This window comes from Oncorhynchus tshawytscha, linkage group LG07 (assembly GCF_018296145.1).
Source record: "Oncorhynchus tshawytscha isolate Ot180627B linkage group LG07, Otsh_v2.0, whole genome shotgun sequence".
NCBI classification, from domain to species: domain Eukaryota; kingdom Metazoa; phylum Chordata; class Actinopteri; order Salmoniformes; family Salmonidae; genus Oncorhynchus; species Oncorhynchus tshawytscha.
Window position 1 is genome coordinate 12,815,380 of NC_056435.1, and position 112,040 is coordinate 12,927,419.

The following is a 112,040-nucleotide window of genomic DNA, read 5'->3' on the forward strand; positions in this document are numbered from 1 at the left end:
AGAGTTCAAGTAACAGACACATCTCAACATTCACGCTGTCTCCTTAGAATAGTTAATCAGGCCTTTGTGGTTGAATTGCTGCAAAGAAACCACTACTAAAAGACACCAATAAGAAGAAGAGACTTGCTTGGGCCAAGAAACTCAAGCAATGGACTGGTGGAAATCAAATTTGGACTCATCAGACCAAAGGACAGAGATTTTTGGTTGCAACTGCTGTGTCTTTGTGACTCAGAGTAGGTGAACGGATGAGCTCTGCATATATGGTTCCCACCGTGAAGAATGGAGGTGGTGATGTGATGGTGCTTTGCTGGTGACAAGGTCTGTGATTTAGTTAAGAGTTCAAGGCATACTTGACCTGCATGGCTACCACAGCATTCTGCAGCGATACACCATCCCATCTGGTTTGCCCTTAGTGGGACTATCATTTGTTTTTCCAACAGGACAATGATGATCAGATGACCTGGCCTCCACAATCCAATTGAGATTGCTTGGGATGAGTTGGGCCGCAGAGTGAAGGAAAAGCAGCCAACAATTACTCAGCATATGTGGGAACTCCTTCAAGACTGTTGGAAAAGCATTTCTCATGAAGCTGGTTGAGAGAATGCCAAGAGTGTTCAAAGCGGTCATCAAGCCTAAGGGTGACTACTTTGAAGAATATAAAATATATTTTGATTTGTAGAACACTTTTTTTGTTACTAAATTATTCCATGTGTTATTTCATAGTTTTGATGACTTCACTATTAGTCTACAATGTAGAAAACAGTAAAAATGAAAAACCCTTGAATTAGTAGATGTGTCCCACTCAAAACACAGGGGGATGTGTGTCTGATATACACACAGACATGAAAACAACTTACACCGTGTTAGCATCTGTTTTTGATACTATCACTCAGCGTGATATCTGCCCAGCAATTATGCGTGTCAGTTGACATTGTAATGGAGGTGACATGTAGGTTTGAACAGCTGTATGCGCTGTAGCAGCATTTTTTGGGTTACTACATGAGTCCATGTGTTATTTCATAGTTCTGATGTCTTCACTATTATTCTACAATGTAGAAAATTGTTTAAAAAATATAGGCTGAAATGAGTCGGTGTACAAAGTACATACTTTTGACTGGTACTGTATATAGTGGATGACTGTTTCTATGTCATTTTCAGCATAAGTGACAGTCGTGATTATAAACCCTTTCGTTGTTACAACATCAGTTCCCATAACCACCTCTACTCAACACATTTCAATGACATGGCATCAATCTGAACAATTTCAGGTCCAATCCCAAATCAACCCCTAGACACTCACCCTATGCACTTCCGGAGATGTAAGAGGATTTAACGGGTATAAGCAATTAATTCCAACTGGCCCTCTGTTAGGCTAGGTTGAAGTTTCACCGTATTGCTTAAACCCATCAAATCATATCCGATCTCCACAAGTGCACAGGGTCTAGGGGTCCATTTAGGATTGGGCCTCACTTTTGGCAAATCCACAGTCACCTCAAGTGACGTATTCTAAATGAGACACACAAACCCAGTAGAAACATGGCTCTCTGTCTCAATAGTCTACAGTAGCTTCTTCTCCTCGTCCCCTTTCCTTCCTCTGGTCAGGCTGGTCAGTTCCTTCAGGTCAGTGCAGATGAAGGAGAGGAGGCGAGGATATGAACTTAGACTATTTAGGAATAACCCATGAGAGGTATTAAGATGCTTAAAGTTGTGTTACTTAACTTTAAGTTACTTCAACAGGATTGAACTTACTTAAACATAAACTGGAACACTTACGCTCCAACACAGATTCCCTCAAAAATATGAGGAGCAATGACAGATGGGAGTTTGTTCCCATTTACTTTCTAGTTAAATAGTGAGACATTACGCAGTGAACTGTTAAGTCCAGACACTCGCACACAGATATTTTCGACAAGTCTTCATGTAGTCAATTCAGTATACCAGCAGTTCCTGTGTAACGAATGACAGGACCGGAACAGGATCGTGACCAGACTGACCACAGAACCAGGTCGGGGTTTTCTTGACTGAACGAGCCATGTTCCCGCTCTCTCTGTGTCCGTCAGTCTGTCATCTGTTCGACGTTAGCAGGTCTCTCCTGTTCTGGAAAGATCCGTGTTTTGAGGAGCTCTGTTCTCTCCTCTTCGGACAGATTGTCCAGCTCGTGCTCCAACACCTAGGAATGGAGAGGAGGGATGGGTAAAAGTGGGGGTACCTAGTAGGGGGCCTTGAAGTTGAGTCAAGTTCAAGATGGGCTCTGCAACATTTGTCTTATTTTAGTATATTACAATGTCTCTCAAATATACAAAGTTAAGACTCATAAATAACCATGCTAAATAAACATGGCTCACATTTCACCATCAAAATAGGATGGTACAAAGAGTTTTAATCAGAAGACCATATCAAGTTCATCATTTCAGAAGGAAATTTGTTTGTTAAACAAGAGACAGTTAAGACACAATCACATTAGCGAGAGCTTAAAACAAGAGCCTAGGCTACGACATTAGGGTGCAAAACTCACCACGACTGGGGTGTATCCTAGGACCGTCAGATGACGCAACTTGATAGCCAGGTTTCCACGGGGACGGGAGGTACCATAACAGAAAGAGGACAGGGATGCGCAGAATACTGCAATTCTACATCAAGGGGAGAGAGAACAAGAATAGTTTGATCCTAATTTAGATAACATTGATGTGACTGAAACAGTGATTGAATGAGTTTGAATGGGAGAGACTACACAGATCTAATTCAGATGAACTGAATCATAGAATCCTGTACATTTTATAGACAGCAATTGTTTTTCCACAACATTAGTTAGTAACCTTTGACTGTGCTCAGGTGGCGGAAACTCGCCCTCAGATGGTGCCCTCCCTCCTGTGGCTTCTTGTAGAGATCTGGGTTGGGTTATCACACCATCTGTTATACAACCCAGACACAACCCGTAATATGACATCCTTTTAGCAACAGAAACAATAACTCGCTAAAATAAAGCACAATCACTGTTGAGCATTGGTGAAGAAATAACTGGGGGACACATCTTATGCTGACAAGTTCAAATACAGTACCTAACTCAACACATACATAAAAGCTGTCCGACTGTCTTGTCCCACATAATAAATACACAACATAATGATCCCAAGCAGTGAGGTAGCCAGGTCGCAGATCTGTTTGTGCTGTATAGCCAACTCCTATGGTCATTGTAATGCCATACAACCATACGAGTTAACTATCCAGGGTTTCCTAAACCCGGTCCTGGCCCCCACCCCCAGGTTGCACGTTTTAGTTTATGCCCTAGCACCTTCACAGCTGATTCAAATAATCAAAGCTTGATGAGTTGTTTATTTGAATCAGCTGTGTAGTGCTAGGGCAAAAACCAAAATATTCACCCAGGGGGGGGGTCCCAAGACCAAGTTTAGGAAACCATGAGCTATCCAACACAAACAGATCTGGGACCAGGCAATGTTCCCTCTAAGCTCAGGCTACCGCACAGAAGAAATATCAGCCCACGCAGAAAAGCACGAGATCTACATTTCTAGAGTTTCCCCTTCATGAACACTATCAACGTTTCGCTGTACTGTGGGAATTGTGCTCGAATCAACACAATATTTTCAAATCAAACCTAATTTTATTTGTCACATGCGCCAAATACAACAGATGTAGACCTTCCTGTAAAATGCTTACTTACAAGCCCTTAACCAACAATGCAGTTCAATAAATAGAGTTAAGAAAATATTTACTAAATAAAATGAAGTCAAAAATAAAATAAAAAGTAACACAAAATAACAATAACGAGTCTATATACGGGGGTACCGAGTGGTACCAGGGGTACAGTTTGAGGTAATTTGTACATGTAAAATGGGTAAAATGACTACTCATAGATAATAAACTGGGGGGCAATGTAAATAGTCCGGGTGGCCATTTGATTAATTGTTCAGCAATCTTATGGCTTGGGGGGGGTAGAAGCAACATTAGCCACTTTCAATGTAACATACCGAAACAAAATGAAATATGCAAGACTTACTGTGCAAGAGATTTTCTTGTAGGCAAAGCACAATGGAGTAGGATTTCATTTCATTGACAGTCATGACTCAGGCCCGTACTCTACACAGACTGGTGCGCCATTATCAATCAGAGCTGCAGTAGACGCAAATAGCCATTGTCATATATGGATGGATCTGTGCCATTCACTTTGAACTGGACTGTGTTTACAACATGAGCGTCAGCGAGTAGATGCGCTTGTTTTGAGATCAAAGCGAGAGTTGCATGTAGCCACCTGTATACATTTGTTCATATTCTTTGCTAGTTAGTGAGTTATTAGCCCAGTTATAGCTAATTCCTCGTCAACAAATGGGGGAGTGGTTGCTTCCTAAAAGAGCACAAAATGTGTGCATTTCTAGCCATCTTCGAAAAGAGAATTAGGTAAAGAGTTGTTTTTTTTGTCTTAAAGGGGCAGTGTTGTAGCCAATAGGCAAAGGGTAGCATAATTTGTCTGATTCTCTGTAATAATGGTATGGGAATAATAATGCATTTTGTTTTGAAAAGTGGTTTCTTGCATCAAACAACAACATTCAGTCACCTTGTCTGAAGGACAAGTGGATAAACAGGTTCATGTCAAGCCCTGCATGTTTTTCCCCCAAAAGTCTCATGGAATGTAGGTCTACATTGAACACCACACATTGGCTGCTACTGTAGGCTAAATGATAGAACAGCTATTTCCATATTAAAACGTTTTGGGAAAGTTTTTGGCCACTGATAGGCCTACATTATGATCAAATAGCCATAGTAGTCTACTGTGCCACTTTTACAAAACTAACTTAAAGCAGGTCAGCATCCATGTTCACAGTAAACCGGCGCGGTAGGTTGCACAGAATTTTCACAACATTTAAGTTCGCACTCAGCAGAACTGCTCAGTGCCTAAAAGAATTACAGGAAACATTGGGACCAAGCTAACAGTGAGGTCCTACTTACCTATGAAGTATAGGTCTTCAACCATCACACCCTCCTGTAGCAGCCCTTCCTGGGCGATGCTCTGCAGGGTCATAGACAGCCCTGGGTTAATGGACAGGTCATTAGGGGCTGGAGAGCCCAGAGCCTCGGGAGGGATGGTCAAGGGCTTAGGGAGAGAAGGTCGGTCCAGCCTGAGGCACAGGTCCACTATCTGCAGCTTTTTTTCCATCCCCTTCTGTAGCCGCCCACCTGTATGGACGAGGACAAGGGGTCAGCTGGTTGGATAGGTTTAAGTAAGATGGTAATCACTTCCTCTTGCCTTCTTATTGGCTGGGTAGAAATATTGCTTACACCCATTTCACTTCCTACAGGAGCATCTAAGGGGTAGGGGCTAGCAGTTCGATTTGGAATTCAGCATATCTGTATTATAATAATGTTTAATAATGATGTATAAGTGTCTTTTTTTTCCAAAATCTAATGATTTGAAAATCTAATCAGTATCTTTATTTAGGCAGTGTCTGACCTCTGGCACTGATCTCCTCCAGTGTCTCCTTCTGCAGCAGCTGTTCCAGTGGGGCGGCAGGAAAGTGGCCCAGCAGACACAGGCAGTAGACCACCTTCAGCAGCTCGGAGGCAGCCATCTTGGGAAGGTAGGACACCACCACGTGGGTCACGCCCTCCAGGAACCTGTGGCCAGGAAGAAACATATAGAGTTTGCATTCAGCGGGATATGGTGGTAATCTGTATTATGTGGCTGCTTTGAATATTGATTGACAACCCATCTCCATTTATAAATACAGCTGTAGCTGTGCACACTGCAAAAGTGCTATATAGCAGGGAGCAGAGATTACTGTAGGTTCCTTAAAAATGTAATGCGGTAACTACTGATCTGTAAGTAATTGAATAAGAGAGAGACCCTACTGCTTCAACTTTCACCAACCTAGTCAAATCAGTAAATACTGTAACTTAAGGTTTGAGAGAATGGAAGCCTGCATTTAAGGTATTCAAACAGGGTCTAGGCCTACAGTTAGCCATTCTTTAACTTTGCATATTAAGGTAATGCAGAGAAGAGGGGGGAGGGAAACGGAGAGGGCATAGCGAGTTAGAGGCCATAGAAATAAAAATGTCAACAATGTCATTCTATTTCTATGGTACATTCTATTTCTATGGTGGAGACTCACGGCTCTCTGTAGCTCTGTAGGTTGTGGTTTAGGGACGAGTAGGTCTTCAAAACGCTGAGGACGTCTTTGAGCCCCAGGGCGTCCGGGTTCTTAGTCACTCTCTCTGCGAAGGCGTCCAACATGGCCGTGGGGCAGAAAGCTAGATCCTCAAACGCAGACAGGAAGAGAATCAACTGGAACCGACAGAACACGTTAGAGGAGTAAACTTCCGATTTCAAACACAGGCTCTTATGGATCAATATCACCACTGAATAGTATGCTAAGTGCTAGAAGCTATGGGAACCTTCTCAAAGGTCGGTTTATCAGAAACAGTGCTCCCATGCTGCATAAATCTGTGTAACTGTATTAGTGTCGGGCGATGTCAACCTTTTCCCCATTGTGATTATGCACTCCTAAAACATTGTGCTATACGATGGTATCACCCCCTATTGGCAAACCGCCTGCACAATTATAAACTGATTTGCATTTTTCTGAATCCTCCTCTCATATTAGGCCTAGGTTACTATGAGTTTAAGGTAGGTTGCACGTAGCTAGAATAATACAGAAATAGGCCTATGCCACTTAGGCTACACGTTGTTCTCTTTCACAAGCTTTCCTCAGCTTTCTTTAGACTTCTAACTCAATTTTTCAATCTTGGTATTGTTGGCACAACTTCACTTCTTGTGGCCTGAAATATAATTTGGCATTCAAAATAAAGTTGTGATTGAGTATAGCACAGACTCCGACTTAAATAATTGTTCACGTTTTAAAAGGAGAAACTTTAGGACAAACACTTTATTAGAATATTTGGGAAATACTTTCCATAACTTTAATTGCTTTTATGATATTGAAATTAGTAGGATTAGACTTTTGACAGTATGGTTCACAATGGCAAGGAGGGATTCCCCCTCCCCCCAACGTCTCATGCATGCTTTGATCAACTAAGCTTTGTTCAAATTTCTTATTAAATGTTTACATCTTGCTATTGTGTGTTCTCTCTAATTATTACCTTAGGCCTACCATATTTGTAGGTTATTCAAAAAAAACTAACAACTTTGAGATAATCTAACAGAGTTGAAGGCTAAATGTTTGATCATGAAATAGAGCGGCTGGAGAAATCATTGGCGCGAGAAAAAAAAATAGAACATATTTTCTGAAAGAACATTTGGTGCTGCTTTGGTGAAACTTAGCAATGTCTACATCGTCCTCGTGCATTCTGTAAATATAACATGAATTGAAATAGGCTATAGCAAATAAGAATATAGGCAATATTACTCTAAATAATGTAGCTAAGGGGGTAAGCAGTATAGTATTAGTATATATAGAATACTGTAGTATGGTAAATTATAGTATACAGTAGAATGGTAAATTATAGCATAGTATACAGTAGTATGGTATATTATAGTATACAGTAGTATGGTATATTATAGTATACAGTAGTATGGTATAGTATACAGTAGTATGGTATAGTATAGGTCACCTGTTTGTTGTTCCACATGGTGATGCTGGAGGCCACGTAGTCAGAGATGGCGGTGAACAGGGCCACGTCTCTGGAGTGCAGCTCCTTATAGGCCCTCAGCACACTCACCAGGCGGTGGAAGGGGACTCCGTGGACGTGCTCTGTGATGCAGGAGGGAGGAAGGAAAGAGTACAGTCGTCTTTCACATATAAAACAGTTGCACCATTAGCTGAGAATGATGAGCCGACACTGATCAAATAACTGATCCTGTGAAACACATTGAGCAGAGTACAGCGGCTTACGTCCACTGGTTTCTGGCATATAGGATGTGTCTCACCTGCAATCTTCCTGCTGCAGACGGCCAACAGTGGCTTGGAGCAGAAGCCCATAGAGGCCAGCGTAGTGATCATATACTGGGAGTTCGGAAGAGTGAACTGGTCTGCTAATGACAGGGCCTTTCTCTGGATGGAGGGATGGCAAGAGAAACATTGTTATTACTGGTCAGGGCCCATATGCACAATCTCAGAGTAAGAATGCTGATCTAGGAGTTTTAGGGCTGAACCCATTTCGTTGACCTACATTTTTTTTTAGTCGGGCACAGTTGCACAATAATTTATAAAATAAACGCTGCAGTAGCTGTTTTCAAAGTATTTCCGCCATTTTGTTTAATAGCTGGTAAATTAATCGCACCAAGTCTAAGAACTACGAATCCTATATAGCCTATTCCACCTCTCACTGCCTGGCTGGGCTGTGCGCACTCGAAGAGCTGAGCGAAAGATTCATTTTTAGAAGAGCTGCGCACAGGCATAAAAGTCTACTGAAGTGAGACTTTGTCCTTGTGTTTCTTGGCTAGCTACATTGTTTTATTCACACGTTCGGTTGTTTTTCCATGTTTGAGTTTCAACTGCTAAGGAAGAAAAGACAATGCTTCTACTATTCATACTCAATCTCACAGCAGGCACCAACATGTCTGGAGTCGCACCACCGATGTAACATCGTAAAATTGTTTGTCTCAGCTGTGATATTTTGGTTAAAAGAATCAGATCACAAAATGTTTAATTATATAATATACAACATTGCTTCTTACTAGTAATACATGTATTGTTTTAGAAACATTACAACGCATTCTCATACATATTTTCTGTTTTATTGGTGTAATTTTAGCAGAAAAAATATATTTTGGCTGGTAAAAAAAATCTGTGTGGTTGGTAGATTTTTAAAAATCTACCCGCCACAGTGGCCGGTGTTACCACAATGTTAATTTTATGCTCTGAGGCCTAGGCTACCGGCCTCAATGTAGCCTATTTGAAAAATCTTTCCATTTCTCTCCCTTTCTATAACCATTTGGGTGAAAGGAAAATAAATAAATAAATGTCGTGCTCCAATTCGGTGGAAACATAAAATAGGCCTGCTTGATTACGTCTTATCCCAAATAGCCTACAGCTGTATCTGGACAGAGTTCACTGGCGCAGGAAACTGAGGGTCCAGAATATTTTATACAATGTTGCAAGAGCTTCCACTGGACCAAGTTGATACAATGTTTCAAATTCCTTGCAGGCAGGTCATGTGTAGCCAATGTGATTCAGGATATTTTCTAACCGCAGGCTGCAATGTTTTTATTTGTTGGCTTTATGTAGGATATTTTTACATAGTTGGCAATGGAAGTTACTTTTAGATTTGTATACTTTTAATTTAGATATAATTTTGTATTAATCACATGACAATGATTTTGAGATAAATTAAACTGTTCCACGACAATACGCATATGAAAATCATAAATGGCATGCAGATTGGTAGAATGGTAAGATAAATTGTTACTCCAAATGGAAAAGGTTGTCAACCCCTGGTGTAGCCTATCTCTGGCTCCCTCATGAGTCATTTGGGTATCTTAATTATTTAATCACAGCATGCTTAAAGCATCAGATAAATTCAGTAGCCTGTGCAACAGGGAAATAATGTGCAAGCCTAGTTAATTTTATTAAAAACACACAGGGTGTGTATGGAAAAATAGACGTTTAAAAATGTAGACCAGTCGATTGGTCAAATGAACAGACGACTCTTGGTCGACAAAGATTTTTTTGTGTGTCAGGGACAGCTGTAAGGACTTTTCCTTTTAGATCACAATGAAAAAGATTACAGAGAAGACCTAATCCTAGATCAGCACTCCTATTCTGAGACGCTTTATGAATACTGGCCCAGATGTATATAGTTTGCCACAAGGTACAAGGCTCGCTAAACTGTGATTTAACTCAATGGCTCAACGGATGAGCACTAACACACCTCCAGTTTTTTCTTGATGTCCACCGGGGTGTCCCGGCCCATGTGGCGCATCAAGGTCTGAAGGGACATGACGTTCTGGATCCTCGGCAGTAGAGCCTCGATCATTAGCCTAGAAAACAATACACAAACGGTCATACACTGTACTGGAGAAATACACTGGACCTGGGGTAGTTAAATAGGAAATGGCACTCTAGTCATTTTTGAAGAATCACTGCCGCTGTTAAAACAGATGTCACTGGAACCCACCTGACTCCCTCCTTCAGTGCGTCCCCATTGGGGCTGCTCTCCAGGTGTTCCAGACAGGAAGCCAGCACTGACAGGGACTTCTCATCAAACTCATTGAGGTTCTCCTGTGGGGGCAAAGCATGGCATTACACCATCATATAGGAATATTGTCCAGCATGCATTTTAAAATATTGAGAGAGAGTTACAGCGCTACTCTTGGTGGGTGCCAGTCTGAGGCTACTGTTCACTGACAGGCTGGCAACCGGGCTACGTCAGGAGTCCAAAATAAATATAAAATGTAAAATATGAATTCCGCCAGACACAGATGAGATAAACACTTGCATGCTGAACAGTGCTAACAGGACTCAAGTATCTGATTGGTGGCCTGGCCTGTAACACACTAACAACCTGTCTCCGATTGGTTACCTGGCAGACTCGGAGGAGGGTCTGGACCACGCGGCTGCTCTGCGACACGCCCAGCTTGACTGTGGCCAGCAGGCTGTAGGCTAGGTCCTCGCTGCGCATGTGCCGCGCGTCCTGCATGGTCCTCTGGAGGAGCTCCTCGAAGCCAGCGTGCTCGAACATAATGCGCAGTTCGTAGCGTCGCTGCTCCTCTGACATCTTCTTGGTGGACTCCCAGCAGCGCGTCAGGCAGTTGCTCACCCGCCGGTGTGTGGCTGTGTACTGGCCGGCCAGGTCGAGCACATCCGAGGGGGAACCGCACTCTCTCAGCTGGTCGTAAAACGGCACCCTTTTGGCTGGCTGGTCCGGGGATGTCCGACTTGGTGAAGACCAGGTTCCAGAGCTCTGAGTCTGTATGGAGTTGCCTTGCTTTCTTTCGACCACGTCCTGCCCATATGTTTTACCCTGAGAATAATACCTCACTTTGTATACAGCTAGTCCAGCCAACGGTCTATGACTTGGTCCTGTGCTCCAGATATGAGACAGTCCTCTGTCAAAGCTCTCTATCATCAACATCTGAGGGCCACGGTGTTGCCATGGACGTCGGTGGTTGCATATCCGCAGGGCCCACCCGAGCAGCACCTCTGCAGTACGGGCTGTCATTGTGTTGTTTAGTTGCACAGATACCAGTCCACTGGGTAGTGGTTTAAAAATGCAATATGGAAGCTATCATCTGAAATTATATAACACGAAACATACAGTCAATGAGTGTTTCGTACAGCAACACCTTTGAGTCATTAACGTATCCTCTTGAACAGCTAACGTTACTAGAACAAAAGGGAAAGCCAAATAACACAGCGTGGCATTACACATGTGACATTACAAAGTCATTAACCTTAGATAAGTTTACCACTGTGGTTAGTCTTTCCTTAGCAAAATAGACTGATACTCGAGTCAATTCTGCATCTAAACACGTGTTTCCACTATCTGAAAACAAAACAATGTTGTTTGTAAGACAATCATTACTTCCCATTGTGAAAATTGCAATGCGATGTAAATCGGTCACAAGGCCAAAAAGCGCATGATGCTAGGGGTTAAGTTACTAACGTTAGCTAGATAGACATTAGCCAGCTAGCTATAGTATCGTCAGCCAGCTCGCTAAATGACAGGTTGCGCTAGCTAGCTAACTCACTCAAGTTAGAATTTCCATACATTAAACATACAAAACAATATGTCATCATATTTGAATATAAACTCATTTACCCTGGCCTTAGCTATGTTGTCCAATCCATTTCACATGACTTTCACATGCCAGTTGTCTGTGTGTGCAACCATAATGGGTCCTTCGTCATCCATTACAAAACGACGTTACATCATGTTAAGTTTTAGTTCTTTGATATTTTAAATATTTATAGCCATAATTTGTTTGGAATATTATAGTGAATATGTATTGAATTTTCATATCATAATTAATTACACAATTCTAAAAATATTCAGCTAAACGTAGCGACCTCTGTTTCCTATCGGACACAATTAAAATAACACCCCTGGTTTCCTAGCAACAACTGACATCCGGCCAACAAACATGGCAAAATTTGTACTTGCTGGTAAGACTTGTTAAAGTTTAGGTTGTATTAGCTATGTAGACATAAATGTCTGACTTACCTAAATGGGAAGAGCTTATGACCTGCTGGTAATGACATTCCAACTTGTTTTTTTTGACAACTTGTTTTTCTCTCAGGTAAGGCAAATTGCCCGTACTTTGCCAAAGCTGAACTTCTTGCAGATTTACTGCAAAGATCTCTGCCAAAGTTCAGCATCCACAAGCTCTGCATGCACCCCAATGAGTGGCAGGTAGATGCATTTATTACATTCAGTCAATTATATTTTCATATGGTCTCTTTACTTTGTCAATGTGTAGCCTAAACTAGAGATATTCTGTCCAGACAATCTGTGTCACCCTCTCTTTCCACCTCCCAGCAATGGCTGGAAACCACTTGCAAGGAAAATGGCTGGCAGCATGAGCATTCTCCCATGATATGGAGGGAACTGATCAACCGTGGGGGTAAAGGAATGCTTCTAGGGGGCTTCAGCGACTTCCTAGAACATGTACAGGTAATGTTACTACATCACCCTTATTCAAAGATAACTATCAGTCTGGCATTATATAAATTATTACTTTGTTGATAATTCCACAATCAGCTGGTTCAGCAAGAATAGAAACATCCTGATCAAATCATGTCAAAGTGCTGCTTGACTTCCAGGCTTACTATGGCATCACCTCCGATATGACGACGGAACTGATGATGAAGATTGCAACAGAGAACCTACTGACACGGGAGCTGTGCATGAAGGAGGAGGTGTACCATCAGAGCCTCATCAAGCCACTGCACATATGGATCAGCAGGTACGTAGGGTAGCTAGCTGCATCTCAATGTGAGGCATGGCTGGGATCAATTCCATTTCAATTGAGTCAATTCAGGAAGGAAAAAGACATGTCTATTGCCATTGAAAATATGAAGTCAAAATATTTTTTTTATTTATTTCACCTTTATTTAACCAGGTAGGCTAGTTGAGAACAAGTTCTCATTTGCAACTGCGACCTGGCCAAGATAAAGCATAGCAGTGTGAACAGACAACACAGAGTTACACATGGAGTAAACAATTAACAAGTCAATAACACAGTAGAAAAAAAAGGGGGAGTCTATATACATTGTGTGCAAAAGGCATGAGGAGGTAGGCGAATAATTACAATTTTGCAGATTAACACTGGAGTGATAAATTATCAGATGGTCATGTACAGGTAGAGATATTGGTGTGCAAAAGAGCAGAAAAGTAAATAAATAAAAACAGTATGGGGATGAGGTAGGTAAAAATGGGTGGGCTATTTACCGATAGACTATGTACAGCTGCAGCGATCGGTTAGCTGCTCAGATAGCAGATGTTTGAAGTTGGTGAGGGAGATAAAAGTCTCCAACTTCAGCGATTTTTGCAATTCGTTCCAGTCACAGGCAGCAGAGAACTGGAACGAAAGGCGGCCAAATGAGGTGTTGGCTTTAGGGATGATCAGTGAGATACACCTGCTGGAGCGCGTACTACGGATGGGTGTTGCCATCGTGACCAGTGAACTGAGATAAGGCAGAGCTTTACCTAGCATGGACTTGTAGATGACCTGGAGCCAGTGGGTCTGGCGACGAATATGTAGCGAGGGCCAGCCGACTAGAGCATACAAGTCGCAGTGGTGGGTGGTATAAGGTGCTTTAGTGACAAAAACGGATGGCACTGTGATAAACTGCATCCAGTTTGCTGAGTAGAGTGTTGGAAGCAATTTTGTAGATGACATCGCCGAAGTCGAGGATCGGTAGGATAGTCAGTTTTACTAGGGTAAGTTTGGTGGCGTGAGTGAAGGAGGCTTTGTTGCGGAATAGAAAGCCGACTCTTGATTTGATTTTCGATTGGAGATGTTTGATATGAGTCTGGAAGGAGAGTTTACAGTCTAGCCAGACACCTAGGTACTTATAGATGTCCACATATTCAAGGTCGGAGCCATCCAGGGTGGTGATGCTGGTCAGGCGCAGGGTGCAGGCAGCGAACGGTTGAAAAGCATGCATTTGGTTTTACTAGCGTTTAAGAGCAGTTGGAGGCCACGGAAGGAGTGTTGTATGGCATTGAAGCTCGTTTGGAGGTTAGATAGCATAGTGTCCGAGGAAGGGCCGGAAGTATACAGAATGGTGTCATCTGCGTAGAGGTGGATCAGGGAATCGCCCGCAGCAAGAGCAACATCATTGATATATACAGAGAAAAGAGTCGGCCCGAGGATTGAACCCTGTGGCACCCCCATAGAGACTGCCAGAGGAACGGACAGCATGCCCTCCGATTTGACACACTGAACTCTGTCTGCAAAGTAATTGGTGAACCAGGCAAGGCAGTCATCCGAAAAACCGAGGCTACTGAGTCTGCCGATAATATGGTGATTGACAGAGTCGAAAGCCTTGGCAAGGTAGATGAAGACGGCTGCACAGTACTGTCTTTTATCGATGGCGGTTATGATATCGTTTAGTACCTTGAGCGTGGCTGAGGTGCACCCGTGACCGGCTCGGAAACCAGATTGCACAGCGGAGAAGGTACGGTGGGATTCGAGATGGTCAGTGACCTGTTTGTTGACTTGGCTTTCGAAGACCTTAGATAGGCAGGGCAGGATGGATATAGGTCTGTAACAGTTTGGGTCCAGGGTGTCTCCCCTTTGAAGAGGGGGATGACTGCGGTAGCTTTCAATCCTTGGGGATCTCAGACGATATGAAAGAGAGGTTGAACAGGCTGGTAATAGGGGTTGCGACAATGGCGGCGGATAGTTTCAGAAATAGAGGGTCCAGATTGTCAAGCCCAGCTGATTTGTACGGGTCCAGGTTTTGCAGCTCTTTCAGAACATCTGCTATCTGGATTTGGGTAAAGGAGTACCTGGAGAGGCTTGGGCGAGTAGCTGCGATGGGGGCGGAGCTGTTGGCCGAGGTTGGAGTAGCTAGGCGGAAGGCATGGCCAGCCGTTGAGAAATGCTTGTTGAAGTTTTCGATAATCATGGGTTTATCGGTGGTGACCGTGTTACCTAGCCTCAGTGCAGTAGGCAGCTGGGAGGAGGTGCTCTTGTTATATTGAAAATGTTTGGCTCAAATATGTTTGTCTTCTACAGAAGTTATAGGCAGTGAAGCATCCTAATCTACCAGACCAGTTTGTGCTGTCTTGCCAACTCCTATGGCTTTAGGCCTACATCACAAACAGATTTAATCCACTGTTCCCCTCCTTTGCTACCCTGCAGTGCTCTTAACCCGACCTGCTACATCCTGATCCCCCAGCTGTTTGCCCCTGGGGTATTCTGGGATGCCCCAACCATCAGCCTCCACCTGTTGGATGTGGGGGCCATCGAGGAGGACCTGCAGGGGGTCAGGATGGAGACAGAGGACCTGGCCCTCCCACAGCTCCATAAAGTCACTGTCTATACAGAGCTGGACCAGGCCTTCCAACAAGCACACTTCATCATCCTCCTGGATGACAGTTGGCCTGAGTGTGGAAGGGAGGATGAGGAAGAAAGCAAGGTGTGTAGTTCGAATGGCTCGGTGGGTTAGTTAGAGCACGGTGCAAGCTACACCAGGGTTGTGGGTTGGATTATTGTATCATCCACTCCACATACGCTGAACATGTGTCAGTGTTGACAGTTCTGTAAGTTGCTTTGGATAAAAACATCTGCTAAATGAACATATTATTATTTTTAAGGTGAGGAAGGTGTCGGAGCGTTACCAACAGTATGGGCGCCTTATCGACGAAAGGGCGCACAAGAACGTGGCGGTGATTGTGGCTGGGAACACCTTGGTTAACCTGAAGTGCTCCCTTCTGCTAGAGAACGCTCCCTCGGTTGACAGCGGACGCTTTGTCGGCATGGCAACTCAACTGGAGTACGAAGCCAGAGCCCACATTGCACAGAAGCTATCTGTGAAGACTGCAGGTAACAAATCAAAATTCTACATTTACATTAATTTTGCTCTTATACAGAGCGACTGAGTCAGTGCATTCAACTAAAGTAGATGACAACAACATATCCCAGTCATTCCAAGTGAAACTTTCCTCAAATCAACTTTTAGCGCAATAATTTTTTCCTTCATTTTTTCATTACCATTATACATGTATCTATAAAATGGATAAACATTTTCACCTTAAATTGAAAAAAAAACTCAAACCTTCATGTGATTCTTCTTTATCGTCTCGGTCAGATGTGACAGATGTCATCGTTTGGGGCAACATCAGCGGCAGTTCCCATGTTGACCTGCAGAGGGCGAAGGTTTTCCAATACGAAGGGGCCATCTGGGGACCATCAGATTTTTCTCAGCCAGTCCTAAAGATGATATATGACAGGTAACTTAACTGTTTGCTAAGACATTTTGGCCAAATTATGTTTATCAATGAATCTGTACTGTTCCTGCAGTATAGATCTGTTTGTGCTGTGTAACCGGCTCCTATGGTCATTGTTATGCCAAAATGTCCTTTGGATTTGGCAAGACGGCACAGTCAGATCTGGGACGAAGCTACTGTTCCTGTGCTATTTCATACCTAAATTCAACAACCATAAAATACCACTGCACTAAGTTTTGATAATACACCTCCCTGTCATCAGTGCTCTAGTTCTAACACACACACACAGTACACCCAAACTTTGAATACCATTTTTTCTCAAAGGAAATGGCTACAGACTGACTTCCTGAATTTGGTCAGTTCCCAACGTGCCACTGTAGCCTCCAAGTCCCAGAGGGCCACAGCCATATCAGCCACTAATGGGATCATTGCAGTTCTGAAGGCCTGGAACTGCAACTCTTCTGCAGAGGAGGTCTTCTCCTTAGGCATACTCAGCACAGGTCAGGTCAAAAGTCAATACAGTGACAGTTGCAGATAGGAGGGAATAATACTAGTCTGGTCCCAGATCTGTTTGTGCAGACTAGCCAATTCCTAGAGTCATTGACATGACTTGGCTATAGAAAGACTGTATCATTAAGCCTGATCCCAGATCTGTCTGTGCTGTAACATTAGTATTGACAAATGCCATAGGAGTTGGCTATTAAAACACCTAAAGTTCTGGGACCAGGCTATGTAATCATTTTTATATATTGTATCAGCATTTTATATAATGTGTTCCAGGATAAAAGTTTCAATGTCACATGCACAAGTAGAGTGAAATGCCTTTCTTGCAAGCTCTAGCCCCCAACAATGCAGTAATCAATAACAATGTAATACTAAAAATACCATAAGGTATAACAAAAACAAACAAATAAAAATAAGAAAACAAAGTAAGTAAGCATACTAAATAAGTGCTGCCTATGAAGCCTATATTCATAAAGTGTCTCAGTATGAGTGTCTAAAAGGTCAAACTGATCCTAGATCAGCACTCCTTCTCGGAGACACTTTATGAATAAAGGCCCTGATATCTGTCTTCTCTTGGCCTCTCTGCAGGACAGTACAACCTCCCAGCTGGTGTAGTCTTCTCAATGCCAGTGAGCTTCCAGGATGGTAGATGGTCCGTGTTGTCTGATGTCATCATTGGTGATGAGATGAGGGCCAAACTGCAGATTGCTGCAGACCAACTCAGGGAGGTGAGTATCTAGGACACAGGCACAGCAATCACATGTCTCATAGCTTAGTATGCTTCTGTGCCAGTGTTTTAGATTATTTTCCAGGACCTCGAAGATTTGAATTGAAAACAATTGTGGGGGGGACCTGATCTGTACTAATGGTAGGGGAAACATTTTTACTGCATTGCCCTCATTCCTTTTGGATTCACTGATTTTTCATGAACCTTTTATTGCAAAGTAATGTTCCATTTGTGTTTCTATTTTGTTTACACTATCCATAGGAGAAAGATCTTGCATCAAGGACAAGAGAAGACACTGCATGAATTTACACGACTTGCTGAAGCGCTTTCTGTCAGGGTTATGTTTGTTAAAAAAAAAATTTTTAAAAGGTCTTTATACTTTTTGATAAAGGCATCTGACATTCATTTGCATATTAAAGGTTGAATGTATTTGATGACTAAATAAATAGTGATGACCTCAATGAATATCATCATCACTGGATTTCTGGTTGCCCCTCTCCCCACTGCATCCTTCTTCCCCACTGCATCCTTCCCCTTCAACTTATTGTTTTAGCGATGAAGTTATTTTTTACATAGTTCACGCCATTCTCAGATTCCATGTCTGTAAGCCTTATGTAACTGGTGGGGTGTGAATCCAAAAATCAAAGGCTGGAACTCCAAGGTTTTAGGGAGGAATGTTTGCAGAGTTGTATGTCTCGTTTTCAAGAGGCTCTTGTCTTCATGCATACCAGCCAAGTGTTCATGTCAGTACTGTAACACAGCACTGGGCTGGCCAGCTCACCATTTGTTCACACTGACACCCTCCTAGTGCTTTTGAATCAAATATGCAAACGCCTGTGGTGAGTTGCAGGTCTAACATATGGCGTGCATTTCCTCTGCGGCAGTCTGTCTGTCTGACAAGTGTCCATGGGTTACAGCAACGGTGTGTATAAAACCTGGATCACTGACTGTGTGCTGTATTGAAGCCATCGCACAGCCATCTTGCTACTCCTCCAATATAAAAAAATATTTGGAAGCTATATAAATGCATTTATAAATGACTGCATTTGTTTTTTACTATTATTATATTAGGCACCTTAATGCATACTTTTAAATGATATGTGTGCTAAACATAACAAAAAATGACAGCATTTTCCCCCTAATGTTACTGTCCCCACCACATCAACAAAAAATACTAGGCGGTTAAAAGTAATTTTGTCCTTAACATTTAATTTAAATACTGTAAAATTCATTTCTATGGAAGACTGTGTCTACTGGGGAGTGCCAATATGGCTGACCGGTGGCTTCAAAGCCTCTCAATGGCCAATATATAGCATCAGCAATAAAGGATATGTTATAGGATGTGTACTCTGACAGAGGCTCAGTGGGCTATCTTTTCTTTAATTCCCAACCCCCAAACATCAAAGCACACAAGAGGCTATAGGCAGCAAAGTGTCAGCACCAGAGCAGTGCCCTGCACAAGGGCCCAACAACAGGTTTGGCTGAGTTTTCTGGTGAAGCAGCGGTTTCACATTGGGTCCAAAAAGGAATGGCTTCACACATATGTTGTGTGTAGGCTACATTATGCAATTCTATTTATATCATGGTCCATAGGTAAACACTGCATGTAATAAACATATATTTTAAATACAACATATTGTATATATCTATCCATCCACCGCTATCAACTGGCTGCATGTAAAAAAATTTTTTTTTTTTAAATCGTTGACTGGCTGGCGGCCGCCTGTCTTTGCCTGTGCTAGGGTTATAAGGACATTTTATATATATATATATATATATATATATATATATATATTTTACATACACACAAACCCAAGCATGTGTTGCCTTGTATGATGACGTAATATTGATTTAGCCAATGGAATGCATGCAAAGACAAACTCCTCACGCGCGCTGAAGATTTCTTTTCCCTCTCTTTCAACGGCTCGCTCGACTTTAAACGCTTAGAAAAAAGGCGCGCAGTAAACATTACAGTTATTGTCAGGTGTTTACAAGTGATCTTTATTCATTTACACGTCGACTCGATTTTAACATGAGGGAGATTGTTCATCTACAGGCCGGTCAATGTGGAAATCAGATCGGTGCCAAGGTAAGGGCACTTTTTTAATTTAAATGTATGCAAACGCAGTTGCATTTTTCAAAGTAACTAAAGTTAGCGTTCGTGAGCTAGCTTTGTGTCGCTAGCCTGCTCATAAGTTAAGTCCAAACTAAAGTATTTGCGATTTGTTAGTTAGCAAGCTAACGCTAGATTTGGTTATTCTTTAATGTGTGGTTGATATGAAGAGTAAATTCGTTCAATTGTCGATGGCTGCCTAAATTTAGCTTGCTAGCTATAATGCTATGAGTAACTTTTACCCGCTGACGTGCCACTAACCACTCCATCATACTTTTGCAGTTTTGGGAGGTTATCAGTGATGAGCATGGAATAGACCCAACTGGCACTTACCATGGAGATAGCGATCTGCAGCTTGAGAGAATCAATGTGTACTACAATGAGGCAACAGGTAACTAACTGGAAATGATCCTCTTATGTACATAGGTAGCTAGCTAAATTGTGACATTTTGATTAAATATAAAACATTAAGTTGCTAGTTGAAGTGATTTTAAAGTGTATTTACGCAGGTAGTAGTATCAAGTATTCAAACAATTATGCTGTGTTCTCTTTAACTAACTAACACTGTCACACTGTGTGATGTTAACCAATTCAAATATTGATATCAACCTGTCCAGATTGTAGTTAATGCTTCTGTTCTGTAGTCACATTCTGCAATTGGCTTGCAATCAACTGCAGCAGTTTATTTTATATTTTGATCTGGGCATGTGCCAGCAGCTCAAGCCTCTGTATATGCGCCAGTGAAGTGAGTTCAGAAAAACAAAGTATGCATCTTAGAAATAGTTTTCACATAAACCTTATGTCCAAACTCAGAATAATCTGAACTCAGAATAAAATGGGCCTGATTTCAGACCTTTCATGTAAAAAAAAAAGATGAGGGAAATTGTTCTTGCACAGCATGTAGGCTGAATGTTTAAATTGAACTATTTATATTAATCTAATTATTCACAATAATTGTATTATTGTGTGCATACTCAGTGCCAACCGTGTTCCTGTTGGTCAGTCACCAGGATCGGCTCATAACACCAGCCACACACTACACGATAAAGACCCAAAAATTCAGACACTGCTAGAACTTTGTCAGACCGTACGAAGCGGTACTTAAAATAGTGGAAGCCGTAGGAAGTGCAACTTTATCCATATCTCAATGTGTATTCGGTAGGCCACGCTTTGAAAAACTACAAACCTCAGATGTCCCATTTCCTGGTTGGATTTTTTTCAGGTTTTCACCTGCCATATGAGTTCTGTTATACTCACAGACATCATTCAAAACATTTTAGAAACTTCAGAGCGTTTTCTATCCAATACTACTACTAATAAGCATATATTAGGATCTGGAACAGTAGGAGGCAGTTCACTCTGGGCACGGTATTCATCCAAAAGTGAAAATGCTGCCCCCTATCCCAAAAAGGTTAACCAGATTTCCAGATTTAAGATAACCATAATATCGAAGTAAACTTGGAGTCACGCAACATGGTGTGTGGTCTCCGACTCAGAGAAACAATGCCGTTTTAGGCTACAGATGAGATCTTGATGCTCCTTTCCAATAAAGAGGGTCTAATTCTGGTGACTTGATGCTTGACTGCTGTTTGACAAATACAAATATTCTCACTCTTATCCATAAATCTCATCATGTAGACTAGCCTACCCACACTGTATCTGCAAGCTGTTGGCTAGAGAGCATGTACAAAGACCAGAGTAGGAGAACATTTGCTATTTAATGCAACAGTTTGACTAAATGACCGGTAGAGTTGAAAATGTGATGGAAACACATGGAACTTTTTTTTTGTATATGAAAACTTAAGTGAAAAAGTAAACGTTTTTGTGCTCTGTTATCACACTGATTTTTATCCGCAACAAGTCAGTTTGGTGAAAATGTACCACTGGTGGGTAAACTCGCATATTTTCTTAATGCAGATTTTACAATATTTGCATGGAAATCTGTCACAAATTAGCTACTGACCCATAATGTGTATGTTGATTTATTTCAGGTGGCAAGTATGTTCCTCGTGCCATTCTAGTTGATCTGGAGCCTGGCACGATGGACTCTGTCCGCTCGGGACCATTTGGCCAAATATTCAGACCGGACAACTTTGTCTTTGGTGAGCAAATGCTTTGAAATTGCAAATTCATTTCACATTACCATAGTAATATGCCTAGCCTACATCTCATTGCGTTACTTTTTGTTGTTTAAAGGACAGAGTGGTGCAGGTAACAACTGGGCAAAGGGCCATTACACTGAGGGAGCAGAGCTGGTAGACTCTGTCCTGGATGTGGTGAGAAAGGAAGCTGAGAGCTGTGACTGTCTTCAGGGTTTCCAGCTCACCCACTCCCTTGGAGGCGGCACGGGCTCTGGCATGGGTACCCTGTTGATTAGCAAGATCCGGGAGGAGTACCCTGACCGCATCATGAACACCTTCAGTGTGGTGCCCTCTCCCAAAGTGTCAGACACCGTGGTGGAGCCCTACAATGCTACCCTGTCTGTGCATCAGCTCGTGGAGAACACTGATGAGACTTATTGCATTGACAACGAGGCCTTGTACGACATCTGCTTTCGCACCCTGAAGCTGACGACTCCCACTTACGGGGACCTCAACCACCTGGTGTCAGCCACCATGAGTGGTGTCACCACCTGCCTGCGCTTCCCCGGCCAGCTCAACGCCGACCTACGTAAGCTAGCTGTCAACATGGTCCCATTCCCCCGCCTGCATTTCTTCATGCCAGGCTTTGCCCCCCTAACCAGCAGGGGAAGCCAGCAGTACAGAGCGCTGACGGTGCCCGAACTCACCCAGCAGATGTTCGATGCCAAGAACATGATGGCCGCTTGCGACCCCCGCCATGGCCGTTACCTCACCGTGGCCGCCATCTTCCGTGGCCGCATGTCCATGAAGGAGGTGGACGAGCAGATGCTGAACGTGCAGAACAAGAACAGCAGCTACTTCGTCGAATGGATCCCCAACAATGTCAAGACCGCAGTCTGCGACATCCCACCCCGCGGACTCAAGATGGCCGCTACCTTCATTGGGAACAGCACAGCCATCCAGGAGCTGTTTAAGCGCATCTCTGAGCAGTTCACAGCCATGTTCCGCCGCAAGGCCTTCCTGCACTGGTACACTGGAGAGGGCATGGACGAGATGGAGTTCACCGAGGCCGAGAGCAACATGAACGACCTGGTGTCTGAGTACCAGCAGTACCAGGATGCCACCGCCGAGGAGGAGGGCGAGTTTGAAGAGGAGGGAGAGGAGGATATGGGTTAGATGAATAAAAGGGATTTAAATCAATTTCAACTGCATTCCATCCCTTGTTTCAGTTCGTTCTTTTATTCTCTTTCATTGCACAAAGAGCTACTGTCAGTGTTTAACCTCTTGCAATTGCAATAAATCTTATCATTCTCAAAACTTGTTTGTGTTATTTTGTAGATGTAAAATATCAAATTGATGAGTAGTTTCTGAAAAACAGGAGACAAGATACATTTCTTTACAATAGTACATTTCTTGTTAAGTGCCTTTATAGATCAAGAAGCAGTAAAAGCATAAGCAAACATTTCTATAACACATTTGTTAATGTCTTTTCATAGTTGGTTACAGTGGGATTATAGTAAAACAAATGACCTTTTAAATGAAATCATTGGCAATTTAGTGTTCTAGAAATTCTATTTAAGCTGCAACATACAAATTGCATGCTTGCTACAAGTCCACGATCTTGCTCCCTCCAAGTTGCATTTTTAATGCTTGGTTTTCACATGCAATGTTAAATTGCTCTCATTTTGAGGGAAACCTTTTACAGAAGTGCTTGGAAGGCATTGGCCAGGAAAAAGGTTGGTCTATATTACAATACAGTGCACAGGGACAACTTGGGTTGGGGAACTTTAGACTAGACATTGGTGGATGCCATTTTCTACCTCACATTAATTTGCATCTACATATTAGTTTCTATGTGCAACGGTATCTTCCATTGCGTAAACTAAAGTACATCCCACTCCTGAGATTCAGATCAGATAGGCACACTCGCAATAAAGCTGTCCTAGTTAAGTTGGTTGAGCTGAATTCCCACTAGTAACCAATTTATGAAATGAAGAATTCCCATCATTGTTACATAGGACCTAGGTAACGTACCGTTTTGACAGATAATGCAATGCATGTATTCCTATTACTTTCAATCATTTGTCATAGCGAATGGCAGTTGTATGTGGGATTGCCATGACAAAACCTGCATTATGAACCTTCTTCAGATGTTAAGTACCTAGTCTCTAGACAGACTGGTTGCCTCCCACAGTGTTACAAATGTTTTGCCCTAGGTCTGGGATTTCCAAGAGTATTAAGAACCCAGAACATTTGCAAGTTGTACATATATTAAGCAATTGGTGGTGGTGAAGTAGCACTTGCATTCGTTTTCAACCATTACAGAATACAACTAACAAAATACAGACCTTTGAGATGTTGACAATGAGCAATTGAAAAGGTTGTCAGCATACCACAGTAAGTAAGTTTTGTATGGGTAAAGATTTCTTTTTTACCATCACCTGGTTTGGGGATTAAAAAAATTACACACTAAAATTCAAAGATCTATTGTAAATTATTGTTTTGAGATTTCACAATTTCTCTGAGTGTGGAACTTACTTGAGGGGCTTTGCTGGTCATTAAATTGCCTTCAATAAAACTCCCAAACATACGCATTTGTGCCTACAATGTCCAATACACCCTAAATGTCATTTTAATAGACAGTTAAAATAGATGACATAACTCCTTTGTGTATGGCTAATAACTACAGTACTAAGTTTTGTTTGGGAGATTTCACAATTGAGTGCTGAACTTACTTGAGGGGTTGCTGGTTAATAAACTACCTTCAATGAAACTCCCAAATGTATGTATTTCTGCCTACATTCACTAATGATCTAAATCCAATGCAGATTGTAGAATCAACTTGGGTTACTGACCATAGAGAATCTTTATTACTTTCAAATTCCCATATGACGACAATAGATTTCCATTAAACTGACCATTAAATAAAAATAATTTATCATATATATTAATGTAATCAAAACAAAAACCTTTTCTTTCTCTCAAATAATCCATCTACATATAATCTGTTAATAATTTCCTTCAAGAAGGGTGGCTGTGGATCTGGACCCATTGCAGATTGTGCTGTAATGTACCCAACTCCATTTGGCATTACAAGATAGAGCAGAAACAAATCTGGGACGAGGTTCCACCAAACCCTTCTCCTGCCACCCAAACATATTACTAGTAGCTCCCAAATCTCAGATGGCTTGTTCCCTTGGTTAAAAGCAATAAAAGCCTGTCAAACACAGGTACCATCAAGCCCAAGCCTCAAGAAACAAGTTTAATCCCAAATGGTACCCTATTCAAGCTATAGTGCACAACTTTTGACCAGAGTCCTATGGGCCCTGGTAAAAAGTAGGGCACTATAAAGGGAATAGAGTGCTATTTGGACTCAACCACAGTGATCGTGTGGAGGCAGAATTAACCACAGTGATCTCAAGCACTAACCAACTGCCACTAACCACAGACACTTTGATAAGTGTACATATATATCTGTATAATGTATATCTACGTAAAACAAAACAGTAGGGTATGAGCGGTGATGAGGACGCTAGAAGGATTCCGGTTGGTGCGTCGTAGATGGGTGTGTGTCTGCGGGAGAGGCCACTCCCACTACCCCCTGTCCATCAGGACTGAGAAGACCCAGCAGACCCTCGTCCATCTGCTCCAGTTCACTTTGGTCCAGAAGCTCAAAGTCCTCGTCCTCGGTCGGTACAAACATGTCGTCCGGCATCTCCTCGGCACTCCTCTCAGACTCTGCAGCGACCACATCCTGGTCCTTTTCTGCCTCCTCTGTCTCGGCGACAGGGGCGGGGGGGCTTTCCAGGGCGCTGGGGGGCATGTCGGTGGGCAGGAAATCTGCGATGGATGGGCCCTTACTTGCCTCGGTGGAGCGTAGCAGGGCCGACAGTGTGTTCTGTACCACGGTGGAGATTGCCGTGTTCACGATCTCCTCACTCAGGGCTTCCAGTGATGGCCTTGGGGCCTGGGATTCCCCTTTCCCCCCATGCACCACCACCTCCGCTCTCCCAGCACCCAGCGGTGGTCCCTGGTCCCCACCTGGCGGCCGTCCATGTCCGTTGAAGTGTGTGTTGACAAAGTGGAGCGGGGAGGCCAGGTGCTGGATGAGGAGGCTGGCGGGGCTCATTGGCTCCCCCTCCGAGGGCTCTCTTCCCCCAGCCGCGGCCCCGTCCCCTTGGCCCTGACCGGGGCCACGCAATGGGAAGTGGAGGAGGCTGTGCTCGATGGGGAACTCGTCAATCGAGGGGAATTCAGGTAGGTCCCTTAGGAAGGCCTCCTCTGGGTCACTGTGCACACTCTGCTGGTCCAGGTCTAAACAGTCAAAGGAGAGAGAGAGAGGGAGGATGGGGTTAAAGGTAGTCAGCAATGCATGAAGTAAATCGCAATATTGGGTTGACTTCTAAGAATGTGAATCGCAAGGCTTAACTTCTCTGCCGTTTTGGTCCAGCAGCTGTCACATTGCAGCAGCTTGAAGCTCGCCTGCACATGGCAAGATATTTTTTGCGAGTGAATACCTACAATATCCTGCTTGTGGTAACGCCATGTCGCTGAGTAGCCGTTTAATATGCAGTGAAAATGTCATTCTGATATATATTGAATGAGGAAGGAGTCAACAGCATACAGATGAAGTCTGAAGTTAACATACACCTTAGCCAAGTACATTTAAACTCAGTTTTTCACAATTCCTGACATTTAATCCTAGTAAAAAAATCCCTGTTTTAGGTCAATTACTATCACCACTGCATGTTAAGAATGTGAAACGTCAGAAAAATAGTAGAGACAATGATTTACATTCAATTAGTATTTGGTAGAATTGCCTTTAAATTGTTTAACTTGGGTCAAATGTTCTGGGTAGCCTTCAGCCTTCCACAAGCTTCCCACAATAAATTGGGTGAATTTTGGCCCATTCCTCCTGACAGAGCTGGTGTAACTGAGTCAGGTTTGTATGCATCCTTGCTCACACATGCTTTTTCAGTCCTACCCACAAATGTTCTATAGGATTGAGGTCAGGGCTTTGCGATGGCCACTCCAATACCTTGACTTTGTTGTCCTTAGGCCATTTTGCCACAACTTTGGAAGTATGCTTGGGGTCATTGCCCATTTGGAAGACCCATTTGCGACCAAGCTTTAACTTCCTGACTGAGGTATTGACATGTTGCTTCAATATATCCACATAATTTTCCATCCTCATGAAGCCATCTATTTTGTGAAGGGCACCAGTCCCTCCTGCAGCAACGCACCCCCACAACATGATGCTGCAAATCCCCGTGCTTAGAGGCACTGAGTTTGAAGGTAAGCCTTGAAATACATCCACAGGTACACCACCTCCAATTGACTCAAATTATGTCAATTAGCCTATCAGAAGCTTCTAAAGCCATGACATAATCCAAGCTGTTTAAAGGCACAGTCAATTTAGTGAATGTAAACTTCTGACCCACTGGAATTGTGATACAGTGAAATAATCTGTCTGTAAACAATTGTTGGAAAAATTACTTGTGTCATGCACAAAGTAGATGTCCTAACAGACTTGCCAAAACTATAGTTTGTTAACAATAAATTTGTGGAGAGGTGGAAAACGAGTTTTAATGACTCCAACCTAAGTGTATGTAAACTTCCGACTTCAACTGTATGTCTAACATCAGGTTATATGCTAGGGACGGGCATTTGAAATGGCTTCACAATTAGAATAATATATCTTTTTCAGATAGTCTAAATACATGTTTTAAAGAGTATTCTTTTTTAAACTTCAATGGAGACCTGCTTGTGTAACTTGAGAGCTGGTGCACTGCGCTCTGCTTGGACGGGTGGGGGAGGGGCGATAGGGGGAGGGGCGATAGGGGAGCAGGGGCCGGTGTGTGTGACAGTGTGTGTGGGGCATGGAGGAGGGAGAGAGAGAGAGAAAGTTGGCAAACCGACACAAGCTAGTTAGACACACTTGTTGCTGCCATAGGTTATCTATCATACCATCTGCTAGTGTCCGTCTTGACCGCATCTAATCTTTGTAAAGAAACTAGCTACAGTAGCCAGCTAAATTAGCCAGCTAACTAGCTAAAGTAGAAAGGCTTATTGAGGAATCCTTGTGTACAACAACTCCATTCATATGAAACAACAGCCTACCAGTTGGTCATTGATCATTGTAGCCCAATTCCATTTAGTATTGAATAGAAATCTCCCACTTCACTTACTATACACATGGAACCTCTGACTGTGGTGCGGCTTTGATTGACCGACAATAACAACACGCTAGGTGAGCATTTGTTTTAAATGGGGCAAAACATTTTTGCTTCGGTTTGCACTAATGAACACACACCATTCCTTTTGAATCCAAGTTGCACAGGACAGATACTTTGGAGGAAGGGCCTGCTGTGCTTGGGTACCTACCTTCACAGACGTCTGTGAGCTGTGGGGTGGTAGCTCTGGATACGGAAAACCCCCCACTCTCCAAAATGGATGCTTCCTCGTCAGACAGCTCCGAGTCGGTGATGGCCATTGCCAGGGCGGTGGTCTTTGCATCCACCTGACCAATGACATCACCATTGTTCTTTAGTGAAAAGCTCTCAACAGAACCCATTCTAGTGCCCAATCAGGTTATTACAAAGTCAAGCTATAATATTTTCTTATCCTCTCAATTGTGAGGAAATGTCAACAATCAAACATGAATTAAACCACATTCTGTAAAAAACTAAAACAAATATTTTGCCTTTCATTGAGAGGAATATCTTGGTTGAGTACAAATAATCTCTCATTCCTCCTGAAGTGTGCGCTTGTTCTATTACAGACATTTAAAAGCATTAGATTTATAGGCATGGGCTAGAGGGAGTTTCCATTAACGTTCATTTCCTTTCAAATCCATAAGGGGAAGTGAACATGTGTATATTGCTAGGGGAAAAGGAAAGATTATTGGGATGCAACACTTGTCTAATTTTGAATCAGCCAAACCATTGAATCAGCAAAAGGATTTGATAAGTCTCATGGAATGTAGGCTGCTAATGTAGGTTGAATGCTAGAACAGCTATTTCCATGTTAAAATGTTATGGGATGCATTTTCTCCATTGTTTTCGGTGGTAGGCCACTCTGGTAAGACTATATTATGCTAGAATAGCCATAGTAGTGTACTTGGCCACTGTTAAAAAAAACGAACTTAAAGCGGGTACAGCCTCAGTGTTCACAGTAAATGCGCACTGGAAGTTGCACAGAATTTTCACAACATTCAAGTTTGCACTCAGCAGACCTGAAATTTGCTCAGTGACAACATTTGAGGGAACATTGCCCCCCCAACCCTAATTCTAACCGTAGCACCCTAGAAATAGCCTTTCTCCCTTGTGGGGGCTGACAAAATGTCCCCAGTTGATCCAATTTTTGTTCTGGTCCTCACAAGTATAGGTAAATATGTCCATACAAACAACACATGATCCTTGTGCAAGATGGCAGACGGCGTGGTGCTTACCAGTGGGGCAAAGCAGGATAGCTCCTCCTCGCTCTCGCTCTCTGTCTCAGCCCTGGGCTCATCCCCTTCCTCCACCTCCTTCTTCACCTCTGCAACACACACACACACACACACACAGTTTAAAGGGTAACTGCAGGATCCAAGAAGTTTAATTTAAGACTTAAGACATTTAAAATGTCACTTGGCGTACAATTTAATACAAATTGAGGTCTGCGCGCGCCACACCAGCTAATATTCTTCTCCAGAAATGAGCCCATGTTGGCAACAGTCGTATTTTTAGGGCTGTCTCTTTCAAAGGTGGCTCATTATCAGGCAGGTGTGCTCTTTCAGCAATGGGCCTGACGAATGTAGTAGTTTAGTGGCTACTGGCTAGACGAGATGGCTGAAGCATGGGGTTTGCCCATCTGCATTTGTTACGCTACCCCAATGGGCTAATCATTAACTAAGTCTACAGAATTTTGGCTTCGATTTCAACACCAGCGTAGTATATTGATACTCAATACCATAATGATTCAAAAAATGCCGTACAAAAGGTCAAATATACAGCACTGTTACTATATAAAACACATGGTCAACCAGAGAAAGGCCACTGGGCGTGCAGGCTTTTGAGCCAGCACTGTTCAAACACACCCAGTTTAACAAGGGTTGCTTTGTGGAATCTGGTTTGTTAGAGTGGGGCTGGGACAAATGTCTAGACACACAGTAGCTCTTCTGGAGGTATTATGCTATAACAGACTACAACCAAAAAGGTGAAGAAAATAACTCTCTCGTGAAATGAATCAGGTATCAAATGGTTTGAGCTAAGGTAGCTAAGTGGGAGGGCTCTAGATGGACTTTCCAGTGGCAAGTAAAGAAGTACACCATTTCATCTAACATATTCATGGAGTGCATGATGGATATTTTGATGTGCAATTTTTCAAAATAGGATCCAGAATAATTAGATATGTTTTTTTTTATCTCTTTAGAGGTGAATGTTCCTGTATATTTGCATATCGGCCTTGGTGATAGACTATGCTACATCATTTACCAACTGAGGAAGTGGGAACTCAAAACACATTAGTTAGATTGCTAAATCTAAATATGATATTGTTTCTTTAGTCATGCAATTGATCGAACAGTAATTGTAATGTCCTACAAAAACGTTTCATTGGTAGCCTACTTGATGCATTCATCGCAAATGGTGCGCGCCGCTCCGTTGGCGAATCATCTCAATTACATACTGCGTTTTTAAAGTGTTTTTTCCCCTCCTTTATATTGACAGTTCCAAAATAATTGTTCCTCAAATAAAGCTGAGACTCTTAACAGTAACAGTAGTTACTGTCTTTCACGCAATTATATTTCGAAATGTAGCTTAACTTTCAGTATGCTTGCACTTATCAGAATACATCTCTCCCTTCACCTTGTGTGCAAAGAGGGGAGAGGGAGTGAGAGCCAGCAGCGAAACAGGGACAGGACAGATACTTTCATTGCAGGAAGCAGGTTAATCAAATAATGGTTTTAGAACCCCCCCCAAATAAAAATAAAATATATATAAAATGTTTTTTGTTTTTTTTAAATCAGCAGGACTGTTGTGTCACCGAAATTACAAACATAAGCAAAATTGCTTCGGTACAAGGAGGGCGTCTGTAATTTTCGGTTTATCGTCCCAGCTCTAGTTAGTGTTGCCTATCAAATGGCATAGGGTACCTTGCTCTCTCTGGCAACGACGCAACTCACCGAGGTGAACTTGTGGATAGGTCTTGAAAGAGTATTATTTGAAGTTCAATTGTTTGTTTTTCCCGCGGTGGCAAAAATTAAGCAGCTGCACAATATAACGGAAACACTGTAGTCATCTCTGTTGCATTTTTTAAAGTCCTTTAAAAGCACAATTTAAGACTTAAGACCTTTAAGGATCCGTGGAAACCCCAAAACCTTACATGTCTGAAAATACATTTGCTCCAGCTGCCACACTAGTGGCACAAACCTGGGAGGAGAACGGTTTCCCAGTGTTGGGTTCTGAGAATAGGAAACTTATTCATGTCACTGATGGAGTTCTGAGGTTTAGAGGGTCTACACCAGAAGGTTAAGGGTTATAGGAGGAAGGTATACATTGTGTGCAACTAAGCTTGGAATGTGTTGAGTGCAGGGATCAATTACATGTGGCAGGCATTGATAAGGGGGGAGAGCCATGGATTAGTGATTGGGGGGGGGTTTGAGGTCAGGTCACCTTAAGGGAGAAATAAAAGTTCATGGCCTGTAGCACTTGTGTCATGCCTAGCAGTAAATAATTATGTTTGTACAGATGTGTAGGAGGAGACTCCACCTATGAGGAACGGTTAAATAACATGTTTTTGTCTGGATGCAGCTGTATTAAACCTCTGGGCAGAATAAACTTGGTTAAGCTTTCATCATGTCTGTTGAGTGTTTTACTCTGGGAATTAGAATCTAACACCAGGCAACCCTGGCGTTCAGTGTTCACAGCCAGAGAGGGGACCTGGTGATGAATGGCGGAGGGCACACACACAATGTAAACTCACTCCTCTTATCGTGCTTGTGGTGCTGCGTGTCTCCCTTCATACTGTAGTCCAGTTTCATCAGGATGGGCTCTAGGCCCGTGTACATCCGCTGGATCAGCTCGTGGTACACCACCAGAGGCCACACCAACACACTCAGCGCTGGGCACAGGACAAAAAAAACAACCCTAACGTGGCACTTCAATGGCTTTTGACTCACCATGACAAGCGAAACATCCGAAATGGCACCCTTTTGCCTACATAGTGCACTACGTTTGATCAGAGCCCATAGCGTTCTGGTCAAAAGTAGTGCACTATATAGGGAATAGGGTGCCATTTGGAATGCACTCAATCTTCAGTGTAAACCAGAGAAAGGGATATATTCAGGGTCGTATTCATTAGTGAACACCGTAGCGACACATTTTGCAACGGAAACCATTTACTCCAAACGCTACAACGTTGCAAATGTCTGGCTACTGTGTGCACTATTGGCTACGACCCTGGAATACTGAGCTTCACAAATGGCCAAATCACAATACATTTCTAGGTTGGGGAATGGCAACACTATAAATGGTGTTGGCAATTGGTTGGCAATTGTTATGCAGTAGCACTTGTTTTTCTTAGAGAACCACACCCATTGGCATACTGATTGGTTGGTTGCCTTTGTGAAAAACAAGGGAAAATGATTGAAAACGCAAGGCAGCTCACCGATGATATAGGATATCATGATTCCTGGTACGTAGTGTCCCACCACGGCGAGCACAGAACAACCAGAGCACATCATAGCACAGAACTGGAGGGAGAAAAGAGACGCAGTGCCATTAAACCTGCAAGTTGGCTGAAACTAGTGTAGGGGAGGGACGACTACTTCAGCATCAGCAAATACCTCTTCAGATCAGAAGAGGATGGTGGGAGGAGCTATAGGGGGAGGCTCGTTATAATGGCTGGAATGGGATTCATGCAACGGTATAACATATGGAAATCACGTTTTACTATGTTCCATAAATTCCATTCCAGCCATTAATGAACTCCTCCTCCTACAGCTCCTCCCACCAGCCTTAACTCCTTCAGATATACAAAAAAATATATGCAACTCAAGCAATTTAATGTTTTGATAAACCATGAGAGGCACTCAAACAACAATATGGTAATTTAGCCGTTGCTTTAATACACTTCAACATACAGATACCAAATGACACAATCAGTATATGTGGCCAATGTGGGAATCGAACCCACAACCCCGATGTTGGAGGCAATGAGCTCTAACCCACTGAGCCGCCATCAAACCCAACGCACCTTTCCGTGGTTCTGCCTTTTGTACTGCAGCATCTCCTGGACGTAGAGGCAGCAGTAGAGGTAGCTCTCCACCAGGTGGTGGCTGAGCTCTGGAATACTGAGGAGCCGGGGTTGCACACTCATGGCCTCTCTGCAGTCAGAGAAAGAGACCGTGGGATGAACAAATGAACACAAGCAGTACTAAGCCAGACCTAAAAAGCTTCAAGCGTCTCAGAGTAGGAGTGCTTAAAATAGATAGGGTGAGCCTGATCCTAGATCAGCTTTTCTACTACACTTTATAAATATGTGCCCTGGTGCTATTGACAGGTACAGAGCACCAAACAAGTAGGGAAAACACCTGAATAATCACATGAGTCACTATAACAGTAAAGTGCTTGAAGGTGTTATAGGAGCAGGGTGGAGTAGGATGTGTTTAAAGGCCCAGTGCAGTCAAAAATTGTGATTTTCCTGTGTTTTATATACACACACATTTCCACACTATGAGGTTGGAATGATACTGTGAAATTGTGCAAATGATGATAATGCCCTTTTAGTGTAAGAGCCGTTTGAAAAGACTGCCTGAAATTTCTGCCTCTTTTGGTGGGATGGAGTTTTGGCCTTCAATGGTGACATCACCATGCAGTAAATGAATGAATACACCAATAAGAAAGAGTTCCAAACCTCTCTGCCAACAACAACTAATGTTACATTTCCCCTCCCCACTCAGACCACTCCCAGACAGTCCTAGCTACATTTTTGTTGATTAATTGCTCTTTGCTAAAAAGACATTTGTTTATTTTTGTACTATTTCAAATTTAACACAATCACATTAAGGTACTTAATTGTTACCCAGAAATTATTTGACACAGATTAAAAACAGCTGCATTGGACCTTTAACTGAGTCAAGAGGTGTACCTTTCCAGTGGGTTTGCCTCAGGATACTGAACTGTAGCGGAGAGAGTAGACAGGAGAGATTTTTTCCATCTAAGTCCAACATCATCAACAATACATTTTAGACTTCATAGAATAGCCCTGGGAATCAAAGTCATCAGAACAATGACATGTAAAAAAATCTCATCTAAATCCACAACATTCAACCATCTTATCAAAGCGTGACCTGTACCAGCATTTCAGACTTCACACTGACCCCAGAGTCAGGGGTGGGTGTTGCAAGAGTAATGCATGCATGCACCTACTATGAACTTACTTACCGGTTGTAAGAGGTAATTTATGCTTCCATCTCTCCAGCTGCATGAGCCCTAGAATGGAAAGACTCAGGAGGAAGAGAGGACGCAGGGACGTCGAAGACAGAAGCCTGTAAAACACACATGAAAACAACCCATGCCATTTTAAAATGTTCCTAGCTATTTGCTAACGTTAAGTAGCTAGCTAGCCACAGGAGTGAATAGACTGTCAGCTAGCCCCCTGTCCTGGGTCAGGACAATTCATGAAACAGAACTGTCAACTTGGCCACGTTCAGTTGTCAAACGTTGCAGATATAAATTCCATTAATACAACCATCATGATTCCTTGGTCTACATGTCGGAGAGGCATGTTTGTTCTACATTTACACATTTCTATCCGAACGCTCCAAAACGTCTTGTTAGCAAGGTAGCTAGATTAGACCGCTGTCAACTAGGTACTGCTATTTCAAAGATGGCTAACTTGTAGCTAATGTACGGTATTTGGCTAAACGTTATTCATCTAATTGATACTAGCAGGGTACATTTTGGCATGCCAAACTACCAACTGACAGCATTAAATAGCTAATTAGCCAGCGAGCTAGAGTCGCTGTCGTCCGAGGGATTATCGATGTCTCGCTGTCATTCAATCTAGCGACACTACAGCAAGTAGCTAGCTGGCGTTACTACCACCAAGCTAAAACAGTCGCGACAGTGCATCTTCCCATTCCAGGGCAACATCACCGATGACATGAGTGATTCTTACTAATGATTTTAGCATTACCAGAACAAGGTGTTCAGCGTGAGCGCAACAAAGATGCTGTAGAGCGGCCTTTCCCAAACAAGCAGCCTCTGCACCCATAACAGCAACGGCTCATATTGCGATAGCCAGCCTTGGAGACGCTCTCGCAGTTGCACAAGCTCAGGGTTCTCGTCCCCACATACTGGCTCTGATCCTCCGGCAGGGAACAGGTCCTCGAGGACGGCAGAGGAAGAAACCGAGGGGCGTCTAGCCTCCTCTCCGCTCGCCATTTTTCCCCCCCCACTTTGTTATGTTGTTTTGGTGATCACGGGGTATGGATAGGCGGATAGATCCACGCAGGCCTGTCACTGTTAACCAAAAAAAAAAAGTAGGACCCCGATGTTACTGCTCGTCACTAGTAACCACAGCCACAAAGTCAGAAACCCCGCCCATTTCCTCTATCGCTCTTCTTCAAATGTGATTTTAAACTTAACCCCAACCACCCTGGTAATCTTATGCCTAACCTTAATTTAAGACCAAAACGAAAAATGTGTTTTTCATTCATCCTTACTATGCAGCCATTTTTTACTTTGTAGCTATGCTATCTAGTGGACACACAGTTTACTGGCTCAGCATGTCACGTGCTTCCTTGTTTACTGCCCTCTTGGTTTCGCGAAAACAATAGCTATTTACTGACATCTGCTGGATAAATTGGATACTGCTATCCACTGTTTCATAAAATACAATTTATATTTCTTTCTCCACTTCTTACCCTGAAAAGCTTACATAAAACAGTGAAATCCATTGTGCAAGTCCATTATAAAAAAACAAGTAAAATTGATTAGAACATGTTTAATAAAGCACAAATTCAGCGCAACACAAAGTAACACAAACTTACATCATCAATTTGATAAAATGCAACTAAGGACAATTGTGTTTTATTGAACTCAACTGATACAGTTGATTGTTGCGGATTATGTTTCTCTCCACAGCAGTACGATGACATTTTGAAAACGGTCTCCCTTTTCATCCACTTCACATTGTTCTCTAGTGATCTCAGTTTGATTTGCTTGAAATCTCTGGAAAATAAAAAACAACAGTGGAGATGCAATGTGATCAAAGATTGGAACAATTATAACCAAAGCATATGATTAACAAAAGGTTGTGTGCATTATATCAGCATAAATGTAGATAATACGCTCCATTACAGATCCTTGCCATAGACACAAACCAATCTGAGAGATGCAAATGTACAACACGGTTGCATCCCAAATGGCACCCTATTACCTATATATAGTGCACTACTGACCTAAGACACACTAGTGTCCTATCCAGGGGCTGTACTTGTCTATCAAGCTGCCTCACGCTACAGAAACAGGAGATAGGCTCGTGCTCCTATGAGCCGTTCCGGCTTGCACAAGCCAAGATATTTTTTTTAAACTTTTCAACCTGAGCCCTATGGACAATGGTCAAAAGTAGTACACTACACTACATAGGATAGGGTGCCATTTGGCACGCAGGTCAAATTGGATATCATCACATCTTTATGCAGATACATCATCACATTCCTCTAGTGCCATACTGTAACTTTAAGCTACAGCTAGTCCATAGAATGTCAACCACAAAGGCTTGGCATCCTCAAGATTCCACTCCTTCTGAACATCATTGGATTTATCCTGCGCCCCATGCATCAGGCAAGCAGGGAACGATAGGTCAGAGGTCATCATCACCCTTTGTGTGTGTGTGCATGTGTGTGTGTGTGCATGTGCGTGTGTGCCCACTTGCATGTTGGTGCTTCGGGGTTGATACGTGGCTGAAGCTCAGAGAAACAGGGGGCAATGTATAGCAGCAGCTGTTGTGGGGGGGGTCAAAGAAGCATGTCTGACAGCCAGTCAGTGAGCTGGGGGATTGGGGGGAGGAGAGAAAAAGAGTGTACCTACCTGGGCCGGGGAGGTGGGGCTAGAGGCGGTGGAAGATGGAGGTAGGGCAAGAGGTCCTGACTCCCACAGGTGTTTTGAGGCTAAAGGGTGTCATTACCTGCCGGGGTTAACACCACGGCCTGGAGCAGGTCGGAGAGAGAGATGATCCCCCTACACACATCCTCTTTGTCCACCAGGACCAGCCGATGGACCTGAGGGGAAAGGATGGGAACAGGATGAGGAGTGGAAAGGGGGAGGAGAGGATGGAGAGAGCAATGGGGCAGGATGGGGGGTAAGATGGGGACAGGATGGAGAGAGGATGGAGGGCACGATTGGGGGAGGATGGGGACAGGATGAGGACAGTATGGGGAGAGGATGGATAGTGGATTGGGGCAGGATGGGGTAGAATGGGGAGAAAATTGGTGCAGAATGGGGAGAGGATGGGGCAGGATGGGAGTGTGTGGCGGGAAATGGTTGGCCGTGGTTACACAACAAGGGCGTACCGGTATTTAAGTAGAGTAGAGCAGAGCAGTAAGAAACAGAGGGCTATAACCTATACAGTCTACAGTTAATACATTGAAATACATAAAAATACTAGTGGCCTAATGTCACAAACCTTCATAACTCTATTTATATTTCATTGTGTGGGCTAATAGAGTGAAATGTTACAGCATGGCATAACCCATTATTTTGATGTATTTTTTAAAACAAACTCATAGGTGGAGTGGAGAGGCAGGGCCACTGTGACAGAGGACATGACCTGGATCATATTCAGGAGAGCAGAAATAACACGTGTTTCTAATTGGACACGTTCAGGTAGTCCCTCCCTGTTGCAGCCTGTTTTCTTCCATTTGGTGCCTTATGGACACAACCCTGGGAGGAGAGCAGAGTGGGACACTAACCTCAGCCTTAATGATGCGATCGATGACGGTCTCCAGGGGTCTCGTCAGGGAGGCACTTGGCCACGCCCTCGACGAAACAGCAGCGCCGTCGGATGGCCTCCTCCATGGACATGTTCAGGTTGTTGTATGTCTTCTAGGCGGCCAAATTCTGTCTCCGAGAAGAAGAGACGAGGAGAGGAGCGGCGAGAACAATTCAAATGTACACAACGCACCAAACAAAGACACGAAGGACTTGATTTTGTATAGTTTTCAGGTGAATTAAACTGTAAAGGGCAGTTTTGGGGTACTTACAATCACATCAAATCTGGAGTAGAGAGCCACCACCTTGCTTTGGTGTAGAAAGGACAGTGAGATACACAGCCTACCTACATCTTACAAGTCAAACTTTATTTTGAAGGGCACCTAAATAAGGACAGACACACATACTGTACGAGTCAGTGTACGACTTTGAACTAGAGATGAGGTTAACCCACCTTGCTCATTTACTACGGGCAGTGCGGAGACCGTCCTCTCTACAAACAGAGACAGGGCATCGTAGACTGAGGCCGTCTGCTGGACCGTGGCAATGTTCCGGAATGTCCCGATCCCAACGTCCTGGATCGTCTTCTGCATGAAGCAGGGTTTTGGGACTGTCTCGTTCTGTGTAGAAAGGAACACAATGAATGTAAAAGCAACACACACAGTTCACAACACCACTATTTGGTGTTGTGGAGAAACTTGAGGATTCGCTTGTGCGTGAGAATGTGTAAGACATTTCCAGACACGGGATCAATAACCGGCAATCTGTGGATCTTATACCTCAGTAGGGAATAGATGGCGTCGAAGAGGCTGCAAAGGAGAGGAGGGGAGACTGAGTAGGCCAATAGTCACTGTGTCTAACCCTGGAGAGCACAACCAACATCCACTCCTGGGTCATGTTGCAAAAATATTTTGCTACATTGTGCTCTACTGAACACAACCCTGAACAATGCCTGTAATTGACTGAATCCCAGCCTCAATTTCCTTAGTCTGTCACTCATTAAAAAAGTTATCAGCAAAAGTAACAACTCAGACGAAGCTAGGTGACAGGAGTTGGTTTGACTGAGAGCTGAGTAGATTCACCTGGCGTCTGGAGTGATACTGTGAAGACAGTGGTTGGAGTATTGCAGGTACACATCTGCAGACAAAGATAAATAATCGGAAGGGAAAGTTACAGGAAGACATGTACGTAAATACCATAGACATAGAACACTGTATCACTTGCCTTCTCTAGCTTTGAAACTTGAATGATTCACCTCGCCAAGTTCCAATTTGATGCCTCTCCAGCTCATTCATTTGAACCTGTGGGAGGGGGGAAACATATTGGACAACTTATATTATGAATGATGTCTGTGTTATTCACACAACCACGATCTTGTCTCCATTGAACATGCTTTTTAGTCCAGGTCAAGGCTTAAAGGGATAGTCCACCCAAATTACAAAAGGGTTTCCTTACCCTTTAAGCATTTTATGGACAAGGCAAGACAGCAATCCATGCTTTGGTTTTGTTTACCTGGTCACTGTCACCAAAGGCTAACATTTAAGAATTTTGGTCAAAAAATCAATGCTGGTCAATATCCCCGTTATTAGCATTTTTCATGTCCAAATCATCTTAAAGCACGTTTATTGAGCTACACAATCCATTTCAGACACATTGGGGATGATTTGGACATGAAATGTGAAACATTCTTATGCCTGGGATATTGACTTGCATTTGGTTAAAATACACACCAATGGGGACCTGTAGTAATGATGGAGAATGTTGATGAAATCTGTTATAGTCAGCATACCTGTGAGGACAATAGAGAGAGAGAGAGAGAGAGAGAGAGCTCTTATCACTATTGGCATGGACATGTTTTAGGACAACAGGAATGAGGGGGCCGCACATAAAATATTGCTGCAGGGAAAAGGGAAAACTGCTATAATTGTAGCTGTGGTTACAGGAAAGAGGACTTGAAATGTCATAACAAAAGGGACCATGACCTTTCCCTTGGGACGTGGAGGGGGATTAAATATCTGGGTTGAGTTCAGCAGGAAGAATATGTTCTAAAACGGGGAGGCATTACATGAATTTGTCCAATAAGAACACCGATTCTTGGTTTCCTGTAACCTGTTGTAAGACGTTTTGCTGCGATGTGCCCTACTGAACATGACCCTGGACTCTTTTTCCTTCTTCTTCTTTCTCCCCCTTATTCTGTATTGTTCAGTTTCAACATACAAGTGAGTTACAGGACATTGGACTCTTACTTGTAGTGTTGTGTCAAATATGACCAGTTTACAGCTGGTTGGAATGGTCTCATAGCAGCAATGACTTTTCATGAACTTCATGTACATCTCAGCATCGGCCTCTGAAGTTATGGGGAGGTGAAGTGGGGACAAGGTTATACACACACACACACACACACACACAGACAGTTATAGATCCCCTATACAGCTCATTCCACGAAACAGACACACAAGTGTACATGCACACACACACACACACACACACACACACACACACACACACACACACACACACACACACACACAGACAGTTATAGATCCCCTATACAGCTCATTCCACGAAACAGACACACAAGTGTACATGCACACACACACACACACACACACACACACACACACACACACACACAGACAGTTATAGATCCCCTATACAGCTCATTCCACGAAACAGACACACAAGTGTACATGCACACACACACACACACACACACACACACACACACACACACACACACACACACACACACACACACACACACACACACACACACACACACACACACACACACACACACTGAAGGTTACCTGAATTACCTGCATTCTTCGATTGTTCACGCATCTCTTGAAACGAGATCTAGACCAACAGAAAAATACACCAACAACCTGAATCACTCCATAACACCTTGATAATAGTGCTCTAAAATCTGCCGGGAATGAACCTTCGAGGGAAAAACACTCAGGATCAAGGTGAACTAAGCTCTAAACCAAAAACACTGTTTTTACAATCCAATAGACTTTTTTTTACCACAGCTTTATTCTTGGTAGTCCTACATGTTTCAGTCCTACACACACTTCTCAAACACAAATCCGGCCAACTGTTCCATGACCTACCTGCCTTGTGTCTTTTCTTCATGAAAGAGTTGGGCACTACGCACCCAACAACAAACCGCTAGGTCCTGCTACACGCAGGCTCCTCTCCCCCTGCCCATCCCCACAAACCGGTTGGGTCTATATTAGGAGCAGGAGTCTCAAGTGGTATGCAGAGGGCCAAGGGGATGGGGGCGGGGGTGAGGGGAGAGGCCCAGGCAGAAGAGGGGTGGGTACATTCCTCTCTGACATATTCTGCATAGTTTCTGTGTGGATTTTGGGACGATTACAGTGTGTTGTTGTGGTTCCTGAGTTGTGTAAAACATTTTGCCAGGCATTGTAACTGATCTGATATTTTGCACAGAAGCACAGTGTCAGAAATGCTCAGATTGGGGCTCACGTTCACAAAGAGTCTCAGAGTAGGAGGGCTGATCTAGGATCAAGTTTAGCCTTTTAAAATCAAATCAAATCAAATCGTCTGTCACATGCACCGAATACAACCTTACAGTGAAATGGTTTCTTACCAAGACCTTAACCAGCCAATGCTTTAAGAAGTTTAAGAAAAATAAGTGTAAGGTAAAAAATAGATAAGTAAAAAAATAGAAAATAAAAGTAACAAATAATTAATGGGCAGCAGTAAAATAACAATAGCGAGGCTATATAAAAGGGGTACCGGTACAGAGTCAATGTGCGGGGACACCGGTTAGTCGAGCATATTGATGTAATATGTAGGAGTTAAAGTGACTATGCATAGATAATAAACAGAGAGAAGCAGCAGAGTAAGAGGGGTCTGGGTAGCCATTTGATTAGTTGTTCAGGAGTCTTATGGCTTGGGGGTAGAAGCTGTTAAGAAGCCTTTTGGACATAGACTTGGCGTTCCAGTACCGCTTTCCGTGTGGTAGCAGAGAGAACAGTCTATGATTAGGGTGGCTGGAGTATTTGACCATTTTTAGGGCCTTCCTCCAACACCGCCTGGTATAGAGGTCCTGGATGGCAGGAAGCTTGGCCCCAGTGATGTACTAGGCTGTACGCACTACCCTCTTTAGTGCCTTGCGGTCAGAGGCCAAGCAGTTACCATACCTGGCAGTGATGCAACCACGATGGTGCCGCTGTAGAACCTTTTGAGGATCTGAGGACCCATGCCGAATCTTTTCAGTCTCCTGAGAGGGCTTTATCGTGTCCTCTTCACAACTGTCTTGGTGTGTTTGGACCAGGAGTTTGTTGGTGATGTAGACACCAAGGAACTTGAAGCTCTCAACCTGCTCCACTACAGCCCCGATGATGAGAATGGGGTCGTGCTCGGTCCATGCAGTCGTGAGTGAACAGGGAGTAGAGGGGATTGAGCACGCACCCAAGGGGCCCCTGTGTTGAGGATCAGCGTGACGGATGTGTTGTTACCTACCTTTACCACCTGGGGGCGTCCCGTCAGGAAGTCCAGGATCCAGTTGCAGAGGGAGGTGTTTAGTCCCAGGGTCCTTAGCATTTAGATGACAATAAGAGGTGAAACCTGATCCTTGATTAGCAGTCCTTCTCTGAATTGCTTTGTGAATACAGCCCACAGGGCAGGAACGCCATATATTCTGCTCCACTGCATTTGAGGAGACGAAGAAGTGAGGAATGAAAGAAATACAATTGAGATTCCAAAAGCTGATGGCTTAGGTGACAGTGCCTTAGCCTGGTCCCAGATCTGTTTGTGCAGTTTTGACAAAGACTGTGTGAATTGGTAAGACAGCCCAAACAAATCTGTGACCAGGTTAATGTCGCCTTGCTTGACACCACACATGCAGATCAGCACCTTTGCAGTTCCCTAGATGTGAGCTCAAATGGCATATTGCTTTCTAGGGTGTGTGTGTGTGCGCGTGCCAAGACTGAGCTATTCATCTCACAATGTTGACAACTCACATTACATACGGTCTGTCAAAGTGGACAGCGATACAGACATAAATGACAAATGAAAACCAAACCTTTTAAGGGTCAAACATTTTATTACAGATTTCTACACGTTGAATGTTTTGTACATTGTTTACAAAATTCAAGGATTTCATGCTTCAAAATCTCAGTCCGATTTGAAAAAGGTTTATTTAGAAACGTGTCAATGTAAATCCAAGTCAAATAATCATATATTCCCTCGCAAGAAACTATCTTGAGTAGAAAAATATGAGAAGTGCTAACTGTTTTTCCAGGATGAGATACATAGAAACAGTATGACTTAGAATTTACATCCCCATTCAAGAATGGATATCCCCAGTCGAGCAATTCTATTTCTATGCAGAAAGAAGACATTTTCCATTTTTGAGCAGGAAGAGAAAACAAAATGGTGTAAGAGTGACTTTTACTGTTGGTCAGGTCTCCCCGACCAAATGGGTATGTTAAAGAGGGATACTAATTAATTGCAAAAATTGAAAAACAGAGCCAAAAAAAAAAAAGTTTATGAAAAGTTGTGTTTTGCACAATACAACTCACCCATATGAGGATGTTAGGTTTCCATGAAAAGGTTATTGGATGAAAACTGCAATCATTAGATACATTTCCAAAACAAACATGTTTGATGTCAGGCGCCATCGTATTCAAAACGCTTATTTAAAAATAAAAAACAACGGCAAACAGTAGACTGGTTATGACCTATTTCAGTTGTGTGGCATTCTGTTGGAAAAACATGAAATCAGAGAGAGCCACTGCATTCTGTCATGGTAAAATAAATAGTTATTTGAAAAAAACTAAAAAGGCTACACTCTCAGAGTTGCATCTCACCCAGTGCTATCAGAGTTCAGGGTCATGTTCAGAAACAAATGTTCGTTTACTGTTGCAAAGCGGTTTAAAGCATTTCGCTACGATGTGCCCTAATGAACAAGACTTGAGGGGCAGCCATACTGAGATATGAATTTAATGCTGTCTTTTCCCCCCACAGGAATAATAAAAATAAATGAATCTCTACTGTTGTTCAGTGCCGGGACCAGTAGCCATCTGTGGATTTGCTGGTCTAGTTATTATTAACAAACCCCCAAAAAAGCATAAATATGTTAACATTTAAAAAATAACTGCAATAACTGAGAAAAATAATGACCCAAAGACTCCATGGCAAATCAAATGTAGGCAAGCTAGTTGTCTCTAGCTTGAGTGCAAGTCTGTATGTGCCATCAATCCAACTCCTTGTCACTCGCTCATTGTCATGCAATGTTTGGCTTGACAAGGAGAGCAAGAGTTGGCAAGAGCACAAAAAGATCTGACACCAAACTAAATTGACTCACTTCTTAAAGCACTACAGTACTGACTTAGAAAGCAGCCTTGCTTTTGTGGAGACAACTTACTTTCTCAACATTCTCAAATGGCTATGATGTCACATCAAAACTGAACTCTTCCATCTAACAACATGACTTAGCCCAACCCCCACAATCTCCCCCATTTTCAAACACAGGTAAAGTGTAGGTAGCCTGGGTACCAGTCTGTTTGTTCCATCATTCCACAAACAAATCTGGTACCGAGGCTAAAGATTAGGTCGTAACAAACGCTGTGTGAGTATGCTAGTCATGCTTAGACATATTTTTGTGTATTTTTAAACGAAACATAAAATATTAGTTTGCCATGTACACCTTCTAGAAACACCCATTGAAAAGCTGCGTGATCCAACCTTTGAAAAAATAAACATTAGAAAAGATAAGTGCCTTAACACAGAACTCAGATCTCACGCTGTTATGAGTTCATCTTACTTATTTACACCAATTCAGCTGGCAAACCACTGTACAAAATGTGCTACTCACCTTTAGGGGCCCTTATCTCAAATTTAGACAGTATATGCAACAACAAAAAAAGCACATACAAAACAAAATGTCACTTTCTTTTCACTGCAACGGATGCAGTCTGAAAAACCAGCTGGTTTCATTTGGAGTCCGGCGTCATTGAAGGGTAACGATAGTGGCTTGTTTTGTCCGTCTGCATCTAGCTGGGCATGAGGAGAGATGGGGCTTTCTCGATGGGCAGCATGAACTGTGGGCAGCAGGGTCCGACACGGAGCTGTGCCATGCCAGTCAGACGGGAGTCCAGGAGCATCGGGGCGGCTCCGTAGAGGAGGGGGGCAGGGGCCAGCCACGGTGCTGCCGGGTGGCCAGGGTGTCCAGGCTCTAGTAGCGGAGCAGAGGTGTTCTGTGGGCCGCACTGGATGGAGCCAGGAGGGAGTCTCCCCACTGTAAACTGGCAGCCGGGGCAGTGCAGAGAGGAGGCGGACAAGGCTGGTTCAGTGTCAGGCTGGGGGTGGGGGTCAGTGTGGCTTAACGAAGTGAGGATAGAGCCCCATAGACACAGTATAGAGGTCTGGGAGGAGGTTGGCGAGCCTTGGTTGTGGTCGTCGTGGGTGTGCAGAGTGCCAGGCCGGCGGTTGTGACTGTCGTTGCCCAAGACGCAGCAGCGAGGGAGGTCGGATGCTGGACTGGTGGTCTCTGGGACTGGGAGCAGGCCTAGTGGTGGTGGAGAGAGGCTGGAGCTCAGCAGGTGGACTTGGCGGACTGGGGCCAGGGGCTGGCTGCTCCTGGGGAGGCTGGTGGCGATAAGGCCCGCGACACTGGTCAGATACACCAGCCCCAGCATGCAGGTCACCTGGAGAGAGGTGAGGACGTGGATTTAGTAGATTTATTTCATTATGTTTTTCCTTTCCCCACCAAACTGACTACTTTCAAAAGTGTTGCTTCTTTCAATCAACACAGTCTACGTGGGTATCTGCAATTTGCAGTTTTCGGAAATTGATGCGATGTTATACTTGTGCTTTTCTTATAACTAATTTCTGTGTTCTATTCATGTGCTGTTCTAATAACCAATTTCCTCACTTATCAGTATCTACAATTTGTCAGTAGGCCCAAACCTTGTTTTGAAAACAAAAGATATTTCAGTTTCAAGGTCCCAGCTTAGAGAGAAGAAGCCTTGCAAGGTATTGGTCACATGTATGACCCAGTATTGAATTACTTATGCAAATATTAGTTGTCTGTGTATATCCGTATATAAGACAACTGCTGAGACTGCCTCAGCAGAGCTTCTGACAGATGTTCACTATGGTGCATTAAGTTTGATGGAAACTCTTCAGCACGCTGACAAACAATGATTCATTTAAGATTGACTTTGAGTGTCCCTGTGTAAGAATTTCCATGACATTGACATGTTACTTTCAGGTGAGTTTGAGACTAGCGTCGTGTCCATTCGGCACAAAAAAAAACAAAAAAAACATACTACCTGAACGTGTCAAATAAGAAATGCTATTTTCTAGTTCAAAATGTTCTGCTACAGTGTGCCCATACTGAGCATGACCCACAACTCAGTCCTTCAGTGCACCCCACTGCCCCTGCCCTTCCTCACCTTGGCAAAGTGCAGGTAGATGGCCGTCAGAGCCTGTCGCCACGCCGCCTGCTCCAGCAGCACACAGAGGTCGGTGTAGGTGAACCAGCCTCGCTTCATCCCCTGCTTCTCTGCAATACTGGAGTCACAACAGGCCTGAGTTAATACACACACTCTATGCAAACACAGAGAGAGAGATGGACGTAGAACAGAGTCTGGCAAACAAATGACTACGCGCATGTGACACACACAACCCACCCTTTGTTTGAACTAGCAGCTAGCTCTGTATCAGATCTACAGTCCCTATGCCAGGCAAATTACCACAAGAACTTGACACTACTAATTTAGTTCATCTCTGAAAAAAAAAAAAAAATCACAGGGCCTACAAAAATCGAAGTCTCTATGACATTCCCAACCCTTCATAGCTTCTTGTGTTTCTAATGCATTAGGAGTCACACACCCACCCTGACACACAGGCCAATTTTTTAAATATTTTTTTTACAAGAAGCCCAAACAGATAAAATATTTGACTAAAACAATCATTTCAAATCTGGCATACATTTGTATATGATCACATATACTGTATCTCTATTATGCATAGGAATACTTTGGAACAGAGTTACAGAATTAAAAACGCATGGAAATATTTTGCTGGTGTTTTTACATTATTTTATGTTCAACAACAAACTTAGGTGGCCAAATAAAAATGACCCACGGGCCAAATTCGGCTCGCAGGGCGACAGTTGGAGAAACCTGCACTAGCATGAAAAACTATCTATGTGAAAACAAGAACCACAAACCTGGTTTCGAGTTGATTCAGTATGCCAAAGTAGTCCCCGGGCTCAGTGAAGAGGCTCCACTCCTGAAACACAGAAGTGAGAGCAGCTGTCAGATTGTAAATTATGGCCATACAAATACAGTACAATGGGATTTAAAAATGAGTGATGCGCAGGTTGACACAAACTACAGTCCCTGTGGTTATAACAGCAGGCGGGTGGGTCTAGGGTCATGAAATAGTGTGGATGACAGGGGGAGGGGGTGCGCAGCTTGCGCAGAGAAGCACGAGAGCGAACTCCACTCAACCTTCCAGAGTTTTACCCCTTAGTTAACTTGAAGAGTTGACACGCCTACTCATTCAAAGGTTTTTGTGTTTTGTTTATTTGTACCATTTTTGACATTGTAGAATAATAGCAAAGACATCAAAACACCACATGTAGAAACCAAAGTGTTAAACAAATCAAAATATATTCTATATTTGAGATTCTTCAAAGTAGCCACCCTTTGCCTTGACAGCTTTGCGCACTCTTGGCATTCTCTCAACCAGCTTCATGAGGAATGCTTTTCCAACAGTCTTGAAGGAGTTCCTACATATTGTATGCTGAATACTTGTTGGCTGCTTTTCCGTCACTCTGTGGTCCAACTCAACCGAAACCATCTCAAATTGGGTTGATGTCAGGGGATTGTGGAGGCCAGGTCATCTGATGCAGCACTCTCCGTTCTTTGTTAAATAGTCCTTACACAGCCTGGAGGTGTGTTGGGCAATTGTCCTGTTGAAAAACAAATGATAGTCCCACTAAGCGCAAACCAGATGGGATTGCTGCAGAATGCTGTGGTAGCCATGCTGGTCAAGTGTGCCTTGAATTCTAAATAAATCACTGAGTGTCACCAGCAATGCACCTCCACACCTCCTAAATGCTTCACGGTGGGATTCACACATGCAGAGATCATCCGTTCACCTACTCTGCTTCTCACAAAGACACAGTTTGAACTCATCAGACCAAAGGACAGATTTCCACCGGTCTAATGTCAATTGCTCGTGTTTCTTGGCCCAAGCAAGTCTCTTCTTCTTCATATTGGTGTCCTTTAGTAGTGGTTTCTTTGCAGCAATTTGACCCTGAAGGTCAAATTGAACTCTGAACAGCTGATGTTGAGATGTGTCTGTTACTCTAACTCTAATGAACTTATCCTCTGCAGCAGAGGTAACTCTGGGTCTTCCTTTCTTGTGGCAGTCCTCATGAGAGCCAGTTTCATCATAGCACTTGATGGTTTTTTGAACTGCACTTGAAGAAACTTTCAAAGTTACACACACACACACACAACACACACACACAAAATGATTTGGTGAAGTGGTAAAAGAGGATGATAGCCGGCTATGTTATGCGTGATGATTGTGAGGCGCTACACTTTCAAATATGACACTTCAAGGGAACTGTAGCCTACTGTTCAGATGGGTTAAATGGAAACTGAAATCTGGACACTGACTTTAGGTTTATAACCTCTCACACAGCCTTAATATTAACTCCAGCAGAATTGAGCATTTATTGCAATAAAATGATACAAATGTAAGGAAACATTTTGACTCGAAAAGGATGAGAGAAATATGATTTCTTTCTTTCAGCATCTTGAGAGAAAGTGAATGCGCAGTTAGATATCTTCTGTAGAGGTGCTATCTTTATCAGCATCATAAAAGCTGATAGTATTTCAACCACATTAAATATGCATCCAAGCCGAACTGACATTTTTTCAGAAACCCGTTGGGTCATTTTCACAGCTTCCTACTTCCTTACAACCAGTCAGTCACACTGATGCTATTTGGATATTTACACAGAAAATATTTTCTCCCGGTTCCTGAACGTCTTTGCTCCAATAAAGAAGCAGAGACAACAGAACATTTTTACCAATGTCAACTAATTTGAAGCATTCCTTCTATCGATTTATGACATTATTCTGGTGAGCAAGGGTTTATTTAGTCTTCTAGGGAAACAATGACAGAAGAGAAGCTGCATGTATCTAATTATAGACAAGATGGCTAAAAAAGCCTACCCAAAATGTCAGACTTTTTTAGCAGAAACATATCTAAAATCAGGCAACAAAAAACAAATCCTGCACCTTCTGTCAAAAAGTGTTCTGCCGGGGGGGACTAACAGTTGACCCACGCACCACTATTAAATATATGGCTCTGAGTAGGACCACGCACCACTATTAAATATATGGCTCTGATTAGAACCACAAGTTTCTGGGCCTGTGGTGTAGTATGTAATACTACGTATAACTTACAATGGCGTCGAGGAAATTCATCTCCAGGGTGTTGACAGTCTGGACATCCAGTTTCCCAGCTGCCCCCCACTCGTCGTTGAACACCTCCTCATCCTCCCCTTCGTCATACAAATACTTGCTGGCAACCATCTGGAGGAAAGGAGACACAGGATTAGGAGGTTAAGATCAGTCCATATGTCATAGAAAGCAAGTTGTGTTTGCATCCATCTCCTCACACATACTACACAGGAGGTTCCATCTGATTAATTCTATTACTTGTTATTTTTTGACTGATGTACTGCATTGTTGAAGCTATCACATAAGCATTTTGCTGCATCTTCTGTACCTGCTGTAAACTGTGCGTGACGAGTAAAATGTGATTTGATAACATGACAGGATGCTTTCCCAGACACACTTACGTCTACCCCTGGTCTAAAAACACATTGCGGGTGGATGCGGGAAATTCTAAATTGAACAAGAATTGGGTGTAGTATATGGGTCTGGGCCCTACATGCCCAGCAATTACAGAGACCCATGTTCATAACAAGCTGTACTGTGCCCATCACACGCATAGCCATGGCCTAATTCTGGTGAGAGGACCTAATACTTATCACATGGGCTAAATAGCCTTTGCCTAATTCTGGCAGGACAACCGGTGAGTCACAAATGGCACCCATTCCAATGAATCAAAAAAAAGTGTCACATGCTTTCGTAAACAACAGGTGTAGACAAACAGTGAAATGCAGATCTTGGGTCTGGTCATAAGCAGTACACTACAAAGGGAATAGGGTGCCATTTCAGACGCATCCAACCTTTGGCCCACATACCATGGAGATAAGGAAGAGGTCCGAGGAGGAGATCTTTTGCAGGTATTCGGGGTTCCTGTGTCGTAGCCTTTCGATGTAGACCAGGGCCAACATCATGGCACATGGAGAGATGCACGCCTCCCTGAAAAACAGACCACCTACATTAAGTTATGGAGACCATTACACGCCCAGAAAGGATAACAAGTGTCAACACTCACTGATAACATACCTCGCGACATGAGCAGCATATTTCTTGTGCAGTTTTCGAATTGGGCTCGGGGCAGATTTCTGAAGGAGTTCCACAGCAATATCTAGAAATAATTTTCCGAACATAAGAATCAAATCCACAACACAGTCACACGCGGACAAGACATAACCTAACAGACAGAATAGCTAACCTGTAACAGGACAGGAAAGGGAATCTGGAGACCCGTCTTGCTCCAGGCCATAGTACAATCGCTTCCGCACTCTCTCTGACAGTTTCTGATGTCCAGGAAGAAACTGTGAAGGCAGATCAGAGAGCAAAGTAAATCATTGAGCGAAGGGCCGACATGACAAAAACGAACCTGAAATAACGCTAACGTCAAGTTAGCCAACTTTACACAACCAAGTCATGTCAACACGGTTGGAATAAGTTAGCAATCCCACAAATTGCCTCTTATAGCCGGTTATCCTACTGTGTTTGCTGGCTACCGTTCTACGAGGTTAACGTTCGCTTCAACTTCACGAGTTGTCACCTAAATCCAGAACAGCCACAATCACATGTAGCTAACGTTAGCAGGCTGGTTAGCTTCGTTAACGCGTGAGCTAGTACAATACTGTCCAGTAAGCGCTAACCTTGCCGTGTTTTGATGTTCAATTATAAGGCATACAACACGTTTTGTTTAACCTGGTATGCATATTTAAAATGCGATTATTACCAAATAGGTCACATCAACCCGTTTGCGGTCATATTTAACCACCTAAACTAGCCAACTCAGCTAGCGTCACTAGCTAGCTAACTTACCGTAAACTCCTGAAAGTCAGAAAACTGAAATGTTCGTTCACTAAACAATTCGTCGAAATCCATGCTGGTCTATCCAACATTAGCCAAATAGTAGAAATAGAAAACTCGAGCTGGGGGAAAAAATAATAATATATATATATATATATATATGAAACGGCGTCTGGTATTACTTAGGCTAGCTACCTAGCACAACAGTAACCCTCGTTGTAACGTCTGACAAGCCCGCTTATAAAACCAATCAGCAGCTGAGATGGAGGGAGGGAACCGTTTTGAGAACAGTTATGCAACGTACTGTATGGATACAAAATGTATAATAATATAAAGCTATCAATATGGTAAATTAGCAAAAACAGAGCCCACTTTGTCATTATACATCTTTAATTATACCATTTATTAACATATATACCAAAGAAAAAACAAACCATTGATGTATTTGACTTCCAGGCATGGATAGATGCCACACACACACACACATTGTCACTCTTCCAAAGGCAAAGATCACACTACAGACAAACTATGCCCCCAAATCACATTTTTAAAAAGTTTGACATTGTGTCAAAGCAGTTAATATCTTTACAAACATTTCTGGAAGGCACAAATGGAACGGCATCAAACACATGTATTTGATACCATTCCACCAATCCGCTCCAGCCATTGCCACAAGCCCGTTCTCCCCAATGAAGGTGCCACCAACCTCCTGTGGTGTCAATGTTACAGATAACATTTCAAATTCATGGTGCATTAGTGTAAATAATTTGACTGCACCAGTTTGCGCACATTGTACACCTACAAATGATTGACTGCTGTAGTGGTGGAGCAATTTTTTGGTAGCAGAACAACTCTAGCTCTTTGGTATTACTTCTGCAGTCACAAATGCTCAAATGCATTTGGGATTCATCTATTTATTTCACAGTCTGCAATAACTTTTCATGATGTAAAGTCTGCTGTGCACTATATGGATGGTAAGTATGTCCGTTTTCACGTCCCCTTGATTAATGCAGACAGTTTCCAATTCAACCCCAAACCCGTAACCCTAGGAGACTTTACATAGATTTAAAGTCCCCATTCTCTCTCAAATAAACTAAAGTTCAGCTAAATGGCTAGATCTTCCCTTATGGCCCTTTTTAAAATCAATTAAACAGAATTTGACAATGAATAAATGGAGTGTGATTATGATCAACAGATACTGACAAACTCCACACTGCCTTGGGAATGCAAGGCATAGATATTTACAAATTCAAACAGACTAATTTCTTCCATTAAAATAAAGATACACTTGACAGTAGTTCTGTACTCAAAACGGGTAGCGGCATACAGGCTTGAGGATTGGGTTCATTCATAGATAAAGGTTTGCTTTTCCGCTACCAATTTTGTCAATTCTATCGATTCTGTTCTCTTTAATATACTGCCAGTAGTTCTTATTGATCACCATTGGTGACAATTCAAAGTTTTACATGTATCAGTCAACACCTAGACTGTACTGTACATGACAATGCCCAAGTCTGATTGGAGTAAAATTGATGCAGCTCTAAAAATCTCATTTACAATGAACCTGTTCAATAAGATCTGCTGTAAATACAACAAATTCACTTCAACCCCTAAACATTAGTCAACCATTTAAAGTGTCGTGAGACTGTGCCAAACTGCCGATACCTGCGCTTAAGGTATTTGTCTACTTTGGACTTGCTGCTGCTTCTGTGGGCGGCTGCAATCAAATGACTTCAGACAGCAAGAAGACGGATTATACTGAATCAGTCGGCACTAATCACTCATGCACAGACGCACGTAACATAACTGGTACAGTAGTGTTTTTCAACAGACTGTGGGATGAGACAACAGCCACAGATCATTTGGAGAAATCATGATTTTGCAGGTGTTTGCATCGTTCAAATTTTGGAAGGGGAGGGAACATTTGGCTTCTAAACGTGCCCATAACTTGCAGAAAGGGGGGGGGACTACTTAAAAAAAAAAAAAATCTGTTAATTAACCTAATGAACACGATCCTGAATACACTTAAAAACAACTGGCCTGAGGCATTCACGGTACAAACATTTTGATTGAATGATCAAATGTAAAATACCCAATAAATATGTGCTTAAAACTTTCCTCATAACAGAATTAACCTCGATGGACGGATACCCTAAAAAATACAAAACAGCCTTTTGTCCTCCTCTGTCTCCTCACAATGTCTACATATTCTTGACCTCTCACTCAAGACTCAGTGGCTCCTGTGGCCTGCAGTGACTGATGGGGGCTGTAGTTTCTCAGACTTCCTGTCTTTGGCTTCGGTGTCAGAGGCTGAGTCGGAGTCCTGTGCCTGTTGTTGCTTCATCCACATGTCACAGTACAACCCTTCCTTAGCTAGCAGCTCATCATGCCTGGGAGGAAGAAAGTAGAGAATATGTAGTTACAATGGGGACACACAATCACCATTACCATCATCAAGTACAATGTCAAGATGTTCCCACTATATGGTGTTGAGAATAGAACTATAGTGTGAGAAGCATCCAACACTGGCCTGTCCCATTCTTGGCATTTACATACATTCTTTAGATGTTTGTTTCTTGAAGAGCATAAAACAATATTTTGATTGGAATAGGCTTGTGGAGTGTGCAGCAATCGAACAAACACTCATTCAACCATTCAACTCACCGTCCGCGCTCTGCTATCTGACCGTCACTTAGTACAAGAATCTGGTCGGCACCGATGATGGTCGACAACCTGAAGACAGACAATTCACAATCTGACTACAGACCGGACAGATCCAAACCATACAAACTCAGCATTAGAGGGGGGGATATGTGTGTGTCCTAATCACAGGAGGTTGTTGGCACCTTAATTGAGGAGGACAGGCTCGTGGTAATGGCTGGAGTGGAATGGTATCCAACACATCATGACGCAATTCCATTCGCTCCGTTCTAGCCATTATTATGAGCCGTCCTCCCCTCAGCCTCCACTGATCATACTGTATGGGTTCCCTCTATACATGCATCTTGTTCCAACCGAGAGCCATCGCATACCTGTGAGCCACGACGATGGTGGTCCGATTGGAGCACACTTTGGTGAGCGACGCCTGAATGTTGCGCTCCGTCTGTGTGTCGAGAGCAGATGTGGCCTGTGCAGAGGGAAAACTTTACGAGATAAGTAACATATTCGAGTTCGGTGAACTCGTATTAATCCACTGTAACACAATACGAAAGGGGATCAGTGGTGTGGGGGCAAACATTGTCCCTCTTCAAATATGTGAAGAATGCATCTTTGCTTCGTCTCGTTCTTGAAGAAATATCTGATCTGACATGGCTGGGCTGGTGAAAGCTAAGTGATAGAGCCAATGCGTTCACCTAGGGTTGCACATTTGGGGGAATATTCAGAGGTGGAAACTTTCCGTGGGAAAATATGGGAATAAACACAAATATATGCAAAGTAATATTAATACTATTTAAATGTAGATGTTTTTTTAATTGGATATATTTACCATATCATATGGAGACAGAAACATAAACCTTTTACCTTGTCAGAAGTAGACATAATTGCAAATGATTAAATCCTTCCAATAGAAATAAAAAATACAATTTAGTTAAGAATTGAACTTTAATTAAATGAGTTGACTCTTCACATGGGATGATTTCACTGAATAATAAAAGGGAATACTGAATGATCCCCAATTATCCATTGCATCTCCCAAAAACGTTTTCAACATATTGTTGAAGTCGGAAGTTTACATACACCTTAGCCAAGTACATTTAAACTAAGTTTTTCACAATTCCTGACATTTAATCCCAGTAAAAATGCAGTCTTATGTCAGTTAGGATCACCACATTATTTTAAGAATGTGAAATGTCAGAATAATAGTAGAGAGAATGATTTATTTCAGCTTTTATTTCTTTCATCACATTCCCAGTGGGTCAGAAGTTTACATACACTCAATTAGTATTTGGTAGCATTGCCTTTAAATTGTTTAGCTTGGGTCAAACGTTTCAGGTAGCCTTCCACAAGCTGGGTGAACTTGGGCCCATTCCTCCTGACAGAGCTGGTGAAATGGAGTCAGGTTTGTAGGCCTCCTTGCTCGCACACGCTTTTTCAGTTCTGCCCACAAATGTTCCATAGGATTGAGGTCAGGGCTTTGTGATGGCCACTCTAATACCTTGACATTGTTGTCCTTAAGCCACTTTGCCACAACTTTGGAAGTATGCTTGGGGTCACTGTCCATTTGGAAGACCCATTTGCGCCCAAGCTTTAACTTCCTGACTGATGTCTTGAGATGTTGCTTCAATATATCCACATACGTTTCCTCCCTCATGATGTCATCTATTTTGTGTAGTGCACCAGTCCCTCCTGCAGCAAAGCACTGCCACATCATGATGCTGCCACCCCTGTGCTTCACGGTTGGGATGGTGTTCTTTGGCTTGCAAGCCTCCCCCTTTTCCCTCCAAACATAACGATGGTCATTATGGCCAAACAGTTCTATTTTTGTTTCATCAAACCAGAGGACATCTCTCCAAAAAGTACAATCTTTGTCCCCATGTAAAGTTGCAAACCGTAGTCAGGCTTTTTTTATGGGGGTTTTGGAGCAGTGGTTCTTCCTTGCTGAGCGGCCTTTCAGGTTATGTCGATATAGGACTCGTTTTACTGTGGATCACAAGGTCATTTGCTGTTGTTCTGGGATTAATTTGCACTTTTCGCACCAAAGTACATTCATCTCTAGGAGGCAAAACGCGTCTCCTTCCTGAGTGGTATGATGGCTGTGTTTATACTTGTGTACTATTGTTTGTACAAATGAACGTGGTACCTTCAGGTGTGAGGAAATTTCTCCCAAGAATGAACCAGACTTCTGGAGGTCTACATTTTTTTCCTGAGGTCTTGGCTGATTTCTTTAGATTTTCCCATAATGTCAAGCAAAACGGCACTAAGTTTGAAGATAGGCCTTGAAATACATCCACAGGTACACCTCCAATTGACTCAAATGATGTCAATTAGCCTATCAGAAGCTTCTAAAGCCATGACATCATTTTCTGGAATGTTCCAAGCTGTTTAAAGGCACCATCAACTTAGTATATGTAAACTTCTGACCCACTGGAATTGTGATACAATAAACTATAAGTGAAATAATCTGTCTGTAAACAATTGTTGGAAAAATTACTTGTGTCATGCACAAAGTAGATGTTCTAACCGTTGCATGTTGCGTGCTTTGGTGTGTGTTCCCAAACAAGGACCAGTTGCGCTCTGAGGAGGCTGATGATGGTGGGATTTGGAGGATGATGGAGGCAACAGGGGAAAGAGCCCAAGATCCACAATGTCCCTTCCACCAGGTGGCTGATGAGATATGTTGGCACGATATGTTGGCATCTCCACCCCAAAGCTCTTGCTTGGAAGTGTACTCGCCAGATTGCCAAGATCCTTGCCCTCATCCAGGCCAAGGTAGCGAGACACGGTAGTGATGACACCATAAGCCTTGTTGATCTCTGCGCCAGACAGAATGCTCTTGCCAACATACTTGGGGTCCAACATGTACGCTGCGGCGTGTATGGGCTTCAGGCAGAAGTCTTCACGCTTTTTGATGTATTTCAGAACTGCAGTTTCCTCTGCTTGGAGCAACAGTGTAGTGGGCAGGGCAGTCCGTATTTCTTCTCTGACATCTGCAAGCAGAGTCTGAACATCAGACAGGATAGCATTTTCTCCCTCAATCTGTGCAATGGCTACTGCTATAGGTTTCAGGATTTTCAGGCTGTTCACTCCTCTCTCCCAAAATACATAATCCAGGAGGATCCTCTCTATGGGGCTGTCCATATCGGCAGACTGTGATATGGCCATTTCTTTGAGAGACTCCTTCCTCTCCAGGAGACTGTCAAACATGATGACAACACCACCCCAATGGGTGTTGCTGGGCAGCTTCAATGTGGTGCTCTTATTCTTCTCACTTTGCTTGGTGAGGTAGATTGCTGCTATAACTTGATGACCCTTCACATACCTAACCATTTCATTGGCTCTCTTGTAGAGTGTGTACATTGTTTTCAGTGCCATTGTGTCCTTGAGGAGCAGATTCAATGCATGAGTAGCACAGTCAATGGGTGTGATGTGAGAGTAGGACTCCTCCACTTTAGACCAAGCAGCCTCATGTTCGCAGCATTGTCTGTCACCAGTGCAAATACCTTCTGTGGTCCAAGGTCATTGATGACTGCCTTCAGCTCATCTGCAATGTAGAGACCGGTGTGTCTGTTGTCCCTTGTGTCTGTGCTCTTGTAGACTACTGGTTAAGGGGTGAAGATGATGTAGTTAATAATTCCTTGCCCATGAACATTCGACCACCCATCAGAGATGATTACAATACAGTCTGCTTTCTCTATGATTTGCTTGACCTTCACTTGAACTCTGTTGAACTCTGCATCCAGCAAATGAGTAGATAAAGCATGTCTGGTTGGAGGGGTGTACGCTGGGCGAAAGATATTCAGAAATCTCTTCTAATACACATTGCCTGTAACCATCAGAGGTGAACCAGTTGCATACATTCACCAGCATTTCTCTGACTACGTAACCTCTGATTCCAGGAGGACCATGAGCTGTTGCTATCGATAAGGTATCTGATTCATCATTTTCACCTCAAATAGAAGTAGAGGGACTTTTGTCAGATGCTGCTTGTTGTGAGCGCTCAGGGAACTTTATGCACTTGGCCAGATGATTCTGCATCTTTGTTGCATTCTTCACATATGATTTGGCACAGTATTTGCAAATGTACACAGCTTTTCCTTCATTAGCTGCAGTGAAATGTCTCCACACATCAGATAGTGCCCATGGCATTTTCCTGTAAAGACTAGAAAAAATATGAGTAAAAAAAACAAAAAATAAAATTCCATGTACAGATAAATAGTTAAGCAGTTAGATTAAACAACTCCTTTGTAAGATACATTTTTTAAATGAAACATGTTTGGGAACAGGTGAATTAACACTCCTCAGATAGCAGGCTCAAGCAAGATAAAACCCACATGGTAGCAAAAGCTAACTAGCAGATATTGTTAACTTAGAAATGATTTAAACACACTTTGCTGTAGGCTACTATTTACTAGTTAACAAAAAATCATGTATGTCATAAAATATATTCACCCCACCCAGTATTGTAATCAAAACTTACCAGAAAGCATGTAGTCCTTGGCTTAGACAGTGTAGTAGTGTGGACTCAATAGCATCTCATTAGTGTGCAAGATCTTGAGAATCATCTGCACATGTGATGGAAGAGTGCACTGTACATGTGATGGAAGAATGCACTGTGCATGCAGAGAGTTGCAATTGCATTGAATTGGGGATAATTTAACCAAAATATGCCACAATACCTAGAGTTGCCTTATGTGTATCCCACAAAAAAGGTTCACTGTTATAAGCTAACTTTTATTAATGAATTTAAGCCAAATTTCCATGGAAAAATTCCAGATATTTACCAGAAAGTTTATTACCCTTTGCAACCCTTTGTTCACCTATCAATTTGTGTAAGCTCAGCGAAAACTTCAAGGAGAGGAGGGAGGAAGTGTGTGTTTTTTAAGTATTTGAATGCTCCGGGGTGAAGTTTCACCTTGGTAAAGATCTAGGACCAGCTTCCCCTACACAATCCTAAACCTAACCAAAAATAGAAGAAAAAAATGCAACTGACCCAAGATCATCTTCACCCTATACCTATCTGAACAGGGTTATTGAGCCTCATGTTGGACCTTCCTGAAAGTTTACCTCATCCAGCAGGATGATCTGAGGGGCCTTGAGGATGGTGCGGGCGATAGCCACCCTCTGCTTCTCCCCCCCGCTCAGCTTCAGACCCCTCTCGCCCACCTGGGTGTCGTATCCTGGGTAGGGGGACAGACAGAGACAACACAGACACAAACGTCACTCACCTCATACGGTAACAATGACAGCCCGACAGCTACTGTGTGAACTCCGCAAATCTCCCTACTTGTTTGAGGAGATTTAGATGTCAAAATGTCTCGGCAAATTCGGTTGGTAAATACAAAACACCTACACAAACCCTTAAAACAACAATATTGAAACCCATAAGCCACTTTCAGGTTAACTACAAATATAAATATAATGACAACATACAGCTCTGGTTTCCAGGCACAGATTAAGCCTAGTCCTGGACTCAATAGAGAATCTCCATTTAAATCATTTTTTTAGTCTTGGACAAGGCTTAAATTGGTGTCCGGGAAACCATCGAAAGAGACCGTTTTATTTCCGTACCTTCTGGGAACGTCTGGATCTTCTCGTGAATGTCCGCGGCGATCGCCGCCTCCTCCACTTCGTGGTCGCTGGCAGAGATGCGTCCATAGCGGATGTTGTTGCGGATGTTGTCGTTGAAGAGGACCGTGTCCTGGGGCACCACGCCGATGTGGGCACGCAGAGACACCTGCTTCACCTGCACCCAGATACCAAGAGGCTCAGAATACTCTATATTAGGTCAAGGTCAAGTTCACTAGGTCACGCAATGAAAAAACGTTTTCAAACATCCAGATAATAATGTTTTTTTCTTAATTTGGTGCCTAATGAACACGACCCAGGTGTATCATATTAACAATACTGTATAACTGAAATAGAAGACAAATGTGTAACAAACCTAATGTTATATACAGCATGTGCTAACAAGGCAGTATGTCTGGGAACTATTCTCTTGCAACTGGGCAAATTACTCACCTTAGAGATGTCCTGGCCATCAATGCGGATGCATCCTCCCTGGACGTCGTAGAAACGGAAGAGCAAGCGAAGGATGGTGCTCTTACCACACCCTGACTGGCCAATCTAGGGATGTCAACAAACACACAAACGGTTGAGAAGCAAGAAACATCTGTATTACACATGGTCCGGACATAAACCATCACATGACTGATAGAGAGAAATCAAACACTGCTCAAGTGTGCGGAATATCTGGGTAATGATCGGAAGCTCGGAATCCAATCTTACCAATGCAACAGTCTGGCCTGGCTGCACAGTAAATGATACATCCTTAAGGATCTCCTTCCTTAAAAAAAAACACACACACAGAAGCACAAAATATACAAATGTTATTTGTCACATGCTTACTTTCAAGCCCTTAACACTTATTTTTTCTAAAAACTGCACTGTTGGTTTAGTAAAAAAATAGATAAGTAAAAGATACAAGTAACAAATAATTAAACAGCAGCAGTAAAATAACAATAGCGAGGCTATATAAAAGGGGTACCGGTACAGAGTCAATGTGCGGGGACACCGGTTATTTGAGGTAATATGTACATAGAATTAGATTAGATGGCAGAATTAAATTGATGGCTGGAGTCTGACAATTCTTCCTCTGACACCGTCTGGTATACTGGGCCGTACGCACTACTACTACTAGTGCCTTGCGGTCGGAGGCCGAGCAGTTGCCATACCAGGCGGTGATGCAACCATGCTCTCCATGGTGCAGCTGTAGAACTGAGGATCTGAGGACCCATGCCAAATCGTTTCAGTCTCCGGAGGGTGAATAGGCTTTGTCATGCCCTCTTCACAACTGTCTCGGTGTGTTTGGACCATGATAGTTTGTTGGTGATGTGGACACCAAGGAACTTGAAGCTCTCAACCTGCTCCACTACAGCCCCGTCGATGAGAATGGGGGCGTGCCCGGTCCTCCTTTTCCTGTAGTCCACAATCATCTCCTTTTGTCTTGATCATATTGAGGGAGAGGTTGTTATCCTGGCACCATACAGCCAGGTCTCTGACCTCCTCCCTATAGGCTGTCTCATCGTTGTCGGTGATCAAGCCTACCACTGTTGTGTCATTGGCAAACTTAAATGACGGTGTTGAAGTCGTGCCTGGCCATGCAGTCATGAGTGAACAGGGAGTACAGGATGGGACTGAGCACGCACCCTTGAGGGGACCCCGTGTTGAGGATCAGTGTGGCGGATGTGTTGTTACCTACAATTACCACCTGGGGGCAGCCGGTCAGGAAGTCCAGGATCCAGTTGCAGAGGGAGGTGTTTAGTCCCAGGGTCCTTAGCCTAGTGATGATCTTTGAGGGCACTATGGTGTTGAACGCTGAGCTGTAGTCAATGAATAGCATTCTCACATAGGTGTTCCTTTTCGTCCAGGTGGGAAATGGCAGTGTGGAGCGCAATAGAGATTGCATCATCTGTGGATCTGTTGGGGCGGTATGCAAAGTGGAGTGGGTCTAGGGTTTCTGGGATAATGGTGTTGATGTGAGCCATGACCAGCCTTTCAAAGCACTTCGTGAGTGCTACGGGTTGGTAGTAATTTAGGCAGGTTACCTTAGTGTTCTTGGGCACAGGCACTATGGTGATCTTCTTGAAACATGTTGGTATTACAGACTCAGTCAGGGACAGGTTGAAAATGTCAGTGAAGACACTAGCCAGTTGGTCAGCGCATGCTTGGAGTACACGTCCTGGTAATCTTTTTTGGCCCTGCGGCCTTGTGAATGTTGACCTCTTTAAAAGGTCTTACTCACATTGGCTATGGAGAGCGTGATCACAGTCGTCCAGAACAGCTGATGCTCTCATGCATGTTTCAGTGTTACTTGCCTCGAAGAGCGCATAAAAGTTATTTACCTCGACTGGGCAGCTCGCAGCTGTGCTCCCCTTTATAGTCTGTAATAGTTTGCAAGCCCTGCCACATCCGACGAGCGTCGTAACCAGTGTAGTACGTACGGTTCAATCTTAGTCCTGTATTGACGCTTTGCCTGTTTGATGGTTTGTCGGAGGGAATAACGGGATTTCTTATAAGGCAACAATCGCTTCCGGGTTAGAGTCCCGCACCTTGAAAGCGGCGGCTCTACCCTTTAGATGTAATCCATGGCTTCTGGTTGAGGTATGTACGTACACTGTGGGGACGACATCATCAATGCACTTATTGATGAACCCAGTGACTGATGTGGTGTACTGCCATCGGAAGAATCCCGAAACATATTCCAGTCTGTGCTAGCAAAACAGTCCTGTAGCTTAGCATCTGCTTCATCTGAGCACTTTTTTTATTGGCCGAGTCACTGGTGCTTTAGTTTTTACTTGTCAGCAGGAATCAGAAGGATAGAATTATAGTCAGATTTGCTAAATGGTGGGCGAGGGAGCGCTTTGTATGCGTCTCTGTGTGTGGAGTAAAGGTGGTCAGAGGGAAAAACCCTCTGGTTGCACATTTAACATGCTGGTAGAAATGAGGTAAAACGGATTTAAGTTTCCATGCGCCGCCTCTGGATGAGTATTTTCCTGTCTGCTTATGGCCAGCTCATTGAGTGTTGTCTTGGTGCCAGCATCGGTTTGTGGTGGTAAATAGACAGTAAGAAAAATATAGATGACCACATTATTTACCAAGAGAGTTTAACAGCTTATCCTGAGATACTCTACCTCAGGAGAGCAAAACCTTGAGACTTCCTTAGATTTCATGCACCAGCTGTTGTTTAAAAATATACATAGATAAAATATGCACCAGCTGTTGTTTAAAAATATACATAGACAAAATATACATAGACCGCCACCCCTTGATCTATTCTGCTGAAAAAGCATAAAACCCGCTAGCTGTATGTTATTCATGTCATCGTTCAGCCACGACTTGGTGAAACATAAGAGATTACAGTTTAAATATATTTTTTAATCCCCTTTTTCTCACCAATTTCGTAGTATCCAATTGTTACTGTCTTGTCTCATCGCTACAACTCCCGTACTACCGTGGCTCATAGGACCGATTGTAAAGGTAGATTACCCACTCACCGTCGGATCCTTACAAGGCACCGAGACCTATGTCCCCGTTCAAAGGAGAAAGCTGGAACTACCACAACTATGATTATTCAAACTGTTTCTGAATCAGTCTCTGTGTATAGCCTACACATCAGTCCAAACGAGACCTGAATATACATTTTTTAAATCTTAGGACTTACCCGTCAGTGTAGTTAAAGTATACATTCTCAAACTCCACTTTTCCCAGTTTATAGAGAAGGTTCCCTGCGTTCACCGCATCCTTCACCTGAAGAGAAATCAAGATAAAGCACATACAAACTATAAAAAAATACATTTCCCATAATGAAATGCAAAGATTAGATTCTGACATAGGGAGAATCTCGATTGGTTTTGCTTGCCTCCTGCCTCCTCTCTTCTACCCTCGCCTCATTTTAAAAACATTGAAAGTAATCAAAGAGGTGGCGAGGAGAAGGAACATGGAAACAAATAAGCTTCTCATGAAATGAGACTCTTTCTCCACTCACGCATCACCAGGAAAATGATGCGTACAGAAAAAATACATGTGTAAAGTGATAAAAAACAAAATATTCTAGTGGTGCAAGACATTTTATAGATAAAAGGATACGTAGTGCATTGTTTTTAAATGTGTACATGCTCTTCTCCTCCGAGAAAACAAAAGCTGATTCAAAGGGATTTTAAAACACTTCCATGCTACCTGCCACGAGGACACTATTGTGCATCCTCTGTCGAAGTAGGTAATTGAGGATGGGAGAAGACTACCTACTTACGAATTGGCACTTCTCGATCACTTATTGGTTGCCTGTCACAGAGGACGGAGGAGTGGGGGAGAGGACAGGCTTTTCCAATTGAGAATCTCCCATACACACCAAAAAGCTGGTCATTGATAACCAATTTCAAAATTACCTCCTCTTCCTCTGTAAAGAGCTTAAACATGCTCTCCATGTCGATAAAGGAGCTCTGGATCATTCTGTGGAGGATGAGGACGTATGTATTATAAAGAGCACCTGTTGTGTAAACAATGCCTTTCATCGATCTGTGTCAATAGTCTATCTTAATTTGCTTGTGTCTTTCTTGATCTAGTAAGACATGTGGAAGCAATATGGTGGACATTTATCCAGTCCATTTAGCTGTAAGTGATAGGCATAAGAGACTAGGGAAGGATGACAGGAAGTAGAATTGAAACCCAGCCCATAACACCTCTCACCTGTAGTAGGTTCCAAACCAGTTGAGAGGGGTGTAGAGCTGGATGATGTAGGTGCCGAAGAGGACAAAGTCTCCAACCTGGAGATAGAGTGCATTAGCCTGGTTAAACCAGACTGAACACTTGGCTCACTATTGTTTCACTTCGTTCAGTTTGGTTTAACCAGGCTAAAGTTCACAGCAGCTGACTTGAATGTATACTTCATACACCACATGTATTACTGAGAAAAAGTAGTTGCTGGAACCGTGCTGATACGTACTGATACGGACAATGTGAAAAGAGCCAGGGCAGTTTGTTTTCGGTCGGCTCGATAGTGTGAAAAGGGTAGTAGAATGAGTATCTAGGCCTTTAACGGGGAACTTCAGTATTTCACAACTTCATGTTAAATTGTTTCTCACCCGGGAAAGTGGTTATTTAACAAAAACCAAACATGGATTATAGATTACAGTCCTGGCTCATAGACTATTACCAAGGTGAGGAACCATCTAACATTAATTTATAAAATACTAAACTTTCCCTTTAAGCTAGCAAGGGCTCCGAGCTCAGTACCTTAAACTTGCCCTCCTGGACAAAGTAGGCACACAGCAGTGACCCGGCCAATAGGCCTGAACCGATGATCAAGTTCTGTGTCTGGTTCAGGAAGGCCAGAGAGGCTTGTGTCTTCCATTCTGAGATCTAGGATGGGAGGGGACAGACAGACAGACAAACAGGCCATAAATGCAACATTACAATCAAAAGAGTTGTAGTCTGGTCCCAGATCTGTTTGTGCTTTCTGTTTGCACTGCTGAACAGACCTAGAACCAGGAAAATAGAGATACAAAAGCTAAAGCAATGTCTGCTGGTTGCAGTTCTAAAATCCTAGAACATCATTAATGATGGAAAGCTCTATTTAACTATGCTTCTGAGGTGGTCAAACACATTTCATATATATCTATTCATCATGTTACCGGTCACATGTATATATTATCATTTTCCATAAGTATTTAAATATATCTGCTACCAGTCACTTTTTAGCCCTGTTTACATCTACAATGCCTTTTTTTGTATTGTGTTACAGCCTGAATTTAAAATGGATTCAATTTGATTTTTTGTCGCTGGCCTACACACAATACCCCATAATGTGGAATTATAATTTGACAATTTTACAAATTAATTAAACATGAAAAGCTGAAATGTCTTGCGTCAATAAGTATTTAACCCCTTTGTTATGGCAAGCCTAAATAAGTTAAGGAGTAAAAATGTGCTTAAGAAGTCACATTAGTTGCATGGACCCACTGTGTGCAATAAGTGTTAAACATGATTTTTGAACAACTACCTCATCTCTGTACCCCACACATGCAATTATCTTTAAGGTCCCTCAGTCAAGCAGTGAATTTCAAACACAGATTCAACCACAAGAACCAGGGAGATTTTCCAATTTTGCGAGGCATTGGAAAATTGGTAGATAAAAACCCCCCGCAAACATCCCTTTGAGCATTGTGAAGTTATTAGCTACACTTTGGATGGTGTATCAATACACCAAGTCACTACAAAAATACAGGCATCCTTCCTAACTCAGTTGCCGGAGAGGAAGGAAACCCCTCAGGGATTTCACCATGAAGCCAATGGCGACTTTAAAACAGTTGGCTGTGATAGAAGAAATCTGAGCATGGACAACATTGTAGTTACTCCACAACACTAACCTAATTGACAGAGTGAAAAGAAGGAAGCCTGTATAGAATACAAATATTCTAAAACATGCATCCTGCTTCCAACAAGGCACTAAAGTAATAATGCAAGAAATGTTATCAGAGCAATTAACTGAGTACTGTAACTCTCCATATTTTCAAGCATAGTGGTGGCTGCATCTTGTTATGGGTATGCTTGTAATCATTAAGGACTTTAGATTTTTCAGAATGTTTTTTTTTTACAGAACGGAACTAAGCACAGGCAAAATCATTGAGGAAAACCTGGATTAGTCTGCCTTCCACCAGACACTGGGGAGATGAATTCACCTTTCAGCAGGACAATAACCTAAAACACAAAGTCAAATCTACACTGAAGTTGCTTACCAAGAAGACAGTACATGTTCCTGAGTGGCTGCAAGTTTTGACTTAAATCTACTTTAAAATCTAAGGCAAGACCTGATCAACAACCAATTTGACTGAGCTAAAATCATTTTTATAAGAATAAATATGGGCAAATGTTGCACAATCCAGGTGTGGAAAGTTCTTAGAGACCTTTTTTTAAATATTATTTAACCAGGCAAGTCAGTTAAGAACACATTCTTATTTTCAATGACGGCCTGGGAACAGTGGGTTAACTGCCTGTTCAGGGGCAGAACGACAGATTTGTACCTTGTCAGCTCGAGGATTTGAACTCGCAACCTTCCGGTTACTAGTCCAACGCTCTAACCACTAGGCTACGCTGCCGCCCCAGAAAGACTCTCAGCTGTAATCACTGCCAAAAGTGCTCCTACAAAGTATTGACTCCTGAGTGTAAATATTCACATACATTTTATATTTCTGTATTTAATTTGAAATACATTTGAAAAAATGTCTCAAGACACATTTCCACTCTGTCATTTTTTCACTCCGCCAAGGGGTACTGTGTGGAGATGGGTGAGAATGTTTTATTTCATCCATTTTGAATTCAGACTTAAAACAAGATGTGGAATAAGTCGAGGGGTATGAATACTTTCTGAAGGCACTGTGCATCCATCCCACTGTCACACCTGACAATCTTGCACACACACACACCACGCACCCACATGCTTCTGCCATACTGTTTACTAATATTATTATTTATCCTGCTACCAGTCACTTTCTCCTAATCACTGCCTACATGTGAATATCTACTTCATATACTCCAGTATCCCTGAACATTGTAAATGTACTCTGTATACAGATTCCGCTCTTACTTCTTGTGTTAATATAAAAAAAAAAAATCTTATCAGTTATACTTTTTTGATATTGAATACTACACTGCTGGGTAGGGCTTGCAAGTTAACACAATGAGTCCCACCATAATGAAGGTGTGATTTAGGACTTTAATTTCTAAGAAATGTTATAGATTGTGTGTTTGAGATACAGACTGCTGGGTTGTAACATTGGATTTGTCTATTTCTTCTGCATCCATAGTCTGTGATTAACGGGGGTTGAGGCAGTATTTGTGAGACAAGGGTGGATCTCGAAGGGGACCAGGGCAGGGTTTTTTAAACAAAAACATCTGTAAAGCCCGAATGGTTTGGAGCTACAAACTATTAAAAGCTATACAGTATAGGAAAAGCTAAGACTCCCACGAACACTCACAGGCCACACAAGTCGTTAGAAGGTAAGGGGTTCTTCTACATAGAAGATCATAGGAAATCCCAAGACAAAGTGTCTACAATACTGTAATAAGCGTACATAGTTGCTGTAACAAACTCCACACAGTTGTCACTGACTAGTTGGATATTCATTTCCCAATGAACAACTTCTGTACTTAGTGTTCATATAAATACATTTTTATCAGGTTTTTGCTTTGGCTGACCTTATTTTTTATTATTGACATTTGTCAATAAAACTCATTAATGCAACTGTTTATGTCAAATTGTTTTGTGTAGCCCTGGTTGTCCTACTTGTAGCCCTGGTTGTCCTACTTGTAGCCCTGGTTTCCCTGGTTGTCCTACCTGTAGCCCTGGTTGTCCTGATAACAAAAATAAAACAAAATAAACTTTGTGAGGCAAAATATGAAAGGCTGGACAGATAAATGAAAGTCATATGAATGAAAAGCCGATTTTCGCTGGGGACTTGGGACTGTGCATGTGACAAATACAATGTGGAACTGGAATTGACCTTAATAACCTAAGCAAACGCTCTGGTGCAACTTTACACATATCTATATTTTCAACTCTTCAGAGTTTTACATCTATAGCCTGGATTACCTGATACTTCAGAATAGCGTCCTCAAAACGGTTCACCTCGTAATTCTCTGCGTTGTAGTACTTCACCTGTTAGATAAACATTACAATCACAGCCATGAAGCAACTCTGAAGCTGCAAAAAATGCAATATGTTTGAGGGAATCTTCATGTGTCCATTTGGCATCAAAACAGACAAACTGGGAGGGACTACCTGGACTTTTTACGTTTTCCATTCAAAAATGTTTTTAAACATTTTCTGTTGCGTGCCCTAATGAACACAATCCAACTATTGAGGTTAAAGGTCAATGAGACCATCTCGGTACCGTCTCAAAGTTGAGCAGGGAGTCCACCGCCTTGGACTTTGCGTTGTTGTCCTGGGTGTTCATGTCTCGCCTGTACTTGGTCCTCCATTCCGTGATGATGATGGTAAGAGCTGAAGAGATATGTTGATGGACCATTATGAAATACTACATTGGTATTACCAGACCTCAGTCGAATGCATATGTAAAATACTTTCAAGTAGGTGTGATTGATTCAGCTTGGAGTCGATTTAATTGACACTTTTGGGACTATTCCATTGGTGCAGGTCAAGTCATTTGAAAGTATTTCACATATTTGACTCAGATCGGATGATTGTTACTTTATAGAAATAACTAAGTTAGCTCCGGAAAGGAGGCCTTGTACTCACTGAGGTAGAGGAACATACAGACGAATACGATGAGTCCGAACCAGGCGTTGAAGTAGGTGATGAAGTAGATGATGGAGATTACGATATCTGCGATGGTGGGGAAGATGCTGAATACAATGTAGCTGTGGAGAGAAAGAGCGGGAGGCCAGGTTTACCTCTGAATTAACACACAGACTGTCCAGAGGTCAGGATGACACTAAAAGACTGAGACGTACTACAGGGAGATCAAAGTTGGGTCACAAAATCACACTGGTTGGTAGTGATGGAAGAAATGGAATGTTGACTCAATTTTAAGGTGGAAAGGAGAACAGATTAATCTTTCTTTTTGACTATTGAGTAAACCCCTGAGGAAGTCTCTCGAAGCTTTGAGGATCAGGTAATCACACCAAGATCAAACCAAGATGTGAGCCGCCACTATATATATATAAATAACAGTGCCTTCAGAGAGTATTCATACCCCTTGACTTATTCCACATTTTGATGCGTTACAGCCTGAATTCAAAATGGATTAAATAGGAGTTTTAGATGGGTGAGAACGAAAAACACACACAAAATACCCCATAATGACAAAGTTACAAAAAATTACATTTTTGAAAATGAAATACAGAAATCTTATTTACATGCATGCAACAATTTAAAAGATTTTACTGAGTTAAAGTTCATAAGGAAAATAAATTCAATAGGCCAAGACTGGGAATACAGATATGCATCTGTTGGTCACAGGTACCTTAAAAAAAAATGTAGACGTGTGGACCGGAAAACCACACACACAATTTATTATTAGGAGACCCACCTGAGCAGGCTGTTGATGGAGGAGGTGCCGCGGTCAATGCTTCGCAGGACGTCCCCGGTGCGTCGGCCCAGGTGCCAGCGCAGAGACAGTGAGTGTAAGTGGCTGAACAGACGCACCTGCACCACCCGGTTGGTGTACTGCTGCACGCGGATCCACAGGAATGAGCGCAGGTTACTGACGAAGCCGGACGCACCTAGGGAGAGAGTGAGGTACAGGAAAGTGAAGAGAGAGAGAGAGAGAGGGCAGGGGGGTACGAGTGGGGTTGGGGAGAAGGAGAAAGGGGAGAGAAGATATAGAGAGTGAGGGAACAAGAGAGATAATTAAAATAACAGTACTCAAGTAATGAATGGGTGTAGCAGAGAAATACAAAATGGAGGTGAAATTCCCACTCACCCAGGGCTCTAAATGAGTGTATGTATATATATATATATATATATATATATATATATATATATATGCACACACACATTTTTTTGTAGCACTGGTGTTCCCAATTTAAAAATTTAGGATCACCAGAAAATATAGATTTTAATTGATTGATATATAGGCTATATTAGGCTTTTATGAATTATAGCTACTTTTGTAGCACATGTATGTTGTGCCTTAGAAACTAATATGTAACACTGTAAATACATTAGTTTATTATAAAAGCTAAAACGTTGATACTTTGAAACGTCATTGAAATTACAGTAATTTGTAGAATATTAGGCTTCAACATTGTGTAAAAGCACAATTTTCCTACTGAGAGAAAAGGGTGTAATTGCAGACAGCAATTAGGGCTGTTTTCTTTCATATACAGGTGTTTCTCAATATCAAGTTACACCCATTGATGCTCGCCATTGGTCCGTGGCCTTTTCTTTCACGTCGGGGACAACAGTAGTTGACAACTGTAGCATTGTAGCCTAACCCTTTTCCTTTTTAAATTTTTTTAAATTTCACCTTTATTTAACCAGGTAGGCTAGTTGAGAACAAGTTCTCATTTGCAACTGCGACCTGGCCAAGATAAAGCATAGCAGTGTGAACAGACAACACAGAGTTACACATGGAGTAAACAATTAACAAGTCAATAACACAGTAGAAAAAAAAGGGGGAGTCTATATACATTGTGTGCAAAAGGCATGAGGAGGTAGGCGAATAATTACAATTTTGCAGATTAACACTGGAGTGATAAATGATCAGATGGTCATGTACAGGTAGAGATATTGGTGTGCAAAAGAGCAGAAAAGTAAATAAATAAAAACAGTATGGGGATGAGGTAGGTAAAAATGGGTGGGCTATTTACCGATAGACTATGTACAGCTGCAGCGATCGGTTAGCTGCTCAGATAGCAGATGTTTGAAGTTGGTGAGGGAGATAAAAGTCTCCAACTTCAGCGATTTTTGCAATTCGTTCCAGTCACAGGCAGCAAAGAACTGGAACGAAAGGCGGCCAAATGAGGTGTTGGCTTTAGGGATGATCAGTGAGATACACCTGCTGGAGCGCGTGCTACGGATGGGTGTTGCCATCGTGACCAGTGAACTGAGATAAGGCGGAGCTTTACCTAGCATGGACTGGTAGATGACCTGGAGCCAGTGGGTCTGGCGACGAATATGTAGCGAGGGCCAGCCGACTAGAGCATACAAGTCGCAGTGGTGGGTGGTATAAGGTGCTTTAGTGACAACTAACTTTAACCTTCTCCCAACCTGCCATGCTATTTCACCTAATCTGCCATGCCAATTCTCCTAACCTGCCACGCTATTTCACCTAATCTGCCATGCCAATTCTCCTAATCTGCCATGCCAATTCTAACCTGCCACACTAATTATCCTAACCTGCTATGTAAACAAATCATGTGTTGAGAAACCATCCATCGCATAACACCAGAATTGCCAAACGACAATATCAAGGAATGACCACATCAGGAAACACCCCGAATTGTGGTCTGCTATTACACCATATTGTTTGAGATGCATAAGATAAAACATTTTACACGGTCTCTTTAAAAAGTCAGGTTTGTGATAATGACAGGCAAGATCTCTCTCATTCATTCATTGCTATATTCATTGATCTCCTGAAGAAGCGATTCCTTTTCCTTTCTTTCTGTGCCCCCAAATGTTTGGATATACTGGTCAAGTTACCAGGTTGTTAGCTAGCTAGCCAATGCAGTTGCATGACTGAACAAAGTGTACATTCAGTTTATGAATGTAAAATGTGGCCCCAGCTATCCGCTATAGGAAGATAAAAATGTTGCGGCGGTAATATGGGTCAGATCTTTTGACCTGGGCGAGAAGCAAGCCGAGAAGCAAGGCGAGCAGCAAGCCGAGAAGCAAGCCGCTTTCGCTGTAGTAATGGTGCAACAATGGCGCTAACGAATCCGCACCAGCTTGTTTCTCTAAGGAACTCGGAAACAACGGTACAGCTAAGTCTTATCATTACAACAATTATCTGGGAGATTTTTTCATACTCACACAGTGCTCCCAAAACAAAACCTAGCGCAAAGCAAAGCAAAATATTATTGACCAAATTGGTCGCACTTTAGAGCTCTGCACTCACCTGCCCCTCCACCTTGCAGGAACTTGAGCAAGACGTAGACACACACAGTGGTGGCCAAGGTCTTCCAGCTGCTTCCATCAGTCAGCTCATTCACTGTGACAGAAAGAGGGTTGACAAACCCAGGTCATCTTTTCTGCAGTTTTTCTGGGTAGATTATCATGTCAGCCTCAATGATATCACAAAATACTTCTGAGAATGTGCAGTGCAGCACCAATAAAGACAACCTGCAACGCAACCAATAAGGTTGTGACAGCAACAAGTAGGAATTTAAAAAGGCATCCAGATATAGGGGATATAGGGGAGATGTTATGAAACGTGGGATGCTCTCTCACCAATGTTCTTGTAGTAGATGGGCACAAAGACATTGATGACCCTCTCCAGACCCAGCAGGCACAGGCAGAGGAGCACCAGGCCCTGTAACAGCATGCTGCCTCTGGGCCACATGTAGGGCACCAGCAGACGCACCTTCTGCCCAAAGTCATGCCAGGTAGACTGGGATTCCTCTGCCCCATCCAACAGGAGCTGGGGTACAGATAGAGATATTAAGGGTTATTATGAACTTAATAAATACAGACAGGGACAATAAACAACAACAAAAAGGGTTGTGCCCGGGGACTTTAATGCAGGCAAACTCAAATCGGTTTGACCTCATTTCTACCAGCATGTCACCTGTGCAACCAGAGAGAAAAAAATACTTCTATCCTCCCTATTCCTGCATACAAACAAAAACTAAAGCAGGAAGTACCCGTGACTTGCTCAATACTGAAGTGGTCAGATGAAGCGGATGCTAAGCTACAGGACTGTTTTGTTAGCGCAGACTGGAATAGGTTCCGGGATTCATCCAATGGCATTGAGGAATATACCACCTCAGTCATCGGCTTCATCAATAAGGACATAGATGATGTCGTCCCCACAGTGACCGTACGTACATTTCCCAACCAGAAGCCATGGAGCTGCTATTTTCAAGGAGCGGGACACTAATCCAGACGCTTATATAAGAAATCCTGATATCCTGATATCAAACGAACCATCAAACAGGCAAAGCGTCAATACAAGATTAAGATAGAATCCTACTACACCGGCTTCTTACGCTCATTGGATGTGGCAGGGCTTGCAATCTACTACGGATTACAAAAGGGAAACCCATCCGTTAGCTGCCCAATGACGCGAGCCTACCATACAGGCTAAATGCCTTTTATGCTCGCTTCGAGGCAAGCAACACTGAAGCATGCAGGAGAGCACCAGCTGTTCCGGATGACTGCGTGATCACACTCTCCGTAGCCGATGTGAGCAAGACCTTTAAACAGGTCAACATTCACAAAGCCACGGCCCTAAACAGATTACCAGGAAGTGTACTCAGAGCATGTGTGAACTAACTGGCAAGTGGTCTTCATGGCCAAGCATGACTCCAACACCATCATTAAGTTTGATGTGGACACAACAGTGGTAGACCTGATCACTGACGAGACAGCCTATAGGAAGGTCAGAGACCTGGCAGTGTGGCGCCAGGACAACAACCTCTCCCTCAACGTGAGCAAGACAAAGTAGCTGATCTTGGACTACAGGAAAAGGAGGGGCGAACACGCCCCCATTCACATTGACGTGGCTGTGGTGGAGCGGGTCTAGAGATTCAAGTTCCTTGGTGTCCACATCACCAACAAACTATCATGGTCCAAACACACCAAAACAGTTGCGAAGAATGCATGACAACACCTATTCCTCCTCAGGAGGCTGAAAAGATTGGTGGGTTCCCAGATCCTCAAAACATTCTACAGCTACACCATTGAGAGCATCCTGACATCCAGAACCTCTATTCCTTTCTTTACACTGCGGCTTCTCACTTTTTATTATCTATGCAGTCACTTTACCCCTACCTACAGTTGAAGTCTTAAGTTTACATACACCATGCCAAATACATTTAAACTCAGTTTTTCACAATTCCTGACATTCAATCCCAGTACAAATTCAGTCTTATGTCAGTTAGGATCACCACTTTATTTTAAGAATGTGAAATGCCAGAATAATAGTAGAGAGAATGATTTATTTCAGCTTTTATTTCTTTCAACACATTCCCAGTGGGTCAGAAGTTGACATACACTCAATTAGTATTTGGTAGCATTGCCTTTAAATTGTTTAACTTGGGTCAAACGTTTCAGGTAGCCTTCCACAAGCTTCTCACAATAAGTTGGGTGAATTTTGGCCCATTCTTCCTGACAGAGCTGGTGTAACTGAGTCAGGTTTCTAGGCCTCCATGCTCGCACACGCGTTTTCAGTCCTGCCCACAAATCTTCTGTAGGGTTGAGGTCAGGGATTTGTGAATGCCACCTTGACTTTGTTGTCCTTAAGCCAGAACTTTGGAAGAATGCTTGGGGTCATTGTTCATTTGGAAGACCCATTTGCAACCAAGCTTTAACTGATGTCTTGAGATGTTGCTTCAATATATCCACATAATTTTCCTCCCTCATGATGCCATCTATTTTGTGAAGTGCACCAGTCCCTCCTGCAGCAAAGTACCCCACAACATGATGCTGCAACCCCCATGCTTCACGGTTGGGATGGTGTTCTTCGGCTTGCAAGCCTACCCCTTTTTCCTCCAAACATAACTATGGTCAGTATGGCCAAACAGTTCTATTTTTGATCAGACCAGAGGACATTTCTCCAAAAAGTACAATCTTTGTCCCTACGTAAAGTTGCAAACTGTATTCTGGCTTTTTTATGGCGGTTTTGAAGCAGTGGCTTCTTCCTTGCTGAGTGGCCTTTCAGGTTATGTCGATATAGGACTCGTTTTTACTATGGATATAGATACTTTTTGTACCCGTTTCTTCCAGCATCTTCACAAGGTCCTTTGCTGTTGTTCTGGGATTGATTTGCACTTGTCGCAACAAAGTACGTTCATCTCTGGAAGAAAGAACGCGTCTCCTGCCTGAACGGTATGACGGCTGCGTGGTCCCATGGTGTTAATATTTGTGTACTATTGTTCGTACAGATGAACGTGGTACCTTCAGGCATTTGGGAAAACTTCAACTGTATCTGTACATACATGTTACATCGACTAATCTGTACCCCCGCACACTAACTCGGCACAGGTACCCCCGCACACCGACTTGGCACTGGTACCCCCTGTATATAGTCTCGTTATTGTTATTTTATTGTGTTACTTATTTTTTTAGTTCATTTAGTAAATATTTTCTTAACTCCATTTTCGTAAAAACTGCATTGTTGGTTATGGGCTCTTAAGTAAGCATTTCACCGTAAGGTCTATCTATACCTGTTGTATTCGGCGCATGTGACAAATAACATTTGATTTGATTACTAGATTACCTGGCCAGTGCCGCCCTCCACGTCGCGTTCGTCCTCGTTGATCAGGAGCATGTACGGTCTCCGTGGTAATCCCGGGGCCTTCAGGCCCAGGAAGAAGAGTGTGCCCGTGCCGACGTAGCGCATCAACCACAGAGAAAATTCCACCTGAGGTAAATAATGAAAAATGCTAAGTCATGACTGAACCTTTAACGGGGCAATCTGCAGCTTTGGCTTGGAGAAATGGAACCACTCAACGGATGAAAGGACCGACCATCCATGGTCTCAAAATGACAGTTTTAACCATCTTTTAAGGTTATACACTGTTTGTTTACATTTGCAATGTTTCTAAACATTAAAGTAAAACAAGCTCATCTGTTGGGTTCTCATGGGGTGTTACAGTTGAACTAAGCTCATGAGGCATATATCATTTATAATCTTCAAGACTCAATGGGTATACATCCTTAGTCCAAAAACGGATGTAGCAATTGTAGATTGACTCTTTAAAGGAATCTTGCACTCAAAAACTACATTTTAGTATGTTGTCCATTGATAATTCAATCCCAATGGGACTGTTAATACAATACCAAACGGTGAATGCCAGCCGTCAAAATATATTTTTTTTGGAGTGTAGTATTTCTTTAAATAAGTGCAGACTGACAAGCATAACGGCATAAAACACATTTCAATACTCCATTCAACCCATAGCATTTACATTTGAGTCATTTAGCAGACACTCTTATCCAGAGCGATTTACAGGAACAATTATGGTTGAATGCATTGCTCAAGGGCACATCGGCAGATTTGTCACCTAGTCTGCTCTGGGATTCGAACCAGCGACCTTTCAGTTACTGGCCCAACGCTGTTAAATGTTGGGCTACCTGCTGCCCCAACTTCAATGTGAGGCCGAGGTTCTCATTCAAAAGTAATTTACTCAGGAGTTGTTGGATCATTCAGGATTGGAGGAGAGGTGAGTCAGTGGTTACAGTCAGACTGACTATACAAAGTAAACTACTGTACACATTATGACACAAAGTAAACAGTGGACTGTGACTCATTTACGCAGATACAGCATCACACCCTATGGGTAAAATAACTTACTTTTTTAGAAAGCCCACTATTACACTTGTGTAATGGAGTGTTAAAACTCAATGTTAAGTTTAATACTAATAGCCAGTAACATTATATGCTAACGTTTTTAACAACCTCTATGAAACTAGGGAGTGAGATGGCAGTTTATCCTCACTGAGGGTTGAGCTGTGGGGTTAATTCAAAGAGGTGAAACGTTTGAAAAATGCAGACAGAAATGCAAGGAACAGATCTAACACCATTTCCAACTTAACCTGACAGTTAAACATGTTTATTCAACACAAATACATTTCTATCGGGAAGGTCCTCTAACGCTACACCCTCCTGAACAGACCCCAGTGCCACGTTCAGTAGGCAAGGTTGTGAAACATTCAGATAGAAATACATTATGTAGAAAAGACGTGTCTCTTTGAGTGATACGTAGAGGGAGGAGTTACGTCAGCTCTGTTGGGGACATTCTATAATGTTAAACCCTCAACAATACCACTGGTCCTCTCTCACCTGCTGCTGTGTGTTCTCCAGGCCCCACCACCAGTAGGGACTGGCCCAGGAGACGAAGGCCAGGTTCTCCGCTGAGAATGCCACAGCCCAGAAGAGCAGCAGCACCGTGCTGTGGCCACGTGTCCGGTCCCTCACCAGCACCCTCCTCCTCTCCAGCCTTAACAGGGCCACAGCCCAGGCCCAGCCCAGCATGGACAGAAGGCCGTACAGCACCACGTAGCCAGGGAGCTCCCCTCCTCCGGCCGCCCTCCAAACCAGCCCCCCCAGGAACTGCAGCAGGAGGAGCAGGGAGACTGCCAGTTGGAGATCATAGAGGCGCGAGCGCGGAACGAACTTGGGCTCCATCTCGGTGCCGTAGTGGCGGTAGCAGACGCAGTGGAAGGTGCCGAAGAAGAAGGAGAGGGTAAGCAGGACGGTGGGCACCAGGGTGAAGTAGAAGCAGGGCGAGATGCCGCCCTCCAGCCAGGCTTCGGAGATGGAAGCGCTGGCTTCACAGTAGCTTTGCACTGCTACCATGGTGGCTGGAAGTTGGGGAGACAGGGAAGGGTAAGAGAGTATTCACTATAACCGACATATTACCACATTAAGCCTACACATAGGGCTCAGGATCATCAACCTGGTCCGCATGGATGTCAAGAGACTTTAAAAAAGCAGGACAGGCAAAGGAAATCATACAGTTGACTGCATGAAATTCGTTTTCATGCAGTCAGTATTTTCACCGGATCTTATTTGTATCCTACTCTAAACGGCTTTTCGTGATGGAATTCAACTCGTCTAACTTCTTCCATTCGTGACTTCAGATCGTTGCTGCTATACCCTACTTAATGAATCAGGGTTAAGAGCAGATTGAATCTCCTTGAAGTGTGTGTGTTGTACTTTGAAGCAAAACACAGCAAGCATCTCTTCCTCGTGTATAATCATTCAACAGACCTAATAGGCTGTGAACTTGACAATATGGTTAGTGCTTCAGTCATGGCTCCTAAAAGCACCCCAGCCAGTCATCTGGGGTGGGCAGTGGACTAATTCTGATTCAGTCAAGGCACTTAAAACACATCACATTTCATCAACTGATATTCATTCAAAATAACATACTTAGAATTAGGTTACAGTGGTATGCCGACAACTGTACCTTATTATCATAACCCGCACAAAACTATTAACCCCGATTACTCCATTGTTTATGCTTTTGTTGTCATATGATATTGAACTTTCTAAACAAATGCTTCAGATGTTGTTGCTCTCATGGAATCATTTCTTGAGCACTACAGATATTGTCGTGGGCATCAAGATGCATTTGCTCCAGTGGCATTGTTTAGCGTGTTTTTCTTGGTGGCCCGCTCTTTGACAGACAGAACATATTTTTAAAAATGTGACAACAAAAACAGAGCGTCAAAATAACCTTAGCAGTAGAGTTTCTCTCTAGCTACCATTTGTGAGACTTGCCTAGTTAAATAAAAATTAAATAAATACATGTGTGGCGTTATCGGTCTGGCCTATCAAGATAGCTAGCTATCTACATTAGCAAGCTTAGATCTGTTGCTTTTAATACAACACTCACATTCTCAAGACAAGCTGGTCCTGGAAAGCAATTTAGTGAATTGAAGCTCCCAACAAATAACTCGTTTTACGCAAAGAGATTTTACAAGTCAAAAATAACAATAATGGTCATCTTGTTGTATCCACTTATAAACTGTCCTTATTCTTCTTGCTGCTTGCGTGGAGCGACGTATTTCATGACTCAGCAACCGGCATTTTCTCACAGTAACACAACTGCCTGAACCGGATCCTAGCGCCCCCTCTAACACGCATGTTCAACTATAATGTTACGCAATCTCATATATGGCCAGTAGATGACAGTATATACAAAGACATCATACCTCACACAAAAAATGCCATCTGAACGCTGGGTCTCGTCATGGCCAACAGACAGGAACAGGCCAACAGTATGCAGTCAGTCAATATACCAATATCTTAGCAACAGAAAAATAAGATGGACAAGAAAATACATTTGATAATTCCTATCAAAAGGAGTAGAATTTTCAATGCATTACAAATCAAATTATATTTGTCAATAGCATTGTAAACAACAGGTGCAGAAAGACAGTGAAATGTTTACTTTTCGGCCCCTCCCAACAATTCATTGAGAAAGAAATAGAGAAATAATAGAAAAGTAATAGCATGTAATAATAAATGTAATAATAAATAGACAATGAGTAGCAATAACTTGGCTATATACACACGGTACTAAACTCAGCAAAAAGAGAAACGTCCCTTTTTCAGGACCCTGTCTTTCAAAGATAATTCATAAAAATCCAAATAACTTCACAGATCTTCATTGTGAAGGGTTTAAACACGGTTTCCCATGCTTGTTCAATGAACCATAAACAATTCATGAACATGCACCTGTGGAACTGTTGTTAAGACACTAACAGCTTACAGACAGTAGGCAATTAAGGTCACAGTTATGAAAACCAGGGACACTAAAGAGGCCTTTCTACTGACTCTGAAAAACACCAAAAGAAAGATGCCTTAGGCATGCTGCAAGGAGGCAAAAGGAATGCAGATTGTTTCAGTATGATATGTTAGATAAAGGAATAAAGACAGACACCAATGTCAGGTTCAATAGCCTTGTTTGTGTATTGTACAAATCCCTACAACTGGAGTCCCGGGGAACAGTCCGGCTCGTCGATTACCTATCAACTAGACTCCGTAACATCATCCTTTTCAATAGAAAGTGCAAACATAAAGGCACAACATTAAGTTCTTAACAGTCAGGTCATAACAATAGAAAAAGCATTACATTTTCTTTTTTACTTCAGTTATCATCTTCCTTTTTTAATTTAAATATAGATATAGGATATAGAAAATATAAATATAGAAAATATAGATTTTAATTAACCGAGGGCAAGTTAACAGTCCCTTGCTTACAGAGTAAGCCTGTCCGGTGGCTTGCACAGTCGACCCACCCGTGAATAAGTATTGGCTCTGACAGGGGTAGGATTAGGGCCACGAGATGGAGAGCTTGGTGGGGTAGAAGCCTCACCTTCACTTGGCCCATGTCTCAATTCTGCGCCCCTTACCCTTAGGCCTGGACTGTGATCCAGCTCATCTAGGTGAGTGTATGGCGTGTTCTGGTTTGTCTGCTCTGCTACACGCAGATCCACCCGATTGCGACGATAGAGGGAGCCACCAACATCCACCAGGTAAGAACATGGTGCAACTCTCTGCAGGCATGTGCCCAGCCTCCAAAGTCCTGTGTGGTCTCCCGGCAGCGGTTTCATCCTTATCGTTTCACCCATCTCCAGCTCTGGTAGGTCCCGAGCAGTCCGGTCGTAGAAGTACTTAGCGAGCTGCTTTCTGTGACGCAGTTTGTCCGTGACGCCAACCATGACGCAGGGCTCAAGTAGCTTGTTAGCTACGGGGATGGTAGTCTTCAGACGTCTGGACAGAAGGCGTTGTGCTGGGCTGCCGTCCATGTTTTCGGTGGGTGTGTTCCTCCACTGTAAGATCGCTTTCCATGGGTCGTTGCTGTCGCGCAAGGCCCTGCTTAACAGGTTTTTTGCAATCTTGACAGCTGATTCTGTCTTGCCATTTGCTTTTGGGTGTCTTGGAGAGGAGGTCACGTGGTCAAACTCCCATTCTGAGGCGAAACGCTTGAACTGCGCAGTGAATTGTGGGCCATTGTCCGTGATTACCTTGTCAGGCTGACCTTGCCTTACAAACTGCGCTTGCAGCGCTTTATGACCGTCTCTGCAGACAAGTCAGGGAGCAGTTCAATTTCCCAAAAGTCAGAGTAGTGATCAACGATGAGAAGATAGTCCTTTTGTCTGTGGCTGAATAAGTCCATGCTGACGATTTGCCAGGCCCTTGTGGGCAGTTCGTGTGACATCATGGTTTCCTTTTGCTGTTCATGAGCGTACTCGTTGCATGTGGTACAGTTGCTGACAAAGTCTTTAATTTCTGCTTGCATGTTTGGCCAGTATAATGTTTCACGAGCCTGGCGGTAGCATGCATCACCTCCAACGTGACTGGAGTGTATGCGGGTAAGCATCTCTGGACGTAGTGATTTGGGAATAATGACCTTCTGACCTCTGAACAAGACGCCATTTTGCACGCTGATCTCATCTCGAAAGGTCCAGTATTCTCTCACTGTGAAAGGTGTCTCCTCTTTCAGGTATGGCCAACCTGCGAGAGCCATGGACTTCAGTGACTGTAGGTGTTCGTCCTTGTCAGTGTGTTGCCTTATCTGAGCTAGGCGGTGATCTGTGACGTTTAAGTAGTCTGTCTGATTGATCTGTTGAACATCTTGTTGTTCCTGCTGTAGCGAACAGATGGCCTGCCGCTGATAGACAGTGCCTCTGCCTATACATTGTGTTGTTGCCCTGCTCAGTGTGTCGCTGATGTACATCTCTGGTCCTGGCTTGTAAATGACCTTCAGGCTGTAGTTTTGCAGAGTCAGGAGCATGCTTTGAAGCCTCTTGGGCGCGTTGAGGAGAGGTTTACTGAATATGGCAATGAGTGGTTTGTGGTCAGTTTCAGCGATGACCAGGTCTCGCCCATATAAGTAGTGATGGAATCGCTGGCAGGAGAAGACGATGCTGAGGCACTCTTTCTCAATTTGTGCATAGTTTTGTTCGGTGGGGGTGAGCGCTCTCGAGGCAAACGCAACGGGCTGGCCTTCCTGCATAAGGCAGCATCCAAGTCCCCTTTGGCTGGAGTCGCTCTGGATTGTGACAGGCTTCATGACGTCGTAGTAGCGCAACACTGGCATGGATGAAGCCAGAGATTTCATCTCCTGCACTGCGGCCTCGTGCTTGGGTAGCCAGTGCCATGGTGTGTCTTTGTCCAGCAACCGGCGCAGAGGCTCACAGACTGCTGATAGGTGTGGCATGAACTTTGCAAGATAGTTTGCAAAGCCGATGAGACGCTGTACTCCTTTTGCATCAGACGGGTTTGGCATGTCGAGGATCGCTCTGACCTTGTCTGGGTCCGGCTTCAGGCCTTTTGTCGAGAGAATGTGGCCATGGAAGTGGACGTCTTTCAACATTGAACTGCAGCTTCTTTAGGCCAAGGTGAAGCTTAACTGATCGGCAGCGCTCCATCAGTGCCAGGAGCTTCACATCGTGGTCACGTTCTGCTTCTTCGTCTGTGTCACCACAGCCTACGATCAGGACATCATCGGCGATGGGTTCAATGCCCTTGAGCCCAGCCAGTGCTGCTTACGTTGGAATATCTCAGGCGCCACTGAGACACCAAACGGGAGCTTGAGCCAGCGTTTCCGACCCCAGGGGGTCCAGAAGGTAGTCATGAGGCTGCTTTCTTCATCCAGCTTGCATTGAAGGAATGCATCTCGGGCATCCACCAAGGTGAAAATCCTGGCCTTGGGAAGCTTATAGAGGACATCCTCCAGTGTCGGCATGATGTAGTGGGATCGTTTCAGTGCTTGGTTCAGATGCTTTGGGTCGATGCAGACCCTCAGCTTCTCTGTTTTTTTCACTATGACCATATTGCTGATCCAGACAGTTGGTTCAGTCACAGATGTCATGTGGCCATCGGCCTCATACTTGTCCAGCTGGGCCTTCACAGCCACTTTCATTGCAATGGGCACATTGCGAGGAGCACACTGGACTGGAGTGATGCTCTCATCCACTTCAAAGTGTACCTCCCCAGGCACAGATTCAACGGGCATGTTGAATACATCGTCATATCTGCTGAGTAGTTGTTCTTTGGATAGGGGTGCATGCTGGACATGATCCACAATGTGCAGGTCATTTGGTACAGTGAACTGCATCAGTCCCAGGCGTTCGCATGTAGAGCCTGAGAGGAGAGGATGTTGACTGATTTTTACAATCTCAAACTCCAGCTTGTGTTTGCATCCCCGTATAACACATTCGGTCTCAAAGGTGCCCATAGAGCTCATTAGCTCTCCTGAGTACAGCTTTAGTCTAGTATCGCTGGGCAATAGATGTGTGTCAGGTGCCAGATTGATTTTGTCTTTGTAACTCATTACGTTGCATGTAGCACCAGAATCCAGTTGACATTGTTGTTGCTTGTTGTGTAATTGTAGTGTCACAAACCATTTCTTCCCACTTGAGTGTACAGCCCCAATGGATTCATGCATGTAAATGTCACTTTCACTGTTCAGCTCTGAACATTGAGTGACATCATCAACACAGTGAATCTTGCCCTCACTCACCCTTCTTTTGCTTTTGAGACACACTTTTGCAAAATGATTATTAGTTCCACAAGCTCTGCATGGTTTTCCGTAGGCAGGGCAGTGCTCTTTGCCATGTGTGTGTATATTCCCACAGTATTTACATGCTACGGGGCTCTCTGTGTTCACCGTTCGTGGTGAATTGCTCTGCTTCGATTGGTTTAGGCTGAATGTCTGCCTCGCAACAGCGTGAACAGTATCAACGTCGGAGCGTGGGGTTTCGATTTCCATTGCTCTCATTCTCATGTCAGTGACTTCAGCAGTGCGGCACATTTCGATGGCAGTTACTAATGTTAAGTCTTTCTCTCTCAGTAGACGCCGACGTGTATCTTCATTTGCAATTCCCAGCACTATTTTGTCACAAATCAATTCATCATTCAGCGCATAGTCCTCGATTTCATCCCTGAAGTTGTCCCAATTAGTATTCCAGTCCCCTGTGAGAACCATGGGATTTGGTGGCGGAATGTTCACTGCCATAGCAATTGAATATGAGATTTCTTTGCCTTCAGTCATCGACGTAGGTAGTGATGCTAGCTAGTCAGCTAACAACGAGTTGATCAGTGTTGTGAGTAGGAAACGGAGTGTGTTCGCATATGGAATGTAATTGCGCCTATACTGTACTTAGCTACAAAAATAACAAACGTGTGTTTTCCGAGCCACTTCTGATACCATGTTTCAGTATGATATGTTAGATAAAGGAATAACGACAGACACCAATGTCAGGTTCAATAGCCTTGTTTGTGCATTGTACAAATCCCTACAACTGGAGTCCCGGGGAACAGTCCGGCTAGTCGATTACCTATCAACTAGACTCCGTAACACAGATGTGGCCAGGGCAATAAACTGAAATGTCTGTACTGTGAGATGCCTAAGACAGTGCTACAGGGAGACAGGATGGACAGCTGATTGTACTCGCAGTGGCAGACCACGTGTAACAAAACCTGCACAGGATCGGTACATCCGAACATCACACCTGTGGGACAGGTACAGGATGGCAACAACAACTGCCCGAGTTACACCAGGAACGCACAATCCCTCCATCAATGCTCAGACTGTCCGCAATAGGCTGAGAGAGGCTGGACTGAGGGCTTTTGTAAAGCAGGTCCTTACCAGACATCACTGGCAACAATGTCGCCTAAGAGAAAAGAGTCAGCCCGAGAATTGAACCCTGTGGCACCCCCATAGAGACTGCCAGAGGTCCGGACAACAGGCCCTCCGATCTGACACACTGAACTCTATCTGAGAAGTAGTTAGTGAACCAGGCGAGGCAGTCATTAGAGAAACCAAGGCTGTTGAGTCTGCCAATAAGAATGTGGTGATTTACAGAGTCGAAAGCCTTGGCCAGGTCGAGGAAGATGGCTGCACAGTACTGTCTTTTATCGATGGCGGTTGTTGTTTAGGACCTCGTGGACTCCTCCTCATAGACTGCAACAGATTTGCCAGTTCTTGCTGTGAGATGTTTCCCCACTCTTCCACCAAGGCACCTGCAAGTTCCCGGACATTTCTGGGGGGAATGGCCCTAGCTCTCACCCTCCGATCCAACAGGTCCCAGACCTGCTCAATGGGATTAAGTTGAAATCCGGTCTCTTCGCTGTCCATGGCAGAACACTGACATTCATGTCTTGCAGGAAATCACGCACAGAACGAGCAGTATGGCTGGTGGCATTGTCATGCTGGAGGGTCATGTCAGGATGAGCCTGCAGGAAGGGTACCACATGAGGGAGGAGGATGTCTTCCCTGTAAAGCAAAGCGTTAAGATTGACTGCAATGAAAATAAGCTCAGTATGATTATGTTGTGGCACACCGACTCAGACCATGACGGATCCTCCACCTCCATATCGATCACGCTCCAGAGTACAAGCCTCGGTGTAACGCTATTCCTTCGAAGATAAATGCGAATCTGACCATCACCCCTGGTAAGACAAAACCGTGACTCGTCAGTGAAGATAACTTTTTGCCAGTCCTGTCTGGTCCAGCGCCAGTGGGTTTGTGCCCATAGACGTCGTTGTTGCCAGTAATGTCTGGTGAGGACCTGCCTTACAAGCCCTCAGTCCAGCCTCTCTCAGCCTATTGCGGACAGTCTGAGCACTAATGGAGGGACTGTTCGTTCCTGGTGTAACTCGGGCAGTTGTTGTTGCCATCCTGTACCTGTCCCACAGGTGTGATGTTTGGATGTACCGATCCTGTGCAGGTTTTGTTACACTTGGTCTGCCACTGCGATGACGATCAGCTGTCCATCCTGTCTCCCTGTAGTGCTGTCTTAGGCGTCTCACAGTAAGGACATTGCAATTTATTGCTCTGGCCACATCTGCATGCCTAAGGCATGTTCACGCAGATGAGCAGGTACCCTGGGCATCTTTATTTTGGTGTTTTTTAGAGTCAGTAGAAAGGCCTCTTTAGTGTCCTAAGTTTTCATAACTGTGACCTTAATTGCCTACCGCTTGTAAGCTGTTCGTGTCTTAACGACCGTTCCACAGGTGCATGTTCATTAATTGCTTATGGTTCCTTGAACAAGCATGGGAAACAGTGTTTAAATCATTTACAATGAATGTCTGTGAAGTTATTTGGATTTTTATGAAATATCTTTGAAAGACAGGGTCCTAAAAAAGGGAAGTTTCTTTTTTTGCTGAGATTAGTTGTGCTGAGATCCATTTGCCAAATGGAGGGCGGGGGAGAGCTTTGTATGTGTTTTTGTGTGTGGTGTAAAGGTTATCTAGAGGTTTTTTTCACCTCCAGTTGCACAGTTGACATGATGGCAGAAATGAGATGACAGATTTCAGTTTTCCTGCCTTAAAATCACCGTCCACTAGGAACGCCACCTCTGGATGAGCATTTTCTTGTTTGCTTTTATGGGCCTTTACAGCTCCTTGAGTTCGGTCTTAGTGCCAGCATCGGTTTGTGGTGGTAAATAGACAGCTACGAAAAATATAGATGAAAACTCTTTAGGTAAACTGTATGGTCTACAGCTTATCATGGGGCATTCAAACTCAGGTGAGCAGAACTTCGAGAGATTGCACACCAGCTGTTGTTAACAGAGGCACACACCTCCCCCTTGAGCTTACCCTGTCATTGTCACTGTCACTGTCATTCTATCCTGCCGATGCATAGAAAAACCAACCAGATGTACTGTATATTATCCATGTCCTTGTTCAGCCACGACTCCGAGAAACATTGGATGTTATAGTTGTTCAGGTCCCATTGATAGCATAGTCTTCAACGGAGCACGTCCAGTTTGTCTTTTTGTTTTCAGAGTCTTGGGAATTGGGGCCTGCTCCTCAAACTAATCGAAATAGAAATCTTCATCCAAATTGAGGTTAATGATCACTGTTCTGGTGTCCAGAAGCTATTTTCGGTTATAGGAAATGGTCACGTCTACTCCAAGAGGCGCTCCAACAAGGTTTCATCTGCACGTCCACTTCTCCTGCATCGGCTGGTTTCTTCTTTGTGGCCAAGACGGATGGTTACGGAGGGTTACGTCCATGTATAGATTACAGAGGACTCAATGAAATCACCTAAGTACCGTTACCCTCTCCCGTTGGTGCCGGCAGCTATAGAACAGCTCCGTGGGGGCCCGGTTCTTTACCAAACTGGACCTGCGGAGTGCATACAATCTCATCCCCATCCTGGAAGGGGATGGATGGAAGAATGTGTTTAGCATGATGTCTGGTCACTACGAGTACTTGGTGATGCCATTTGGTTTAGCCAATGCTCCGTCAAGCATTCATTAACGAGGTATTCAGGGACATGCTGGGACGCCAGATGGTCATGTATATCGATGACATCCCGATCTACTCAGCTACCCTGAAGGATCACATCACTCATGTTCAAGCAGTACTGGAACGCCTCCTGGCTAACCACCTTTTTCCTTTTTTCTCCCCTGGCTAACCATCTGTTCGTCAAGCCTGAGAAGTGCCAATTTCATCGGAAGGCTGTCTCTTTCTTAGGCTACCAAGTCAGCCCGCAGGGAGTGAGGATGGATGACAAGAATGTAGATGCAGTCAGGTCAAGGCCATTTCGTCACAAGGTTCTATTTCTCGCTGAACTATCGCCAGGTTAAAAAAACACCAACGCCAATGCTCTGTTCCATCTCTACGATTCGGTAGATGGTCTTGTCCAGAATGCACCTATCATCCTATCCTCCCGAGTCGTAGCGCCTGTGGTCTGGGACAGATGTGAACATTTGCCAGGCTCAGGAGAGGGAGTCTGCACCCACTAACTGTCCTCCCGAGCGCCTCCAAGTTCCCACAGGGATAAGGGACCGGCTGCTGACCTGGGCGCACACAGCTGTCGTAGCTGGACATCCAGGCATTTCTCGTACTACCCAATCCATCTCTGAGAAGTACTGGTGGCCCACCTTGGCGCAGGACGTCACTCATTACGTCAACTCCTATTCCGTATGTTGCCAAACCAAATCCCCCCGGAAGGCTCCAGCATGGAAACTCCTTCCCCTTCCCGTGCCTCAGCGTCCCTGGTCCCATCTATCCATTGACTTTGATACTGATCTCCCCTCCTCTGACAGTTTCTGATCTCCCCTCCTCTGTGGATAGATTTTCTAAATCCTGTCATTTTTTAATCCCTCTTTCTGGTCTCCCTACTGCACTCCAGGTTGCTGAGGCACTATTCCAACAGGTCTTCCGGCATTATGGCCTTCTGGAGGACATTGTCTCCGACCTTGGCCCCCAATTCACATCACGTGTATGGAGAGCATTCATGGAGAAGCTCGGGTTCACAGCCAGCGGGCAGGTGGAGAAGATGTTCCAAGAGCTGGAGAGGTTCCTGAGGAGTCACTGTTAGGACCGGCAGGGAGAGTGGGCTCGATTCCTTTTGGCGGAGTACGCCCATAACTTGCTCCATTAGTCCTCCACTGGGTTGACCCCCTTCCAGTGTGTTCTGGGTTTTCAGCCGTCCCTGGCTCCGTGGACCCTGTCCCAGACCGAAGCTCCTGGGACTGATGAGGTGCACAAAAGAAGTGTGGAGCGATGCTCACGTGAGACTCCCGCGGTCTCTCCACCATCAAAAGGAGCTGGCAGACCGGCACCGCAGTGAGACCCCTGTGTACCAGCCTGGGGATCATGTCTGGCTTTCTACCAAGAACCTCCCACTCCGCCTGCCCTGTAAGAAGCTGAGCCCCCGGTTTGTGGGGCCGTTCAAGGGTCAACGAGGGTCAACGAGGTGACGTATAGGTTACAGCTTCCCAGTGACTACCGTATTTCAACTTCTCTTCATATCTCCCTTCTCAGGTCGGTGGTTCCTGGTTCCCTAGCTGATGCTGTCCCCCACGACACCCCTCCACCCCCCACCCACTGGACATTGAAGGATGTCCGGCCTATGCCGTCAGAACTCTGCTGGACTCCCAACGTCGTGGGGGTCGGCTACAGTATCTGGTGGACTGGGAGGGGTATGACCCAGAGGAGCGGTGTTGGGTTCCGGTGGAGGACATTCTGGATCCCGACATCATCTGTGATTTCCACCTTCACCATCCGGACCGGCCCGCTCCTCGCCCTCAGCGCCATCCCTCTGGGCAGCGCTGTCCTGCGGCTGGTACCTCGCGTCGGGGGGTACTGTCATGTGTACTCCCGCACCTCCCTCCAGCGTTCGAGTCGCCGGTATACTAATCATCGGTCCTGGGATTCATCATTACGCACAGCTGGTATCAATCATTACGCACAACTACACATCATCATCAGGCACACCTGGACTCCATGACCTCACTTATTACCTATCTGGCACCCCCTTAGGTACTTTCCCCAATCAGTACTGTTTATGTGTTTCCTGTCTATACGCTACTCGTGTTTGATATATTATTCAATGTTCTGTTTATTATTAAACTCCCCACCTGCAATTGCTTTCCGACTCCCAGCGTATACATCACAGAAACGATGTTGAAAACATTATGTATAAAAAAAAGTTTCAATCAGCACAAAACCCCCCCACAAAATAGAAGATTTGATCAGGAGACCATAAAACGGCAGTTATCCATTGCAGCGCCATTCTTTAAATCACATGTTCATAACACAGCCGTGGTATATATGTAAAATAAATCTACATCTGTAACAGCGGTTTCAATTCAATACATGGGTTAATATGTTGGAGAGGTCTGAATATCTTTCAAACCAATTCAACTAGCATCCACACGATACCTGAAGCACGCGACCTTGCAAGCAATACAATCTGATCAGATTTAGCTAATAATCTGAATGAAACTCTGATTGGGAAAACATAGCCCAGCATTTCATATCTTTCATGTCTCTGCTGTGCAAAGACGAACATTGTGGTTGTTCAGAGACACCTCGCTCAAAACATTAGAAATGAACTATTTACATACATTATTGACTGTCACATTAGGTGGCTCTGAGAGCAAGGCATGAAGTGGCACAAACTGCTCGGTGTTCTGCGCCAGCTGATATCATGCAGCGGAGAAGCTGGATGTTCCATTGGGACCAGAATATAAACAAATGCATCGAGGGGGGCCCAGAGCTCTGTCAATCAGCTGGCGTACACATTTCTCGGTGACAAGGGAACACAATCCGCCACCCTGCCATTAAGCAGTGTGTCCCTGGGTGTAACGTAGAAAGAAAAAAAAGGACACTATTACAAAGAGAAAAATCTCAATGACATGTAATTGCTCAAATAAAGGTTTAAGGAAATACAGGATGCACCACATATTACCACAAGACAAAACAGCTCACTGAAACAAATCTGATGGTCTACTTTCATGTAATAATTTTTTTGGGGGGGAAATGTAGTGGAATTGGATAATATCTTAGTGTGGTGTGTGAAGAATCCATTTGTATGAGGTACAAATCACATTATTGTGAATTAGGCAGTTTTTTGTCTTTAATAACCTTATAGTTTATGATGGGTTATGATGATAGGGTAAGAAAGTTGTATTAAGCTCACGAAGCATTATATTCAATTAGCTGGGTATATATCATTAATTGAAATGACAAATCAAATGAAGTGCAGGACTTCTTCTAGATTGTCGCTTTAGCAAAATTCCTTAAAATAAACTGAACATATAGGTATTAACAAAATCCTTGAAAGCAATTTTACATATAAGTAACAAACTATTAACAAGAATCATTAAAAGCAAATTTTACATGGAAGTAACACATTATTAAAGTAAAGTAACATTTTCTAAGAAATGTTCAAATCCTGTTTCTCAAGTGGAGCTATTTTTAACCAGTGGACCTATCAAAACGTACTCAATATCAATGCTTTATGTCTAAAAAACCAAAAGGTGAGTACATTCATATACTGTATGCAAACTTCTAAGACAAATTCCCTGTACAGGTTATTTTGGAAATACTTAAAAGGATTAGTATATGTATTTTATGCACTAAGTTATAGCTGCCCTACACAATTACATTAGCTTTGATACATGCAGAAAAATACTAGCCAGAAGCTACTGAAAGTTTTTTTTTAAATACCCAAATGTGTACTTTAATCCTATTTGGATAATTTGAGCAAGTGAAATAACAGATTAAAATGTTAGTCTTCTCTTTATTTTTCACTTTCTTTTCTCTTCACTAACCTCTCTCTCTCCCCTTTGTTCGCTCTCCTCTTCCACTCTGCTGTTCTGCTGGCAAGCGTCTTGGCTGCAGACCTCATGTTCTGCAGGGAATCCTGGTAACCCTTCCTGGTCTTCGGGGAAGCCTGGTAACCTCTCCTGGTCTTCGGGGAAGCCTGGTAACCTCTCCTGGTCTTCGGGGAAGCCTGGTCTCTTCTCCTGTTCTTAAGGACCACAGCAAAGTCCCTCTGCAGCAGAGCACAGGCCAGCAGTGAAGAGTACACAGCATAGATTGTGGCGTCGATACCAAACGGGTCTCTCTACCATTCAATCAAGAGGGTTGTAGTTATTGATAAACAGACCATGTTCTTCTGGTCAGAGATGAGAGCACACCAGTATCCCCACTGTCCTCCGGTGAGAGGTTAGAGAGGACCAGAGAGATGTAAGGGTGAAATATATTCATACTGCCCTCCAAATCTTTAGGGAATTGTTTATACTTATCCATACATCTTGTTTCCAGAATAACATTGCCCACCTTTGTAGTCTTTCTCTACCACTCCACCCGGTCATATTCTGGGACATCAGCTGCATGGAAGGGCAACCTCGCCTCAAAACTCTTTGAGGGGCTAAGACTTAGGGCACACCATTAGACCATATGATATGATGACTCTTGATAGCGGCTTCTGCTGGCAATCATAAAACCCTGAGTGGTTGAGCATCGGTGATGGGATGACTAGGGAGTCATTTCCTGACAACATTTCCATCCACAACGTACGATGTCTGCTTCCCTTGATGACTGAGGATTCTCCCCCACCATGTCTTTGTCCCATTGGGGTCAGGGTTGAAACAGGGAAGCACAGCCTTCTCTCCCATATCATGCTGACTGAGGTTGGTCATATGGATAGAGGATCCGTTGTCAGCCAGCAGCACCCGGCCCCTTACTTCCTCCATGAAGGGCTTTACGGATTCGTTCACGTCCCAAAAGTGCTTGCGGACCCATCTGACTGTAAAGTTACCATCCTCCCCCAAGAATCCCCACACTGCAGGTCTACTTTCCCTCTCAAATGAGCATACATATAAACTGACGATACAGCTACAGTACTTCAGACACTGAGGTTGATGCTTTGCTGGAGTTTTAACTTGCCGGCTGTCCAGCACTCTGCCCTGTATAGTCCAGGGTCTGACGAGAGGTTCGGGATCAGGACAGTTGAAATGTCATGAATCCATTTCAGTTTCACTCGATCCCTTAATTCGGCATTCAGGGTGGAATTTTCAGTTGAAGTGTCAGAAGAGTTCCGTAAAAGCAGGCTCTCTTCAGATTCGGATTTTAAAGATCAAACAGTAGTCCCTTCCCACATTGAGGCGATGGCGTCGACGGAGATGGCAGCATCGCGATTAGCAGTATGATGCTTAAGTACTATTTTGTTTTTACGTTATTGTCTCAGGAATTGTTTTGTGTCATTACATACAGCCGGGAAGAACTATTGGATATTAGAGTGGCGGTAACTCACCAGAACTTCTAGCATTACGACCAGGATTACGACTTCCCTGGAGCAGAAGGAACTCAAATCCTTCTGTTCACCCGACCTAGAATATCTCACAATCAAATGCCAACCGTACTATCTCCCGAGATCCTTTTTTGTCAATAACAGCCACAGCGGTCTACAGTATATTCTTAAAACCTGTCTACGACACACGTTCCGCTAACGGAACCCCCCCCCAACATTCCGCTGAAAAGGCAATATTTAGAAATATTTAACTTTCACACATTAACAAGTCAAATACAGCAAATGAAAGATAAACATCTTGGTAATCTACCCATTGTGTCTGATTTTTTAAATGTTATACAGCGAAAACACATCATGTATTTATGTTAGATCACCACCAAATCCCCAAAAATACACAGCCATTTTTCCCAGCCAAAGATAGAGTCACAAAAGCAGAATTAGATTAAATTAATCACTAACCTTTGATAATATTCATCAGATGACACTCATATGACATCATGTTACACAATACATTTATGTTTTGTTCGATAATATGCATATTTATATCCACAAATCTCGGTTTACATTGGCGCCATGTTCAGAAATGCCTCCAAAATATCCGGAGTAATTACAGAGAGCTATGTCATATAACAGAAATACTCATCATAAACTTTGACGAAAGATACATGTTTTACATATAATTAAAGATACACTTGTTCTTAAACTCTTAGACTATCAATACCGACAGAATAAGAACAAGTCTTTGATATTAATTACTAGTCTGTAGCTACCATTGAACGGGAAGACCGACAACCGCCGAAACATCTATCCATAACAGCATGAATGAATGTCACTCTGAACTACCCATTCTAACCACGACAGAGGCGGCGGACAAACTCTCCAACAGAAACAAACTTTTCAACAGAGACCCTGACGACACACTGAGCGTAAATATATACATTGATTGCAATTGTTCCCAAATGAGTGAGCGTTCATGTGCAAAGGATTAGCATTTCAATTGTTATAATTATCAACTGTGTGTTGTCATCTCAGTCGACCCCCACTTCCCTTTGTACACCAAGCCGCGATACCGGTTTATCCTACTAGGGAAACTCCGTTATCATTTCCTTGTAACTATAAACTGTTTGTTAATGCATTTCTTTGAATTACTTAGTTAGTAAATAAATGATTTAATCCGTACCTTACTTAGATTTACGTGTATTTTGGGTATATGTTGTGAAACTGTTAGATATCACGTGTTAGATATTACTGCGCTGTCAGAGATAGAAGCACAAGCACTTCACTAGACCCACAATACCATCTGCTAAACACGTGTATGTGACCAATAACATCTGATTTGATTTGACATTGTTGTAAAAAGCATAACTTTCTCCTCCTTCTTTAATCTAATAGATTTCTTAGACAGCATGGATGGTTCCCATCAGACCAGCCAGAAGAATGCAAAGCTTTGTGACACAATCCATTAAACACACTCTGTCTCCGCTAATGTGTTGTGACAAACCACTTGCTATATATCTGCTTTTGCTCAGTTATCTTATGCCTCGATGTTGCGATACTGGGGGCCCTGTGATGTTGAGCATAATGTCTACTCAACTCTGTCTCTGAGGGCCTTGACATGTCAGAGAGGAGAGTGCAGAGTGCAGGGAAAAGGTCACGGATAGGTTAAAAGAACACAGATTGAAAATGCTGATGTGAACTATGATTGCATCATGGGCCTGTTTCTTGCTTCAGTAGCGCGTTTCATTTACATATCTTAAACAACCAGTAGCACTTTTCATATCTTCTTTTGGGTTGTTCCACGAACAGAGTCACTTTTGTGTCCCTTTGTTATTGAAAGTAGAACTTTTAAAAGCCTCTTACATTAAATGAAGCTCCTTTTAATAAAGACCACATGGAAAATGTAACACATCAGATCCCTTATATTAATAAAGACTTGCTAAAGTACCAGAAATCATGTACCTCGTGTTTTTCTGATTTCTAGGAAGATTTTAACCCAAAAATGTATCCAAGTTTTCACCATCATTGTAAGTCTTGCTAGTTACTCTGTTGCTTTGACAAAGTCATTTCTGAAGATTATTATTCATTTTAGGTGATTAGTGATTCAATTAAAGATCAACCCTATTACGTGAATTGAACTCTTCTTTTAATATAGCAAAAACATTGATATTCCTTTTTTAAAAATTAGCTTATGCCTTGATGTTACAATACTTGTGACCCTGTGATGTTGAGCCCAAAATCGACTCATTTCTTTCTGTGAAATGCTGAGTGCCTGAGATGTCGGTGAAGAGAGAGAGCAGAGTGCAGTGGTAAAGGTCACTGATGGGTCAACACATAACAGATTGAAAATACTGATGTGAACCATGATTGCGTCATGGGTCTGTTTCTTGCTTCTTGACAACTTTCCACATACATTTTTTTTTATGCTCTAATCTGAAAATGCTCTTTCTTACTTCTAACCTGACTAGGTGCTGCTTTATCCACTCTATCCCTGTCACAGAGACATCATTGTACCAACACGTGTTTTTGTGCATTCACAATTCATCATTTAGCAGATGCTCTCATCCCGACCGATTTACAATAAGTGGGTGTGCAGGCTTATGTTCTTGCCCATCACGAACACACCTGATTCAGGAATTGAACAGGAGTTGAACTAAGCAAAGTCTTCTCTCCGGACCATAAAACAAAATCAGGTGTGTTACTGCAGGCCTGGACCTAAAGCCTGCAGACCCAGTAGCCCAGGAGTGAAATTCTAAAATCTCTCTTCACCGATACCTGTAATAATTTACAATAGAAAAGAGTAACCTTATATTTTGGTTTATGATAGAATAAGACAGATGTAATAGATTCATAAGGCATTTAGTAGTAGTTATATTCTCCAAGAATCCATGGGTACTGCTGCAGAGCACTAGGTTAGGTCCATAAGGTGTCAACAATTTACTGTTAGTGGTGTTGAGTATTTGGGAGAGAAAAAAAGTAAATGCAATGTGGTATAGAACAACACCTGATATTACATTTATTGGCAGTTTTACGCTTTTCAAGAAGATACCTTCGATTAGATACTTCTGTTGTGTAAGTATGCTTTATATTCTACAGAATGCAGCAGGCCTAATCCTGGAGAGGAAATCGCAGTATATCGACTTTTTCATGACGAGAGCCACTCTTTAAGCCCTATAGCCTATCACCACTATCCTGCTTTCAATTCAGCCCGAGGGACAAAGGAGACCAGAGATGGACTGAAAAGGCAGCTGTCACATCTGAGCTGCTTAAAAAGAAGGGGAATAAAAGAACCTTTAAAAAAAGAAAAAAAGAATCTGAGACTATAGTCCTGGGTCCATCGCCGTGCAGCATGCGCACGTAAGTAGGAATCGAGAAAGGGAAATCTTATCATTTGCCCGCTCGCATAAGGTCTAGAGAGTGGCTTATCTGCTTCATCTCTCCGGTCTTTTGTGTTGAGTGGAAATGGGCTCTCTGTCAGTCAGCTACCGCGAACACGTCTCCATTGTCCCCAGTGAATTCGATGGCTGCCGTGGCCTGTCTGTCACAATGTGCGTCCAAAAAATGTCAACTTATGGGCTCCGGTCAAAAGCAGTGCACTACATAGGTGATAAGGTGCCATTTGGGACACAAGACTCGCAGCGCTCATATCTCCCGTTCATTGTGGGGCCTGGCTCAACCTCCACTGTGCAGCACAGCAGGACCGTAAAGGCCTCTTTTAGGTACATATTTTCTTTCTTTCATTCTTCTCCCTTTTCTCCCCCCCCCCTCCATGTCTTTGTTTTCCATCTGAACTGAAGTGGCTTAACTGACTGACACAGTTTGATGGGCAGAGTGAGAGAAGGATAGGGGGCGTATCAATCTAAAGCTTTGGCACAGAGATAAAATGGTGGGCCTATATTGTTGCACTTTGGAGTATGGAGAAATGTTCCATTCAGATCTCAACAGAGACCAAAAAGGGATACCGGTTTATAAATCCATTCAACTTTGTGGTTTATCTTTCTTTTGGAGGGGAGGGTTGTTTTGTTTTCAGCTCATATCCTCAGTTGAATCAGTTAAGATAGTGATCTTAACACCTTTGGTTGTCCACATTGTACACAGTTTGTGTAGATGTTCCATCCTCATGACATGACAAAATGCCGGTGTCAAATTTCAGAATCCCAGAACGAGCAGGACATCATGTTTAGCACCACAAATGCCGCAGGCTTTTCTAAATCTACCCGGAAAATATGGGGAAATCATTTTCTACTTCTACTGTATCTTTGAATAAGTAGGAGAGCACGCCAAAGGTGGTCTTTCTTAATATTTTCTGGAACTCCCCCCGAAGAGACAAGCCAGTCTGCCAATATCAACTCTGTGTAAGATCATAATGAACAACACTGCCTTGACAAACCAACTTTGATCATGTCGGTTTCCACTGTGAGGGTAATCTTTTATCTCGTTTTAAACACAATATCCTGCCTAAAATTCATAAAGTATTAGTTCATATTTTTATTGGACAGGAGAGAAAGGGAATAATAGGAACAGTGTGCCATAGGAAGTGGGTCGGAACGTGAATCGTAGACACTGATACATGAGGGCTGTAGGTATGACCACTAACCACTATACCACAGCCTTTAGGTAGTCAATACACTTTACACACAGGTGAAGTGGTTTAGAAGGACATGTTGTTGGTCCCTGTAAGCACTGTCCTCTTAAATGAGGAGTGGGAGAGGAAGGGAAAGGAGGAGAGAGGAGAGGAAGAAAGAGGAGGGGTGAGAATAGGAGATGGAAGAGGAAAAGATGGGGCAAAAAGGGGAGAAGAGGAAGGGAAAGGAGAAGAGGGAAGTGGAAGAAGATCTCTCTCGCTCAGTCAGGCTGCCGCTGGCAAACACAAATAGACATGTTCCGCAAACACTGAACCTTTACCACACTCCTCAAGAGAGGGTGACAGCGAGAGAGAGGAAGAGAGAGATAGAAGGGGGAGTTGGAGAGAGATTTGCGTACACAAAGAGCCAGAAAGGGAGATATGAAGAGAGAGTGGAAAGGAAGAGAGAGATAGTGCCAAAGTTAAGATAAGCTTACTGAACACGTCAGTGAGAGTGGCTGTGAGAGAGACAAAAAAGAGAGGTAGCTTGAACGAGGGATCGATTAACTCCACTGTAAATGAGATGGTGGGTAGCACAGTCAGGTAGTATGCCATGGACTTCTTCTTGACAAGCAGCAGCTTTCGTACATCTTTACTCATTTGATTACCCTGACTACCATGCTATAGTTTGTTTTGGTCACTAGGGGCAATCTCGTATCATAGCTAGAGTGACAGTAACCAAGGGTCTGAAAGCATTGGCAACTGGCAAAGGAAAGAACATGTCATTTTATTGTAGAAAACAGAAGTCAGTTTGCAGGTCTCCTCTGTCAGAATAACAGCCTGTCTGTCTGCCTGCCATTGACCTGCTATGCCCTTATAGTTTTTAATACTTTCTGAAGGCACTGTATTCTGTTAATACAGTGATACTCCTACACTGTAACTAATTGAACATAAACGTTTTGAATACAAATGTTGTATGACAAGCAGCAGTGGTCACTATACTGCATTGTTGACGGTCATCTTGGGTGTTCCTGTTAGTCAGCATTTCTCCTTTGCCAAGATAATCCATCCACCTGACAGGTGTGGCATACCAAGAAGCTGATTAAACAGCATGATCATTACACAGTTGCACCTTGTGCTGAGGACAATAAAAGGCCAAATGTACCGTTTTTTCACACAACACAATGCCACAGATGTCTCAAATTTTGAGGGAGCGTGCAATTGGCATGCCGACTGCATGAATTCCCACCAGAGCTGTTGCCAGAGAACTGACTGTTTGTTTTTCTACCATAACCCAGCTCTGGTTTTAGAGAATTTGGCAGTACGTCCGACCGGCCTCACAACTGCAGACCACGTGGTTTGAGACCAGCCACCCCAACAACTGATGAAACTGTGGGTTTGCTCCACCAACGAATTCCTGCACAAACTCAGAAACCATCTCAGGGAAGCTCATCTGCATTCTCGTCGTCCTCACCAGGGCCCTGACCATACTGCAGTTCGCCGTCGTAACCGATTTCAGTTGGCAAATGCTCACCTTCGATGGCCACTGGCACGCTGGAGAAGTGCTCTTCACGGATGAATCCAGGTTTAAACTGTACTATGCAGACGGTAGACAGCGTGTATGGTGTTGTGTGCGCGAGCTGATGCTGACGTCAACGTTGTGAACAGAGTGCCCCATGGTGGCGGTGAGGTTATGGTATGGGCAGGCATAAGCTAGGGACAACGATGGCAATTTGCATTTTATCGATGGCAATTTGAATGCACAGAGATACCGTGACAAAATCCTGAGACCCATTGTCGTGTCATTCATCTGCCATCACCTCATGTTTCAGCATGAGGTAATGCAAGGCCCCATGTTGCAAGGATCTGTACATAATTCCTGGAAGCTGAAAATGTCCCAGTTAATCCATGACCTGCATACTCACCAGACATGTCACCCATTAAGCATTTTTAGGCTGCTCTGGACAACATGTTCCAGTTCCCTGCCAATATCCGGCAACTTCGCATAGCCATTGAAGAGGAATCGGACAGCATTCCACAGGCCACAATCAACCGCCTGATCAACTTTATTCGAAGGAGATGTGTCGCACTGCATGAGACAAAGGCTGGTCAGACCAGATACTGACAGGGTTTCTGATCCTCATCCCTACATTTTTTAATGGTATCTGTGACCAACCGATGCATATCTGTATTCTCAGTCACGTGAAATCCATCGATTAGGGCCTCATAAATGTATTTCAATTGACTGATAAGAGCTGTAATTGTAAAATCTTTGAAATGGTTGCTTGTTGAGTTTATATTTTTGTTCTGTGTAAATGTATAGGCTGCCGCATCTTGATGATCACATCGGTGGCCTCTCCCACCCCTCTGTCAAGAAGGCTAACATGTGAGCTAGCATAGCACATTGCTACAGAGTCTGACTTCGCCGTGATGTCCTGGGTCACCTTGGGACATTGCTTTCATTTCTATCATCATGCACTTTTACAGATGCAGCCTACATCTAGTAACAGTATAGATTATAATAATATATGCCATTTTGGTGGATGCTTTTATCCAAAGGAATGTACAGTGGCGCCTGCATACATTGTCATATGAGGGAATTTGACGCACAATCCTGACATTGAAGAGTCATGCTCTACCAACTGAGTCACACAGTTCAGGGTCCCCAAAGTGAACAGCGGGTTCTTAAGGGTCCTATGCATTTATAGTCCCGGTCATAGCAACTACCGTATGAATAATGATCTATAAGAAGTATAGGATTTGTTCAATTGAGTGTAAGGGTTGTGATCTGGCACTCGGAAGAGGGGTATCTTCTTTCCGCAAGAGTGGGTTCTACTCCCGGTCTGACAGGTGGCTGGAGAAACTGCCTGAGTGTACTGTAAGTGTAAAACATTGTTACATATATTGTTTGTTTTTGTATGTTTTAGGGATAAAGACAGAGGTGGAAGGGAGATAGAGGGATTGCTGAAAGAGTAGTGGGCTGGATTTAAACCCATGCTGGCATACCACTAGGCCACGCCAGGCCACCTAAGAGTCAAAAAAAGAGCTACTCCCTCTGCCTCGGGCAGGCTGTGACAGATAATGCATTTATGCATTACCGAGAAGGGATAGCCATCCATCATGTTGGTGTGTGATCGTTTGCAGGCAATGCGATCCTCCTCTGGGTGTCTGTCTGTGGGGTTGGTGGGGATGGGGAGGCCTTGGGTAGTGCAGATGGATACAAGACAGACAGGCAGGCGTGTGTGTGTGTGTGTGTGAGTGTCAGGGGGTTGTGTGTGTCAGTGTGTGTAGGCAGACACGGCAGGTCAGAGCATCTGGAGACAAGGGGCTCTCACTCTGTCAAACAGGGCCGGTTATTTATTTGGTTGGGGGCATGGGAATTCAGGAAACATCTACTTTTTTTATGAATAACGGTGTGTGCCCGGACGGCATGTTCCCCTGCCAATATGTTTCATGTTACGGTACCACACAAACAATCATTGAACCACGCAAGTACATGTACACTAACACATAGTCACACAGTACATACATGATGTCACAGGCACAGGCATGTACACACACGGATCTTATCTGCCCATACTCTTTCGTACAAACATTGAATGCAGCAGATTTCATGAGTCATATTCGTAGGGCAAATTCTTTTATGGTATGTCTCTGAGTTTTCGACAACCTCGCCCAGACTCAGCCCAGCAGGGAGCCAGTGTCTTGAGTAGAGCAAAGCTGAGTTTCTTTCCAAGTCTGGCGTACAGTGGGGAATGATCTGTTGTTTCCACTACTATGTGAAAATCACCTTGAATAGCTCAAAGAGCCATTGATGTTTTACACAAATATGCACATATTTAACTCAGCCGTTACAATTTGTGTATTCAAAGAGTAGGAACATCTGGAAAAAATATCTGTCCGTAGCTGAATTTTTTTGTGCTAATGTTGCATGCCAGATGGGCCATTTCTGGGCACACATTTCGTCTTTAAACGTGATACTGAATGTTAAGTTTGACTCACCACTGACCTCTGTTCTTATGTTCTTTTGTTCACAGTAAATCACGTTGTGTCCCTTTTTGCCTGCTGTACAACTGCATTCATTTTGACAGCCATTGTTGTTTCAACAAGTACAGGTTGGGCGGCTCCCATTCAAAATACAGAGCTCAGGAGAGCACTGAATATGCACGAATGTATACACGTGTGTGTGTGAGCAAATACACGTGCACACACATACAGACTACTCCCACATACAACTCCCATTCAAACACACACACGTGAAGTCTGTGTTTTCTCCCCAACTTTGTTTGCAGGACAGGCCAGGCACGTGGTGGCGAGCTCCAAGGGTCCCTCCACTGGGCATTCACACAAATACGCCTCGGGTGACACCTTTTTATACAGTTTAAAAAATAAAGACTGGATATTGATGCATTACGTGGTATTTGGAGAGATATATTTTGCCCGGTGACTCTGGGGTGTTTGTTGTTTTGTGTCGTGTATTTATGGAAAGTGCAGTGCTGCCTATTTGTGTGCGGTCTATTCATGAGAGGAAGGCCTTTTGTGAGGCTTGCTAATCCTACAGAGAACTGTTTTACAGCTAGCGTCCCACTGTCCCAGTTCTGTTTTGTCTTTGTCCCAAATGGCACCCGATTCCCTACACTCTTAGAAAAAAAGGGTTTCAAAAGGGTTCTTCGGAAGTACCCATAGGAAATCACTTTTTGGTTCCAGGTAGAGCCCTTTTTGATTCTATGTAGAACCCTTTTGGGTTCCATGTAGAACCCTCTGTGGAAATGGTTCTACATTGAACCTAAAAGGGTTCTACCTGAAACAAAAAAGGGTTCTTCAAAGGGTTCTCCTATGGGGACAGCTGAAGAACACTTTTGAGGTTCTAGATATCACTTTTTTGTTGTTGTATATAGTGCACTTTTTTACTAGGGCCAATACTGAATAAGGTGCCATTTGGGATTTAGACTGCCTCTGAGGCACTGCAAAAGAAAATCTTGAGAGAGACTGAGAACAGTATTGGGCCCTATTTCCTATCAATTCTATTTTACTGTAGGTATAACAAAAATGAAACAAGACCTTATCACAAACAGACCTTTCCTTTGTTACCTTCATCCCCAGCTATTCTTTTCATCCTTGCACCATCTTCTAGCTATCTTAAACCCCCTCCTCTCTCAGTGTGTGCATGCGCTTGTACGTACTTGTGTGTGTGTGTGTACGGAGTCTCGCCACACTGTGCCTAGAGATTCCTATCTCCTTACTGGGTTATTATCATCTTCTCGCTTAAACAATACCGCATGCAGGAACATTCCCGGGATTTGCAAAGATAAATTCTACATTCCAAATGTCTTCCTCAAATTCCTCATGAACACTTCCATATCATTCATTCAAGTGATTGAAAGAGGTTCTGATTTGGGTGCACGTGTGTGTGCGCGTATGCTTACCTGTGCGAGTGCACGTGTGTGTGTGTGCATGCTTTCATGTGTGTGTGCGTACCTGAGTGGGTTTAAGTTCAGGTGTGTGCATTTAGGAGGCAGTGGTTTGAATGATGCTAAACTGAATCTGAGCAGCTGACTGGGGTTGTAAATGCCCTCTCCCCTGGGTGCTGTTACTTAGAGGAGCACAGAATCAGTCAGAGAGAGAGGGGGGGGGAAAGAGCCGAGCGGGGTATCATCACAGTCATTACGTAAAGTCCGCACGCACGCACACACAAACACACACACACACACACACACACACACACACACACACACACACACACACACACACACACACACACACACACACACACATGCACACACACACACACACACACACACACACACACACACACACACACACACACACACACAAATGACAAATGTGTGTGTTTATGTGTGCGCACGCATGCAGGCTCACAAACACACACAATGTCTGGGAACATACCTCCTACAAGGCATGGGAATGTACCGTCAACAAACCCCCCTGCTCACTCAGTGAGTGAAAATGAACAGAACAAACCATTAGTCAACATTAAAAGAGTACATAAAGTTAACATACCCATACCAGCCCCTTTATACTGCAAACAAATAGTACACCTACAGTACATGAGTCACCCAAGCTTCGCACTTCAAAAATGATTAAACAGTTGGAATATGGCTAGATTGGCTAAATAATTTGTTGAAGAAGAGTGAATTCAGATGCAGTTTATTTATGGGCAAACTTTATAGGCTCAAAGGCTTTTTTTTGGTAACAAAATTGTAAATTATTCCCGAAACAGATTGAAGTGCCATTGAATGGAGTCTGTAAGGAAAGAGAAGTAATTTGAGGGAAATGATGAGAATTATTATTCACAAAACAAAAGACAAACGTCTGCCTGACACATAATTAAAACAAAAGAAAGCTCTTGAGAACAATCGGCTGCATGATGGGCCTCAAGTTGCGTTCAGTAAATCCCCCCCGTTGTTTAGGCTGACTCATTTCTATTGAAAGTAAAGGATTTTCATTTTTGACATACTTCATTGCTGGTTTTCAATATGAAATACAGTATGTCACTTTGTTTTCCCCCCAGATTCATATTGACTCACTCCCTATTGACTCAGGCCCACAGAATTATACCTACGGAGGAGCGGGTTCTATGAAAGAACTCTGAAAGTCTTTGAACTTCAGTGAGTTGGCTTAACATTGGGCTACCTACCTAGCTAGCTAGCAAGCTTGTGTGAGCAGAGAGGCACCAGAATTCAAATAAGAACACAAATAAAAACATAATAGTACATTTCTATTGAAACATTCTGTAAATGTCCATTCTCATAAATGTCCATTGTCCCAGGTGTACATTACAAAAATCAAAACAATTAACCAATGAGATTTTGTACAGATAAGTATAAATATGTTTTTACAGTCAAGTACTGTATGACTCTTTCAACATGCCACTGAAAAGGTTGAAAGCTTTTTCCATCTGAGGGTAAGTGTTCTTGTTTCAAACACACACTATACTATATTTAAAGGGATAAGGAACCCAGAATACAAACTAACATGATTTTCCACCTACCTTGGCTGTAGTTGATTCAAGAATGCAGTTTTCAGATATTTGGTTTCCTTTAGACATTTAATAGCCATATTTTGTTACTGTTAGCAGTCTCAGTAACACTTTTTTTAATTGCACCTTTATTTAACCAGGCAGGCCAGAAATGGAGGCCAGAAATTGAATAATGTGTTCCTGAACAAAGGGGGAGTCAAAATCAAAAGTCACAGTCAGTATCTGGTGTGGCCACCAGCCGCATTAAGTACTGCCGTGCATCTCTTTTTTTATATTTTTTATTTATTTCACCTTTATTTAACCAGTTGAGAACAAGTTCTCATTTACAACTGCGACCTGACCAAGATAAAGCAAAGCAGTACGACAAAAACAACAACACAGAGTTACACATGGGATAAACAAATGTAATAACACAATAGAAAAAAATCTATGTACATTGTGTGCAAACGTAGTAAGATTAGGGAGGTAAGGCAATAAATAGGCCATAGTGGCGAGATAATTACAATTTAGCATTAACACTGGAGTGATAGATGTGCAGATGATGTGCAAGTAGAGATAATGGGGTGCAAAAGAGCAAAAACAATATGGGGATGAGGTAGTTGGGTGGGCTGTTTACAGATGGGGTGTGTACAGGTGCAGTGATCGGTAAGCTGCTCTGACAGCTGATGCTTAAAGTTAGTGAGGGAGATACAAGTCTCCAGCTTCAGTGATTTTTGCAATTCATTCCAGTAATTGGCAGCAGAGAACCGGAAGGAGAGACGGCCAAAGGAGGTGTTGGCTTTGGGGATGACCAGTGAAATATACCTGCCGGAGTGCATGCTATGGGTGGGTGTTGCTATGGTGACCAGTGAGCTGAGATAAGGCTGGGCTTTACCTAGAAAATACTTATAGATGGGTTTGGTGATTAATATGTAGCGAGGACCAGCCAACGAGAGCATACAGGTCGCATTGGTGGGTAGTATATGGGGCTTTGGTGACAAAACGAATGGCACTGTGATATACTGCATCCAATTTTCTTTTATTTTGTAAATGACATCGCCGAAGTCAAGGATTGGTAGGATAGTCCGTTTTACAAGGGTATGTTTGGCAGCATGAGCGAAGGAGGCTTTGTTATGAAATAGGAAGCTGATTCTAGATTTAATTTTGGATTGGAAATGCTTAATGTGAGTCTGGAAGGAGAGTTTACAGTCTAACCAGACACCTAGGTATTTATAGTTGTCCACATATTCTAAGTCAGAACCGTCCAGAGTAGTGATGCTAGGCGGGCGGGTGCGGGCAGCAATCAGTTAAAGAGCATGTAGATAGTTTTACTAGCATTTAAGAGCAGTTGGAGGCCACGGAAGGAGTGTTGTATGGCGTTGAAGCTTGTTTGGAGGGTTGTTAACATAGTGTCCAAAGAAGGGCCAGATGTATACAGAATGGAGTCGTCTGCATAGAGGTGGGTCAAAGAATCACCGGCTGCATGAGCAACATCATTGTTATATACAGAGAAAAGAGTCAGCCCGAGAATTGAACCCTGTGGCACCCCCATAGAGACTGCCAGAGGTCCGGACAACAAGCCCTCCGATTTGACACACCGAACTCTATCTGAGAAGTAGTTGATGAACCAGGCGAGGCAGTCATTTGAGAAACCAAGGCTATTGAGTCTCCCGATAAGAATGCAGTGATTGACAGGGTCGAAAGCCTTGGCCAGGACAATGAAGACGGCTGCACAGTACTGTCTTTTATTGATGGCTGTTATAATATTGTTTAGGACATTGAGCATGGCTGAGGTGAAATTCTCGATTATCGTGGATTTATCGGTAGCGACAGTGTTTCCTAGCTTCAGTGCATTGGGCAGCTGGGAGAAGGTGTTCTTATTCTCCATAGACTTTACAGTGTCCCAAAACCTTTTGGAATAAGTGCTACATGACACAAATTTCTGTTTGAAAAAGCTAGCATTTGCTTTCCTAACCGACTGTGTATATTGGTTCCTGACTTTTGCATATTCGATGCTAATGCAATATGCCATAGGATGTTTTTGTGCTGGTCAAGGGCAGTCAAGCCTTGAGTGAACCAAGGGCTATATCTGTTCTTAGTTCTACATTTTTGTGCCATGCTTATTTAAGATGGTGAGGAAAGCACTTTTAAAGAACAACCAGGAATCCTCTACTGACAGGATGAGGTTAATGTCCTTCCAGGAAACCCGGGCCAGGTCGATTAGAAAGGCCTGCTCGCTGAAGTGTTTTAGGGAACGTCTGACAGTGATGAGGGGTGGTCATTTGACCGCGGACCCATTACGGACGCAGGCAATGAGGCAGTGAATGCTGAGATCCTGTTTGAAGACAGCAGAGGTGTATTTAGAGTGCAAGTTGGTCAGGATGATATCTATGAGGGTGCCCGTGTTTACGGATTTAGGGTTGTACCTGGTATGTTCCATGACAATTTGTGTGAGATTGAGGGCATCTAGCTTAGATTGTAGGACGACCCTAACAGTATGAACTCTGAAGATAGATGGGGGGCAATCAATTCCTATGGTATCGAGGGCACAGCTGGGGGCAGAGGGGGGTATATAACAAGCGGCAACAGTGAGAGACTTATTTCTGGAAATGTGGATTTTTGAAAGTAGAAGCTCAAACTGTTTGGGCACAGACCTGGATAGTATGACAGAACTCTGCAGTAGATTGCAACTCCGCCCCCTTTGGCAGTTCTATCTTGACGGAAAATGTTGTAGTTGTTGTAGTGGAGGTGTGATGGTGTGTGGCGTTCTTTGCTGGTGACACTGTCTGTGATTTATTTAGAATTCAAGGCACACTTAACCAGCATGGCTACCACAGCTTTCTGCAGCAATACGTCATCCCATCTGGTTTGTGCTTAGTGGGACTATCATTTGTTTTTCAACAGGACAATGACACAACACACCTCCAGGTTGTGTAAGGGCTATTTTACCAAGAAGGAGACTGATGGAGTGCGGCATCAAATAGCCTGGCCTCCACAATCACCCGACCACAACCCAATTGAGATGGTTTGGGATGAGTTGGAACGCAGAGTGAAGGAAAAGCAGCCAACAAGTGCTCAGTACATGTGGGAACTCCTTCAAGACTGTTTGAAAAGCATTCCAGGTGAAGCTGGTTGAGGGAATGCCAAGAATGTGCAAAGCTGTCATCAAGACAAATGGTGGCTACTTTGAAGAATCTCAAAGATAAATATATATTTTGATTTGTTTTACTACATGATTCCATATGTGTTATTTCATAGTTTTTATGTCTTCACTATTACAATTATTCTACAATGTAGAAAATAGTAAAAATAAATCAAAGTAGGTGTGTCTTAGGTTTTGACTGGTGCTGTATTTTTGACTACATTGAGTTTTTGAAAAGTTGTTATTTTTTAAATAAACTACAAAATACAACTATTTTCTGTCCAGGTCTGGTTGCCGTATTATTACCCAATGATTTAAAAATAATCCATGCCGTAACAACAAGGCCCCCAGCGCTTCAAGCCAAGCCTCCTCCTCCTCCACTCTCTCTCTCCCCACCCGCAAAATGCATTTTGCATCGCGCTACACTCGTCTGTCCAATGCATGTCAATAGCTTGCCTGCTCCATAGCAAGCTGCTCTGTCCTCACTGATTGGTTGTCATTTAATGTCGAGCTAAATGTAAAAAAAACAAATGATTTCAGAGGTTTAAAAAGGAACATGAAGGAACGATATAAACCGTTACTTTCTTTTGGATCTAACCAGTTCAGAACTTTATTTTGTTGGGTCGGGAACAGTGGAACGGAATGAAACAAATAATAGTTCTGTTCACAACTAAACGAATAGAAGATAATTTCGGTTCCAATCCCCGATTCAAGTCGTTTTGAAAACATGGTCACTTTATGAGATCTGTTTCAAATAGTAAAAAAAAAAAAAGTCATTATTTTTAAATACACACAAATAGTTATAGTCATCTCGAAATGAACTATTTGTTCCCCTGAAACAATAGATACTTTCCTCAAAGCAGAGTTAAAACTACAGTTATCCCAGGTGGCCACATTGATGTGGTCTGATGTGTTTGTCTCATGTATTGTCTGTGGTGGCACTGTATACACTCCGTTTGTACAACCGATGAACAATACATTTGAGACCGTTTTGATATAATGGACGTTTTTCTGCGCAAAATGTTCACACAATGGTTGTTGAGACACCGCGCACAATGGTTGTGTGTGCCAACAGTTTTGTGCAGACAAACTCTGTTGAATCACAAAAATATCTATTGTATCACAACTAGGGCTGTGGAATTCATACATTTTTTTTCCAGCCGGTGATTGTCAAGCAAATAACTGGCTGTCTCATGGTAATTGATTTAGCATCTCCTGGCTTCCATGCATAACCTACAAGCCACTGATGTAGACCTTTGGAATATCTACATTTTAAGAAAGTCTGAAGAAAATGTTTCCTATTTCAGAAGAACAGAATACTCTGAGTTGTCCTTATGTTAGGCCCTGATCTGGCTATGTCATATGGCTGTGGGATACACTAGTTCATTGAGCAGACAAGGTTTTCTTAGAATTCCGTGGCATTATTTTATATTATTTTATAGTATAAAGAATATAGCTGAATAAAATAGAAAGCATATTTCCTCAAAACGATTTGATGGAGTGTGCACATGGGGTGTCAAGGATTTCCTCCTCTTCTTCCGAAGAGGAGAGGCGAAAAGGATCAGAGGACCAATATGCGGCGTGGTAAGTGTCCATGGTTCTTTTAATACGTAAACGTACACATGAACAACTGAATTACAAAAACAAGAAACGTGTGAAAACCTAAACAGTCCTATCTGGTGCAAAACACAGAGACAGGAACAATCACCCACAAACACACAGTGACACCCAGGCTACCTAAGTATGATTCTCAATCAGAGACAACTAATGACACCTGCCTCTGATTGAGAACCATACTAGGCTGAAACATAGAAATACCCAAATCATAGAAAAACAAACATAGACTGCCCACCCAACTCACGCCCTGACCATACTAAATAAATACAAAACAAAGGAAATAAAGGTCAGAATGTGACATGGGGCTATTCTGTGTTGAGTGGTTCACAAAATTTAGAGTTATTAATGTAACTTTAGTTGTTCGACAAGCGGCCAGTGGTCGTTGTGCCCTTGGGCTAAATATAATAAATATCATTCCCTTCTCCTGGCTGCATGCCGAAGCACCTCTCACTTACATGGCTCTCTTCACATGATCGGGTCTTTCTCATAGGCTACAAGTGAAGACAGACATCGTAGATGCAACTGCGCGTGTCCTTATCCAATTCCGAGGCGCATATTGAAGATATTGGAAGAACTGTCCATATTTATTTTTCGTCAGCCAACAAGATGAGTAGGTCTAACAAACAGCAAAATCACTAGCCTATGTCAATCTACTATCCCCCATAGTTCAAAAGTAGACCTATTTTATTCTGTGCGAGAAATAAATATTCCAAACAAAGTCTGGGACACTTGTGGGATGCAATAGATCCCAAATTAAAACAACCATTAGCCTCAACACGCCTGTGTTACGCAATGAGCCTGACTCAACAGATGAGAACATTTAGATTAAAATGTTGATAGGCTATTTCTTTACATTATAAGCACACCAATGCACACACAGTAGTAGGCTATCAACGTGAATGTTCCATTAGTAGGAAACCACCTTTCTCAAAAGTGACCACAAATGCAATTTTTTTATTATAAAGGTGCATTTTTATGGTGAAAATAATGTATGTCAGTATGTATGTCAGTTAGGCTCTACACCTGTTGTAAGGCAAATTAATGTGCTTCATTTTAACAAGTTATTTGGCCACTTTAGTTGTGATACAAACCTTATCAAAACATGTAGGCCTTTGGGCTGGCTACATGAGGTGTTTGACTATGATTTGAAAAAGTCACCAAAAAAAAGCATGCGCTGTTTCTTGCCTTACTGCACACAAGCTGGGATTCATTCACACGTGATAATATATCATTCACAAGTGACAGGCTAATATTGTCAACCATTCTCACTATTCTTGATTTAATCTTGTCTTTACATGTACTAAATAATATATGTGTGAAATTTGTGTTGATTTCGAACGGACCATTATCATGCACCCGTCTCGAAACAGGGTCAGCGGGAAAAAATACCTGTGATCTGTGCACTTAAATAGCGAATGGAGGATGTTTCCCATGGTTCATTTTCATGCCAGCCAGGTAGGCTATACTCCTGTTGTGAAGAGAAGCAATGTGCTTAATATTAGGAAAGTTGAGAAATAAATATATTTGGCCTAGCCTATAGAAAGCTGATGGGATCCTCTTCTTTTTATTAGCGGCCATCACTCTGTTTTCCCCCGCTATTGCAGAGCCAATATAAATGTTGCGCAACATGAGTTCATGGGCTCTTCGATTTTCAATTACATTGATGTCAGAGTGACTAGAGGGACATTAGAGCGCTGAGGAACAGGCAGTTATCAAGTTTGTTAGGCTACTAATGACCAGCAGCATCAGAGCTTGGAGAAGCCTAATTACCGTGACTAAACGGTCAAGTGGAATTTGACTGCTGTCCTGACTCGTGACCGCCGGTGTGGCGGTAATATGGTCACTGTAACAGCCCTAATCATGAGTGTGTATGGGGCCAGAGTGAAGTATTGTCTGTGGTGGCAGTTGTCATGTTGCATTGAGGAGAAGAGGAGCATATTACGCTGGTGACTTTGTGCAGGCAACTGAGGACTGATTTTGTCACGCTCGTCAAAATGATGAGACCAAGGCGCAGCGTTGGTTATTTATTCAAAGAACGAAACACTGAACAAACTAACAAAATGTGAAGCTATACAAACGAGTGCTGACAGGCAACTACACATAGACAAGATCCCACGAAACACAAAGGGGAAATGGCTGCCTAAATATGATCCCCAATCAGAGACAACGATAAACAGCTGCCTCTGATTGGGAACCATATCAGGCCACCATAGACATACAAATCACCTAGACCTACAAAAACCCTAGATAATCCAAGAAACCCTAGACAATACAAAAACTAGCGTACCCACCCTAGTCACACCCTGACCTAACCAAAATAAAGAAAACAGAGATATCTCAGGTCAGGACGTGACAGATTTTCTGTCACAGACAGTGAAAGCAGTAACAAAAGGCTATGTCAAATCTATGTAATTCCAAAAAGTAATTATTTATCATGAGAGGGACATAAACAATTTCTAGTAACGCTGCATACTTCAAGAAAGGTTCAAATCTGACCTTTCTGTTAAAAATAGTCATACATTGCTGAGGTGTGGTCACCTTTGAGGACACAAGCTCAAGTACACAGTACACATATGACACATCATGTAAAATATATCATATTTTAATATTTTTTTATTTCCTATTCAACAAAACTATATGAAAAAATTTGCATATTTTCTAAAGGTCTCTCTTAAACAAGATGTCTTCCCCCACTGCTGTGAACGTCACATAGAGCTCTAGCTTGACTCCCTGAACTCGTTAGGAACTTCAAACTTCGGTTCCTCACCTTTCATCTCATATTAATCATGTCCATCTATGACAAACAGAATGTTTGTTGTTTAAACTCTATGAATTATTTTAGATGACATTTGATTGACTATAAATCAATCTCTGAATGTGCAAGCGTGACAAACACCACTCTCTCCTGCTGCACTATGATGCAATGGTGCTTTCAAGACAACTGGAAACTCATGACATCTGATCTCCAGGTCAGAAAATCAGACATTTGACTTCAAATGTAGACCAATAACTTGAGAAATAACTTGAGAAATCACCATCTGAATGGTATTCACAAACAGAGCAATACATTGATAACTGAAGGTTTCCTCTTGGAGTGCGGTCTTCAGTTTTAAAAGCGCATCATTCAATCAGCTCACAGGGAATATATGTATACTGAGTGAATTTCCTCCATGATGACCTTCCATGACAGGGGGAGCGAGAACCAGGCCTGCGTCCCAAATGGCACCCTAATTCCCTATATAGTGGTGTACTTACACTAGTACAAAGTTGTGCACTATGCAGGGAATAGGGTTACATTTGGGACACAGATCCACATTGAGTCTGGCCTAGTTTGAGCGCACAAACAGAGATATGTTCTTCTTCTTCTAATATGTCCTCCATTTATTGACAGCCTGTCTTTCTGTAAATGTTTAGGTAGGTGGCTGTGGATGTGTTTGGGCGGGAGCGGTCCTAGAAATAGAATTACTAGAAGGGAAGTATTTAGGTTAGTCCATGGTTAGTCCATGGAAATACTCCTATGGGTACACTCGATGTGGCCGCCGGTCCACCTATCACAAAACATTGACTTGAATGGGATAGTCTATTCTAGAAGCTAATTCCATTTCTATGGCAGCAGCAGCCCAGATCCCCTGTACACCCCTCCTCTGACCCACATATAAGCTTTGAACCATTGGCACACAGGACAGGACAGGCAGGGATGTGACTGGGCCGACTTCCCAGCATGCCTTGTGGGACAGGGGGGCGGCTCAGTGGAAGGGAGAAGGAGTGTGTGTGGGGGAGGGAGGGAGTGATGTGAGTGGTCTG

The 112,040-nt window shown here is 43.1% G+C and overlaps 7 protein-coding genes across 8 annotated transcripts; 2 read left to right on the plus strand and 5 right to left on the minus strand.

The window, feature by feature from the left end:
- Positions 1 to 1,151: 1,151 nt before the first annotated feature.
- Positions 1,152 to 11,899, minus strand: fastkd2 (FAST kinase domains 2). Its single transcript, XM_024426191.2, has 12 exons — positions 11,731 to 11,899; positions 10,492 to 11,200; positions 10,087 to 10,190; positions 9,841 to 9,949; positions 7,898 to 8,021; positions 7,582 to 7,721; positions 6,123 to 6,295; positions 5,465 to 5,628; positions 4,963 to 5,190; positions 2,817 to 2,910; positions 2,516 to 2,630; positions 1,152 to 2,170 (listed from the first exon to the last, which is right to left on the minus strand). Exons 2-12 carry the CDS (start codon positions 11,128 to 11,130, stop codon positions 2,057 to 2,059), a joined length of 2,004 nt encoding a protein of 667 aa, XP_024281959.1. The 5' UTR covers positions 11,131 to 11,200; positions 11,731 to 11,899; the 3' UTR covers positions 1,152 to 2,056.
- A 116-nt stretch (positions 11,900 to 12,015) lies between these two features.
- On the plus strand, positions 12,016 to 18,060 carry mdh1b (malate dehydrogenase 1B, NAD (soluble)). The gene is made up of 10 exons (XM_024426194.2): positions 12,016 to 12,074; positions 12,209 to 12,321; positions 12,448 to 12,582; positions 12,732 to 12,874; positions 15,281 to 15,557; positions 15,736 to 15,964; positions 16,230 to 16,371; positions 16,693 to 16,868; positions 17,461 to 17,600; positions 17,861 to 18,060. The coding sequence occupies exons 1-10, from the start codon at positions 12,053 to 12,055 to the stop codon at positions 17,900 to 17,902; spliced, it is 1,419 nt and encodes a 472-aa protein (XP_024281962.1). The 5' UTR covers positions 12,016 to 12,052; the 3' UTR covers positions 17,903 to 18,060.
- Positions 18,061 to 19,501: 1,441 nt separating this feature from the next.
- On the plus strand, positions 19,502 to 23,110 carry LOC112254002 (tubulin beta-4B chain-like). The gene is made up of 4 exons (XM_024426195.2): positions 19,502 to 19,688; positions 19,995 to 20,103; positions 21,704 to 21,814; positions 21,909 to 23,110. Exons 1-4 carry the CDS (start codon positions 19,632 to 19,634, stop codon positions 22,967 to 22,969), a joined length of 1,338 nt encoding a protein of 445 aa, XP_024281963.1. The 5' UTR covers positions 19,502 to 19,631; the 3' UTR covers positions 22,970 to 23,110.
- Positions 23,014 to 35,518, minus strand: retreg2 (reticulophagy regulator family member 2). 2 transcript variants are annotated; one of them, XM_024426192.2, is made up of 9 exons: positions 34,976 to 35,518; positions 34,222 to 34,325; positions 33,926 to 33,956; positions 33,032 to 33,161; positions 32,444 to 32,528; positions 31,760 to 31,897; positions 29,244 to 29,332; positions 28,178 to 28,313; positions 23,014 to 26,107 (listed from the first exon to the last, which is right to left on the minus strand). In XM_024426192.2, the coding sequence occupies exons 1-9, from the start codon at positions 35,221 to 35,223 to the stop codon at positions 25,326 to 25,328; spliced, it is 1,743 nt and encodes a 580-aa protein (XP_024281960.1). In that variant the 5' UTR covers positions 35,224 to 35,518; the 3' UTR covers positions 23,014 to 25,325. The 2 variants fall into 2 exon arrangements, with proteins under 2 accessions (XP_024281960.1, XP_024281961.1); XM_024426193.2 differs by lacking the exon at positions 34,976 to 35,518 and having other exon boundaries at positions 33,926 to 33,994.
- Positions 35,519 to 35,770: 252 nt separating this feature from the next.
- Positions 35,771 to 40,997, minus strand: prkag3a (protein kinase, AMP-activated, gamma 3a non-catalytic subunit). The gene is given in 11 exon segments (XM_042324125.1): positions 35,771 to 36,012; positions 36,874 to 37,064; positions 37,755 to 38,082; positions 38,228 to 38,464; positions 38,467 to 38,582; positions 38,856 to 38,910; positions 39,029 to 39,074; positions 39,504 to 39,562; positions 40,020 to 40,120; positions 40,593 to 40,632; positions 40,890 to 40,997. Coding segments are annotated over 6 exon segments (546 nt in total). The 5' UTR covers positions 39,561 to 39,562; positions 40,020 to 40,120; positions 40,593 to 40,632; positions 40,890 to 40,997; the 3' UTR covers positions 35,771 to 36,012; positions 36,874 to 37,064; positions 37,755 to 38,047.
- A 1,833-nt stretch (positions 40,998 to 42,830) lies between these two features.
- Positions 42,831 to 51,250, minus strand: cnppd1 (cyclin Pas1/PHO80 domain containing 1). The gene is made up of 8 exons (XM_024426197.2): positions 51,033 to 51,250; positions 50,425 to 50,527; positions 50,256 to 50,337; positions 50,048 to 50,168; positions 49,242 to 49,370; positions 46,985 to 47,046; positions 46,206 to 46,323; positions 42,831 to 45,455 (listed from the first exon to the last, which is right to left on the minus strand). The coding sequence occupies exons 1-8, from the start codon at positions 51,093 to 51,095 to the stop codon at positions 44,802 to 44,804; spliced, it is 1,332 nt and encodes a 443-aa protein (XP_024281965.1). The 5' UTR covers positions 51,096 to 51,250; the 3' UTR covers positions 42,831 to 44,801.
- A 158-nt stretch (positions 51,251 to 51,408) lies between these two features.
- abcb6a (ATP-binding cassette, sub-family B (MDR/TAP), member 6a) lies at positions 51,409 to 78,473 on the minus strand. Its single transcript, XM_024426199.2, has 20 exons — positions 78,264 to 78,473; positions 76,706 to 77,226; positions 75,140 to 75,283; positions 72,151 to 72,340; positions 71,819 to 71,911; positions 69,287 to 69,479; positions 68,494 to 68,615; positions 68,129 to 68,238; positions 67,828 to 67,893; positions 64,473 to 64,598; positions 63,927 to 64,003; positions 63,626 to 63,689; positions 62,902 to 62,987; positions 59,967 to 60,024; positions 59,700 to 59,804; positions 59,250 to 59,424; positions 58,746 to 58,858; positions 54,053 to 54,147; positions 53,685 to 53,753; positions 51,409 to 53,410 (listed from the first exon to the last, which is right to left on the minus strand). The coding sequence occupies exons 2-20, from the start codon at positions 77,219 to 77,221 to the stop codon at positions 53,251 to 53,253; spliced, it is 2,562 nt and encodes an 853-aa protein (XP_024281967.1). The 5' UTR covers positions 77,222 to 77,226; positions 78,264 to 78,473; the 3' UTR covers positions 51,409 to 53,250.
- Between the last annotated feature and the right edge of the window lie 33,567 nt (positions 78,474 to 112,040).

Coding starts and splice junctions, on each gene's coding strand:
- cnppd1 (XM_024426197.2), bottom strand. CDS start 51,095: ATGGATTTCGACGAATTGTTTAGTGAACGAACATTTCAGTTTTCTGAC. Junction 46,324..46,984: donor CTGAATCAACTCGAAACCAG/GTTTGTGGTTCT, acceptor TTGTGACTCCAG/TATTGCAGAGAAGCAGGGGA. Junction 45,456..46,205: donor TCTACCTGCACTTTGCCAAG/GTGAGGAAGGGC, acceptor ACCTCTCTCCAG/GTGACCTGCATGCTGGGGCT.
- fastkd2 (XM_024426191.2), bottom strand. CDS start 11,130: ATGACAGCCCGTACTGCAGAGGTGCTGCTCGGGTGGGCCCTGCGGATA. Junction 9,950..10,086: donor GCACTGAAGGAGGGAGTCAG/GTGGGTTCCAGT, acceptor ATTGTTTTCTAG/GCTAATGATCGAGGCTCTAC. Junction 2,171..2,515: donor TAGGATACACCCCAGTCGTG/GTGAGTTTTGCA, acceptor CTCCATTCCTAG/GTGTTGGAGCACGAGCTGGA.
- abcb6a (XM_024426199.2), bottom strand. CDS start 77,221: ATGGTAGCAGTGCAAAGCTACTGTGAAGCCAGCGCTTCCATCTCCGAA. Junction 69,480..71,818: donor CCTGCAAGGTGGAGGGGCAG/GTGAGTGCAGAG, acceptor CTCTCTCCCTAG/GTGCGTCCGGCTTCGTCAGT. Junction 59,425..59,699: donor ATGGCCAGGACATCTCTAAG/GTGAGTAATTTG, acceptor ATCTGGGTGCAG/GTGAAGCAGGTGTCTCTGCG.
- mdh1b (XM_024426194.2), top strand. CDS start 12,053: ATGGCAAAATTTGTACTTGCTG. Junction 12,583..12,731: donor ACTTCCTAGAACATGTACAG/GTAATGTTACTA, acceptor CTTGACTTCCAG/GCTTACTATGGCATCACCTC. Junction 16,869..17,460: donor CTTAGGCATACTCAGCACAG/GTCAGGTCAAAA, acceptor GCCTCTCTGCAG/GACAGTACAACCTCCCAGCT.
- retreg2 (XM_024426192.2), bottom strand. CDS start 35,223: ATGGCGAGCGGAGAGGAGGCTAGACGCCCCTCGGTTTCTTCCTCTGCC. Junction 29,333..31,759: donor CCACAAGCACGATAAGAGGA/GTGAGTTTACAT, acceptor TGTGTGTTGCAG/AGGTGAAGAAGGAGGTGGAG. Junction 28,314..29,243: donor TATCCTGCTTTGCCCCACTG/GTAAGCACCACG, acceptor GTCATTGGTCAG/GTGGATGCAAAGACCACCGC.
- LOC112254002 (XM_024426195.2), top strand. CDS start 19,632: ATGAGGGAGATTGTTCATCTACAGGCCGGTCAATGTGGAAATCAGATC. Junction 19,689..19,994: donor GAAATCAGATCGGTGCCAAG/GTAAGGGCACTT, acceptor ATACTTTTGCAG/TTTTGGGAGGTTATCAGTGA. Junction 20,104..21,703: donor GTACTACAATGAGGCAACAG/GTAACTAACTGG, acceptor GATTTATTTCAG/GTGGCAAGTATGTTCCTCGT.